The sequence below is a fragment of the Perca fluviatilis genome, chromosome 15 (assembly GCF_010015445.1).
Source record: "Perca fluviatilis chromosome 15, GENO_Pfluv_1.0, whole genome shotgun sequence".
Taxonomy (NCBI): domain Eukaryota; kingdom Metazoa; phylum Chordata; class Actinopteri; order Perciformes; family Percidae; genus Perca; species Perca fluviatilis.
In genome coordinates this window covers 33,975,729-34,119,907 of record NC_053126.1, presented here as the reverse complement: position 1 = coordinate 34,119,907, position 144,179 = coordinate 33,975,729, and the positions used below count along the sequence as shown (strand labels likewise).

General features: G+C 42.0%; 4 protein-coding genes and 1 long non-coding RNA gene across 7 annotated transcripts; 2 read left to right on the top strand and 3 right to left on the bottom strand.

The window, feature by feature from the left end:
* Window positions 1-35,786: 35,786 nt before the first annotated feature.
* On the bottom strand, window positions 35,787-38,166 carry LOC120574937. The gene is made up of 3 exons (XR_005641934.1): window positions 38,135-38,166; window positions 36,438-36,688; window positions 35,787-35,819 (listed from the first exon to the last, which is right to left on the bottom strand). It is a non-coding gene; the product is annotated as an uncharacterized LOC120574937 (long non-coding RNA).
* Window positions 38,167-43,279: 5,113 nt separating this feature from the next.
* LOC120574927 (NLR family CARD domain-containing protein 3-like) lies at window positions 43,280-86,346 on the top strand. Its single transcript, XM_039825446.1, has 14 exons — window positions 43,280-43,423; window positions 44,027-44,134; window positions 48,992-49,120; window positions 49,270-49,371; window positions 50,875-50,979; window positions 51,630-51,708; window positions 51,870-52,089; window positions 52,227-54,024; window positions 63,632-63,805; window positions 65,081-65,254; window positions 66,874-67,047; window positions 67,774-67,947; window positions 68,060-68,106; window positions 84,740-86,346. The coding sequence occupies exons 2-14, from the start codon at window positions 44,070-44,072 to the stop codon at window positions 85,273-85,275; spliced, it is 3,777 nt and encodes a 1,258-aa protein (XP_039681380.1). The 5' UTR covers window positions 43,280-43,423; window positions 44,027-44,069; the 3' UTR covers window positions 85,276-86,346.
* Window positions 86,347-95,348: 9,002 nt separating this feature from the next.
* sgf29 (SAGA complex associated factor 29) lies at window positions 95,349-105,374 on the bottom strand. Of its 3 annotated transcripts, none has more exons than XM_039825429.1 (10): window positions 105,234-105,374; window positions 104,211-104,285; window positions 104,003-104,078; window positions 103,124-103,196; window positions 101,563-101,627; window positions 101,292-101,421; window positions 100,505-100,651; window positions 99,046-99,081; window positions 98,520-98,682; window positions 95,349-96,325 (listed from the first exon to the last, which is right to left on the bottom strand). In XM_039825429.1, exons 2-10 carry the CDS (start codon window positions 104,274-104,276, stop codon window positions 96,209-96,211), a joined length of 873 nt encoding a protein of 290 aa, XP_039681363.1. In that variant the 5' UTR covers window positions 104,277-104,285; window positions 105,234-105,374; the 3' UTR covers window positions 95,349-96,208. The 3 variants fall into 3 exon arrangements, with proteins under 3 accessions (XP_039681363.1, XP_039681364.1, XP_039681365.1); XM_039825430.1 differs by lacking the exon at window positions 105,234-105,374 and adding an exon at window positions 104,990-105,116; XM_039825431.1 differs by having other exon boundaries at window positions 96,206-96,325; window positions 98,475-98,682; window positions 105,234-105,359.
* Window positions 105,375-112,130: 6,756 nt separating this feature from the next.
* On the top strand, window positions 112,131-114,269 carry nupr1b (nuclear protein 1b). The gene is made up of 3 exons (XM_039825445.1): window positions 112,131-112,374; window positions 112,480-112,615; window positions 113,683-114,269. The coding sequence occupies exons 1-2, from the start codon at window positions 112,278-112,280 to the stop codon at window positions 112,605-112,607; spliced, it is 225 nt and encodes a 74-aa protein (XP_039681379.1). The 5' UTR covers window positions 112,131-112,277; the 3' UTR covers window positions 112,608-112,615; window positions 113,683-114,269.
* A 9,569-nt stretch (window positions 114,270-123,838) lies between these two features.
* Window positions 123,839-130,431, bottom strand: LOC120574905 (hibernation-specific plasma protein HP-55-like). Its single transcript, XM_039825412.1, has 6 exons — window positions 130,276-130,431; window positions 126,925-127,573; window positions 126,724-126,794; window positions 125,563-125,756; window positions 124,197-124,344; window positions 123,839-124,112 (listed from the first exon to the last, which is right to left on the bottom strand). The coding sequence occupies exons 2-6, from the start codon at window positions 127,565-127,567 to the stop codon at window positions 123,915-123,917; spliced, it is 1,254 nt and encodes a 417-aa protein (XP_039681346.1). The 5' UTR covers window positions 127,568-127,573; window positions 130,276-130,431; the 3' UTR covers window positions 123,839-123,914.
* Between the last annotated feature and the right edge of the window lie 13,748 nt (window positions 130,432-144,179).

Here is a 144,179-nt window from a genome sequence, read left to right as displayed (position 1 = left end):
AATGCGGATTCCGTCCTGGTCGTGGAACAACGGACCAGCTCTTCACTCTCGCAAGGATCCTGGAGGGGCCTGGGGGGTATGCCCAACCGGTCTACATGTGTTTTGTGGATTTGGAGAAGGCATATGACCGGGTCTCCCGGGAGATACTGTGGGAGGTGCTGCGGGAGTATGGGGTGAGGGGGTCTCTACTCAGGGCCATCCAAACTCTGTACGACCAAAGTGAGAGCTGTGTCCGGGTTCTCGGCAGTAAGTCGGACTCGTTTCAGGTGAGGGTTAGCCTCCGCCAGGGCTGCGCTTTGTCACCAATCCTGTTTGTAATATTTATGGACAGGATATCGAGGCGTAGTCGGGGTGGGGAGGGGTTGCAGTTCGGTGGGCTGGGGATCTCATCGCTGTTTTTGCAGATGATGTGGTCCTGATGGCATCATCGGCCTGCGACCTTCAGCACTCACTGGATCGGTTCGCAGCCGAGCAGTGTGAAGCGGTTGGGATGAGGATCAGCACCTCTAAATCGGGAGGCCATGGTTCTCAGCAGGAAACCGATGGAATGCCTTCTCCAGGTAGGGAATGAGTCCTTACCCCAAGTGAAGGAGTTCAAGTACCTTGGGGTTTTGTTCGCCAGTGAGGGGACAATGGAGCGGGAGATTGGTCGGAGAATCGGAGCACCGGGTGCGGTATTACATTCCATCTATCGCACCGTTGTGACAAAGAGAGCTGAGCCAGAAGGCAAAGCTCTCGATCTACCGGTCAGTTTTCGTTCCTACCCTCACCTATGGTCATGAAGGCTGGGTGAGCCCCGAAAGAAACGAGATCCAGGGTACAAGCGGCCGAAATGGGTTTCCTCAGGAGGGTGGCTGGCGTCTCCCTTAGAGATAGGGTGAGAAGCTCAGTCATCCGTGAGGAGCTCGGAGTAGAGCCGCTGCTCCTTTGCGTCGAAAGGAGCCAGTTGAGGTGGTTCGGGCATCTGGTAAGGATGCCCCCTGGGCGCCTCCCTAGGGAGGTGTTCCAGGCACGTCCAGCTGGGAGGAGGCCTCGGGGAAGACCCAGGACTAGGTGGAGGGATTATTTCTCCAACCTGGCCTGGGAACGCCTCGGGATCCCCAGTCGGAGCTGGTTAATGTTGCTCGGGAAAGGAAGTTTGGGGTCCCCTTCTGGAGCTGCTCCCCCCGCGACCCGACACCGGATAAGCGGACGAAGATGGATGGATGGATGGAGTTACTTATTTTTATTATTAGGTTGTTGCAATGTTGAATGCAACAGGTTCCTGTCCCACCTACCTGCATGGTTTACCATCCAGACTTGGAGCCAACCTGTTTGAACCACTACACCCTGCGGAACATCTACACTATATACAGAGCAGACTATGGACCTTTGAGGTGTCGAACAGAAAAAGAGTAAGTTTTTAAAACATGTAATTAACTGTCCCATAAAATTATTTTACCAATAAACCAAAGACCTAATGAAGAAATCACGATTACAATGTCTTTATTTTCATCAAATGTTGAAACGCTTATATAAATAAAACAATCTTAATATACATAATAGGAAACAAATACAGATATACACTATAAATAAGAGTGATGTTCACTATTGTCCAATCCTGTCCATACAGGCGCTACAGGCACCTTGCCTATCTTAGCTTTGTCAACTGGTGCTGGGGCTACTTGGGAAGGACTGTTAGGGTGGTAATCCCGTCGTGCGTAGTACGCCGGATACGCCTGCAATTTCTTGATCCGGGTGCATAGTATGTACGGTTCCGACTGTCCTTTGAGCAAAGCGGGACAGATGGCGGGCAACTACTTCCTCCTTTGAGGGTCTCTCATGTTCCGATGCCAGATCCTTGGGGATGGGGATCAGTTTCAGCACAATTTTCAACAAATGGAGTTGGGTCCTCAAACACCTCCTCGAAAACCAGCTTCATAAGTTCTTCCACATATTCTGTGAATTAATGCATATAAATAATCACTGAAGTGCTTAAGAAGAGCGTTCTTCTCAGACGCCACCTTATTTCTACATATTTGTTTTTTAGCCTTAACTATTTATTTGTTACGTTTACAATACTTGTACACACACACACAGACACACACATATATATATGTGTGTCACTATTTGTAATTACAAGAGATGATTTTCTAAAGTTAACTACTTGTAAATATTCAATGTGGCACTATTGATGTTACATTATTTGTTATATAAATAAAAGTAGTTTAAAACTTACTGTATGTAGGGTCTGTTTTTACTGGCCTCGCAGTTACCTCCCCCTTCCTGGACTTGGGAAACACAACCTTGAATACTGGTTGTCCTGCAGATGTTGTGGCTTACTCGCGGTCTGCATTTTCATTGTAGTGCATGGCTGCAAGGTACAACATACAAAAATACAATTGGAAATTGAAGTGACACAACAATTTTGATATTTTATATATATAAGCCATTAGGCAGTAGCTGTGGTGTATAATGTTACTGAATGTATTCATTGTATTACCACATTCTTGGGTGTGAAGTGAAGGATCAAATTGTGGAAAGCCTCCAGGGATGATGTTTGGTAGTGGTGGCTCAGCTTCTCCACATCTTTGACATCCCTCTTATTGACCAGGATTTTTTCCACTTTGTAGAGCGCCATTGTCCCTTAAATAAAATTAAAAAACATTTTATTAAAATTGCAGCCCATTAACACAGTAAATACAGCAATAATATTTCATTATAAAGGGCATTTGAGGTGAATTTGTTTTTTGTTATAAATATTATATGCAAAAAAGGTTTTGCATTTTAAAATTCTTTAACTCACATTTTGTTTACATACCTGGTTGAAACCATTTACTTGGATCCCTTGACACTCGATCAGGATGTTGGCACTTAGGGAAAAGAGGGTTTTCATGCAAGTTCACGTTCTGGATGTGGTTGACAATCGACATCCACTTGGTTACCTTCTCTGGCCCTGATGTTGATTTGATTTGATTTGATTAGACTTTATTGTCCACCTTAGTGGAAATTTGTCTTCGACTTCTCCGACATCAATGACACCAATATAAAATTTCATTAAAATACACACAGTTAACAGTACAACTCTAATACCATCAACATGCAACAACAGGAATGGAAAATAATGCAGACAATTAAGATAAGGTAGGTTTCGATCTACAGTTAACACATTTAACTTTTTAAGTTAAGTTCATGTATGGCATGGGGAATAAAAGATCTCTTATAAATGTTCCGACTCGCCCTTGGAACCCTGAATCTACGGCCAAATGGAAGCAACTCAAACTCCAAGTTTAGTAGGTGTAGGGTATCTGCTGATATCTGTCTGGCCTTCCTGAGTACTGCATTATCAAATACATCCCCAAGCTGCCTTTGTGACTTGCCAATCACCTTCCCTGCAGTATTAACAATTTTGGAAAGCTTGTTTTTATCTTTCACATTCAGGTTACCATACCAGGCAGTTATATTATACTGTAAAATACTTTCTACTAGGCCCCTATATGCCATCTCAAGAATGTATTGACTCACCCCGAAACTCCTCAATTTTCTAATTAAAAGCAACCGTTGGTTAGCTCTCTTAAAAATACTCTCTGAGTTAACATTAAAACTTAAAGTACGATCAATGATTGTACAAATACTTGAAATTGTCGACTACGTCCACAGGCTGGCTGTTAAGTACAACAGGGTTTAAGTTACTGGCCCCTCTCGGTTTAGTTTGTATTATAAGTTCTTTTGTTTTAGTCACGTTAATTTCCAATTTAACAGTCTGACACCAGTCCTGCAGTAAAGTGACTTGGCTAAAGTAAGCTTCCTCATGTGCTGCATTATTTTCTGTGAGAAGTCCTACCAAGGCCATGTCATCAGCATATTTAACCCTCATGCCCTCTTCGGTCATTTTTGTACATTTTTCTCAAGTTTTTTTTTTCATTTCGTGATCATTTTTGCTGTGTTACTTCTTATGGCATGAAATTTTGTAGGAATCCTTCTTTTCAGTCAAATTTTTTAAATCCAGTGTTGTTTACTCTTACATGTCTTTTATACTTAAATGATTCATTTTGTACCCTCTGGACACCTTCGAGGCAAAATGTCCACGCACAAAAAACTGTTATTAAATCATCATATATCAATATTTTTTTCTGCTTTTTTCATGAATCACTTAAACAACTTCTTACCTAATCAAAACCACCAAACATTCAATCATTTTCAGGATTTTAACCCTTTAAATGCCAGTTTATGTATTTGAAGTATGTCATTTTTTATAAAAAAAACACAAAAAGTGATTTTTTTCCCTATAATGAATAATATGTAGATGGGGCTTTGGTGGTGATTAGAGGCTTGGATATGTCAAAGATAAGCAACAAAACTGATTTGATTGCATTAGTATTTTTTATGTAATTCCAGATAATCCCTCTGGACACCTTCGAGGCAAAAATGGCCCCATTGACTTCCATTATAACCACATGTTTTGATCTCACTGCCTTTACAGTATAAAACCATGCATTCTGTAATGTCAGCATTTGATTTGGAAGAAAACTAGTCATATTTTACATTTTTACAGTATTTCACCAGATTCAACCATTTTGCCCTTGTAGGCCGATGCATGAAATTAAAGTTATATTATGGAGCTGTGTGTGTGTGTGTGTGTGTGTGTGTGCACGCCGGTGCGTGCGTGCGTGCGTGTGTGTATGTGTGTGTGTGTGTATATGTGTGTGTGTATGTGTGTATGTGTGTGTGTATTATATAGTATATTTGTGTGTGTCTGTGGGTGGGTGGGTGGGTGGGTGTGTGTGTGTGGTTGGGTGTTGTGTGTGCGTGTATGTATGCGTGTGTGTGTGTGTGTATGCGTGTGTGTGTGTGTGTTTTACTGGAGGAATCAGCTATTGTAAAGTGATTCCTTGTTTAACCCTTGTGTTGTCCTTCCGGGTCCCAGTGACCCGAAAAGGACAACACAAGTTCTCTACTAAATTTACTTTGTTGAGAATTGCTCTCCTAAACAAGGTTAATACAGCTCAACAAAGTTCTTGTTTGTACAGCATTTGGTCGGCAAACTGTTTAAATGTGTTCTAGAAATAAACTTTACTTACTTACTTTACAGAAACAGGGTTTAGAGAGCGAGTTCTCAACAAAGTAAAGGGAAATGCATCATCCTTGTGTTGTCCTTGGTCACTGGGACCCGAAGGACCACAAGGTTAAATCACTATTTAACTGCATAGTGGATGGACCTGGGAGAATGTGCTGAAAATGTGCAACATTATGTTATTCCAATATGGTTATGGTATAGCATTTGGTAGTCATGTCAGTGGAATATCTAAAACTGCTTACTCTCAAGTTTGAAGGCTTAGTAGTATTGTTTTGCTTGACAAACACACTAAGGGCCCTATCTTGCACTCAGTCAGTGCCTTTGTACACCCGGCCTTCATATCATTCTTTGCACCCAGCACATGGACGCAGCCCCTACAGGCGCCGTTGGTAAATTAAGGAATGAACTGGCGGCCTCGAGCGGTTCAGCGAAGGCGTGGAAGTTGGATGCGCCTGGTGGAGCAGACGGAGATGGAGTTGGGGGAGGAAGAAGGGGCACAACAGGTGCAGGTGGTGCGTTTGGAGGCCCATGCTCCATGGCTGCAGCAATACTCTCCAGACTTGACAGAAATGGTTTATTGCACGTTACGCCCAAACCAAGCCTAGCTACTTCAGATCAACCCATTGTAGATTTGCGTCGGGCGCAAGACTCATTTATCCCGCCGGCATAATAGCAACAGCAGCTGAGATCCGCCCACAAAGCTACTTGCGTTTCACGTTTGATACTTGCGTTTCAGATCGTTAAAATAGGGCCTTAAATGTTTCAGAGTTTCCCCAGAGATAGAAACCAGAATTTAAGTCTTTCGTTTTCTATGGAGGTTTATAAAAAAGATGCGTGGTCTCCTCCTTTCTCCCGTGAAGTTTCTGAATGTTAATTTGCTCTTTTGTTTAGAACTTCCAGAACATAGATGGTGTGTGGGACAGACATCACAGACATTGATTAATAAGAGATGGATGAAAAGAAATTATCAGTATCATGTGTTATGCCGTCTTTTTATCATCTTTTTTATCGTCTTTTTACCCTATTGCCTGCTAATTTCATTTTGTTTATTGAATTGTATTTTTTTCTGTCCTTTAAAGCTGCCCCATCTTCTGTTTTACTATTACAATGGTCTGTACATAATGTGTGTTGATGTGTATATGCTTTTGTTTATTCTGTCAAAGCACTTTGTAAACTATTGTTTTTAAAAGGTGCTATACAAATAAAGTTATTATTGTTTAAATAATTGTCAAATATTCTCTGATTCCAGTGAAACCGGTGAAATATTACAGTATGCTGTAAAACACTATATGCAAAGGGCCGAGCTAGGCGCATACAAAGCCCATATCCCACAATGCAATGTGGGCATTCATATCAGAAAATCGGACAGCGATCAGTAGGTCTTTATCGCTTCAATGTAGATATAAAATCAGTGGTTTTGTCACCAGCAACAACAAGTTGCTCAGATTTTTTCCAGTAAGTTATGCATCGTAATAACGTTTAAAAAAATGAGGAGGTGGTGTGTGTTCATCAGTGCAACTCCATGTGGATAGAAACTGTTCCTTAGCCTACTGGTGCGGGCATAGAGTGCTCTGTAGCGCCTTCCAGATGGCAGGAGGGTGAAGAGGCAGTGTCCAGGATGGGTTGGGTCCTTACAAATGCTTAGGGCCTTCTTTCTACAGCAAGTTCTCTGAATTTGAGATGTACTTTGAGTCTCTTAAGTTGGTATCCAATAAGAAAGCTATCTTAATATCTGACATTATCTGAAATGTCTTTGTTTAAGTGCTCCTGCTGTCTATATTATTAATGCTTTTTGAAAGTCTGTCTATTTTGTTTCTTTTATTTCCCTCTGTTTGGACTATTACTTTTATTTTTACTTTCATATTATATTTTTATATATATATATTTTTGTATCTTATTTGTTTACGTATTGCGATGACTGAATATCTGTAAACTATTTTTTTAAATAAAGTAAAAAAAAAAGCAGGGTGTTGGGAGAATCACTTTTTTTTCTCTTTTTCATCAAACCGCAGTTTTTGCAAGTTCCCGCAATTTCATCGCATAAAATTGCATAAATATCCATATTCCATCGCATTTTTTAAGAAAACATGCCGCATAATCAAGGATTGTTGCCCGCAACAATCAAAAAAACTCCGCATTTTTCTGGAAGGACTGAGTAGTGATGCAATATGTGATAATAGACTCAATGGTACATCTGTAGAAGTTGATTAGCAGCTGTTGCGGGAGTTGGGCCTTCTTCAGGCACCTTAGGAAGTACATCCTCTAGTGCCCTTTCTTTGCCATGGCTTTGGTGTTGGTAGACCATGTCAGGTCACCGCTGAGTTGTACTCCCAGGTAATTAAAGTTCTGGACCACCTCCACCACCTCTCCGTTGATGCTGATGGGATGGTGACCATCTTTTCTGAGCCTCCTAAAATCTAGGATAATTTCTTTAGTTTTCCTAGAGTTGAAAACCAGACTGTTATTTTGGCTCCATTTCACTAGGTTTTCCACCTCCCTCCTGTAGGCCTCCTCATCATTGTTGATTATACGTCCAATCACGATGGTGTCATCTGCAAACTTAACTATGATGTTGGAGTCATCAGTGGGTTTACAGTCTAGTGTGAAGAGGGAGAACAGGAGTGGGCTCAGAACACACTCCTGCGGGGCCCCAGTGCTTAGTGTTATGGAGGAGGAGAGGTGCTTACTTAGTTTCATGTAGCCTATTTGTCTTATGTACTGTTTCCTCGGCCGGCCGGCGGGAGCACATCACATACCCACAATTTTTGCTCATCTATCACAAACAGTGACAAGACCAACCTACACACAACCCTATGCATCATATCATGATGCTATTGCACAACCCCTGCGGCCTCAAGCAACATTATTTAAAGTTTTAATTAGGGCTATAGTTTAGAAATATTTAGTTCACATTGGGGTACCCTATATCTTCTGTGAGAGGATAAGAGCTCATTGGCATGGAGAATAAAGCTATATCGGACCATATTCTCTGTGCTTGCCTGGAGAGACTGTCACCTGACAAGCAAGCTTTAAATGAGATGTTTTTAGATATGTGAATATGCTCTGTAATGCAGCATTGTATGACATAAACCTTTGAGTGGTCTGTAATGCAGCCTTGTATGTCATTCACTGTGAGTATCTGCTCTAAATGATAACACACACTTTGAACACGGGCCTTCCAGCCAGGTGTTGTCCATATGAACACCAAGGTGCCTATAGGAGCAGAGCTGATGGATTGGTTAATCATTTATGACCTCTGATACCCTCTGACCCATGTCACCCACCCTTTCCTCAGCTTGTGAAATGGTTGAATGAGATTGTTGGCAGCAGAATATACTAAAGTACTTGTGTCTGTGTGCAGTATAGGCTGAGGTAGAAGTGTGCCAAAAATGCCAAAATACATGTTGTATATGTACACATATACACATGCAAAGCTATATACATCTTACTTTGTGAACAAAATACTTGGCAACAATCTGCTTATCTTTTTAATTTCCTGAAAATGCTTCCTAAAACTACTGTAACCACGGTGATTGGTATGAGGATTATCTTCTGAATATAATAATTAATATTTTAGGCCTACCATAAATTGATATTTCAAAAAAGTAATTTATTTAAAACAAGTAATAATGCAGTGTGATGTTAAATCAAACTAAGTCCCACACATCAATATGCTGATGTTTTTCCCTTTAGTCTTTGCTATTAACATTCATCAACCGCAAAATTTGAAAATTGCGTTTTTAACTAACGAAGCATGCAAAATAAAATAAAAAATGCTTCTCTTTGTAAATTAAAGTTTTTCACAACAGTACAAGTAAAAAAAATGCAAATTAGTCAAACAAGCCATTATGCTGTATTTCTAAACACTCAATTATAGCTTATTTATATAGTACGTATAAGGCAAATCAAAGTGCTAGAATAAAACACAATTTTTTCATTATTTGTATTTTTATTGTGTTAATGTAAACGTTATTACGGTGCATAACTTACTGGAACAAAGCTGAGCAACGTGTTGTTGCTGGTTACAAAAACCACTGATTATATGTACTGTATGTACATTGAAGCGATACTGGGGTTAAAGACCCACTGATCGCTGTCCGATTCTCTGATATGAATGCCCGCATTGCATTGTGGGATACAGGCTTCGAATGCTCCCCGCTCAGATCACATCTTATGTTTTACAGCATACTGTAATATTTCACCTTTATTATTAAAATAAAGAAATGAATACCATGATAACATTTAAATCAATGTTGATAGATGTAGCGTGATAGTTTTAAAAACATAAATAAACAACAAAGCAATCCAGCTTCCCTGGCCCAAATAGATCGAAATAATAACTTTAAAAAAATACATATAAATCATGATAAGATCTCGTGAATAAATGTTGATAAAACAGCGGTTATTGGGCTAAAAATGCTAAAACTGCCACAGATTTAGTGTTAAGGGGGCGTGTTTTTTCTGTTGTTTATATCCAACAGTGAGGGATTAACATGAATGTCTACCGCCACTTTGAAAACCAACGCAAAAGGTACACCTCTTTTGTTGGAACTTTAGCCCAGGGGTCCTTGACCATGCGTCAGACATTTGACGAGTAGGGTCACAGTGTGGTCTGTTTTAGGTCGTACGAACGTTTCATAAATGAGGGCCATTGTGAATAAGGTCCAGAGGCTTTGTATATGATACACAGATATGGTACACTATATTACATGACATACTACAATGTGATAAGTATACAGTACACAGTTATATTGCAGAGCCAATCCCTATTGGAATTTAACCAAGGAACTATAGGGCTGCTCCCAAAGTTAGTACACAACTCTTTTCAGTTTGCTATCCTCAACTTTGTAGGTCAAGGAAATCAGAGTATGGCTTACAGACGTTTTGAGCGCAGTCACAAGCACAGCAGACCAGATTAAATCATATTAGACTAATCCAACTATTCACGAAAATGCAGCACAGTTTTTACGGTTTCATATTATGAACAAACTTTTTTCTAACATGGCGATTAGGAAGCATGATCTGTTTGTGATTGTAGGGATGATCAGTGGGGACTGAAAGAAGACCTATTTTTTTTTTAAACAAAATATATCCATCCATCCATCTTCGCCCGCTTATCCGGTATCGGGTCACAGGGGGAGCAGCTCCAGCAGGGGTGAACAAAATATATGATGAGGTTAAAGGTTCATTATTGACCTTGTATATGAATGCTTTTTTTCGTTTTGGTTGCTAATCAAACTATTATAATGGGTTGTTGTTGGTATTTGTGTGATTGTATGTCTGTAAAAGGAATCTGTAGGAATTTAAAATGCTCCAGTCTTATTTCTTTTCTAAGAAAAGAAAGACGAAAGGCTTTATTTGGCATTTTAGTTAACACATGGAGTCAACATGTGATTTGGACATCTGACAAATGTGTTTGGATTTTGCAAAGGACAGCAGACATTGAGATATATTAAATGAAGACCCTATACACATTTTGCGCTTTTATGATCTTTGTTCTTGTCCATTTGTAAGCAACCTCGGATGTTTAAAGACTATATATGTGTTCTTTACCACGGCTATTAGCAACAAGTATTAGTGAAATCAGAAAACATTTACAAATTTTTGGATTGATATTTGAGGAGCAACTCAAGATGGCAGAGTAATGACACCTAGTGTTCAGTACTTCTAATTACACAATCATATTCTCAGATGCATATCTAAATTTGATCATTTAAAATAAAGCAATTTTTTAGCTGTATTATCAAATTTATACTGCTTCCACTAATCTCTGCCCCCATCTTTTTTAATATCAACAATAAGTTTGGATCAATATAATGATGTAGTGCAATATATGTCTGAGATTAGAAAACATGAAATACAAATTGTTTTAGCATCTTTATTCATATTATCAGAAATTATAAAACAATGTGTTTTTAAATACATTTATACAACCATATCGTCGTATAACCATACGACGATGGAGGACCTCATTTTTTGCAACAGCAAGAGTTGGAAATGGCTTCAAAATCCCTGTAGTGGCATTTTTTGTTGACAGATTGTCACTACATTTTGTTGAAAAACTTAGCTTCAAAGCACAGAACAATTGGATTTGTCAGAGGAAGGGCAGCGCCGCGTTTCATTTATTCTGTGTCAGCTGAATCCACTCAATTGGAAACAGATACAGCCTGCGCAAAAGCTTCACAGAAGAATCACGGTAGGACAAAACAAGAATTGTTACGCTGTGTGGAAGAGATTGGCCTTCTCACAAAAGTGATACAGGTACATCCTGCTACAATTCTTAATAAAGCCTTCAGCTGTTCTGCTAAATCAATATCAAAATGAGTGATGTGTCTGCAGGTGTCAATCAAAGTGAAACGGAAAATGAACGTGGTAAAAGATCGGTCAAACTAACGGCCAAAGCATTGGAATTAAAAATAATATTAAATCAAAAGGAAAGGAATTCCAGGATAAAGAAACGAAATTTTCTAAACTTTACTAAACTATATAAACTAACAAAGGAAGTTAAGCAACTGATGCTTTCAAAGGGAAATCTGTCTGATGTACAAACAAAGTATGAGATGTGTTTGAAACTTTGTGTGGAAATTGAACAGTTTCATGAATCATTGAAACAAAAACTACCTGAGGATGAAATGTCAAAACAAAATGAATGGTTTGAAACCCAAATGCACAGCAATAATACAAAACATGGACAAGTGATTGCTTGACAAAAGGGCCGATGATGAAGATGATGGTGACGATGATGATGCTGCACTAAACAAAACTGTGCTCAAAACTGCACCAGCCACAACTGTGGTCACTGATGACATTGGTCCAGGGGACAGCGTTTCTAATGTTGGTGGTAAAACAGGCTCATCAACTGGCCGTTACAGTCATAGGTCTTCAAGGTCTTCAATTTCCTCTGCATGCCTAAAAGCAGAGGCGGAAAGGGCTGCTCTCATTGCAAAGGCAGCTGCCCTTGAAAGACCTGAGCTGGACGCTCAGGAGGAGCAAATCCGACAGAAAAAGGAATTGCTGGAATTGGAATTGCAAAGTCAAATTGCTGTTCAAACTGCAAAGGTTAATGTGTACAGAGGATCTGATGTGCAGAGCGAATTATGGATTTGATTAACTGGTCTCTCGGCGCAATTGACACCATATTCTCGACGAGAAGCTCGGGTTCGGGGGAACCTGACTGACCTGCCGGGACGTTCGCAGCCGGCTACACGATGGACGCGTGGGAGAGGTGGCGTTCGTGTGTCTGGCGGTTCTTTCCGTGGAGGACATTGAAGATATCTACCTATTCCGAACCATGATAACAGGTCTTTTGCTGATTGGCTCAGGCATTGCCCTGGTTTATCGAGAAATTAAAGTGAGAGCGGGAACAGAGCAAATTACCAGGCTGCCCGTCATGGTTGAAGCTGTGGGCAGAGCTGTCGGAACTCAAATTGTGACTCTGAACTCCATGAGCCACAAATTGGATACTGTGATTATCATGGGCCCAAAATTGGATACCATCTTGGAGAGACAGTCAGCTCTGGACAAGCTGGACAACATCTTGGGGAAACTCACGTTTTTGGCAAGGAAATTTGATCGTTACGGAGACCAGAGGGGACATTTCAGAGAAGTCGGGAGTGACTAACTGCCGGCTTCCTAGACCCAAGACTAAACAAATTCCAACCTTATCGTTCGCTCCTGACACCAGCGCTGGCCTTGGCCAAGGCCGGTTTAATTCTCACTCCCCCTGGAGCACTACAGCGAGGCACACTCTTCATTTCCCCACCCGACTCCCACAGACACCTGTTGATTGTTGACTCGTACTGGGTCCTGTTTCAGGGCTGACTCCATGGCAACCGGCTGTGTATCGCAATGACAATCGTGCGGACTGAGTAAACCAGATTACGGGGGCCAGACGTAGCTTGACTTAACAGGCCTACAACACACAAACTTTGACATACATACAGATTTGCAACCACACCCCAGCCCCCATCCAGCGCCTTCACGCTTCTTTTCCCCAGTCAGGCGGGCAGGTCTGGGGCCAGCGCCTTTGTTTGGCTGCAGGACCAGATGTCTGTTTGCCTGTCCTGGACTACCTCTTCTCCATGACCCCCATCCCGATGCACCCATCATCCCACCCCCACTGCGTGTCATGTTATATTGTTATGTTGTGTTATGTGCAGCAGTGCAAATGTACTGTTATGTGGTGTGCAGCAGTGCAAATGTATTGCTTGTGTGCTTATGTGCTGAGGTGTTTTTTTCCTGTTCCCACACTGTACCCCTATTCAGGGGCATAGTCTGGGAGTTGCCTTTTTCTCCTCGTCTCTCCTCATGTCATGCTGTATTTTCTTCCCACTTATATGTGTATGTACCTTGTAAAGCGCTTTGTGATTTATATCTGTGAAATGCGCTCTATAAATAAATTTTACTTACTTTTACTTACTTACTAGAGCTTGAGAGCTCATTCAGATGGAATGAATTCTTATCTGCGAAGTTCTAAATGTAAATTTTCTCTCAGACTCTCTGCTATGGAATTTTATACACAAAGTTCAAAGCATCAGCTGAATCTTCCACCAATAGGAGGCGACAAAACTGCCATATCAATGGGAGCACGACACAAGGAAATATTTTCACAGCATGTTGGACCAAAAGCTCATGCTCTGAATCCCCAACCAAGCATGCCTCAAATATTTCAGGAAACATCTCATGCAATACATAACACAAAGGAACCCATTCAATGTGTTGACCTGATGCAAACTAATGTTGACCAAGGCAATCTTCTTTCCATCATGCAACGACAAAATGAAATAACAGCTCTATGTGCAACAACATTCTTCATTATCATTACCTCCAAGGGATATACCAAGTTTTGATGGAGATCATCTTGAGTACAGCACATTTATCAGAGCATTTGAGCATGAAGTGGAAGAAAAGGCTGCTAGCAGCATAGACTGTTCATACTTTTTGGAGCAGTATACCAAAGGACAACCAAGGGAGCTGGTGAAGAGCTCTCAACACATGCCACCAGACAGGGGATATCAAAGAGCAAGGACCGTTTTACAAGAACGCTTTGGAAATGAACAAAAAAATAGCCACTGCATACATGGAGAAAGCTTTTGGATGGCCATCAGTAAAATCAGAAGACATTGAAGCTTTGCAAGCTTTTGCTTTGTTTTTACGTGTCTGCTGTAATGCTATGGAGGACATCAGCTATATGTCAGAGATGAATATGCCATCCAACATGCGTGCTATTGTGGTGGCAAATTTTATTTTAACCATTATTGATTAATGATTATAACCATTTGCTTAAAGATTGTTTTAAAACTCCACAAAAATGCTGTTCCTTCCTCTTAGACTCTTAAAGGCCAGAGAGGGACAGCAGCAGCCATGAAATCTTAGCCTAGTGGTTTTTGTTTAAGAAACTCTAGCTTCTCATTTTGTTTAACTTTTTAGCAGACAAAGTCGAGAAGGCCACAAACCATGTCTCCTACTGCCTCCTGAGATAAACTATTGTTTAGGCTAATGTTGGGAACAGAGAGCAGGGAGGAAGGTGAGGATGGTTTGACTTTTTGTGATGTCCTCTTTTCAACTATGGCCAGGCTAAAAGATAAAGTTAGAGGGGTGGCTTGAGAGAGGTTTTGACTATATGATGATGTGATGTTTAGATTTTAGTTTAGTAATGCTCATTCAGTTGTACTTCATGTACCTTTGAATCTGTATTCTCATATTTTGCAAAATATAATAAATGCTCAAAGACCAGACTTTGGTTTAATTCTCAACAGTCTTTATTCGTTTTCATTTTTATCATTGATATTTGTTTACTCTGCTGCTTCATAGAAAACTTCCACCACATTTTGGCGTTGTCGGCAGGATGGTTGCGAACAGCGGCACGGAGGACTCCGTGGGCCTTGAGTCTTGCAAACCAGGAGATCAACGATCAGCCTGCCTCTATACCTCGAAATAAAACATTTCAGAGAGAAGGAGGCCAGGACCGCAGAGGACTCCAAGCTGTTTTTCCACTCCGTAAAACGAACAGGAAGAGATTTCTGGCAGCACGGGTAAGATCCAAATTAAACAATTTAATTGGATTGTAAAATCAATATCTGATCAATTATATCAAAATGAATAATTGCAAAAATCATTAGTATTGTGTTATACAAACAAATGAAACTTATTCTGACTTTTGAGACTGAGTATTTAGATGTGTGTTGTGGGTCATTTTGGGTAACAAAAACATAACTGAGGTTATGAATGACATCTTTTGGCAGACACGGACATATTTATGATTGAATTCTCATATGGTGATAAGACAATTGATTGACGGACAAGACCAGTAAGAGAACTGGCAGAAAAATAGGCAAGGCCTAAAGAATTAATCTACAAAACTGATAGCACATTTCTTGATTAAAGAGGCGGACTGCAGAGTAAATTAAATAGTTAACTATTTAAGAGATTTTGCTGATTCGCAGCGCGACGGGTTTTCATACAAGTTTCCGAGCAAAAACAAATAGTCTATACTCTAAGTGAGTGCTGGACCCTTTAAGAACAACCTGCAGGACAGTCTGGGTTGTAACGATACTCTAAACAAGTTCTGGACCCTTTAAGGACAACCTGCGAGGACGGTCTGGTGTAGACGTTACTCTAAAAAGAGCCTCTTGATTATTTAGAGACAGACTGCAACAAGGCAAAACATACTAAATAGGTCAAGTTATTTGACTATTAAGTTGATTTCGTCCGCAGGGCTGTACACGGGTTTTCACGTAAGTTTCCCGAACAAATAACCTCGCGGTGTGGTGACGATCACATCGAGCAAGACATAGTATACTATAAAGTCCAAGAATCAATTATGGGAAACGAAATTTCCCGTTCCAGTGATGCAACTGGACCCATAGTGGATGAAATGACTCATAAATATGGACCGGATTGTTTGCGGTGTCTATCTTATTGGTCTAAAAACTTTGGCTTTCCGCCAAATGGTTCCCTGAGTGTAGCGAAGCTCAGAATGCTTAAATTAGATTTAGAGCAGGAAGAGAAAAAATTGAAGGTGGAAGAAAACAATTAAAACAGAGGTCTTAGAGCAAATTGAGGATAATAAGGCATGTTTTAATGTGTGGATAAAAGAAGCTGATAACAGAGAGAGAAAACAGTTGCAGAAACAGATGACACTTCTGAGCATGACTGATACTAACAAAAAAGAGAAAAAAGAAAAAGAGAAAAAAGAAAAAGATATGAACAATGTCACTGACACACTTTCTCCTCTCTATCCGAGTTTGAAAATCGTGGATCCGGTCTTGGACATTCCATTCCCGTATCCTACCCCCGCCGCACAGAAGAGGAAGAGAGCAGCCACGGTACCGACGGCCCGACACACGAGAGGCGATCGGGCACGGGAACAGCTCATCTCACTCCTCCGCCGCACTGAAGCAGCCGCGACCGCTGGAGTGCCAGCATTCCAAGGCCTCACAGAGGAAACTAATGAGGACGAAGAAGAAGCTGATGCATTCCCGATGATTCAAGTCCCTACACAAGCAGGGGGAATAGGCCTGGTGTATAGGGCCTGGACTGAATTAGACATTAGACAAGCGACAAGCCACCTTCCCCCGTGCAAAAACTCTGGTACACAATTTACCATGGCCCTTAAGACATTCATTGAGACTTTTCTGCCCACTGTTCCATAAATACGACGTCTTCTGATGATAAACCTGGGGCCTATGGAGTATGCAAAGATCCAACACCTTCTCCCCGAAGACCCGACCAATGATCCAGTCATCCTCCATCCAAATCTCACAAATAGAGCAAATGAAGGCTACAATGTCCTGATGAACTTTCTCTCCACCGGCATAGAAACCGTGTTTCCAGACAGAATCGACATGTCACGTGTGGCAAACACCAAGCAGTATAAAGGCGAGACGGTTGAGGACTTCCAGCACCAATTGTCTGAGACTTTTGATAGACACAGCGGCATCGCTCGCACACCTGCTGCCAGAGCAGTGGTTGAACTTTGGGAAGCTCATTTCAAAAACGTGTTTTTGAGTGGGCTGCTCCCTGACATTCGAGCTGAAGTGGACAAAACCTGCATTGGACTGCCCGATTCAGCCCTGACGGAGATTGTTAGACATGCTAGACATGCTGAGAAAATCCTGACCAGCACAAGAGAAAAGACGGAGAAGAAAAGACAACACAACAGTGATGCTGCACAGTTAACCCTCATAAAAACTGTGGCAGCAATGTCTCAAGAAAGAAAGGGTGCGGGCAGAGGAAAAGGCAGAGGCAGGCCAAGTGGAAGAGGCAGAGGAAGCAGAGGCAGGGGCCGTGGCAACATTCCGATGGTGGACAAAGACACTTGCTACAACTGTGGCGAGAAAGGGCATTGGGCCTACGAATGTCCCCACCCCAAGAAGGACTCGTCTAAGGGACAGCGCATCGACCCTCAGCAGTTTGCAGATTGACAGGCGGTGGGGGATGGAAAGATGGGTGGAATGAACAGACTGGATGAAACAAGTGCACCTGTTAAGGAGGGTAACATGCACACACACAAAGATACACATGTTTGCAATGAAGACATGCTTTCCTGCATACCACAAACACCTACACCACCCCCAAACAATAAGCAAAACATACTAGATGCAATACAGCATATAGAACAGAAGGAATTAGCAGAGAAAATGCCTACTTATGCTATGTATTCATCAGATGTGTATAAAAAATTGCCTACAACAGTGTTGACAATACAGGGGAGGCAAATAGAATTCTTGGCAACAAATTCGGTTTTGAAAAAATCATTGTTTCCAAAACAAAAACTTTCTGGTAGGGTAATTCTTTCTAGAAGTGCAAGTGGTATGATAATGCCAGAGAAATTTACCGTTCCAATGACTTGTGTGCACACAGATTCTACAGATCCAGACCCAGATAGAAGAGCAAAATGCTCATTTTTGCTCTCACCTGTGTGCCCGGTAAATTTATTAGGAAGAGATCTAATGTGTGTTTTTGGTATAGGGGTAATTCCTACCCCCACTGGCCTCAGGGTTGTGCGTTTTGACAAAAATCCTCTTTTTCCTGACATGTTTTTGTTAAAATCAAAAAGCACACACTCCACATTTCTATGGGACATTAACCTTTGTCCGGCTATCGATCTCCTGACAGAAGCACAACAACTAGTGTCACCTTTAGCAGTGATGAGAACACCACAACAAATGCATTGTATCTCTCTTGTCTCCCCAACTCCAGACGAAGAATATGTTGACAAATTCCTTGAGCAGTCCAAGGACGAGCTAGAGTTGTCTTACGTCTACTGGCACACGCACACATGCGCAGTGACGGTAGCCTTGACTGATAAACAGAAAAAGGTTTTCAGAATTTCTAACTCTGTAGCTCATATTCTTCTCTCTTTGTCTCCAACAGACCAGGGGACAGACCCGGGACACTTTGTCATGACCTGTGAGAAACTGACTGACTGGACTGACACGGCTGATGACTGTATTTCATATTCTCCCTCAACAGGAAATTATAGAAAACTTTTATCATGGCGCGTGCCTTGTATCCGCAGTATCTATATATTGAGTGAAACTGCGCCTACAACAGACACATTTTTGCACGGTAAAAACGACATTTTACCTACTGACGTCTCACCACTTTTAGCCAAAGTGCCAACACACCTTTGGGCGACACATAAATATGACGTGGGGTTGATTAAAAATTGTCAACCTGTCGTCATAATACCACGTTCGGACTACAGACCACAGAAACATCAATATCCGGTAAAACAGGAAGCTATTGATGGAATCCGACCCGTTTTTAACTCCTTATTGGATACAGGAGTTATAATTCCGTGTCCAGATTCTCCTGTTAGAACACCGATTTTTCCGGTAAAGAAAATACGGCCAAAAGGCATTCCGACGGAATGGCGTTTTGTTCAGGACTTGAAAGCTGTCAATGCAGCTGTTCATGCGCGCGCACCAAATGTGCCAAATCCATACACAATCCTACAGGGAATTAAAAGTGATGCTAAATGGTTCTCTGTTGTTGATTTGTCTAATGCTTTTTTCAGTGTCCCGGTGGACAAAGACAGTCAGTTTTGGTTCGCTTTCCTGTTTGATGGAAAACCATACACTTTCACACGCCTTTGTCAGGGATACACTGAATCTCCGACGATCTACAATGACGCACTGCGCGACAGCCTAGAGAGCTTCACACCGAACCCAGGTTCAAGTCTGCTGCAGTACGTAGACGACATTTTGATTGGAAGCTCGACACAAGAGCTGTGTGAGCAAGACACAATTGCGCTATTGTGTCATCTTGCAACTGAGGGACACAAAGCCAGTCTTAAGAAATTGCAATTTGTAAAACAAGAGGTCCACTTCCTGGGACATGACATTTTGGGGTCAGGGAAAACCTTGTCTCCTTCGCGAATTGAGGCAATTGTTTCCCTACCAAAACCGGTAACGAAAAAACAAATGATGTCATTTTTAGGGATGTGTTCCTACTGTCGTGTTTTCATCCCAAATTACGTGGAACTTGTTCAACCTTTAGGGGACGTGATACACGGTAAGGGACTGGCTGCACACAATTTGGTAACCTGGACTGTTGAGGCTGAGCAGGCCTTTGTAGATCTTAAAAAGGCCTTTCAAAGTCCCCCAACCTTAGGTTTGCCAAACCCAAATCTTCATTTCACTCAGACAGTGGATTAACGCGTAGGATGCATGACATCTGTTCTCCTGCAGCCGCATGGAGACAGACTGAGGCCCGTGGCCTATTTCTCTGCAAAATTCGATCCAGTTGCAGCAGGCCTTCCGATTTGTCTCAGGGCTGTAGCAGCTGCTGAAAGGGCCTTGGCAGCATCACGTGACATAGTAGGATATGCTCCACTCACACTGCTAGTCCCACATGCTGTCTCTTTGATCCTACTTGAACAAAAGGCTTCACATTTGTCTGCAGCACGATACCTACGTTATCATACAGTACTTCTTGACATGCCTAACGTAACAGTTAAACGTTGTACTGTACTTAACCCTGCTTCTCTTATGCCTACACCAGAGGAGGGAGAACCACATGACTGTCTGAGCAGCGCGAAACATGCACACCTCGCCCAGATCTTTCGGATACTCCCTTGGAGAATCCAGACCTCATTTTGTATGTAGATGGGTCAGCCTCGCGCTGCCCACAAACAGGACAGGGACAGGTAGGATTTGCTGTAGTTTCTGACACTGAAACTATGATTGCTAAATCTCTCCCAAACCATTTGTCTGCACAGGCTGCTGAGCTCATTGCCCTCACGGAAGCATGTAAGTTGGCTGATGGCTCATCTGTTACCATCTTCACGGACTCAAGGTATGCTTTTGGAGTGGTGCACGACTTTGGTGCACTGTGGATACACCGACAATTTCTGAAATCTGACGGTAAGCCCATTTTACATCATCATTTGATCAATGATCTTTTGACTGCTATTCTACTACCAACACAGGTGGCTGTATGTAAATGCACTGCACACACAGGAGCGCAAGATGCTGTCTCTAAGGGTAACAGTCGTGCTGATATAGCTGCCAAAGCAGCTGCTCGCCTGCCCCACACTGCAGAGGATCACTTCTCACTCCCAGAGTCTGTCATTGCTATGCAGACACATGCTACACCACAAGAAAGACAACAGTGGAAAACAGTAGGGTGCACCTTTAACACTGGCATCTGGCTAGGGCCAGATTCTAAACCATGTCTCCCAAAACACTTTTTCCCACATTTTGCTAAGTTGACACATGGGTTAGACCATATTTCAAAAGGGGGAATGATGGTAGCTATCACACAGACATGGTTTACAAAGGGGTTCACTACATTTGCAGAAAATTTTTGTAAAGCTTGCATAATATGCGCACAACACAACATTGGCAGAGGAGTGAATGTAACACGACAGGCAGCACACCAACCACCAACACGACCATTTGAACATTTGATGATGGATTTTGTTGAGCTAACACCGTCAGAGGGGAAAAAACATTGCCTCGTTATGGTTGATATGTTCTCTAAAGGGGTGGAGGTGTTTCCGGCCAAAAGACAGACAGCTTCAGTGGTGGCAAAAGCTCTAATGACTGAAATCATTCACAGATGGGGAATACCGAGCCTTGTGTCTAGCGACAATGGAGCTCATTTTGTAAACTCAGCGATAACACAAATAAGCTTGTTTATCGGCATGAACATCACAACGCACTGCGTTTATCATCCGCAGTCCGCGGGGTCCATAGAACGAGAAAATGGGACGTTAAAGAGCGAAACTAGCTAAATGCTGTGCAGACACAGGCCTCCCTTGGACAAAGGCGCTACCTTTGGTCCTAATGTAAATGCGAATGCGTACACGATCTCGTTCCAATCTCAGTCCGTATGAGATTCTGTTTGCCAGGCCTCCTTATGTAAGGACAGAAATGCCAAAGGCGGCAATTCCCTCAACAGCTCTATGTGAACATGACATGTTGAAATACTGCACCCAACTTTCTTCTGCTCTTTCTGACATAAGAAAACAGGTTTCGGCGGGTCTGCCTAAACCAGCTGAGGGACCACTGCATAAGCTCCGGCCTGGGGACTTTGTGGTGATCAAAAGCTTCAGGAGGAAGAACTGGCAGTCCAGACGGTGGGAAGGACCCTTCCAGATCCTCCTGGTCACTCACAGCACAGTCCTTGTTTTCTTTACACTGAGGAACTGTTGACATTCCTCTGTGACTTAGAGCAGTGTGCTCAGGCACAAACATACAGGAGCAGAGTGCTGTGATATGCACACATGATGGAGCAGCACGAGAAACTACTGAAATGGTACCCTCCGAGGAGATTCGGGGGGTCCAAATTTGTACTGAGTTTATTCTTCATTACTGCATTTGTGATTTTTGCATTCGTAATGTTAGAAAGATATGATAAACCGCTGACTGAAGTAACCATTTTTTCCAGCACCACTTCTCCCAATGACACAGACACACCCAGACACACTAGGAACACCAGTGAGGAGCATGGGAGGGGAAAGCGAGTGACGCGTTCCACAGTTTCTGCGTCTAGGAGTAGATGGCGTTCAGAGTACAACAGGTATCACAGAGCTAATGTTACTATCATGGTCAACACTACATCCACTCTTATGCTTCAGCCCTGTGACTTGGTGCGACCCTGTGGGGCGGGGGAGCATGGAGCATCAGTAGGAGAGAGAGAGGTATATGTATGTTACATTGCAGAGGTGATGGACATTGGTTATTACAGAGAAGGAGGACCCATATGTTCCTCATGGAAACAAGCTGTTTGGTATACAGGTAATGCAGATTGGGGCTGTGAAGTTCCTAACGACCACACAAACCTAACCAATAGATTATCAATAAAGAAGTTAAACTATTCCTCAACAGGCATCTTGTTAACATTGACCAATGCTCAGTATTTGGACCAAGGTTACTTCGTTGTGTGTATTATGACCTTAGGGAGGCTTCCCTGTGGATCTTTCTATCTTGAAGTAATCTCACCTCCCACATCCGACACAAAATCACCACATTTGACGCAGACTTTTGAAAGTTTATCTAACAGATGGGGATCTTCTGAGGATAATGATGCATTCTCCACTAATGCATGGCTTGGCCTAGTTAAAAAGTTCACGCGTGATGTAGGGTATAATGACTCTTGTTATGTATGTTCACTATTTCCCCACTCTCAGAAGCAGGCTACCCCAGTAAAACCACACACATTGAATCTCACAGAAGTTGTCTGTGCTCCCACAGCACTCAAGGATGTTAGAGAGGAGGGGGGTCAGTTCTATTCGGCTTTTATTCAACCTTCACCTTGTGGAGGTTTTGCGAATCGCACTGTGAGTGCTCCGAATGGTACTATTTTTGGAAAGAAAAGCATCTGATAGTATAGGACAGTTTCACCATAGCCTTATGAAGAATTTGACGCATGCCTTATGCATTGAACGACCTCGTCGCATGGGTTCTCAGTATTTGGGGGTAACCATGGGTTGTCAGCAGACTTTCAATTGTACGTGCGCAACAGGGGATTTAAATATTAGTGCAAGCTTACACTCCACACCAGGATATCTTAGTGCTTCAGTACTGATACCATCTTTGACTCACACCATGCGTTGGCCTGATGATTCTGGCGCAGGGTCTCTAGTGGATTATGTTTGGCTCTGTGGAGACCATTGGTATCAGATTTTGACTTCCCGATGGGCAGGAAGATGTAGTATGATATATTTGACACCTTCCATTACAGTTATAACTTCACAATGGGCAGGAAGATGTAGTATGATATATTTGACACCTTCCATTACAGTTATGACTTCCATTGTGCATACAACTCACCACTATCCCATGTACGTGCCCACATCTGATGTTTCTGCTAGAGATAAGCGAGAGGTTACCAGCCCAGTAACTAAATTCGCAGCAGGGTTTTTTCCTTGGTATGGGACAGTAAATAATGCACATAATATTGATCAGGTTCAGGAAAGTCTTGAGAATTTGACTGCTATGATGATTTCAGGGTTTGGAGAATTTCCTCCTGTTATGCGAGCTATGAGAAACATGCTAATGCAGCATCAGATGGGATTGGACCTATTGCTAGCAGCACAGGGGGGACTTTGTCACATAATAGGGACACACTGCTGCACATTCATTCCAGACATTTCAGGAAACATCACTGACACCATTCACCACTTGAACCTACTTTTGACTAATCTCAAAGCACAGGACGTCCCAGAACACTATGCAGGATGGGACTGGTGGGCCTGGGGTGTTTCAAGGGGGTGGAAAGCTTGGTTAGCTAGATTTGTTGCACCACTAATAACTTTGATGTTTGGTTTCCTGATCTGTGTATGCTGCATAATCCCACTAGTCAAGAAAATGATTTCCTCCATCTTCATGGTAAATATGATACAGTATCAGGCACTTCAGAATACTGAGTCCTCTGACTTGTTTCGTCTGTCCAGATATGATGATGAGATCCTGGACACTGTTTCTGATACTGTGTGAGACTGATTAAAATTTTTGTTTTATTATTTTTACTTAGACGTGAACGCTATTACGAATTAAAAGTTGTTTTTTGTACCTCTTTAAAAACAACATTTCAGCAATAGACAATTATATCCATAAGTTTGAATCTTAAGAAGTAAAGGTTGAATTTTGTGATTAATTCTAAGATATGTTTGATGTTTGAATCTTTAAGAAATAAGCTTTGAATTTTTAAAGTAAAATTTATTTTGTGTGATTATGTTGTAATCAAAAGGGTGGACTGTGGTGGCAAATTTTATTTTAACCATTATTGATTAATGATTATAACCATTTGCTTAAAGATTGTTTTAAACCTCCACAAAAATGCTGTTCCTTCCTCTTAGACTCTTAAAGGCCAGAGAGGGACAGCAGCAGCCATGAACTCTTAGCCTAGTGGTTTTTGTTTAAGAAACTCTAGCTTCTCATTTTGTTTAACTTTTTAGCAGACAAAGTCGATAAGGCCACAAACCATGTCTCCTACTGCCCCCTGAGATAAACTATTGTTTAGGCTAATGTTGGGAACAGAGAGCAGGGAGGAAGGTGAGGATCTTTTGACTTTTTGTGATGTCCTCTTTTCAACTATGGCCAGGCTAAAAGATAAAGTTAGAGGGGTGGCTTGAGAGAGGTTTTGACTATATGATGATGTGATGTTTAGATTTTAGTTTAGTAATGCTCATTCAGTTGTACTGCATGTACCTTTGAATCTGTATTCTAATATTTTGCAAAATATAATAAATGCTCAAAGACCAGACTTTGGTTTAATTCTCAACAGTCTTTATTCGTTTTCATTTTTATCATTGATATTTGTTTACTCTGCTGCTTCATAGAAAACTTCCAGCACACTATTGTCTTGAAGTTACCATATAAATTGAAAGAAAAATGGAGAAACACTGCTTATGAGCTGCAGGAGAAGCACAGTCGCCAAGCAGGTTTCAGTGATATTGTCACCTTAATTGAAAGGCAAGTGTCTTTTGCTTCCAGTCCACTCTTTGGAAACATTCAGGACACATCTACCTCAACACCTAAGTTTAAAGAGAGAAACAAAGTCTCACAAGTATGCTTTAAAGGAAAAGGAAGCAGTTTCGCTACTTCTGTGGCAGCTGTCAATTCTCAACCTGTGACTCAAATGCAAAATGAGAGAAACTTACCTGATAAACCAACAAGTGTGTCTTGTCTGCTGTGTGAAGAGGGTCACAAATTGGAGTCATGTCCCAAAATGGAGAAGAAGTTACACAGTGAAAAGTTTTTTTCTTTCTGAATACTTCTTGAAGGAGAAAGGTTTGTTTTGGGTGTTTATCTGTTGGACACATGAGCAAGGACTGTCATAGGTGTCTGTCTTGCAAATTTTGTAATCTGAAACATCCTACCATCCTTCACATCCATTCAAAAGAGAAGAAAAACAATTCAGAGGACACACAGAAGGAAATATCAGGAAACAGTCATGCAGTTTCTCCCAAGACATGTGGCCATATAGGGGCCGGAGCACAGGACAGTGTCTTGGCAATTGTGCCTGTTCAGATTAAGGCTAAGAAAGGTAGCAAAATGCTAACCACATATGCATTTGTAGATCCTGGCAGCACAGCCACTTTCTGCTCTGAGCGACTCATGAGGGAGCTAAAAGTCACAGGAAATCCTGTTAAGGACTATGAATCAAGAAAAGTTTGTTGACAAACATGTTATCTCAGGAAGGGAGATAGCTGCACTTAATGGTAACACCTACTTTGAATTGGCAGAAGTCTACACCCAGTGTAAGATGCCTGTGACTCGTGACAACATTCCATGACAGGAAGAGTTCAGTGCTTGGCCACACTTAAGCTCTGTGAAAATTCCTGTAATTGATGCTGATGTGAAAAGAAAAGACAGGAAATACAAGCGTGTGTGCCTGGTAATGGACTTGACATAACTGAACAGAAGAACAGAGTGGAAAAGGAGATGCAAAGCTTCAAAGCCACATTAAGTGGTCAGACTTTGGCATTGGAAGATATTAACACCGCTGAAAGTGCCATTATTCAGTACTGCCAAATGGAAAAGTTCAGCGATGAAATAACTGCGTTGAAAAGTGGCACATCTGGAGTTAAAAAAAGTAGTCAGATTTACAAACTTGACCCAGTGCTGGAAAATGGGCTGTTGGGAGTGGGAGTACGACTCAGTAAAGCGGCAATGCCTGATGGCAGGAAACACCCAGTCATTCTTGCTAAAAATTTTGCGCCACATTCATGAGCAACTGGGACATTGTGGAAGAAATCATCTGCTTTCCAGACTTCGCCAACAGTATTGGATCACCAGTGCTAATTCTGCAGCCAGGAAGATCCTCTCTTCCTGTGTTATTTGCAGAAGCTATAGGGGAAAGCTGGGTGAACAAAAGATGGCAGATTTACCAAAGGAAAGACTCCAACCAGATCTCCCACCATTTACAAATGTGGGCATCGATTATTTTGGTCCTTTTCAGGTGAAGGCAGGCCGAAGCCGCATCAAAGGATATGGAGTTATCTTCACTTGTATGGCCAGCAGGGCAGTGCACTTGGAAGTGGCATACTCATTGGACACCAGTTCTTGCATCCATGCACTGCGCCGATTAATTTCAAGATGAGGCCAAGTGTCACACATCAGATCAGATAACGGAACCAACTTTGTAGGAGCAGAACGCAAACTGAGACAAGCTCTATCTGCTCTGAACCACAAGCAAATTCAAAACACATTACTTCAATCTGGAATAAAATGGAGCTTCAACACCCCTAGTGCTTCACATCATGGAGGAGCATGGGAGAGAGTCATTCGTATGGTAAGGAAGGTGCTGAATTCCGTACTTCATCAGTAAACCACAGATGGCGAAGGATTGCAAACTATTCTGTGTGAGGTGGAAGCTATCCTTAATGACCGTCCACTCACACAAACTTCAGACGATCCCAATGATTTGGAACCCCTGACTCCCAATCACATTATTTTGTTAAAAGGCAAACCTGCTGTACCACCAGGACTTTTTGACACACGTGATCTGTACACCAGATGGCAAAGGAGGCAAGTTCAGTTTCTTTTCTGGCAGAGATGGGTTTGGGAGTACATACCACTGCTACAGGAACGGCAACGGTGGTCAAAGGACAAGAGGAGCTTTGTTGCAGGGGACAAGATATTGGATCATTATTGGTGCTTATTTCTTAGAACTTAATCAAAACAGGTGAAAGTGCTTGAAATGTAACAATTTGGTAACTTTGTGTGGGAAAAGCAGGAGCAGGACACAACCACATAAAGACGCACAGACACATAGACAGACAGACACACACACACACAGATACACATCAAACAAACAACGCATTTCACGGGGAGAGGCAGGGGAGAGCAGCGGAGAGCAGCGGAGGAAAAGCGCATTTCCTCCACTGCACGGTGTGGGAGGATCCCCTGCCTCTCCCCGTTGCTGGCAGCCCCTCGCCGGGCGCCGCGACCGGCTCTGGGTCGGTTTAGCAAGAACGCGATTGTTGGGTTCAAGAAAACAAAAACTGGGTTAGGTTCAGAAAATGGGCATACCATCTGAGTTCACTAAAACGCAGTCTACAAAACCTTGGGAGCATTACGGACAATCACACGTGTGGTCAAAAGGTTGCGGAAAACTGGAAATATTTTTATGCATGGAAATTCTTTATAAATCCCGACTATTGCGAGGTATGTTGCGACAACAAATTTCACCCTGCTTCATGCAACTTTTTCTTGCGTAACAGGTTTTATAAATGAGGCCCCAGGTCGTTCCTCCACTCTGCATCAGATCATAGTCCAGACGACCACAGTTAGGGCACTATTTTAACAATCTATGTATGAAAGTATGTAAACGCAAGTAGCTTTGTGGGCGGATCTCGGGCGCTGTTGCTATTATACCGGCGGGATAAATAAGTCTAAAATGGGTTGATCTGATGTAGCTAGGTGTCGTTTGGGTGTAACGTGAAAACAACCAATCAGAGCGTCATCTCACATTCCTTTTAAGAGCAGATGCGCTTGTTCCATGGCAGATTGCTGCAGCCTCATTTATGTCATCAACACATCCATGATTCATGGAAATGTTGTGTAAAACACAACAAGCCACAAACAATGCTGCAACGTTTTGTGGACTGTACTGTAAAGTGCCTCCTGACCTATCCAAACACCTGAAGCACATTTTCAGTAATATTTTTCCTTTTAATTATGTATGGTTTGCAAAAATGGGAACTGCTGCGTCCGTGTAGATGAGGGAAGCAGGTGTATGCGCGTTGTGCGCACGCTACATTATGACCAAGCATGTGCCCCTAAAATAGAATCTGAAAAACGCGCCACTGACTTTAGACCAGGTTTTTCCTGGTCAGTGGCGGAATTGTTTTCTGAAACTGCAAAATAGCATCAGGGAACGTTTGCTGAACACGCCTCCTCTTTTCGCTGAACTGCCCCCGCGCGCAAATTCATTCCCTAATTTACCGACGTGCGTCTGTGTAGGGAAAAGTCCGCTGTGCGTCGGGTGCAAAATAGGAATGATACATGTGTCGGTGTACAAAATCAATTGTGCTGGGTGCAAGATAGTGCCCTTTGTCTTGCTCATGACAAACCTTGCTATCTGAGTCATTTGTGTATTTGCCTGTCCTTATCCTTTCTCTTCTGCCTCAGCTGCTGTTGGAACCTAACTCCTGCTACCGCTTCACTCCTGCCATCCACCAGACCTGACAACCACCATCACTAGACCCCACCAATTCAATTCAATTCAATTCAATTTTATTTATAGTATCAAATCATAACATAAGTTATCTCGAGACACTTTACAGATAGAGTAGGTCTAGACCACACTCTATAATTTACAAAGCCCCAACAATTCCAACAATTCCAGTAATTCCCTCAAGAGCAAGGACAGTGGCGAGAGCAAAACCCCCTCTTGGAACCTCGAAGAAACCCCCGACCCCCCGGGGGGGGAAAAACCGGGGACCGACCCAGGCTCTTGGTAGGCGGTTGTCTGACGAGCCGGTTGGGGTGTGATGAACAGTGGCGATAGTAGTCACATTAATAATGGAACAGTGACTGGATGTAGCGGGAAGCTGCAGAGTTCAGCAGGACGCAGCATGACATTGCAGGGCATCGCTGAGCTCAGCAGGGAGTGCAGCAGGACCACGGCGACAGCTGCAACCAGGGTCTTGGTGCCAACGTTCTCCAAGGAAATACGCTGGGGAAAAAAAGCATAAGGACTCGGAGTAAACTCCCCAAGAAGCTAGGATTAGTAACAAGCATTTCTGGGACGGGCTGCACACAAATAGTAATAGTAATAGTAACAGTAATAGAAACAGTAATAGAAAGGGGGAGGAGAGAGCGCTCAGTGTGTCAAAGGAAGGAAGTCCCCCGGCAGTCTAGAACTATAACGGCGTAACTATAACAGGTAACTAAGAGAGACAGGTCATAAGGAGAGGTAGCTTTTCGGGCTTGAGAACTCTCCCCTGCCGGATCTGGCTTGCTGGCCTGCCTCCCTCTACTTTGTTATGTATTATTAATCTAACAATTATGAAGAGAAGCAGTTGGGCCAGTTAGGTGAACACTGCAACTCCTCACTCCCTAACTATAAGCTTTATCAAATAGGAGAGTTTTAAGTTCATTCTTGAATGAGGTGACAGTTTCTGCCCCCAACCCCAGATCGGAGCTGGTTCCATAGGAGAGGAGCCTGATAACTGAAAGCTCTAGCTCCCATTCTACTTTTAGAGACTCTAGGTACCACCAGTAACTCTGCATTCTGGGAGCGCAGTGCTCTAGTAGGACAATAGGGTATTAGGAGCTCTTCTAGATATGATGGTGCTAGACCATTTAGAGCTTTGTAGGTCAAGAGAAGGACTTTAAACTCAATCCTGGATTCAACAGGAAGCCAATGCAGAGAAGCTAATACAGGAGAAATATGATCTCTTCTCTTAGTTCTTGTGAGAACACGCGCTGCAGCATTCTGGATCAGCTGGAGAGTCTTAAGAGACTTATTTGAGCAACCTGACAGTAGGGAATTACAATAGTCCAGCCTGGAAGTAACAAATGCATGGACTAGTTTTTCAGCGTCGTTTTGAGTCAGGATATTCCTAATTTTGGCAATGTTACGAAGATGAAAAAAGGCTGTTCTTGAGGTTTGTTTTAGATTGGCATTAAAGGATATATCCTGATCAAAGATAACTCCTAAATTTCTAACAGTGGTGCTGGAGGCCAGGGCAACACCATCCAGAGTAGCTACACCACTAGCCGGCCTACTATCTTCCTCTGACGGACCTGCTCCTTCCTGGAAACTTGGACGTGCTTTTTCCCCTCAGAAACCTGGACTCGATATTTGAGTACTTTAAATAAAACCTGTTAATTCACACTCCTGGCTCTGCGTTCTGTCTTTGGGTTCTGTTCTCTACTTAAACCTAACAGTTAGCACTTTAGAAGTAATGTATTAGGCATATAATTTAGATATTTTATGTATAAGATTAAACTGTTAGAATTAGATATTGACATTGCATTTCCTTGTATGTTTTTTAGTTTTCATACTTTAAAAATGTCAGTGCAGTAAATATCAGGTACATTGATTTAATTATTACATTGAGTAAGTTGTTTATTTTTTCTTTGCAATTTGTGATCATACTTTTGTTATAATGAATTTACAATAACCCTACACAGATTAAACAGCAGCTAGTGCATTTTCAATTACCTACTAAACACTTGACTATGTATTTCAAAATTAAATATATTTACGGTGGCCCTGAGAGGCCACAGCACGCAACAATAAGACAACACGTGCAAATAAACCACAGCACGCACTAATAAGACAACATGTGCAAGTAAGACAACACGCACTAATAAGACAACACGCACTAATAAGACAACACGTGCAAGTAAGACAACACGCACTAATAAGACAACACGCACTAATAAGACAACACGTGCAAATAAGACAACACGTGCAAATAAGACAACACGCACTAATAAGACAACATGCACTAATAAGACAACACGCACTAATAAGACAACACGCACTAATAAGACAACACGCACTAATAAGACAACACGTGCAAATAAGACAACACATGCAAATAAACCACAGCACGCACTAATAAGAAAACACGTACCAACACGAAAATACGATGCAAAATAAGACAACACGTGCAAATAAGACAACACGTGCAAATAAGACAACACGTGCAAATAAGACAACACGCACTAATAAGACAACATGTGCAAATAAGACAACACATGCAAATAAGACAACACGTGCAAATAAGACAACACGTGCAAATAAGACAACACGCACTAATAAGACAACACGTGCAAATAAGACAACACGTGCAAATAAGACAACACGCACTAATAAGACAACACATGCAAATAAGACAACACGGACTAATAAGACAACACATGCAAATAGCCCACACCACAATGGAAGTGTTTCCAGGGGACACTTTTAAGTGATGCACACGTGCCTCAACCATTGGCTTTCCGGTACATAGACAGACCAACAACAGGACAATTTTAACAATTTTTGCCATTTTATTCATCACTAAATTCACTTCTGAATACGTTTTAGGCGAGAAATGAACTCTTTAGATTTCGAATATAGGCAGTCTTGCGTAAATCGTTGCCGATTGTCAATTTGTTTCTTTTTGAATTGAGATTAAAGCTCCATAAAGTGTCGCGACAGCCAGCTAGCGCGCCTCGCCGGGGCTGCGTCGTCAGCTCGAACAGTCCTGCTCAGAGACCCCGCTCTAAGCTGGAGGTCTCTCAGACCGCTCTCGTAAATAAGAGGCTTTTATTTTGCCGTTGATGGATTATTTGTTTAAGTATCACAACAGATGTCCATTTTAAGAGTAACCTGTGGTTAGCTGCATTTTGTGTGTGTGTGTGTGTGTGTGACGGCCGGCCAGCGAGGTTGTTAAGCCTGCAAGCGCTTGTGGAGTTTAACTCCGAAAATGCAGCTAACCACAGGTTACTCTTAAAATGGAATGTGTTGTGATACTTAAACAACAACCGATTTGGGATTTCAATTGAATGCATTTTTGTGAATGTCAGAGGTCTCGTTAGGAGGAGGCTAGCTAGCTCTCATTGATGGACTCCAGCTCACCGCTGGCTCTATCAATGAGACTTGCGGACAAGAGGCGTTTATTTCCCCGATTGTTTGTTTAAATAACTCAACACACATATCCATTATAAGATTAACTGGAACCTGCGGGGCTGTGGTAAGAGATTGCGGGCATAACAAGCTCACTGACCGCACTCTTAGTCACTCACCTGCCGGCCGGTAGCAGGAAGAGGGGAGGGAGAACAGCGAGCTGCAGGCCCTGGAGCTCTGTCAGGGCAGCGGCGTGTAGTAGTCCAGTCACCCAGAAAAAGTTCAGTTTGCGCGGGTATTGAGCACCAGGCCGCCGGCTGAGCTCAATCGAGCTCACAGCAGGCCGGGGTCTGTGACGGAGGACAGGCAGGGCGGGGATGTAGCAACCCAGGCAGCACAAGCCGCTGAACTCCGACACACAGTCGGATAGAATTTGCAATAAGCCATCAATTTTCGTAAAACGGCCCATATTTGAGCTTGACGTAGTTGATTTCTCGCATAAAAAAGTTTCAGAAGTGAATTTTGTAATGGAATAGCAGAGATCTGCCTGACCTAGATTCAGAAGACTACCTGATCTCCGGTCAGTTGTGTAGCCTATGTAAATGTTGGGGCGTGACCATTCTCTTAATACACCCATGGGCGTGAAAAAGGTACACATTTTGAGATGCTTACGTAAGCAACTAGCTTTGTTGAGATTTGCCCGTTTTCAGCGGCAGTTTCAAAATATGAGATTTTCATAGTAAAGGGGCGTCAGTGGGATTTTGAGCTTATATGTGTCGTTATTCAACTATGACAGGGTAAAATCGGTTTTGCATTCTATCACCTCTTTAAAGCACTTGTGCAGTACTGTTCAGTCAAGTCCAAATGCCTGGGTAAAGAAATAAAAGCTGCCTTTACAATTAAAGTGAGCATAGTGTGACAGTCTGTTGGTTGTCTGTAATGCACAGTGGAAAAAGGTTCACAAACCTGCGAGCCTTGTCGATCTTCCCCGGATTGGCAACAGCCCTCCACCTGCATCTCTGGGTGATGCCAGAGAACATGAACTTCATGCCTAGATACTGCAGGTGGAGGTGCTGCAGGTCCTCCTTCAGTCCTGCGACGAGGTTGACGCCCTTGACATCTCCTAGGTCATTCCCGCCACAGTGAACAAGGAGGACATCCAGGGCTGCTCTTCTTTGTACGGACTGGCAAAAAAGGGAGAAGGCTCCTACACCGCAGACCACCCCAGCCGAACCAATCGATGTAGATATCCGCAACCAGGATGGCTGCACCCATAAACGCTAACTTGACGACGGATTGCTGATCTCCACAAACCAATGGGTGACGTCACACATGCTCTGTCCATTAATATTAACAGTCTATGGTTATGACACAATCGTTAGCCTACTTTTACAAAAACGCCTGCTATGGAGCCATAACGTGAGGTACAAGGTAATGGAGCCTTTTATACATTGTCATGTCAAGTTATTCACTGTCAAAGTGGCGCCAAAATGAATGGCAGTCAATGGAGTTCTAATGGGAGGTGATTCCTTGTTAGCGTCAAAATGGCGCCATAGGAGCTACGCGTTCCGAGGAGAGGCTTACCACCTTGGTTTCTCAGTGTCTCTGTGTCCTCTGGAGGACTGAGAGTCTCTCCTGTGGACAGAACCACTGACTGAAGATCAGCTGCTGAAATCAAAGTTCAGTCTGTTCACCATCACACACATGCTGCACTGTGAAGCAGATCTGTCTCAGATTCAAACACTAAACATTCATTTGTCTGATTTCATCCCTTTGATTATCAACCCAGACAGCAAAATGTATTTGGGCCAGATTTGGACCAGGTCTTCATTAGCATTTGGCGCAGATCCGTTAAACGGACCTGGGCCGGGCTCATCCGTTCCAACGGCCCAATACCTGAACAGGTTGGAATTACGGATCAGAGACAGATCTGGGCCAGAATTGGCCCAGTACAGTTATTAATGCCATGACATGTGGTGCGGATCTGGCCCAGACTCATATTTTACATATGGGGCTCATCTGGCCCTGATCTGTGATTCATATTTAAGCTATCAGACAATTAAAGCCAAAACAAATACCCACACAATTTGTAATTTTCAAAATAGTGTTTATTTTTATTTTAAAAAGGCAAAAGAGAAAACTACAGCATGAACAACCATCTGACGTGAATCCAGATGCACAAAAAGACAATACAAACTAATACAATCAAAAATCAAAGACAAGAAAAAAGACAAAAGGCATATGATTAAAGATCAATGTTAATTGTTCAAATTACAAAAAATAAAAAATACAAAACCAAGTAAAACCTAATGTAAACACTGCGCCTACTGTATATTTACTGCTCATTAGTTGGGTGAGACCGGGCACGGCGTCCACCCCCGCAGTCGCAAGGCAGATTAAACCATCTGATGGCTATTGATTTATCTCCGTGGCTTTGTCAGACATGCGATTCTTCCTCACTGCTCCTGTAAGACAGGGCTGGACTGGGACAAAAAATTGGCCCTGGCATTTTTGGCCCAGGCGGCCCACGCCCACCGTAATTGGTCAGACACATTCCCTGCAGACAGTCCTCTTAAAATATGCATGCATTCTATTAAATGAGTTGCCTAGTGTTCAGCGTTCATGTGATCGTTTTGGATCATTCAAGAGGGGTCTCAAGACTTATCTGTTGATCTTACACTTACATAATTAATTCATTCTTAGAGTTATGATTTGTATATTTACGGTATTTTTCTTATTATTTATTATTGATATTTGATATTGTATTGCCATTATTGTTATTATTACTATTTTGCTTAATATTGGCTTAGCAACTTTAAATTTAAATTTTAACTATTGTAAGATTCATATTTTGTCGCTTTGGACACAAGTGTCTGCTAAATACTATAACCATAACTATAACCCAAAAGTTACAATAAAGCTGAGAGTAGTATATGCCCTGGAAAAGAGCACCACTACAAGAGAAGCTAATTAAGCCATTCAAGGAACACTGATGCTTGTATCAACACTGATTTTATAGATCACACAGATTTTTCAGCTACCCAACAGGCTAACCGCTAGCATTTTCAATGTAAGCTTAGCAGTTAGCTTACCTGACAGCCACTAACTTTAATGTTACAGCCAAACTGCTTGTTATCGTTATGACGTGACGCACATATGTGCTCGAGCGCGCACACACACACACACACACACACACACACAGCCTCCCTCCCTTCCTGAGAGTCCCTGTTAATTTGCCTACTCCTTACCACATCGTCATCTACTCTCTCTTCCATCTTTTCCTCACTCGCTCACATGGCAGTGTCATGGCAGCTACTACAACCCCAAACATGTCCGAAATTTTGAGGAATCCACCTGTAGATTCTCAATCTTTTTCTCCTGTAATTTCTCTGCACCTCCCTTGCACTTTGGTCGTCGTTTGTCCATTTTAACGTGAATGCTAAACTTCCAGCATAACTATTACAGCTCATGTCTCAGGGCCGGGAGGCGTGGCCACAGTGGGATTTGTAAATTTGCGGCCCGGAGTGGGGAAGGGGGTTCTTGGATTTGATTGGGTCAGGCCAGTGCCAATAAAGAAAATTAACCAATGGGCCGCTGTGAGTTCTTTATGGGCCGGCCCGGCCAAAAAATAAAAAAAGGCCTATTTATATCGGCGATTCGGCCAAAAGTGCGTCGGCCCACCGGGAAAATGCCCGGTATGCCCGATGGCCAGTCCAGCCCTGCTGTAAGACGTAGCCTACAAAAAGCACAGAAAGCAAAGAAACAAACAGTATGTTAGATTAAATATTCTAAGATTATTTATTACATGATATTATAGTAAAATGCTTGCACAAATAAATATGAATAGGCTAAATGTGACTTAAGTGGTGTGTATAGTGAGTGAATGAGTGAGAGAGTGGTGATTAAGTAAAGACTGAGTGAAAGGCATTTATATAGGCTATGCTTACGTGCCATAATGGCCTTGTTTGCCATCTCACTGAATTTGTTTTTATTGTTAGGGTAACTACAGACAAAAGACTGGTTAGTCTAGTGGGTAGCGCTAACAAACGATTTTGCAGCTAACACACAAGACACGATATTCAGTAGATTTGGTGAATAATAAGCAAAGATCACCGATTCAGCCTTAAAGCCTATGTTCACATTAGTTGTGGATGTTTAAAAGAACCTATAGCCTACTACAAGCATAGCTATAGGTCTACTAGCCTACCCAGCTTGTCTGACACGTCTCAGGTTGACAGAATGTCAGTGTAAACTAAATTTGTAAACTTTTATGTTTAGCCTATACATATTTAACAGATTAACATGACATCAACAGCAGTTTACTTTTACAATTTTACTTGTATAATGCACTTACCAATAATCACAAAGACGGTGCAGCCTGCAGTCTTCCTCTCTGCATTTCAAATAGAGTTGCGGGTTTATGCAGAAAAAAAGCGTTCCATTAGTTGTGGCGCGTCTGGTCTGCGCAGCTCCTGTGGATCTGTCCCACACCTGCCGGGTGGACTCTATTCAGTTGTGGCGTGTCCAGTCCGGCCCACACCCGCTGGGCAGACTCATTTCAGTTGTGGCGCGTCCGGTCTGCGCAGCTCCCGTGCAGTGGCGGATCTAGAAAATTTTACATGGGGGGGCAAAGGGGTAGCAAGAGATCTTGGTAGGGTGGCAGGGGAAGACGGTACATGGAAACCCTCATACATAAACTGATGCCTACCTACCACGCCCAGCGCCCTGCTATGCCCTAAACGCGTTCTACGCCCTAAACTGCTACAACTATTATTTCTATTCATAGTTCCATTATCTTTTTTTTTACTATAATTACCATTATTATGAATCATAATTCTCTATATCTGTATCCATGGGGGGGAAACCCCGCCCCCCCCCCCCCCCTGGTTTTTTTTTTTTTTTCTTTTGTACCAAATGCTTGCTCTTGGGAGAATTGTTGGGTCATTGTAACTTAAAGAGTGTGGTCTAGACCTACTCTATCTGTAAAGTGTCTTGAGAAGAGTGAACTGTTGTTGTATATGTAAATATTTACATATCTAACCCTATAACATATACAACAGAATGGAAATAGCCAAAACTGAAAACACATCATGTCACAGGACATGTTATGTTACTGTACTGCAATTTATATGTAAGGAGAATATAAACCAACCATATGGTCCAGGGGTTACTGCAGCCTCCTCTTCCTCTCTGTCATCTTCATCCTCCTGATCACTCTCTGCCTCTGTCCCTCTCTCTGAACCTGCAGCCTCCTCTTCATCCCTCACTGTCAATTCTTCCTTTCCCTCTTCTCTTTCACTCATTTCTGCATCTCCTTCTGTGGTCTTCTCCTGGCAGACCTGCCTGGTCTCTCCAGTTTACTGTCTTCTCCTTCTTCATTTCCCTCCTCCTCTTCCTCCTGTGCACTACTCAGGATTTTCTTGGCTGGCAATATCCCCACGTTTAGGCTTCAGCTAATATCTCCAGCTACTCTGGCCTGCAAAAGTCAAGATGTGAAAAGCTCTTGTTATTCTTGTATTACATTACACTGTAGGGCCCTGTAGCTAATAAGTAGCCTAAAAAACATAACATCAGACGAGATTTATTACATGCACACATCAGTTATGTTTAGACTAGCCTTCTTAATCCCGTTGTTTTTGTTGTTTTCCCAGTTTGACAGTAAAGTATGTTGCCTGGTTTAATTTGTGCAGCCGTATTGCCGTGATATGTGAGAGGAAGTGGATTTTATAGTAGCCTACTCCTTCACTAATCATATACAAATGATCGGTCTCAGCAAGCACTGTGTAGTGTGTTGTAACGTAACGCCACCGAAACGGCGACCCTCTGTAAACGTTATGAATTCAAACATGCCAGTTTGTAATATTCTGTATTATGCTCTTCTTGTCTTTACTGAAATCAAACTAATCAAACAGCAGAATGCGCTTACAACCCACGAGGGAGCAATTTGACTTTTGGCTAACAGACGCGCTGTTGTTGATACTGACTCGCCTTTAGCAGACATTATAATTATTACAAATTTAACTTTAGATGAAACGTGTGTTTTAACTTCACCTGGGGAAACAGACTTCACTTTGAGAGGCTCGGGGAGGGGGGGCAGCTCAGTCGCTCCAGTCTTTGCCGGGATGCAGGGCCCCCACACCGCAGCAGACTCGCTGTGTGCGAGCCTGAATCTGCGAACGCTGCTCTGCACGTTTGATGCAGGGACGTAGCTAAGTATTTGAGGGGCAGGGGGCTAAGATTACATCTACAATTATTATTTATTATGAATTAATATAAATTAATTGTTTGTTTCAATGTTTTAAGAAGCCTGTGCACATAGTGGCAGTTTGTTTTTACAAGCAAAGTTTTTTGAATGCCAAAGTTAGGGGGGCAGCTGGGGGGGCAAGGCCCTACAGTGGGGGGGCAGCTGCCCCCCCTTGCCCCCCTGTAGATCCGCCCCTGCTCCCGTGGATCCGACCCGCACTCGCCGGGCGGACTTGTGGCGCGTCTGGTCTGCGCAGCTGCCCCGGATCTGCGTCGCACCCGCCGGACGGACTGTCTTACTCAGAAGCTACAGACAAGTCTGGCACAAAGTTGGTGCAGATCTGCATACTGAGTGTGACTGCTGCGCGAATCTGCTGATTCGAAAATGTAAATGCTGTCTGGGAACATTTAAACTGTTTAACTAGAAACACTTTATGATTCCTGACATCAGCTGACTCTCTTTACCTGAGGATACACTATATAAAGCTGAGTGAATGTGATGTTACTTTACATTTTTGGTAAATCTGTGTCCATGGATACAAGCTGTACCAAGAGCTTCTCTGATATCAGATTTGTCTTGTAATAAAGTTTTATATTAAAGTAAGAACAACTGAGGCTCTGAGGCTGAGACTGAAATAGTAATGTGTAAAATAATTAAAGCTGCCAGATAAATGCAGTGAAGTAGAAGTAGAAAGTGGGATGAAAAAATAGTACAAGTACGGAAAATGTGTATTTAAGTTGTACTTGTCAAGACTGAGCTCCTAATAAAATAAGATAATCTTGAACCGTTAGCCCAAGCCATAAGGCAAAATAAAATATGTAATTTCCAGATTAAATCCAAAAGCAGCTCAATATCATTATTTGCGGACAATATTTTGTTGTACATTTGTTGTACATACTGGCTATATAATTAACTGGAATAAATCTAATCTTCTTTTATTGAATAACAGGCATGTGGCTTCAGCCAGTAGTGTTACAATACCAACCCAAAGCAAAATTACATATTTGGGCATCACCATACACGCATCCCTACAACAAGTTGTCCAGGACGACTATGAAACTATATTAAGTAGCATTCAAATGGATCTGGCCAATTGGTCTGCGCTGCTGGCATCACTACGGTCCAGGATTGCTGTTGTTAAAATGAACATAGTTCCTCGTGTGAATTTCTTAAGTACAATGATCCCCTTACCCCCACCGATAAATTTCTGGAAGAAACTTGATAACTTAATTCGGCAGTATATTTGGAATAATAAACAACCTAGGCTAAAATACTCTACCCTGCAACGTACCACAAACACGGCCCTCCCCAGAGTGTGGATGGACCCCTCATCTACAGTCCCATGGAGAGAAATAGAGCAAAACCTCACTGGAAGTCTAAGACTGCAAGATCTTGCCTTTACAGCTGTGTGTCCAAAAAAGTGTATGCCAGCCAACTTTAAACAGGTTGAGGAGCAACTACGCTACTCCAATAAGTGGCATTTGAACACCCCAATTTGGCACAACATACACTTAATGTCTGCTAACAAACCTTTTGTTTATAACGAGTGGAGTGACAGAGGTATTTATACTCTAGACCAGCTATTCAATGATGAAGGTATGTTAAGTTTTGAAGACCTGAGAGCTAGCTTTGACGTCCCTAGGACATCATTCATCCTTTATCTTCCCTTAGGATTGGCCCTTAAATGTTATGGAGTACAATGGGGAAACATGTTGTTTTGAATAAAACAACATCAATGATATGATGTCGAATTCCTACTGACCTGATTGTTTTGTTACTTAATGATGACTCTAAATTACTTCTGCTTGGGAGACAGAAGAAATTTTGGCTAGCCGGATCAACCGCGACCAAGAAAATGATAGCTCAGCGCTGGCTCCCCCCTCACTCGCTTTGTATAAAACAGAGGTTGGCCTATTTTCTGGACATAGTTATGCTTGAGCTCTCTACAGCAAGGATTAATAAAGCCAAGACATCAACTATAGACCTATGGAAAAACGCAGCAGTACAAGTATCAGTCCTAATGACCTCAGCATCTCAAGAATTAGAGGAAAGCAACTAGGCAAGGTGTGATTTTTGTTTTCTTGTATTTTGTTTTCTTTTGTTTTCCTTGAGACTGCGGAGGGTGGGGGTTGGGTGAAGGTTTTGGTTCCTGTTCAATTGTATTTGTTTGTTCTGTATGTTGTGTTTTCAAAAATCTCCTTCTTACAGCAGCTCAACCATTCAATAGAATAGAAACAACATAAAAGTTGTTGGATCCATAATGTAACTTGGTTTTTGTTTTATATAGCACGTTGGGGACATGAATGTATATGCAGTTTAGTGTTTAATCACTGGGTGGAGCATTGACACAGGAAATGCATAAAGGTAATCAACAGCCACAGGTACAGGTGTGTGGCAAAGGGTTACAGCAAACAGCTTTTTACCGTGTCAGCGCTATTTTTGTATTAGTGTTTCAATGGAAAGCAGAATGAAAGTTACCTGAAACGAAATGGACAAAATGAAATATACCTGTGCTATGGTGAGCATGCTCCGTCATTAAATAAATGGGTCAGCAACCCCAAAGAAATGTAATGTATTGGACATTGATTTATTGGCAGTCCAGAACACGCATCTGAGCAAGTTGTCCCTTTGTCACAGCGCATTGGCCTGATGGACATCTGGTTAAAAGACTCTACATTAAAATCCAAAGATCTCTTAAGGAACTCGCTAGGATCGCCATGACGGGATATGCTAACAGCTGATCCAGGACACCGTCGTGAGATTTCTGAGACTCGAGTTGGATCGTTTGGACAATCACGACATCTTCTAGTCGGGTGGCAAAGACAACGAACCGAACCTGAACCACAGACCACCACCGGGACAGCCTGCTGTGCAACCGGAGGTATGTGTAGTGCTACTAACTATAAGGCCATTTAAACGTTGTGTGAACATAATAACTGAAAATCCAATGTATTGGTTGGAGCCGGTATTTAAATTAACTGTGGGTTCGTCTGTGAAAGGTATTATTTATTCACAGTTTTTCTGGTTGTGTTTGGTGATATGGATTCTGAAACACTGGTGCAAAATGAGTGGACTAAAGGAAGGGTGACCATTTTATTTGAAGTAACAGATTAAGGTTGAATGATATAAGGTGTTATATATGTTTTGTTGTGTTGTTGAGAAATATACACAACATTGCTGTATAGTGAACAAATATATACTTTTAAACTATATAGGGCTAATTATCTTGGCTTTGTGAAAACAAGGCCAGCTCTTTTTGTTTTTATCTTTCTCTTCTTCCCTTCTTCTACTTGGTCATCTACCTTGGTGTCTTCAGTGGAGAGTGAGATCCTACGCTAGGGTATTTGATGCTATCCTGTATTCCATGCCGTCGGGCCATCTCCTCCAACTGCGCTCCATAGCGGACTCTGTGACGGGGAGACAGCACCAATTAAATATTAAGAACACATTTTTATTTAAAGCAACACTAGAGAATTTTTCCTGCTTCGGTCCCCCTACAGGTTGGAAGCATAATTGTCCCATTATGTCTCATTGGAACTACAGATCCGCTACCCGATCTGGCAAATTTGCATTGTGCGGTTATTGCTGGTAGTGAGCCGCAAAGTGAATGCAGAAGTGCCGTTCACCATTTTACGAGTTGATGAACCACTGAAACTATTTTGGAAACATTATTTTAAGTTACAAATAGTTCTCTAGTGTTGCTTTAAGATTTGAGTTTGATTTTACAGGGTGTTTATGGAACAATTATCACTCAGTACAAGTGCAAATAACGCTGGATTTAATCTTTATGGTAATGTGGATTATATGGAGTGAATAAATGTGCGTGAGACATCAATACTTGAAAATATTACCAGTAATCGTTATTCCCACATTTACTTTCTGCAGTCTGACTTCAATTCACCACTGCATCGCCAATTCCCATTGTCTCCAAAACGTGTGTATGTATGGGTCAGAGTTTGCGTGGAGGACCGCACATTCTCCCATCAAGTTTGTTTTTTATAAATCACAACCTTTGCGTGGGCAGTGGCGTACGCACATTTTCAGCCCCGTTTTGTGCATATGCCACATTTATAAATGAGACCCCAGGTCTTTTTCTTTCTGTCTTTCTCTTCTTCCCTTTTTCTACTTGGTCACCCCCCTTGGTGTCTTTGCTGGAGAGTGAGATCGTATGAGTTCTTCAGCCCAGCTTGCTTCTGTTGGAGAGAGGTGCGAGCCAAACCCAAGTCTGATCAAAAGGAAGGGAGAGTTACTGATCTTCAGCAAAAGGTGCTAGGACAATCACATTCACTTGCCCTACACAATGAGTTTAGTCTGAGTGAGAAGACACTATTATACTGCACTTTAACGGTCAACGGATACACAGTCTGAGTGGAGCTGATAGCCAAGGATGGACATAAACAAGAATGAATTAAACTGAGCTCTCGAACACTTAATAAATTGATTAGTTGTTGACTTTATGGTTGTGATGTGTTATCTGACTTTTTATGTTCATATTTAGTCTGGTACACGTATGAGAGAATTGGAATTTCTGATGTAAAGAAATTGTATTCAGTGTGTGTGTGTGTGTGTGTGTGTGTGTATGCATATGCATATGTGTATATACGGTCTGCATTTCAGTCCAAGATAAAAGAGAGTTTTAAAAAATATTATCTTTAAAGCTTATTTTTTTATTTATATATGGTATATTCTTTGGTATTTACATTTTATGCAAGAAATAGGCTACAGATGCTGAATCTCAGATCAGCAAAGGTCAGTTTAAAAGATTTCCGTACGTTAGAAACAAAAAGTATCAAACCAATTGCCAGCATACACAGCATCTACCGGTATATGTGGGGTTGGAATGTCATGAAATGTGGCACATCCAGTTTTTCTGATGCACAACCACATTAGTTTTTTATGGCTCCGCTAGTGGTCCATCCAGTCAGAAGGCATACTTTCATAGTGAAGTGAGGACACACACACACTTTGGTTAATGATAAGAAACGGCGTCACTTCACTTAGTCTGTTGGAAGTTGAAGTTGAAGCTCCTTTTCTACACAGACCTGCTGAGGACAGATAAGAGCTGCACACTGATGAAGTTCATGGCTGAAAGTTAAGTAAGTGGAGCTGTGATTGGTTGAGATGACATCTTTGATTTTGTGGTTGGAGAAACGGTTGAATTGTTGGTGAATGTGTGATTGTTTAAAGCTGGGAAACAAGATGGCTGCCTGTGTGAGTAGGCAGAGAGACGTCCAGATGAAGTGTTGCTTTGAATGAAGGAGAAGAGTTGAGTCTGATCTGGGGTCTGTCAGGACTCTTATTGATGTGGAGGACAAGGTAGCAGGCGGGCGAGCACTAGGACTCAGCAGGGATCATTTTATAGGCTCAGCATGTAAAATCATCTCTTCTGACGTCTTGTCAAGTTTGTTTTACACTTCATGCAAAAACAGTTTTTCAATCTATAGATGTTGTGCTATTTATCTTCCATAACATGTCTTCTTTCCACTTCTTTCAGACCATTGGAAAGAAACTTTTATCTTTTTTCTTTGTCTGTCTTTAGATTTCTCCACAGCCACTATCTGTAGAAGAATATTTTAGATTTTACTGTCATTTAATGGGAGCTTGTTTTTAATATTATCTTTTTACGGTGCACATTAATCAGCAGGTTTTAGTCGAGCTTTTCTTATTCAAGACTTTTTCTGTTGTACTTTTCTCTTCAGGTTGTTAAAGAGGAGCTGAGCAGGAGAGATGACATTTTAAAACATGTTTCCTCATGTGCTTCGAGTCTTCGCTGGAAAAACAACTCAAGTCCAAATTAAACACTATAGGTGAGTTGACTTCAGTCAGTGGTGGAATGAAGGAAAACCAGTTTATAGAAGGGAGGGAGGGGAAGATGGGGGGGGAGGAGGGAGGGAGGGGAAGATGATGGAGGAGAGGAGAGAGAGAGGGAGGGGAAGATGATGGAGGAGAGGAGAGAGAGAGGGAGGGGAAGATAAGGGAGGAGAGGAGAGAGAGAGAGGGAGGGGAAGAGGAGGGAGGAGAGGAGAGAGGGAGGGGAAGATAAGGGTGAACTCCAAGAACTCCAACTAGAAAACTATTCCAGATTTCCATTATGTAATTTTGAATATCTAAAATATGGAACTTTGTTGATGTCTTTATTTAAATGGCAATGTATTTTGCAATTATGAATTATATTAGCAATTATTTTATTCAATTTTAATATGAATTTTGAACTTGAGAATTCAATATGCAAATTGGCAATGCAATGTTAAATTTAGTTTGACTTATTTTGACTTAAAATTTGAATGAAAGCTCAATCAATTGCATTACATATTGCCATGGTGTTTTGGTCTCTTTATTCAAACAGTAGTCTATGTCCACGACATCCCACTTCCGGGATTGCTCCAGTGCCGCCGGAAGTTCAACCGGATGTCCTTCCTTATTTTAAGTCAGAATAATTTAAACCAAATTGAGGAATGCATTGCCAGTTTGCATACTAAATTTACAATTGCAAAATGTGTTGCCATTTGAATGAAGAGGCCAAAAAACTTCCATACATTTGGATTATAAATGTAATTAATGATATACAAACTAAACAACTATACTATACAACTAAAATTAATATTCTGAATTAATTATTATGGATATTGTACTGTAGATTTCTAAAATTGGAGTTCTTCCTAGTAATCATTCTGTAGATATCTAGTATGTTGATTCTGGACAGGAAGAATGATGTTGTGGATATAAGAAATGTTCTTGTTGACTAGGAATAATTAAATTATGGATATCTGCAATAAATATCCAGTCTAGCTGATAAATGTTAAAACAGCTTTCCATACCCTCGGCCTCTGGCATTTTGTAAGGAGAACAAGTATTACATAGACCAGTGGCATAGGCAGAAATAGTAATTTGGGCGGGCCAGTACAAAAGTGAGTGGGCCATTTTCAAAACGATGTAGAAGTAGCAAAAAGGACAAACTGAAAAAAAACAGCAACAATTTTACCTTTTCACACACTGCATTACAACCGCAATATCAGTACTGTCTACAACATTCTCAACCAACAAAGTTCAGTCTAAAAAGTTTGCACACAACAGTATAGACAAAAACCTGTCGATTTGAACCTATTCAGGCTAAAATGTATTTGCACCGGCAGAACCAGCAGCATTGGCTCTGCACAGCACTGTTATAACATTAACCATTTTATTGCACAAAGTGGCAACTAAACATGAACCCAAACAGCAGAGAAGGCGTTTACACACTGCATGACATAGAATAGCCTACATCAGACAGAAATTGCACATGTAACATATCCTTTGTGCATTCATAATTATGAAAGATATAATGAAAAGTGGCCAGCAAAGCGTCAAATCTTAGACAGTCCATGGCAGTGACAGGATCAAAGAAAACTAAAAACTATGTCACTCATAGATAAGTTATGTTATTATTTAATGTGGACAAAACACAAATGCGTTTCAGCTAGAAGCCATCATCAGTGTTCAAGTTTTCTTTCAAAATGGAAGGTTACAAGGTAACTTAAATAATAACGCAAAAAGCATGAAACACATTTTACTTAATGTTACCTCTGTGAGGGCCTCCTCTCTCGCTAATGGGCTGTCAGTCAGCTCCGCAGGGGAAATGGCTGGACATGCTGCAGAACAGCTCATCCTTATTTACACTGGATTCCATCCAAGCAAACTGTCCATACCACTTTAAAGAGAAGCCATTGTTGTCGCGGTAAGTTTTAACAGTACGTTCCATGGTACATTGCCTCAAGGCAGCCCGGAAAGCTGCTTGCTGTTACCATAGCAACCACCTACGTTCCAAGGCTTCCTAATTGTTTGATCCTTATTCTATGGTTTGAACAGTTTTGTTTTAATCATATACTGTATACTAGTTAATAATATACAGTCTATGGTTTAATCAGAAGAGAAGACACGTTAAACACACACAACTAGTTATGTTACTATTTCTTTTTTTACATACATAAGAAAATTTTTCATAACAAAACATATTTTGATCCAACTTGGCTGGACGGGCCAGTGAGGAAAGTGGGCGGGCCAGTGCCGCCCTGACCCATACGCCCCTGACATAGACAAGTTCTGCAGCGATCACTGTGTTCATGTTTGTAGTCGTCCCTTCACTTCCCTTCTGTCTGTGGCTGAAATGGAATGTATTTCACTCTGATTGAAAACAATTACAAGCTAAAAACTACTCTGATCTGGACCTAGAAATCTGGTCTGTCTGTCTGTCTGTCACCGCTCCTACACATTTCACCATTTCACAGCACAAACACCCACTTGCTTAGCTGTGACGCTAAAAGTTATTGTTTCAAAAATATTTAGACACCAATAAGCATCAAACCACTTGCCAGCATACAGAGCATCTACCGGTATATGTGGGGTTGGAACATCATCAAATGTGACACACCCAGTTTTTCTGATGCACAACCACATTAGTTTTTTCTGGCTCCACTAGTGGTCCAACCAGTCAGAATGCATACTTTCATAGTGAAGTGAGGACACACACATACACACTTTGGTTAATGATAAGAAATAGCGTCACTTCACTTAGTCTGTTGGAAGTTGAAGTTCCTTTTCTACACAGACCTGCTGAGGACAGAAGAGAGCTGCACACTGATGAAGTTTATGGCTGAAAGTTCAGTAAGTGGAGCTGTGATTGGTTGAGATGACGTCTTTGATTGTTGTGGTTGGAGAAACGGTTGAATTGATGGTGAACATGTGATTGTTGAAAGCTGAGAAACAAGATGGCCGCCTGTGTGAGCAGGCAGAGAGAAGTCCAGATGCAGTGTTGCTTTGAATGAAGGAGAAGAGTTGAGTTTGATCTGGGGTCTGTCAGGACTCTTATTGATGTGGAGGAGAAGGTAGCAGGCGGGCGGTAGATTTATGGGCAGACCCACGTCAGTAATATAGTAACGTAGCCGTGTCAGGACAGTCGGATTCTCTGAGCACCGCGGTTGTCTTTTCCTAATTCCTTTTGAATTCTCCTTCACATCTTTTCTTGACTTCATGTCGTTTACCATTGTGGTTAAGGAGAAGTGGTTAGGAAAGGACATAGGAGGTAATTGTTTTTACTTTAGCCACCCAAAATCACATTCAGCTCTGATTTCTATGAAGCAGTAAAATCCTCCAAACAGCTCCATGAGGCCATCTAGTGGACTGATAAAAGTAGAGCAGCTGATGGCCGCTTCATCTGCTCTAATTCGTTCTCACTATTGACCAATGAGAACCAGCAGCATCTTCTCTGTCCAATAACAAACCACTACTGATCATGTGTTGATCAGTTCTCCGTGTTGAGTGAATGAAATGTGATAATGTGATGAGAAAAGGCCCTCAGTAGTTGCCAGAGTTCAGTCATGTTTTCTAACTGCTTCTTTAGTCTGAGCAACAGTCCAACAAGCCATAAGGATTCAACTGATATGAAACAGAGAGAAGCAGCCAATCAGAGGAGTAGCTGCTGATATTTGGCTTTTTTTCCAGGAGAAATGATGTGAGGGATGAATGAGTGACTGCTGCTCTCAGTGGCCCTCATTAATGAAACGTGCGTACGACCTAAAACATGCGTAGGACGGGCGTACGCTGATTCCTACGCAAAGCTCGGCATTTATCATTTTGAACGTGAGCGTAGGCTCACGTCTGGTCTGAACTCGTGTACGCAAGTTTTCAAGTCAGTATGGACTTACGGTGCAGCATATAATCGGTTTAACAGGAGAAGGAGAAGTCATCAGTTGATCACTTATCAGCAATGGCAGATCTGGCTCTTTTAGAAGACCTCTATGCGCCGGTACAACAGTGCACAGCACAGTGCAACAGGCCACGGTGGAGCACTCCATCGGATTGATTAAGGGCAGATGTCTCTGTCTTGCATCAGCGGCGGGGACCCTACTATACATGCCAGGAAAAGGTCTGCAACATTGTTTTACCCTGCTGGGTTCTGCACAACATTGCGCAGGAAAACACGGTGCCATAAATGTAGTGATGGAGCCAGATGACCCGATGCCCAGAGAGCAGAGTCCAGCACAGCCCCAAATGGGGAATAACGAAGGAGACAGGATATTATTCCTCGCTTTTAAAAAGGTATAGTGTTATGTTTGGCAATGATATTCAATACAGGAAACATGACAATGCACAACATTTTTATTTATTCTTCAGGTTTTCGTTTCTCTTTTAAAGTGTCATTAATGGCCATAAGTGAACGATTTATTTCTGCCGCTGACCGACATATTTTGGCTTGTTTTTCCAGCCCCTCTGGTGTTAGGAGACATGGTCGGGTGGTGGTCCAGCACGGGGAACGGAGGATACGCACTCTCTCTCACAGCTGTTGCCGATTTCTGACTCATGAAAAAAACACGAGTAAAATAAAAGACACTGCATAAACTCCGCTACTGTGTGTTTATTTAAATATAGGTACACCATGTAGGTCTAAGAGATTGCAATATAAGCCTGTATATTACTATTAGGACTATAGCATACATACGTTAAGGGTGTATAAACTTCAGCTGGAGTCCGATTTACTACGGCAACACTGTTGACTGCATCAGTGATCTCTTTCCATTTCACATTCTTTCCAAAACTCAGAGGTGAGAGGACCATCTCTAACTGTCCACCACTCAGATCACTCCACCATCATTATTCACACTCAAAGCTCTGTATGTGTTGTTTTTCAGCCCAGAGAAGCAGCACAGACCTGGACCTGGACCTGGACCTGGACCCGGACACAAACCAGGACCTGGACTTGGACCTGGACCAGGCTGGTTAAAGGATGATGGTGTTAATTTTAAACCACAAGACAAAAAGTATGTAGTTGTAAATTGTGTTCAGTAACACGTCCATAATGTCAGTAATTAAATACAGTTTTTATATTGTATTTTAAATTAGATATAAAAGTCTTTGATGAATTGAATTCCCCTAAATATGTAAGCTTTAATTTATTGATTTCTATCAGGATCCATCAGAGACCTGATCCCAGCTATGTGTCCATGAAGAGTGACGAGTCTATGGGTCCTCCTTTAAAGTCTGAAGATGGATGCCACTCTGTTGATCAAAGGTGAAGATTTCAATCTGATGATGATGACAACAAAATTATGTGTTTTTATTTATTTTGAGATCTCTGGGTTTTAGATGCTTTTAAAAGTCTTTTAATGGACGGTGACAGCATGTGTCCTGTCAGCTCACTTTAACTCAGTCTCAGTTTAAAAGTTTACAACAAATAGTAAAATTACAGTTTATTCACGTTGTTTATTTTTGGTCTTCTACAATATATATATATATATATATATATATATATAGATTTTAAAAGTAACAAAGTTAAATTACAAGTTACTTTATTAGTTACATTCAGCAGCTGCCGACAACACCCCCACAGCCTCAACATAAAAATGACAACCGGTTTACTGTGAGGCAGCTCGGCGTTGCCAGTAGTAGGGATCTGGTTTACTATGGCACGAAAGAGAGCGAGTCAACCGTGTTTAAGGGCAGCATTTCCGCTACAACATACTCCCCGACCAACTTCTTCAACTCTCCCCCACTTACTGGTTTTGCACCGAAGTCCAGCTTTTGTTGTTTGGGTGGTGGGGGGGCCTCCTGCTCTCTGCTTCACACCACCTGCTGGGACTTGCTCTGTAGGTTTGACTGCAGTGCTGCGACTCCAAATGTTTCTTCAAATTTGACGTAGTGTTTTTGTAGCTAGATAGCACTTTGTCGCCACCAGCACAGAGTGTACAACCAACATTAATATTGCCGTCTTTAGCTGACACAAACTCAAAATAGTGACTGTATTTCCAGCTAGAAAACGCGCATGTCCCTCCTCCCTCCATTGTTGTTTACATTTGTGTTGCTGCGTGGTACACGTGAACTGTCCTCATGTTGAAAACGTGACCTGTCCTCATGCTGAAAACGTGACTTGTCGCATACGTGACTTCACTCCCCGAGACGCAAGAAGAAAGCAAAAATATATATTTTTACTAAGGAAAATGTAAGTAACGCGTTACGTGGCATCACTGTATATATATAATGTTTTACCTTAACTGCCCTATCTTATGTCTTTGATTTTCTTTTTATATATATTAGCTTGAGAACAACTAGAGGGAGCCTGAGAACTTTTATTATTTTATTTCCAATGGCGGCTTCACTGTCATCGTTGTGCATTTGACATATTAAAAATATTTAGGCAATGTAGTCTTGACCGCTCTTAGAATACAATCCTTTGTGAGAGGACGAGACCAAAACACATCTTGAGTAGCTACAACACTGTCGAGGCCTACCAATCTAGTTCTGCCATCTGGAAGTCCTTGCATATATTATCCTTATTAGACATTAGCATTACTATTCCACTATCATGGTCACCCCACAGGATCATAATCAAGCCTGTGCTGCACTGAATACAGCTTTAAAACATGTCTAAATTAAACATTGATCATGGCTCATGCACAATGTTAACAATAACTACCTGGATACAAATATAGTGTACAGACGATGTATTAAACCACTGACTGGTTTTGTCTCCATGTGTTGTGGGTGCAGTGCAGAATTTATCTTGTGTTTCTATCAGGAGGAAGCTGGAAGAACCTGAACCCAGCTGTGTGTCCATGAAGAGTGACTGGTCTATGGGTCATCCTTATAAATTCAAAGATGGACGCCACTCTGTTGATCAAAGGTGAGGATTTCAAACTGATGATCAGCAGGACTAGTAAATGTTTACCACTACAGGGAGTCCTCTGATTCACTGTTAACATCCAAATATCACTTCATGGACCTTTACCTTGTGTTTATCTGTGTGTGGACAGGAAATAATTTATTATGCATATTATTTAATATCTCTTATGATGATAGTTGTTATTCTACATGTCATGGTAATGTGCTGTATAAGTGACTTAAGACTGTAGTGAGAAAGGACGACAGCTGGACATGTGTGTACATCATCAGTTCACCTTTGACCTCTGACTACAGTAGGATAGCTGAGATGGACGACAGTGTGCTGTGTTAGCAACAGGCTGTGTCAGCTAGATTGTTTATACCATATTAGGACAAAGTAGTCATGTTCAAGTGATGTCATGCATATCTATTTGTGTTGTATTCTGTGTGTTTCCAACCATGTATAAGACCTTTGTATGTTGCTGTTGAGAGAGAGAGAAACGATGACCACACTGCAGCACTCTCTTTCCCAGTATACTGAGTAAACTGTCCTTAATAGAAAATCGCAAGTCTGTCTCACCTGTCGTCTGATCATGCCTCTCATCATCAAGACCATTTTAGTTCTTTATATCAATTATGTAGATAAGATATTTCTTCCTGATTCCTCCACAGAGTGGACCAGGAGAGCCCAGAAATTCCCAGTGGTCAGTCTACCCAGCAGCATCAGACACACCTGGACTCCATATTTATGGTCTGTATATGTAAAACAACCACTTTTACATCTATTCTGTTCACAATCATCTCCATGCTGCACTTTTTAGACAAGTTGATTGTCAGTCTGTCCAACATGGATCTGATGTTTGCTTCCATGATTTTAGTTTGCTTTGTCATTCATATAATCTTCTGTTCTAGCTGCTGGAGGAGGACATCTGCACTTTTGTGAAGACTGAGCTGAAAAAGATCCAGAAGGTACTGAGTCCAGATTACCCAGAATGCTTAGAGAGTCAGAGGGAGGATGTGGATGGTAAGGATGAAGAGCAGAAGAGGAGCAGCATAGAGGCATTTCTAAAGATCACACTGCACTTCCTGAGGAGAATGAAGCAGGAGGAGCTGGCTGACCTTCTGCAGAGCAGTAAGAGGATTTCTCTACAGATTTAACATGCTGAATGAATGGGACCTTTACTAATGTCTCAAGAGATGGACCAAAATATAGGAAAGTTGAAATATGTTCTTTGACGTATTGATCTGCTTTGTTGTGTTTTTATTTAGGAAGTTATTGTGGAGTTTGTAAGCGTACACTCAAATCTAACCAGCAGAAGAAGTTCCAGTGTGTGTTTGAGGGGATTGCTAAAGCAGGAAACCCAACCCTTCTGAATCAGATGTTCACAGAGATCTACATCACAGAGGGAGGAACTGCAGAGGTCAATGATGAACATGAGGTCAGACAGATTGAAACAGCATCCAGGAAACCAGACGGACCAGAAACAAGAATCAGACGAGAAGACATCTTTAAAACCCCACGTGGAAGAGATGAACCAATCAGAACAGTGATGACAAAGGGAGTGGCTGGCATCGGGAAAACAGTCTTAACACAGAAGTTCACTCTGGACTGGGCTGAAGACAAAGCCAACCAGGACATCCAGTTCACATTTCCGTTCACTTTCAGAGAGCTGAATGTGCTGAAAGAGAAAAAGTACAGCTTGGTGGAACTTGTTGATCGCTTCTTTAGTGAAACCAAAGAAGCAGGAATCTGCAGGTTTGAAGAGGTCGTGTTCATCTTTGATGGTCTGGATGAGTGTCGACTTCCTCTGGACTTCCACAACACTGAGATCCTGACTGATGTTACAGAGTCCACCTCAGTGGATGTGCTGCTGACAAACCTCATCAGGGGGAAACTGCTTCCCTCTGCTCGCGTCTGGATAACCACACGACCTGCAGCAGCCAATCAGATCCCTCCTGAGTGTGTTGACATGGTGACAGAGGTCAGAGGGTTCACTGACACACAGAAGGAGGAGTACTTCAGGAAGAGATTCAGAGATGAGGCGCAGGCCAGCAGAATCATCTCCCACATCAAGACATCACGAAGCCTCCACATCATGTGCCACATCCCAGTCTTCTGCTGGATCACTGCTACAGTTCTGGAGGATGTGTTGAAGACCAGAGAGGGAGGAGAGCTGCCCAAGACCCTGACTGAGATGTACATCCACTTCCTGGTAGTTCAGTCCAAAATGAAGAACATCAAGTATGATGGAGGAGCTGAGACAGATCCACACTGGAGTCCAGAGAGCAGGAAGATGATCGAGTCTCTGGGAAAACTGGCTTTTGAGCAGCTGCAGAAAGGCAACCTGATCTTCTATGAATCAGACCTGACAGAGTGTGGCATTAATATCAGAGCAGCCTCAGTATACTCAGGAGTGTTCACACAGATCTTTAAAGAGGAGAGAGGACTGTACCAGGACAAGGTGTTCTGCTTCATCCATCTGAGTGTTCAGGAGTTTCTGGCTGCTGTTCATGTCCATCTGACATTCATCAACTCTGGAGTCAACCTGCTGGCAGAAGAACAAACAACATCCCGCTGGGGGTTTCTATTTAGAAAACAACCTGAATCATCACAGTTGTACCAGAGTGCTGTGGACAAGGCCTTACAGAGTCCAAATGGACACCTGGACTTGTTTCTCCGCTTTCTCCTGGGCCTTTCACTGCAGACCAATCAGACTCTCCTACGAGGTCTGATGACACAGACAGGAAGTAGCTCACAGACCAATCTGAAAACAGTCGAGTACATCAAGAAGAAGATCAGTGAGAATCTGTCTGTAGAGAGAAGCATCAATCTGTTCCACTGTCTGAATGAACTAAATGATTGTTCTCTAGTGGAGCAGATCCAACAGTCCCTGAGTTCAGGAAGTCTCTCCGCAGGTAAACTGTCTCCTGCTCAGTGTTCAGCTCTGGTCTTCATCTTACTGTCATCAGAAGAAGATCTGGACGTGTTTGACCTGAAAAAATACTCTGCTTCAGAGGAGGCTCTTCTGAGGCTGCTGCCAGTGGTGAAAGCCTCCAACAGAGCTCTGTACGTGCACACAACTATCCAGATTAAATGCAGTTTTTCTTAATTCAGAGATGTTAAAGTTCAGAAGTAAAGTTATAATGTTGACATATGTTGTAAAACAGCAAATAAAAAGACAAATCTGTGAAACTAAGCAAAACAACAAGCTGATGAATGAGGAAATGAGGAAAAAGTTTACTCTAAACGCCCAATGTGACATATATGTCACATTTCAGATCCCTGACACTACAGGGGGTTATTTAAAAGAAACTTCTAGAAATGTGTTATATGTGGTCTGTGTTATGCCCCCCATTATTTTCCATTCATGGGAGAATAGGTCCAGGTTCTTATGGGTTAAATCTGATGTCTTCCTTACTAAACAAACATTGTTTGTAATTGTTTTCTTATGTTTTTCTGATTCCTCTTCAGACTGAGTGGCTGTAACCTGTCAAAGAGAAGCTGTGAAGCTCTGTCCTCAGTTCTCATCTCCCAGTCCTCTAGTCTGAGAGAGCTTGACCTGAGTAACAATGAGCTGCAGGATTCAGGAGTGAAGCAGCTGTCGGCTGGACTGAAGAGTCAACACTGCAGACTGGAAACTCTCAGGTTAGTGTACCTTTATTTAAAAAAGATTGCTACCTAAGCTCTTTTTCCTAATTAATCAATTATTAAATGGACTGTCTGAATATCCTTTTTAGGTTGAGTGGCTGTAACCTGTCAGAGAGAAGCTGTGAAGCTCTGTCCTCATTCCTCATCTCCAAGTCCTCTAGTCTGAGAGAGGTGGACCTGAGTAACAACAACCTGCAGGTGTTTGACCTGAAGAAATACTCTGCTTCAGAGGAGGATCTTCTGACGCTGCTGCCAGTGGTCAAAGCCTTCAACAAAGCTCTGTACGTGCACAGACATCTATCCAGATTAAATGGAGTTTGTATTCATTCAGAAAAAAATACTTTTGTCTTTAATTGTATTGCTGATTCCTCTTCAGGCTGAGTGACTGTAACCTGTCAGAGAGAAGCTGTGAAGCTCTGTCCTCAGTTCTCAGCTCCCAGTCCTCTAGTCTGAGAGAGCTGGACCTGAGTAACAATGAGCTGCAGGATTCAGGAGTGAAGCAGCTGTCGGCTGGACTGAAGAGTCCACACTGCAGACTGGAAACTCTCAGGTTAATGTTCAGTTATTATGAGATGTTATTTTATTTGTAAGTTAATTACTTAGTGGACTGACTAAACAAGATTAAAAGAGTGAATGGGGTTTAGAAGTCCTCTAGTCTGAGAAAGCTGACTCAGGAGCTCATGAAGACATAAAAATGGGGATCTGAAACCTCAGGCTCTTAGGCCCCAGATTGTGATTCCAATTGCCTTACACTCTAAACTATCCCTCTTAAGCATGTTCTTTTGATGATCACTTAACCAGTGGACTGAAATAAATCACTGAGAAGATAGAATAAAGTTAACATTTATTTAGTAACAGCATTTTAAAATATACAAATACACATGCTGGCTTATACATGCAGGCTTCACAACTGAGACCTCCTCATGCCTCCCATTTATGAGTGAATATTCATAAGTCACAAGTCTATCTTCCATGGACTGTTCCCCTTCCTCCATCCAGAAGGATGTGAGGGGGTTGCTGTCTTCATGAACACCAGTCAGGCAGGATCCCTGGTTTTGCTCTCTAGTTTCTAGACAGAAACTGCTGTTATCTTCACAAACACATGCACACACACTCACAAGGTCGGGACCTTGTGATGCACCCTGTTTCTGCTCATCAGTCTGGTATACAATGCACTCATATGCCATAAAGGCTTAAACCATTGTTAAAGGCTCAAGCTTAACCTTGTATGTGTCAGTGATATTTCCTTGAACCACTTCCTCAATGACTGCACACAGCTTATTTTGTAATGTGCACAAATATAACTTTAACTGCTAATATTCTATAATCATGTCTCCAATAATAGAAATATCTTTCACAGGAATTATGGTTGGACCCTGCATCTGTTTCTTTGTGTCTGCATGTATGAGTCAGGCAGAGGTGGAAAGAGTACTAGAATATTGTACTCAAGTAAAAGTAATGTTACGTTAAAGAAATTGCACTCTAGTAAAAATACATTTGTACAAATTTAGTTGAATCAAAAGTAAAAAATAGGTCAGAATAAATGTACTCTGAGCAAACGTTAAATTTTTAAAAGGTGAACATCATCAACATGACCCCTAATGCCGAGGTATAATAATGTTAAGCATAACGTGATCATTAATTAGATTGCATTGGTGTGCAATAAATAAAGTCACATCAAATGTTAAAAGAAATATTCAGACACAGGTTTTTTTGTCAGTATAATTAAGTTGTACGTATGGCTGATTCTGTTTTATTAATCAGTCCTTCCAGAAAAGTGCGGAGTTTTTTTGTGATTGTTGCGGGCCAACCTTGATTATGCGGCACGTTTTCTTAAAAATTGCGATGGAATATTTATGCAATTTTATGCGATGAGATTGCGGGAACATGCAAAAACTGCGGTTTGATGAAAAAGAGAAAAAAAGTGATTCCCCAGCACCCTGCTTTTCGATGATGTTCACGTTGCGTAATTACGTCACTTCATAACGTTACTTCATAACGTTCCCATGGCAACAGGGGAAAAATGGCTAGTCTGGTTTGAAGTAAACGCAACATTTTTCAACTTTCTGCTAAGATATACAATACAGGCCAAAAGTTTGGACACACCTTCTCATTCAATGCGTTTCCTTTATTTTCATGACTATTTACATTGTAGATTCTCACTGAAGGCCTCAAAACTATGAATGAACACATATGGAATTATGTACTTAACAAAAAAGTGTGAAATAACTGAAAACATGTCTTATATTTTAGATTCCTCAAAGTAGCCTTTGCTTTTTTGATTAGTGCTGCAAGCCCTTGGTGTTCTCTCAATGAGATTCATGAGGTAGTCACCTGAAATGGTTTTCACTTCACAGGTGTGCCTTGTCAGGGTTAATTAGTGGAATTTTTTCCCTTATTAATGGGGTTGAGACCATCAGTTGTGTTGTGCAGAAGTCAGGTTGATACACAGCTGACAGCCCTATTGGACAACTGTTAGAATTGATATTATGGCAAGAACCAATCAGCTAAGTAAAGAGAAATGAGTGGCCATCATTACTTTAACAAATGAAGGTCAGTCAGTCCGGAAAATTGCGAAAACTTTTAATGTGTCCCCAAGTGCAGTCGCAAAAACCATCAAGCGCTACAACGAAACTGGCTCACATGAAGACCGCCCCAGGAAAGAAAGACCAAGAGTCACCTCTGCTGCTGAGGATAAGTTCATCCGAGTCACCAGCCTCAGAAATCGCAAGTTAACAGCAGCTCAGATTAGAGACCAGATGAATGCCACACAGAGTTCTAGCAGCAGACACATCTCTAGAACAACTGTTAAGAGGAGACTGTGTGAATCAGGCCTTCATGGTCAAGTAGCTGCTAGGAAACCACTGCTAAGGAGAGGCAACAAACAGAAGAGATTTGTTTGGGCCAAGAAACACAAGGAATGGACATTAGACCAGTGGAAATCTGTGCTTTGGTCTGTTGAGTCCAAATTTGAGAACCGCCGTGTCTTTGTGTGACGCAGAAAAGTGAACGGATGGATTCTACATGCCTGGTTCCCACCGTGAAGCATGGAGGAGGAGGTGTGATTGTGTGGGCGTGCTTTGCTGGTGACACTGTTGGGGATTTATTCAAAATTGAAGGCATACTGAACCAGCATGGCTACCACAGCATCCTGCAGCGACATGCCATCCGGTTTGCGTTTAGTTGGACCATCATTTACTTTTCAACAGGACAATGACCCCAAACACACCTGCAGGCTGTGTAAGGGCTATTTGACCAAGAAGGAGAGTGATGGAGTGCTGCGCCAGATGACCTGGCCTCCACAGTACCGGACCTGAACCCAATCGAGATGGTTTGGGGTGAGCTGGACCGCAGAGTGAAGGCAAAAGGGCCAACAAGTGCTAAGCATCTCTGGGAACTCCTTCAAGACTGTTGGAAAACCATTTCAGGTGACTACCTCTTGAAGCTCATCAAGAGAATGCCAAGAGTGTGCAAAGCAGTAATCAGAGCAAAGGGTGGCTACTTTGAGGAATCTAAAATATAAGACATGTTTTCAGTTATTTCACACTTTTTTGTTAAGTACATAATTCCATATGTGTTCATTCATAGTTTTGATGCCTTCAGTGAGAATCTACAATGTAAATAGTCATGAAAATAAAAGAAACGCATTGAATGAGAAGGTGTGTCCAAACGTTTGGCCTATACTGTATGTGTGACCTTTTAGCAATGGGGATTATGAAATCATGCAAGCCCCGCATATTTTGCGTGGAAATCGGGCAATTTATGCGGCGCAAGTGCAGCGTATTTGAACAAATGCGGCCCCCGCATAAATATGCAGTCTTTGGCTGATTATGCATTGAATTATGTGATCGCATAATCGCGTTTTTCTAAACAATAATAATAAAGGAGGCTCATTTTCACTCGGACAGTCATAAGTGAATATAGAAATGCTCAGCTGTTTGCATCAGTTTGCACTCTCAATGAGAAGAACAACAAACAAGTGCAACTTCACTGACTGGCGAGGTTCTGCAACAGAGCAAAAAAACATTCTCACAGAATCACAAACAATGTTTTACTCTCAGGTTACGTCTCTCACCTTAAATTTAATGTATTCCCTATTAAAACAACCATTGTTTGTAATTGTTTTCTTATGTTTTGCTGATTCCTCTTCAGACTATGTGGCTGTAACCTGTCAGAAAGAAGCTGTGAAGCTCTGTCATCAGTTATCAGCTCCCAGTCCTTTAGTCTGAGAGAGATGGACCTGAGTAACAATGAGCTGCAGGATTCAGGAGTGATGCAGCTGTCAGCTGGACTGAAGAGTGCACACTGCAGCCTGGAAACTCTCAGGTTAGTGTTTTTATTTTTAATTTTTATTTAAATTAAAATAAAAAGTAGGTCAGTATGTCAGTGTTGGTGACAGAACTCAGGTGCAGACTTGGTGGAGGTGGTGCAAAAGAAGCTTGTTTATTTGAGACAGTGAGCTGGCAGTGGGGGGTGCACACTGCAGGCATAACAAAAATAAATAAAAACACACACACACCAGACTGTCACAGTGAGGAAGTCATGGCAGGTGGGGGCGTGACAGTACCACCCCTCCGACGAGCGCCTCCTGGCACTCCATCAGGCTTCTCTGGATGTGAGCAATAGAAATCCCCCACCAGGGTAGCATCCAAGATCTGTCGCCTGGGTACCCAGCTCCTCTCCTCAGGACCATAACCATCCCAGTCAATGAGGTACTGACCACCCCTACCCCGGCAGTCCCCGGAGTCAAGAATCCGACAAACCATGTACGCAGAATGGTCGTCAATCATCCGAGGGGGAGGAGATGCAGGAGGGGTAAGCAGTAGTGGACTGATCTTGACCAGTTTGATCTGGGGAAACATGAAACGATGGGTTCACCCTGATAGTGCGGGGCAGCTTGAGGCGGACAACAGGGTTAATAATCCTCTCAATCACAAAGGGACCAACAAACCTTGGAGACAACTTCCTGCAATCAGTCTTCAGTGGGAGATCCTTGGAAGAAAGCCACACCTTGTCCCCAACCGAGTAAGATTGAGCAAGCTGGTAGTGGTCAGAATTCCTCAACAGAGTTGCCCGGGCACGATGCCAGGTCTGATGACACCTGCGGATGTAGATCTGGACAGAAGTCACAGAGATCTCCTTCTCCTGGGAAGGAAAAAGTGGAGGTTGAAACCCGTAAACACATTGAAAAGGGGACAGACCTGTGACTGATGTTGGCAGAGTGTTCTGGGCGTACCTCACCCAGGGTATTTGAGATGACCAGGTGGTGGGGTTAGTTGAGACCACACAGCTTCGAGCAACTTCCAGCTTCTGGTTTGGTCGTTCCGCTTGACCGTTGGACCGGGGGTGAAAACCAGAGGTCAGGCTCACAGTGGCTTCAACAGCTCGGCAGAAGGAATGCCAAACAGCAGAGATGAACTGGGTCCCCTGTCCGAAACGATGTCTACAGGGATATCCGTATATCAGGTATATCTCCTGTAGTAACAGTTCAGCCGTCTCCTTGGCTGAGGGTAGTTTAGGCAGAGGCAGGAAATGAGCAAACTTACTAAAACGATCCACAACAGTCAGAATAGTGGTCATACCTTTGGATAGTGGCAGCCCAGTCACAAAATCCAGGGAAAGGTGAGCCCAAGGGCGATAAGTGATCGGCAGCAGTCGCAGGAGGCCAGAACTGGGCTGGTTCGAGGATGGGGATGATGATGATGAGCGAATTATGCCTGCAGCTAGTGATCCATGTATGTATTCCTCCATGGATCCCCGCTCCTGTTTAGACAGGCTGTAAAGACGGCTACGGGGATGAGTGGAACCAGGCAGCAGGTCAATACCACAGTCATACGGACGTGTGGAGGCAAGGAGAGGGCTTGTTATTTGCTGAAAACTTCCGTTGTCATTATAGACAGCGGGAACGAGGGACAGGTCATTTGGGTCCAGACTGGACTTTTGGCTGGAGACAGAAAGGGGCAGAGCAGATTCCAGGCAACTAGCATGGCAAGCGGGGTTCCAGTTAGTTATCTTAGCTGACGTCCAATCAATATTGGGATTGTGTTTAACAAGCCAAGAGTGACCCAAAACCAGTGGCGTAAGATGTGAATCAATGACAAAGAAACTTATCTGCTCAAGGTGATTTCCAGAAAGCTGGAGCTGAACGGAACTGATTCTGGTGGTGATCTTGGAAAGTAACCTTCCGTACAAGGTGTTAGCCTCCAGTGGTACCCCCAGATGTTCAGTGGGCAGCCCAAGTTGATTCACTAGCCTATTGTCCATTAAACTCTCAACAGCCACAGAGTCGATTAATGCTAGTATTTCCAAGGACTGACCTTTCCAGCAGATGGTGGCATGCAGTTGGGTTCGAGGATGGGAAGACAACGGTAGAGTTGTCCGATTCGCTAGCATCCCACCCTGAGCTAGCGACCCCTCTGGTTTAACGGACAGTTAGGACAGGTGGCGATGTAGTGACCCAGTTGACCACAGTAGATACAGCTATTACTGGCTCTGCAATGTTCACGTTCCTCCATACTCAGCTGGTTAAGTCCCAACTGCATGGGTTCTGGCTCCGGTGAAGTCGCTCTCTGGGTTACTTGTGGAAAAACGGGCCCCTCATTCCGATGAGAAACCACCACAGCCAGGGAACGATGTCCTAGACGGGGAGTGACGTCACCGCCAGCTGCTCGCCTCTGCATCTGTTGCAGAATTCCGCTTTTCAATGCGGATGGATAGGGAAACTAGCTCATGTAGACCAAGTTAATATGGATTTAACTTTCTTACGAATTTCATAACAACAGTATAAGCCAGAGATATTGGTTATTCCACCAACTCTACACACCTACAATAAACAACTCAATGGTACTTACACGGAAACCTTGACGAGGATGAAAAAAGACTCTTCTTGTGTCTGTCCTCGAACGGGATGGTAAAAAAAAATACTCATCTCATGAATGAAGTTAGCGTAGGTGGATGTCACCGGAATCTGTCTCCTCCAGTGAACGGCTGCCCACTCCAACGCCTCTCCTCTCAACAGGCTAATCAGGTAAGCTATCATAACTTTCTCAGTAGAATACATAAGGGGCTGCAGGTCAAAAACTCAACCACATTGCAGGAGAAAAGTCTTACATTTACCCAAATGTGCATCATACCTCTCGGGCGGAGAAACCCATGGTTCAAGCGTCGGAACTGTGGCGGGAGGTGGTCCCAGCGCTGAAGGAGCGGCTTGAGAGACAGCCTGAATCTCTGTCAGACGTGTGGTAAGCTGGTGAAATCCACCCATGATTGCTGTGCTGCTCCAGGATTGCTCATTGTGTGGGGACAGCATGACGCACCGGCTCCAGATCCGCTGAGTCCATACTGGAGGTGGTGCAAAAGAATCTTGTTTGAGACAGTAAGGGTGAGCTGGCATCCAAAGCTGGCTGGGTTGGCAGTTGAGGTGTTGGATCCGACGATGGCTGAGCAGGCAGGGTAGGTAAGCTGGCTGGGCTGGCAGAAGAGAAGCTGAGTCTGAAGATGGCGGGGCTGGCAGAGGATTCTGAAGATGGGTATTTTCTGGAACATGGAGCAGACAGGTCTGCAGAGAGAGGAAAGTCAGACTGGTCTTTAAAGGCAGATGATAAGTAGAATGAGTTGCAGGTGTGCTGATTGGGATTGGTGCCAGGTGCGGGGAGAGCAGCAGGGGGGCAGGTGGAGGGGGGGGGCGTGTCCACACACTGTGGAAAATGAAGATGAACACAGAAACAGACAGAAAACCAAAGAACAGCAAACACACTGCAGGCATAACAAAATGAAGAAATAAAGCAAAACACATTCACACACACACCAGACTGTCACAGTGAGGAAGTCACATCAGCCGGGGGCTTGACCAGTATAAATGTACTCTGAGTAAACGTTACTGCGTTAAATGTTTAAACGGTGAACAACATCATCAACCCCTTAAGTTGTACGTATGTCTTATACTGTTTTATTAATGGAGCTGAGCACACATAAAGGAGACTCATTTCCACTCGGACAGTTTGCCCTTATTTAAATTAGAAATGCTCACAGTTTTCATCTGTTTGCACTCTCAATAAGAAGAACAAAAACAAGTGCAACTTCACTGACTGGCGAGGTTCTGCAACAGAGCAAAATAACAATCAGTCATTCTCACAGAATCACAAACACTGTTTTACTCTGAGGTTCAGTCTCTCACCTTGAATATGATATCTCCCTTATTAAAACAACCATTGTTTGTAATTGTTTTCTTATGGATTGCTGATTCCTCTTCAGACTGAGTGACTGTAACCTCTCAAAGAGAAGCTGTGAAGCTCTGTCCTCAGTTCTCAGCTCCCAGTCCTCTAGTCTGAGAGAGCTGGACCTGAGTAACAACGAGCTGCAGGATTCAGGAGTGAAGCAGCTGTCGGCTGGACTGAAGAGTCCACACTTCAGACTGGAAACTCTCAGGTTAGTGTTTTGTACAATTGTACAAATTTATTTAAATTCAAATAAAAAGTAGGTCAGTATAAATGTACTCTGAGTAAACGTTACTGCGTTACTTTTTAAAAAGGTGAACAACATCATCAACTTGACCCCTTATGTTAACTATGCTGAGGTATAATAATGTTAAGCATAACATGATCCTTAATTTGATTGCATTGGTGTGCAATAAATAAAGTCAAATCAAATGTTAAAAGAAATATTTAGATGCAGGTTTTTCGTCAGTATAATAAAGTTGTAGGTATGGCTGATTCTGTTTTATTAAGGGAGCTGGGCGCACATAAAAGAGACTCATTTCCACTCAGACAGTTAGTCATGAGTGAACGTAGAAATGCTCAGCTGTTTGCATCTGTTTCCACTGTCAATGAGAAGAACTACAAACAAGTGCAACTTTCCTGACTGGCGAGGTTCTGCAACAGAGCAAAATAACAATCAGTCAGTCTCACAGAATCACAAATAATGTTTTACTCTGAAGTTACGTCTCTCACCTTAAATCTGATGTCTCCCTTATTAAAACAACTATTGTTTGTAATTTTTTTCTTATGTATTGCTGATTTGTCTTCAGACTGAGTGTCTGTAACCTGTCAGAGAGAAGCTGTGAAGCTCTGTCCTCAGTTCTCAGCTCCCAGTCCTCCAGTCTGAGAGAGCTTGACCTGAGTAACAACCACCTGCAGGATTCAGGAGTGAAGCACCTGTCGGCTGGACTGAAGATTCCACACTGCAGACTGGAAACTCTCAGGTTAATTATACCTTTTATTTAAAAAAGATTACTACCTAACCTCTCTTTTTCTTAATTCATTAATTATTAAATGGACTGTCTGAATATCCTTTTTAGGTTGAGTGGCTGTAACCTGTCAGAGAGAAGCTGTGAAGCTCTGTCCTCATTCCTCATCTCCCAGTCCTCTAGTCTGAGAGAGGTGGACCTGAGTAACAACAACCTGCAGGTGTTTGACCTGAAGAAATACTCTGCTTCAGATGAGGCTCTTCTGAGGTTGCTGCCAGTGGCCAAAGCCTTCAACAAAGCTCTGTACGTGCACACACATCTATTCAGATTAAAAGGAGTTTGTATTCATCCAGAAAAAAATACTTTAGTCTGTAATTGTTTTGTTGTTTCCTCTTCAGTCTGAGTGACTGTAACCTGTCAGAGAGAAGCTGTGAAGCTCTGTCCTCAGTTCTCAGCTCCCAGTCCTTTAGTCTGAGAGAGCTGGACCTGAGTAACAACGATCTGCAGGATTTAGGAGTGATGCAGCTGTCAGCTGGACTGAAGAGTCCACACTGCAGACTGGAAACTCTCAGGTTAGTGTTCAGTTATTCTGAGATGTTATTTTCTCCGTATGTTAATTTTCTCCGTATGTTAATTATTTAGTGGACTGACTAAACAAGATTAAAAGAGTGAATGAGGTTTAGAAGTCCTCTAGTCTGAGAGAGCTGACTCACGAGCTGCTTCTAATGGGTATCGTCGCTTCCCGGCCCTGGCAAGTTTGAAGAAGGAAACATGTAGGACCACACATATTCAAAATCCAAATTTCAGGAACAGGAGTCTTCTTCTTCGCTCAGAAAAAGAAAACAGATATTGAAAAGAGCAAGAGACCAGCGTCATCAGAAAAAAGAGTGAACATTGGAGCTGCTTTGGACGCACACACCAAATCCCAACTAATTAATTATCCTCCGGACCGCTGCAATCTCCTTTTCTTTCTCTCTCTTTTCTGTCAGGTGGTGCGCGTTTCCCCTCGTGGTGTGAAGCGCGCGTCCGCGCCACTCTCCGATATAAACTCATGCATGAACTCCAACAACCATGGCTGATAGACGGCCTTTTGTACACTTTCGCTTTTTGAAGCGTGAAGGTTACTGTAGCTGCAATACTGCTTGGCGAGAAAGAGTTGATTGCGATTTATGATCTCAACGCTAAATGGGAGTAATTCTTACAAAATGTAGCTTTAAATCTGATATCTGCCTTATTAAAACAACCATTGTTATGAATTGTTTTCTTATGTATTGCTGATTCCTAATTTAGACTGAGTGGCTGTAAGCTGTCAGAGAGAAGCTGTGAAGCTCTGTCCTCAGTTCTCAGCTGCCAGTCCTCTAGTCTAAGAGAGCTGGACCTTAGTAACAACGAGCTGCAGGATTCAGGAGTGAAGCAGCTGTCGGTTGGACTGAAGAGTCCACACTGCAGACTGGAAACTCTCAGGTTAGTGTTCAGATATTCTGAGACATCATCAACATGACCCCTTATGTTGTATGTATGGCTGATTCTGTTTAATTAATGAAGCTGGGCGCATATAAAGGAGACTGATTTCCACTCTGACAGTTAGTCATAAGTGAATGTAGAAATGCTCACCTGTTTGCATCTTTTTGCACTCTCAATGAGACGAACGACAAACAAGTGCAACTTTACTGACTGGCGAGGTTCTGCAACAGAGCAAAATAACAATTGGTCATTCTCACAGAATCACAAACAACGTTTTACTCTTAGGTAACGTCTCTCACCCATAAGGAGCCACTGTGACACACGTGTCACACACTCTTTAAATGTTCTGGAAAGTTTCTCATTCAGCTTTATCCTTGATTTTGACTCATGAAGCCCCTAAGTGACACTGATGGAACATCCTGGTAGCGGTCATGTGACAGTTTGTCAATTTGTGTTTCCATGACAACCTTTCCAAGATGGCTGTGTGCATGGTCAACAGATTTGACAGAACTAGCCAATTTTTAAAAGCATTGTTTTGGTTTTTAAGGTAAGATTCTTGTCATTTAATCATAATGTAATCATTTCTAATGCTTATGTAACAAGTCATATATTACAATTAACCTGTTCTGTCCACATTTGTTGAACAAATTCACACATAAACACATTAGGTAAATATGGTTGTGACATATTTGTCACATCTGGTTTTTAAAAGTCACAGAAAACATAATGTGACGCCTGTGTCACAATAAGAAAAATTATAATGATCTGGGGTCTTATTTAGAAACGTGGCGTACAAACAAAACAGGACTGAAAATGTGTGTATGCCACTTCCCATTTATAAAAAACAAACTTGACGGGAGAATGTGCAGTCCTCCATGCAAACTCTGACCCATGTGTACGCACATTTTGGAGACAATGGGAATTGGCGACGCAGATGGTGAAGTGGTGAACTTAAGTCAGACTGCAGAAAGTAAATGTGGGAATAACGATTACTCGTAATATTTTCAAGTATTGATGCCTCCACTCCATTTCATCCACATTATCATGAAGATTAAATCCAGCAGTGTTATTTGCGCTTGTACTGAGTGATACTTGTTCCATAAACACTTTGCAAAATCCAACTCAAATCTTAAATACATTTTTTTTCTTAATATTTAATCAGTGCTGTCTCACCGTCACATTGTCCGCTACGGAGCACAGGAGGAGGAGATGGCCCGACTGCATGGAATACAGGATAGCATAAAATACTCTACCATTACATAACTGCAGAACACTAAATAAATAACTAAATATCTGTCTTTAATACTGTGCATATAATCATCAAATGTCAAAGTCTAAAAATACAGACGTTAAGCTCTCGTGCAATTGTTACACTTAATGTCCTTGTTTTCGGTCCAAACTTTAAAACTGTTCGTAACAAAACCTGCATGAAGAAAAGTGTGTTTGCCTATTAGACTTTCGTCTTCAAATTGTTTTCTATTTACTCTGTGGTATGCCCCCCATAATTTTCCTTTAAGGGTGAATAGGTCCGGGTTCTTATGGGTTAAATCTGATGGCTTCCTTATTAATACAAACATTGTTTGTAATTGTTTTCTTATGTTTTTCTGATTCCTCTTCAGACTGAGTGGCTGTAAGCTGTCAAAGAGAAATTGTGAAGCCCTGTCCTCAGTTCTCAGCTCCCAGTCCTCTTGTCTGAGAGAGCTGGACCTAAGTAACAACGAGCTGCAGGATTCAGGAGTGAAGCAGCTGTCGGCTGGACTGAAGAGTCCACACTGCAGGCTCGAAACTCTCAGGTTAGTGTTCAGTTATTTGAAAAAAATGACCCTCTGAGCTGTTATTTTCTTTATATATGTGTTATTAAATGGACTGACTACAGGCCAACATTTCAGAGAGAAGATGTGAAGCTCTGACCTGAAGACAGAATCTGCAGTGCTCTATATCGTTCATTTATTTTTTTAATAGACACACTAACTGAATGACTGCATGAACAAACCTTGCATAGTAAGATACATAACCCCACCCCCAGGTAATCAGGTCATTGAGAAGGGATGTGTCGGTGGCATGACGTCACTGTGGAGGTGCGATGGTTTCAAGCACCTCATAGTTGCAACACGGCACATAAACTGGAATTTTAAATGAATGATTATGTTCTGAAAGTGCAATTTCAATAGGCTGTGCATCTGTTTATATGGGCCTGCATGTGTCAGTCAGACAGAGGTGGAACAGTACTAGAATACTGTACTCAAGTAAAAGTACCTGGTTAGGTTTCCTCCGAGTCTTCCAACTCTTCCTCCTTCACGGGGGGCATGTCGGTCAGTTTTAGGACTTCTATTTAATCAAAGTGTTCCTACCAAACACAGCTGTGAACATGATCTGCCTGAACCAACACTACACTTCATTAGTGTTGGTGACACTCATTTTAAGCAGTGGACGGATGTATACGACTAACATGAAACACATTTTTTTAGTTCTGATGTGTGTGTGTTTGTTTGTGTGTGTGTGTGTGTGTGTGTGTTCAGTCTATCAGGCTGTCTGGTTTCAGAGGAAGGCTGTACTTCTCTGGCCTCAGCTCTGAGGTCCAACCCCTCCCATCTGAGAGTGCTGGACCTGAGCTACAATCATCCAAGAGACTCAGGAGTGAAGCTGCTGTCAGCTGGACTTAAGGATACAAACTGGAGACTGGACACTCTCAGGTATGGACAGATGGACAGACAAAAACAGCTCTTCCACTGTTTCTCTGTCACTTTAATGGAGGATCTGAGCGAAGGTGGATGAAGTTGATTCTGACTTTGTTTCTTCCTGCAGGACGGACCATGGTGGACTGCAGAGACTGACACCTGGTGTGAGGAAGTGTGAGTGTGTTTAAAGTTTGATTCATGAGAACTCAGCTTCATGTTACAGTCGATTTTTACATTTTCTTAAAATACGACTATGAATTTCTCCAGAGTTTCAGTCAGGATTTGTTTTCTGTCAGTGTGGCTGGAAAGATGTTAGAATTCAATCAACAAATTTAAAATCCACAAACGCAACAAACTGAGCAAAGTGATTCAACAGAAATAATTAATATATTTTAACAGTCTAGCCAACAGAAAGCTTACTTTGTTTCTTTTGATTTTCACTAAACTGGTGGAAGTTTATTGAATTGTATTTGCTGATTCGTGCTATGAACATTAGCTTTGGTACATCGGTCAGAATGCATTTGACAGGACCCCAGTATCAGTTTACTGAACGTTATTGCGTTAGGTTGAAGGCACAGCATTGCACACGGCAGTAATTCACTTCAGACTAAATCTGTGAACCTGAGGCTCTGTAAGAAATGGGAGCACAAAGTTATCCATCCATCCATCCATCTTCGTCCGCTTATCCGGTGTCGGGTCGCGGGGGGAGCAGCTCCAGCAGGGGACCCCAAACTTCCCTTTCCCGAGCAACATTAACCAGCTCCGACTGGGGGATCCGGGTGGCGTTCCCAGGCCAGGTTGGAGATATAATCCCTCCACCTAGTCCTGGGTCCAGGCCTCCCCCCAGCTGGAGCGCCGTACCTGGAAGGCCTCGGGGACGCCCCCCCCCCGCCCACCAGATGCCCGAACCACCTCAACTGGCTCCTTTCAACGAGCGGAGCAGCGGCTCTACTCCGGAAGCCCTCTCACGGATGACTGAGCTTCTACCCTATCTCTAAGGGAGACGCCAGCCACCCTTCCTGAGGAAACCCATTTTGGCCGCTTGTACCCTGGATCTGTTCTTTCGGTCATGACCCAGCCTTCATGACCATAGGTGAGGGTAGGAACGAAACTGACCGGTAGATCGAGAGCTTTGCCTTCTGGCTCAGCTTCTCTCTTTCGTCACAACGGTGCGATAGATGGAATGTAATACCGCACCCTCGCCGATTCTCCGACCAATCTCCCGCTCCATTGTCCCCTCACTGCCGAACAAAACCCCAAGGTACTTGAACTCCTTCACTTGGGGTAAGGACTCATTCCTTACCTGGAGAAGGCATTCCATCGGTTTCCTGCTGAGAACCATGGCCTCCGATTTAGAGGTGCTGATCCTCATCCCAACCGCTTCACACTCGGGCGAACCGATCCAGTGAGTGCTGAAGGTCGCAGGCCGATGATGCCATCAGGACCACATCATCTGCAAAAGCTGATGATGAGATCCCCAGCCACCCGAACTGCAACCCCTCCCCACCCCGACTACGCCTCGATATCCTGTCCATAAATATTACAAACAGGATTGGTGACAAAGCGCAGGTCATCGCCTTCTCCAAATCCACAAAACACATGTAGACCGGTTGGGCATACTCCCAGGCCCCCTCCAGGATCCTTGCGAGAGTGAAGAGCTGGTCCGTTGTTCCACGACCAGGACGGAATCCGCATTGTTCCTCCTCAACCTGAGCACAAAGTTAGTGCATATAAAATACAATCCAACAATTAAAGCTGCGAGCAGCGATGGACGGACCCGAAGCACCTCTGCGGCGTCGGGGTTACCGGCGACACACCGCTCCTTGCGACCGTGCATTTGAGCGGCACTCAGACGCCGCAAAATCGACAACAATGAAAAGGGGAACTCCCCGCCGAAGTTCAACAATACCTCACACAAGACGTATACGTCATGTGGTTCATTAGCTGTGAAAAGGGGCGTGGCTTAAGCATAGGGGGCGGGTCAAACCATCACCAATTAAAAGGAACTCTCTGCTAGGTTCAATGATACCTCACACAAGACTCTACCTTAGATGGGTCAGCATGTATGAAAGGGGGCGTGGCTTGAACATAGGGGGCGGGCCAAACCATCACCAATGAAGAATGAAGTCTCTGCTGAGTTCAATGATACCTCACACAAGGGTCTACATTAAACGGATCATTAGTTATAAAAGGGGAAGGTGGCTTAAACATAGGGCGCGGGCCAAACCATCACCAATGAAGAAGGAAGTCTCTGCTGAGTTCAATGATACCTCACACAAGGGTATACCTTAAACGGTTGAAATGTTATAAAAGGGGGCGTGGCCTGGGTAAGTGGGCGTGGTCATAGTATAGGGGCTGTCTCAGTATCACATGTAGACCACACATTCTAAGTTTCATGTAAATCGGATGATGTTTGTCATATAAGGCGAATTTCCTGTTGCCAAAAGTCAATTTTGGCCTGTAGGTGTGCTCAGGCCTGGACCCTTGTCAATCGTGAGAAATTTCGGGCAGATACGACAATGTACACTCAAGTTACAACAACTTCTTTGTTCATCGCTAAACACTCAAAAAGGCCACCACGCCACGCCCACACCATCACATCTCTAAGGTGTTGGGATGGGACAGACCAAGTTTGAAGTCCATCGGATGAAATCTCTAGGACGAGTTCGTTAAAGTATAGCACCTTGACTTTTAGGCCTACTTCCTGTTGCCACTAGGGGGCGCTATGACTTTAAGTAAATATCGACCTTTACTTGTCCTCAGGGTTGGACTCTTATGAATCCTGAAATGTTTCGAGCCAGTTGGACAATGTACTCTCGAGTTACACCCACTTCCTGTTTCGGCGGCGAAACACAAAATGGCCGCCCCGCCACGGCCACGCCGTATTACGAAAAGTTTTTCTTTTAACAACTTTTCATCTTTAACATCTTAAGATGGCACAGACCGAGTTTGTTGATCGGATGAAATCTCTAGGAGGAGTTCGTTAAAGGAATATTTCACCGCTGGAAAGCTGAATATATCTTTGTGTGACTACTATCGCCACTGTTCATCACACCCCCAACCGGCTCGTCAGACACCGCCTACCAAGAGCCTGGGTCTGTCCGAGGTTTCTTCCCAAGAGGGAGTTTTTCCCCCGCCCTGTGCCGCACTGCTTGCTCTTGAGGGAATTACTGGAATTGTTGGAATTGTTGGGGCTTTGTAAATTATAGAGTGTGGTCTAGACCTACTCTATCTGTAAAGTGTCTCGAGATAACTTATGTTATGATTTGATACTATAAATAAAATTGAATTGAATTGAATTGAATCTTCAAATTGGGTCACTTATGTAGTAGAAATGTGAATTTTTTTTTTAAATTGGTGCCTTCTAGGCCGAGAAAAGCCAGAAAATGTGTTTTGGTCTTATATGGATGAAAAACACCAAATCCCAGAATGCACCTGCTTCGTTGCTTTGAGTCCACTCCGAAGCCACGCCTACCGCTTGACAGACAGACAGAGGCATTCAACTCAACTCAAGCGTGTTTTGTCATTTCAACCATATACACGAAACAACATTTCATCGTGACTCAAGTGGTGTTACACATTTAACATATATAAAAACGACATTATATAAAAACGACATACGAAACAGGCTACATTTAGTACACACACTTTATAGGCTCCGTAAAGTTCAGCTAACACATACTAGCATTAGCACTTGGTGGGCTGTAAACACTGAGCATAAACACAGCCGTGAATTAGCGTGCAATGTAGAATGGTCGGCATTTAACAGTCACAAACTCCACCAGCAGTTAGCAGTTAAATGGATACGAATCACCACATTTCTGCACCACTCCTTGTTAACACAGCCCACCTCTTTTACCTTGTGACAGAGCATCTCTAGCTCGGAGGGCTAGCAGGCCTGGTAGCTGGACAGTCCGGTACACTATTCAGGCATGTTTCCACAACAACAAAAACACAGCAGTCTCTGAACTCACGTTGGGAGTTTTGTTGAAGTTGGATGTAGTCCAGTTTGTGGTCTAAATGAGCGGACACTTGCAAGCAGGATCCGTAAAGTTCAGCCAACGCATACTAGCATTAGTGTAGCTAAACACAGAGTATAAACACAGCCGTGAATTAGCGTGGAATGTCAAATGGTCGGCATTTAACAGTCACAAGCTCCACCAACAGTTAGCAGTAGCTAGTTGGATTTTATTTCTACACCAGTCCGTTTAACACAGCCCACCTCCACGGGCCGGCGAGAGCAGCCTGGTAGCTGGATAGTCCCGGTGCCGGTACACTGTTGTTCAGGCATGTTTCCACAAAAACAAAAACACAGCAGTCTCTGAACTCACGTTTTGTTGAAGGAAGATGTAATCCAGCTTGTTGTTTAATGAGCAGACACTTGCAAGCAGGATGGATGGGACAGATGGACAGCTAGCGTTAGCTTTCCACCTAGCCGATGAGGATGTCCCCTAGCCGGCTAGCGGCATTGAGCGACACCGCTTGTCTCTGTGCAGGCGAAGCTCACGTAGTGTGCCGAGTATTGCGTCTGTAATAACGTTTCCTGCATATTCTCCGATCTGTACCGATGTATCCCGGTGGTACACACGTCCGGTAGTTTGAATGCAGATAATTGTTGTAAATGTTTTCTGCTGAAAACCGAGAGCCTGTTTAGCGAAGCTTCAAGATGGATGACAGTCGTTTTCATTCAGAATACCTTGGCCAGACTCGGCAGTCCAACCCCCTGTGGGCGTGTTGAAAACATGCGGAAGTAGATCCTACTACTGGCTGTAGTCCTTGCCTCTGGCCCAAAAACTCTTCCGATGACGCAAAAATCGTCATTTTACGTCATCGGAAGATTTTTTCCAGGCCCCAAATGCAGAGATCTCTCATCTCAGGGGGACATGAGGGAGGGAAGCACGGTCATTCAGAAATACTATCGGGTTTCTACTGATACAAAGCTGAATGCTAAATCGGTGAAATATCCCTTTAAAGTACGACATGTGGAAATGGCCAAAATCGCACTAATTTTGAACTTTGAAATCAAAATGGCGGAATTCCTCTTTGGTTTAGGGTATGGCTCTCATGAAGTTTTTTGTACATCTTGACATGCTACATAGGTATACCAAGATTCGTGAGTCTACGTTAAACGCACTGCAGGGGCTCAATTTTGTTAACTTTCTAGGGGGCGCTAGCGAGACATTTTTGTGCGATTATTTCCGAAACCCTTAAAAAACGTAAATTTTCACCACACTTGATGCGACCGCCAAATTTGGTGAGTTTTTGAATATGTTAAGCCCCTCAAAAAGGCAATTACTTTGCAGAAAATAATAATTCCTTCAGTTTCAATAGGGCCTTTGCCGCTGTCGGCGCTCGGGCCCTAATTAAAGCTGCGAGCAGCGATGGACGGGCCCTCGCGCCTCTGCGCGCGGCGGGGTTACCGGCAGACGCATTTGTGCGGCACTCAGACGCCGTGAATCGTCAACAATGAAAAGGGAACTCCCCGCTGAGTTCAACGATACCTCACACAAGACTCTACGTCATACGGTTAATTGGCTGTGAAAAGGGGCGTGGCAAAAGCATAGGGGGCGGGTCAAACCTTTAGCAATTAAAAAGGAAGTCTCTGCTGAGTTCAATGATACCTCACATAAGGGTATACCTTAGTCTTGCCATAACATTAAAATGTATGAAAGGGGACGTGGCTTGAACATAGGGGGCGGGCCAAACCATCACCAATGAAGAAGGAAGTCTCTGCTGAGTTCAATGATACCTCACACAAGGGTATACCTTAAACGGTTGAAATGTTATGAAAGGGGCGTGGCTTAAGCATAGGGGGCAGGCCAAACCACCAATGAAGAAGGAAGTCTCTGCTGAGTTCAATGACACCTCACACAAAACTCTACGTTAAACGGTTCAAATGTTATGAAAGGGGGCGTGGCCTGAGTAAGTGGGTGTGGTTAAAGTATAGGGGGCGGCTCAGTATCACATGTAGACTACACATTATAAGTTTCATGTAAATCGGATGATGTTTGTCACATAAGGCGCATTTCCTGTTGCCAGCGGGGGACGCTATGACCAAAAGTCAATTTTGGCCTGTAGGTGTCCTCAGTCCTGGACCCTTGTCAATCGTGACAAATTTCGGGCAGATACGACAACGTACACTCAAGTTACAACAATTTCTTTGTTCATCACTAAACACTTAAAAAGTGCCACACGCCACACACGTCTGACGAAAAGTTTTTCTTTTAATTTTTCATCTTTACGGTGTTGGGATGGGACAGACCAAGTTTGAAGTCCATCGGATGAAATCTCTAGGAGGAGTTCGTTAAAGTATAGCACCTTGACTTTTAGGCCTACTTCCTGTTGCCACTAGGGGGCGCTATGGCTTTAAGTAAATATCGGCCTTTATTTGTCCTCAGGGTTGGACTCTTATGAATCCTGAAAAGTTCCGAGCCAGTTGGACAATGTACACTCGAGTTACACCCACTTCCTGTTTTGGCGGCGAAACACACAAAATGGCCGCCCCACCACGGCAACGCCCTATGACGAAAAGTTTTTCTTTTAACAACTTTTCATCTTTAACATCTTAAGATGGCACAGACCGAGTTTGAAGTTGATCGGACGAAATCTCTAGGAGGAGTTTGTTAAAGTACTACATGTAGAAATGGCCAAAATCGCACTAATTTCGAACTTTGAATTCAAAATGGCGGACTTGCTACATATGTGTACCAAGTTTCGTGAACGCATTGCAGGGGCTCAATTTTCTTAACTTTCTAGGGGGCGCTAGCGAGCCATTTTTGTGCGCTTATTTCCAAAACCCTTAAAATAGGTAAATTTTCACCAGACTTGATGCGACCGCCAAATTTGGTGAGTTATTGAATATGTTAAGCCCCTCAAAAAGGCAATTACTTTGCAGAAAATAATAATTCCTTCAGTTTCAATAGAGCTTTCGCCGCTGTTGGCGCTCGGGCCCTAATTAAAGCTGCAAGCAGCGATGGACGGGCCCTCGTGCCTCTGTGCGCGTCGGGGTTAATGGCGGCCGCCGCTCCTTGCGACCGTGCATTTGCGCGGCACTCGGACGCCGCAAATCGTCAACAATGAAAAGGGAACTCCCTGCCGAGTTCAACGATACCTCACACAAGACTCTACGTCATGTGGTTCATTAGCTGTGAAAAAGGGCGTGGCTTAAGCATAGGGGGCGGGTCAAACCATCACCAATTAAAAAGGAACTCTCTGCTGAGTTCAATGATACCTCACACAAGATTCTACCTTAGATGGGTCAGCATGTATGAAAGGGGGCGTGGCTTGAACATAGGGGGCGGGCCAAACCATCACCAATGAAGAATGAAGTCTCTGCTGAGTTCAATGATACCTCACACAAGGGTCTACATTAAATAGATCATTAGTTATGAAAGGGGGCGTGGCTTAAACATAGGGGGGCCGGCCAAACCATCACCAATGAAGAAGGAAGTCTCTGCTGAGTTCAATGATACCTCACACAAGGGTATACCCTAACGGTTGAAATGTTATGAAAGGGGGCGTGAGCATAGAAGGGCGGGCCAAACCATCACCAATGAATAAGGAAGTCTCTGCTGAGTTCAACGATACCTCACACAAGGGTCTACCTTAAACGGGTCATTAGTTATAAAAGGGGGCGTGGCTAAAGCTTAGGGGGCGGATCAAACCATCACCAAGGAACTATGTGCTGAGTTCAATGATATCTCACACAATACTCTACCTTAAACGGTTCAAATGTTATGAAAGGGGGCGTGGCCTGGGTAAGTGGGCGTGGTTAAAGTATTTGCTGATTCGTGCTATGAACATTAGCTTTGGTACATCGGTCAGAATGCATTTGACAGGACCCCAGTATCAGTTTACTGAACGTTATTGCGTTAGGTTGAAGGCACAGCATTGCACACGGCAGTAATTCACTTCAGACTAAATCTGTGAACCTGAGGCTCTGTAAGAAATGGGAGCACAAAGTTATCCATCCATCCATCCATCCATCTTCGTCCGCTTATCCGGTGTCGGGTCGCGGGGGGAGCAGCTCCAGCAGGGGACCCCAAACTTCCCTTTCCCGAGCAACATTAACCAGCTCCGACTGGGGGATCCCGAGGCGTTCCCAGGCCAGGTTGGAGATATAATCCCTCCACCTAGTCCTGGGTCCAGGCCTCCTCCCAGCTGGACGTGCCTGGAACACCTCCCTAGGGGCAGGCATCCTTACCAGATGCCCGAACCACCTCAACTGGCTCCTTTCAACGCAAAGCGAGCCGGCTCTACCGAACCCCTCACGGATGACTGAGCTTCTCACCCTATCTCTAAGGGAGACGCCAGCCACCCTTCCTGAGGAAACCCATTTTGGCCGCTTGTACCCTGGATCTCGTTCTTTCGGTCATGACCCAGCCTTCATGACCATAGGTGAGGGTAGGAACGAAAACGGCCGGTAGATCGAGAGCTTTGCCTTCTGGCTCAGCTCTCTTTTCGTCGGGCAGTGCGATAGATGGAATGTAATACCGCACCCGCTGCGCCGATTCTCCGACCAATCTCCCGCTCCATTGTCCCCTCACTCGCGAACAAAACCCCAAGGTACTTGAACTCCTTCACTTGGGGTAAGGACTCATTCCTTACCTGGAGAAGGCATTCCATCGGTTTCCTGCTGAGAACCATGGCCTCCGATTTAGAGGTGCTGATCCTCATCCCAACCGCTTCACACTCGGCTGCGAACCGATCCAGTGAGTGCTGAAGGTCGCAGGCCGATGATGCCATCAGGACCACATCATCTGCAAAAAGCAGTGATGAGATCCCCAGCCCACCGAACTGCAACCCCTCCCCACCCCGACTACGCCTCGATATCCTGTCCATAAATATTACAAACAGGATTGGTGACAAAGCGCAGGTCATACGCCTTCTCCAAATCCACAAAACACATGTAGACCGGTTGGGCATACTCCCAGGCCCCCTCCAGGATCCTTGCGAGAGTGAAGAGCTGGTCCGTTGTTCCACGACCAGGACGGAATCCGCATTGTTCCTCCTCAACCTGAGCACAAAGTTAGTGCATATAAAATACAATCCAACAATTAAAGCTGCGAGCAGCGATGGACGGACCCGAGCACCTCTGCGCGCGTCGGGGTTACCGGCGGACACACCGCTCCTTGCGACCGTGCATTTGAGCGGCACTCAGACGCCGCAAATCGTCAACAATGAAAAGGGAACTCCCCGCCGAGTTCAACAATACCTCACACAAGACTGTACGTCATGTGGTTCATTAGCTGTGAAAAGGGGCGTGGCTTAAGCATAGGGGGCGGGTCAAACCATCACCAATTAAAAAGGAACTCTCTGCTGAGTTCAATGATACCTCACACAAGACTCTACCTTAGATGGGTCAGCATGTATGAAAGGGGGCGTGGCTTGAACATAGGGGGCGGGCCAAACCATCACCAATGAAGAATGAAGTCTCTGCTGAGTTCAATGATACCTCACACAAGGGTCTACATTAAACGGATCATTAGTTATGAAAGGGGAAGGTGGCTTAAACATAGGGCGCGGGCCAAACCATCACCAATGAAGAAGGAAGTCTCTGCTGAGTTCAATGATACCTCACACAAGGGTATACCTTAAACGGTTGAAATGTTATAAAAGGGGGCGTGGCCTGGGTAAGTGGGCGTGGTCATAGTATAGGGGCTGTCTCAGTATCACATGTAGACCACACATTCTAAGTTTCATGTAAATCGGATGATGTTTGTCATATAAGGCGAATTTCCTGTTGCCAAAAGTCAATTTTGGCCTGTAGGTGTGCTCAGGCCTGGACCCTTGTCAATCGTGAGAAATTTCGGGCAGATACGACAATGTACACTCAAGTTACAACAACTTCTTTGTTCATCGCTAAACACTCAAAAAGGCCACCACGCCACGCCCACACCATCACATCTCTAAGGTGTTGGGATGGGACAGACCAAGTTTGAAGTCCATCGGATGAAATCTCTAGGACGAGTTCGTTAAAGTATAGCACCTTGACTTTTAGGCCTACTTCCTGTTGCCACTAGGGGGCGCTATGACTTTAAGTAAATATCGACCTTTACTTGTCCTCAGGGTTGGACTCTTATGAATCCTGAAATGTTTCGAGCCAGTTGGACAATGTACTCTCGAGTTACACCCACTTCCTGTTTCGGCGGCGAAACACAAAATGGCCGCCCCGCCACGGCCACGCCGTATTACGAAAAGTTTTTCTTTTAACAACTTTTCATCTTTAACATCTTAAGATGGCACAGACCGAGTTTGTTGATCGGATGAAATCTCTAGGAGGAGTTCGTTAAAGGAATATTTCACCGCTGGAAAGCTGAATATATCTTTGTGTGACTACTATCGCCACTGTTCATCACACCCCCAACCGGCTCGTCAGACACCGCCTACCAAGAGCCTGGGTCTGTCCGAGGTTTCTTCCCAAGAGGGAGTTTTTCCTCGCCACTGTCGCACTGCTTGCTCTTGAGGGAATTACTGGAATTGTTGGAATTGTTGGGGCTTTGTAAATTATAGAGTGTGGTCTAGACCTACTCTATCTGTAAAGTGTCTCGAGATAACTTATGTTATGATTTGATACTATAAATAAAATTGAATTGAATTGAATTGAATCTTCAAATTGGGTCACTTATGTAGTAGAAATGTGAATTTTTTTTTTAAATTGGTGCCTTCTAGGCCGAGAAAAGCCAGAAAATGTGTTTTGGTCTTATATGGATGAAAAACACCAAATCCCAGAATGCACCTGCTTCGTTGCTTTGAGTCCACTCCGAAGCCACGCCTACCGCTTGACAGACAGACAGAGGCATTCAACTCAACTCAAGCGTGTTTTGTCATTTCAACCATATACACGAAACAACATTTCATCGTGACTCAAGTGGTGTTACACATTTAACATATATAAAAACGACATTATATAAAAACGACATACGAAACAGGCTACATTTAGTACACACACTTTATAGGCTCCGTAAAGTTCAGCTAACACATACTAGCATTAGCACTTGGTGGGCTGTAAACACTGAGCATAAACACAGCCGTGAATTAGCGTGCAATGTAGAATGGTCGGCATTTAACAGTCACAAACTCCACCAGCAGTTAGCAGTTAAATGGATACGAATCACCACATTTCTGCACCACTCCTTGTTAACACAGCCCACCTCTTTTACCTTGTGACAGAGCATCTCTAGCTCGGAGGGCTAGCAGGCCTGGTAGCTGGACAGTCCGGTACACTATTCAGGCATGTTTCCACAACAACAAAAACACAGCAGTCTCTGAACTCACGTTGGGAGTTTTGTTGAAGTTGGATGTAGTCCAGTTTGTGGTCTAAATGAGCGGACACTTGCAAGCAGGATCCGTAAAGTTCAGCCAACGCATACTAGCATTAGTGTAGCTAAACACAGAGTATAAACACAGCCGTGAATTAGCGTGGAATGTCAAATGGTCGGCATTTAACAGTCACAAGCTCCACCAACAGTTAGCAGTAGCTAGTTGGATTTTATTTCTACACCAGTCCGTTTAACACAGCCCACCTCCACGGGCCGGCGAGAGCAGCCTGGTAGCTGGATAGTCCCGGTGCCGGTACACTGTTGTTCAGGCATGTTTCCACAAAAACAAAAACACAGCAGTCTCTGAACTCACGTTTTGTTGAAGGAAGATGTAATCCAGCTTGTTGTTTAATGAGCAGACACTTGCAAGCAGGATGGATGGGACAGATGGACAGCTAGCGTTAGCTTTCCACCTAGCCGATGAGGATGTCCCCTAGCCGGCTAGCGGCATTGAGCGACACCGCTTGTCTCTGTGCAGGCGAAGCTCACGTAGTGTGCCGAGTATTGCGTCTGTAATAACGTTTCCTGCATATTCTCCGATCTGTACCGATGTATCCCGGTGGTACACACGTCCGGTAGTTTGAATGCAGATAATTGTTGTAAATGTTTTCTGCTGAAAACCGAGAGCCTGTTTGGAAGCTTCAAGATGGATGACAGTCGTTTTCATTCAGAATACCTTGGCCAGAATTCGGGCAGTCCAACCCCGTGGGCGTGTTGAAAACATGGGGAAGTAGATCCTACTACTGGCTGTAGTCCTTGCCTCTGGCCCAAAACTCTTCCGATGACGCGCAAAATCGTCATTTTACGTCATCGGAAGATTTTTCCAGGCCCCAAATGCAGAGATCTCTCATCTCAGGGGACGTGAGGGGAGGGAAGCACGGTCATTCAGAAATACTATCGGGTTTCTACTGATACAAAGCTGAATGCTAAATCGGTTGAAATATCCCTTTAAAGTACGACATGTGGAAATGGCCAAAATCGCACTAATTTTGAACTTTGAAATCAAAATGGCGGAATTCCTCTTTGGTTTAGGGTATGGCTCTCATGAAGTTTTTTGTACATCTTGACATGCTACATAGGTATACCAAGATTCGTGAGTCTACGTTAAACGCACTGCAGGGGCTCAATTTTGTTAACTTTCTAGGGGGCGCTAGCGAGACATTTTTGTGCGATTATTTCCGAAACCCTTAAAAAACGTAAATTTTCACCACACTTGATGCGACCGCCAAATTTGGTGAGTTTTTGAATATGTTAAGCCCCTCAAAAAGGCAATTACTTTGCAGAAAATAATAATTCCTTCAGTTTCAATAGGGCCTTTGCCGCTGTCGGTGCTCGGGCCCTAATTAAAGCTGCGAGCAGCGATGGACGGGCCCTCGCGCCTTTCCGCGTCGGGGTTACCGGCAGACGCATTTGTGCGGCACTCAGACGCCGTGAATCGTCAACAATGAAAAGGGAACTCCCCGCTGAGTTCAACGATACCTCACACAAGACTCTACGTCATACGGTTAATTGGCTGTGAAAAGGGGCGTGGCAAAAGCATAGGGGGCGGGTCAAACCTTTAGCAATTAAAAAGGAAGTCTCTGCTGAGTTCAATGATACCTCACATAAGGGTATACCTTAGTCTTGCCATAACATTAAAATGTATGAAAGGGAATGGCTTGAACATAGGGCGGGGCCAAACCATCACCAATGAAGAAGGAAGTCTCTGCTGAGTTCAATGATACCTCACACAAGGGTATACCTTAAACGGTTGAAATGTTATGAAAGGGGCGTGGCTTAAGCATAGGGGGCAGGCCAAACCACCAATGAAGAAGGAAGTCTCTGCTGAGTTCAATGACACCTCACACAAAACTCTACGTTAAACGGTTCAAATGTTATGAAAGGGGGCGTGGCCTGAGTAAGTGGGTGTGGTTAAAGTATAGGGGGCGGCTCAGTATCACATGTAGACTACACATTATAAGTTTCATGTAAATCGGATGATGTTTGTCACATAAGGCGCATTTCCTGTTGCCAGCGGGGGACGCTATGACCAAAAGTCAATTTTGGCCTGTAGGTGTCCTCAGTCCTGGACCCTTGTCAATCGTGACAAATTTCGGGCAGATACGACAACGTACACTCAAGTTACAACAATTTCTTTGTTCATCACTAAACACTTAAAATGGCCGCCACGCCACGCCCACACCGTCTGACGAAAAGTTTTTCTTTTAATTTTTCATCTTTACGGTGTTGGGATGGGACAGACCAAGTTTGAAGTCCATCGGATGAAATCTCTAGGAGGAGTTCGTTAAAGTATAGCACCTTGACTTTTAGGCCTACTTCCTGTTGCCACTAGGGGGCGCTATGGCTTTAAGTAAATATCGGCCTTTATTTGTCCTCAGGGTTGGACTCTTATGAATCCTGAAAAGTTCCGAGCCAGTTGGACAATGTACACTCGAGTTACACCCACTTCCTGTTTTGGCGGCGAAACACACAAAATGGCCGCCCCACCACGGCAACGCCCTATGACGAAAAGTTTTTCTTTTAACAACTTTTCATCTTTAACATCTTAAGATGGCACAGACCGAGTTTGAAGTTGATCGGACGAAATCTCTAGGAGGAGTTTGTTAAAGTACTACATGTAGAAATGGCCAAAATCGCACTAATTTCGAACTTTGAATTCAAAATGGCGGACTTGCTACATATGTGTACCAAGTTTCGTGAACGCATTGCAGGGGCTCAATTTTCTTAACTTTCTGAGAGCGCAGGCGGCCATTTTGTCGCTTATTTCCGAAACCCTTAAAATAGGTAAATTTTCACCAGACTTGATGCGACCGCCAAATTTGGTGAGTTATTGAATATGTTAAGCCCCTCAAAAAGGCAATTACTTTGCAGAAAATAATAATTCCTTCAGTTTCAATAGAGCTTTCGCCGCTGTTGGCGCTCGGGCCCTAATTAAAGCTGCAAGCAGCGATGGACGGGCCCTCGTGCCTCTGTGCGCGTCGGGGTTAATGGCGGCCGCCGCTCCTTGCGACCGTGCATTTGCGCGGCACTCGGACGCCGCAAATCGTCAACAATGAAAAGGGAACTCCCTGCCGAGTTCAACGATACCTCACACAAGACTCTACGTCATGTGGTTCATTAGCTGTGAAAAAGGGCGTGGCTTAAGCATAGGGGGCGGGTCAAACCATCACCAATTAAAAAGGAACTCTCTGCTGAGTTCAATGATACCTCACACAAGATTCTACCTTAGATGGGTCAGCATGTATGAAAGGGGGCGTGGCTTGAACATAGGGGGCGGGCCAAACCATCACCAATGAAGAATGAAGTCTCTGCTGAGTTCAATGATACCTCACACAAGGGTCTACATTAAATAGATCATTAGTTATGAAAGGGGGCGTGGCTTAAACATAGGGGGCGGGCCAAACCATCACCAATGAAGAAGGAAGTCTCTGCTGAGTTCAATGATACCTCACACAAGGGTATACCTTAAACGGTTGAAATGTTATGAAAGGGGGCGTGGCTTAAACATAGGGGGCGGGCCAAACCATCACCAATGAATAAGGAAGTCTCTGCTGAGTTCAACGATACCTCACACAAGGGTCTACCTTAAACGGGTCATTAGTTATAAAAGGGGGCGTGGCTAAAGCTTAGGGGGCGGATCAAACCATCACCAAGGAACTATGTGCTGAGTTCAATGATATCTCACACAATACTCTACCTTAAACGGTTCAAATGTTATGAAAGGGGGCGTGGCCTGGGTAAGTGGGCGTGGTTAAAGTATAGGGGTGGCTTGAAGTCCTATTCGGTGAGTTTTTGAATATGTTAAGCCCCTCAAAAAAACGGTTTACTTGCAGAAAATAATAATTCCTTCAGTTTCAATAGGGCCTTCACCCCTGTCGGCGCTCGGGCCCTAATTCCTTCAGTTTCAATAGGGCCTTCGCCACTGTCGGCACTCGGGCCCTAATAACTATGCTTCACATTCTTAGTATACAATTATACATATCCATAATTGAACAAAATTAATTAAGTTACTCAATTTACCTTAATATCAAAGTAAAGTGCTCAAAATGCCTTAATATCAAAGTATCCATTTACAAAGGATGCCATTATAAACCAAACACATCCACTAATACTTTAACACAATAGGAATGGAAAAGACTGGAAAAATAGTCCTTTATTAGGGCCCCAGCACCGACAGCGGCGAAGGCCCTATTGAAACTGAAGGAATTATTATTATTTCGTCAAATCAATTGCCTTTTTGAGGGGCTTAACATATTCAAAAACTCACCAAATTTGGCGGTCGCATCAGGTCTGGTGAAGATTTACATTTTTAAGGGTTTCGCGAATACCCGCCCAAAAATGGCTCACTAGCACCCCGTACAAAGTTAAAAAAATTGAGCCCCTGCAGTGCGTTTAACGTAGACTCACGAAACTTGGTAAACTTTTGTAACATGTCAAGACGTACAAAAAACGTCATTGGAGCCATACCCTAAACCCAACAGGAAGACCGCCATTTTGATTTCAAAGTTCGAAATTAGTGTGATTTTGGCCATTTCCACATGTCGTAATTTAACGAACTCCTCCTAGAGATTTCATCCGATCAACTTCAAACTCGGTCTGTGCCATCTTAACAAGTTAATGATGAAAAGTTGTTAAAAGAAAGTAAATAGAAGTAAAACTCCCACAATACTCTGTGGTTATGATGTCATAGTAACATGACATTGAGCCACAGCTACAGTACTGATATAAGGGGAAGAGCATTGTTGCCTTCAAGTGCTGCTTGTAAACTCGTACTTCACAAGTCTGACAGGTATAAGTTGATGTGTGTTCCTTCAGTTTTCTTCCCCAGATGTTTTTAATAAATCATTGTTCAACTACAAGTCATAAACACAACATGACAGTTGATATCTAAAAGATGTAGAATAAAGTGAGTTGAGGTGGATTTACCTTCCAGTTCCTCCCAGAATGGAGACCTGGGACCAGATGTACGACACATATGCACAAATACCACAAATACTTTCACAAATAAACTGGTATTTCTATAAACAGAAGGTGTGCACGTCACACTGACTTCAGACCAGCGTACACATGGTTTTAGAGCCAGCTGCAGGTGATCAGGTGGAAATGGAAAACAGGCTGAGAGACATGTAGATTTTGTTCTTAGCTAAGAACAAATCCAAGTTAAGGAAACATTAGTGAATGCCAGAATCTTCGTAAAAAGTGCGTAAGTTGGGTTTAAGAACGGTTGGTGAATGAGGCCCATTGTTTGTTGTGATTGTGTGTTTTCAGTCTACACAGCTGTAAATCTGTAAATCACCATCACATGTATTTATAAACTGAATCAATTGTTATAACTGGATTGTTGAAGTTAAAGTTTGTTAAACATCATGAACAGCTGGACATAAATAAAAGTTTAAATGATTTTCTTACAGTAATTGTCAGTAAAGTTGTTAATAAATCAACAGATGATAACCTGCAGCTGTATTGTGTCTTGTTCTCTCCATCAGATGTCTGTGAACTGGAACTGGACACAAACACAGTACACAGATACCTTAAACTGTCTGACAACAACAGGAAGGTGACGTATGTGGGAGAGGATCAGTCATATCCTGATCATCCAGACAGGTTTGACTTCTGGTATCAGCTGCTGTGTAGAAATGGTCTGACTGGTCGATGTTACTGGGAGGTCGAGAGGAAAGGAGACATTTATATATCAATGAGTTACAGAGGAATCAGAAGAAGAGGAGACAGTGAAGACTGTGTGTTTGGAGGGAATGATCAGTCCTGGAGTCTGATCTGCTCTGACGATGTTGGTTACTATGTCTGTCACAAAAAGAGAAGAACAGCCCTCACTTCCTCCTCTGTCTCTAACAGAGTAGCAGTGTATGTGGACTGTCCTGCTGGCACTCTGTCCTTCTACACAGTCTCCTCTGACTCACTGATCCACCTCCACACCTTCAACACCACATTCACTCAACCTCTTTATCATGGGTTTAGGGTCTGGTCTGGTTCCTCAGCGTCTCTGTGTCCTGTGCACGACTGAGAGTCTCTAACCTGACTCCGCCAGATGGATTGCTTCGCATTTGCTCGGCATGTCCATCTTGGAACTTTCCTTTGGAGAACTTTTGGGAAGGGGCGAAAATACTGGTTAGCTGATTGGATAAACCAGCTAGAGAGTCTCTACTGTGGACAGAAACACTGATTGAAGATCAGCTGCTGAAATCAAAGTTCAGTCTGTTCACCATCACACACACTACAGACCAAACCTGAATAATTTGTGCCAATAAATTATGTCAATAAACACATTCAAGCCCATCTATCTCTATGCTCCTTTTCACACCGAATCCGAAACTTTCACTTCGTCTTCCATAACTGTTTAGGTTTCTGCAGATTTTGGATGCCGAGCCAACTGATAAAATTACTTTTGTTTAATGCAATCAATAGATTTTCTCAGATGTCAATCTCTGTTCATACTGTCACACAACAACGTGGGTATTGATCCATTAGATCTCACAGCATAGTGTCCTCTTTGACAAACAAAATAAAGATTATAAAGACAACATCTGGGGAATTACAGCAACTGTCTGTCTGCACTTTATGAATTACTTTTTACTTATACTTAACTTTGTTTTGTGTTATTGAGTTTTTAATATGTATTATCTTGTATGTTTTTATGTAAAGCACATTATGATTCTATCGGTGAAAAGTGTTCTTTAAATAAAGCTATGCTGAATTAATCAGAAATCAGCAACGATTCATATATTCATGTTTAACATTTTTTTTGTAATTTGTCCATCCCCTTTATATGTTTCTAACACTGAAGTATATGTTGCCATGTTTTGCTGGCTGTACTCTGCATTTTGCTTGATTGAAGATGGGGGCCTAAGTGCTGCATTTTGTACCATGTGTTGTGTATTGGGTTTGTGGCGTTATGTCCCTGGAGACAAGGGTGAGCATATCATGCTCTCACCTATACACACCTGCAAGCTAGAATCACTCTGATGTTCCCTTTGTGTCACTACACCCTGAGGAAGGCTCAAGCCGACACGCGTTGGTGTATTTTTTATGTTTTGCCCTATTTAATAAAGGTCTTTTGATCACTTTTTGTAACCAACCTTGTTCACGGCGGCGAGCTGAAGGAGAGCTGCACCAAGCTAGCCACAGTTAGCCACACTGGCTGGACCGGAAACAGGGAAGTTACCTTCAAAATAAAAGAGCAACACGAAGGGTGAGTAAGGTTTCTAAATACCAGCGACAGGGCTGTCCAAACCCAGTTTACTATGCAAGAGTTTGGTACAGATACATTTCCATGACATGAATTCAAGTGGAATTATATTAATAAGTTTGGACTAAATGAGCAAAGAATCACAAATTAACCTCATTAATGGTTCTGCTGATTGTTGTTTTTTATGGTGGTAGAAAATTACAATAAAACATGTTAAACACTTTAACAAATATTTTCATAAACCTGTTTTAAGTTAACTGATTAAATTAAATAAGCTAAATAGTTGCTGATTAATGTTCTATGTATTAACTAGTAGTGGTGGGAATCACCTCACGATACGACTTATGTCATGATACGATGTCATTGCCGTTTTAAAAATATTGCAATATTCTGCAATATATTACAATTTATTACCTTTTTTTCCAACTTCAAATTTTTCCCAATTTCAAATGATGTCCCGAAAGGAAACTTTGTCAACATATGTTTCATCTAAAAAGATAAATATCTCTGTTTCTTTTCACTTGCATTTTATTGCTGCACAATATGATTGTCAAGCAGACAAACTGACCAACACATATATAATAATAGATCAATATTCAGCGTCTATGTATTGATACAGTATTGCCACAGAAAATATCGCGATTGTGGTTTTCTTTAGTAGCAATGTTGTGATGATGTGTTGGAGAGGAAATCCGCTTGACACTGTTCTTGATTATAAAAGTTTTATTACATCAAGTTTTCAGCATCAATTACAAGCCCTGCAGAAGCTCGGAGAACGACAAAACCAATCCCCAAAATGGCCGCTCTGAAGTTCTGCTGTTAAAACATGGTATAGGTATATATGGTATTCATGGTCACCCCCTCCAGAGGGCCCCTCTGGAATGTTGCACTCTGACCTGAGACCTCAGCAAAATGGAGCAATGTGCATCCAAACCCTTTATAACAGACTTAAGTTATAAGCCTTTAGATACTACACAATACTTTGCTGTATCAATTTTTTTCCCCAACCCCTAATAACTAGTTGTTTGAGTTTTGTGATTGTTTGTGTTTTTTGACCATCAAAAGAGAGGATGATATATTATATGAATATTAAAAACGACTGCCTGCTGAAATAGGACTGCACCCGACGTGAAGATGCAGCAATACTTTTTTATTTCACCAAATCCACTCATCTGTGTAAATATACTTGTCAATAAAAACAAATCAGATTCATATTTAACGTATGTAATGTGTTACGGGGGTGCAGTTGTACTGGGAAAATTACATTTAAGCACAATTCCTTATATTTTTATGTTTTATTTCTACTTTAATTCTCTCACAAATGCTGAAAGAGTTTATCTCATTTCCCACATGCAGATTTTGATTCTAAACTTTGTGAGACATGCAGTCTGGAACATTATGTGAGCACTGTTAGCCTGAACTGATAAAGGTACAAGGTCACCCTAAAACTATCTCATGTTTTCCCATGCCAGTTAAGATGTAACTGGGGGGTGAAAGTCGTACAGGGAGGAGGAGGTGAGATGACTCCAAGATGTCTCTTGTGTTCCTCTGATTGTCTTCATGTGTATCAGATTGCCTGTCGAAATTGTAGCGTCATAATAATCCAAGTGCGTATGTGCTGTCACTCTGAAGATGCATATAAGCCTGGTGTTCTTGTTCACTCATTTGAGACACTGACTCCACACTGGGCTGCGGCCTTTTGTGAAATCATGTTGCTCCTATATTTGCAAATATATCTTTTTTAATAAAATACAAAAACCCAACTTGGTTTTAGTCTCAGTCTGTCTTATTTGTTTCAATTTACTAAACTCTCAAACTCTACCCCCTGCTGCAAAGGAAACTTCCACGACACAGTCTAATTTCAGCAGTCTCTGCCAATGCCAAAATGAGACTGCACCCCCCTAACTCAGGATTGCAAAGTCTAACAATGACCCAATTAGCTTTACTTTAATGTCATGACCTTTACTAAAAGTCCTGAAAGTATTGTCGTCAGCCTTTGCAATCCTGAGTTTTTCACATTACTGACGTTAAATATATATCTGAATTAGTTTTATTGACAAGTATGTTTACACAGACAAGTGGATTTGGTGGAAAGAAATGTATTGCTCCGGCTCTGTGTACCTGCTGGCTGTGTATGTTAGGTTGTAGTACTAAAACATGTTACAACCTGTGTTGGTGAATAGTAGTTTTATTTAGAATTTTCTGAGAGGAAGTGTGTTTTATTCCCAGCGGCTTGACAGTGATGGTGAGAGGAGAGCGGTGGTGACTCTGCACATCGGGGCTTAAATGAAAGAGGATGCATGGAGATCTCAGACAGCTGGCAGGATTATTCATCCCCTTCTTCCACAGAGTGTCCTGTCTGCAGTCAGGTGAGTCCAACTGTCCCCTGTCCTGCTGCTGTTTGTTTAAATGTCCTCATGCTGCTCTGCAGTTTCTCATTCAGCCAGCAGCTGTACTGCAGGTGCAGCTTACCTAAAGTCTAACTTTACTATCAGCAGGAAGCATCTGCATTGAGGTACAGAGAGAGGAATTCCCTCTGGCTGCATGCATTCTTCAAACCACACACAGAGTATTCATTCACTTTTAATCCCTGGAATTAGTTTAATGTGTTGATGATAATGTTTTATTTTGTCATTCAAAGACAAACCAGACACAGAAGGAGACACATGCTTTGAAATTTGATTTTATATTAATACAATAAGTGATATTTGAGAGAGATAGAGAACATGTGTGTGTGTGTGTGTGTGTGTGTGTGTGTGTGTGTGTGTGTGTGTGTGTGTGTGTGTGTGTGTGTGTGTGTGTGTGTCACACACATCTGAAGCTGAAGCTCCTGAGGTGGTCACACAGATTTAAAGTCCTTGTTCAAGGACCAAACTGTGGAGGAGCTGAAGCAGAACATGACATCTGTATGTTCAACAGTCTGAGCAATGTCACGCACTAATAGAGCTCTGAATATCTGTTCCTTTTGAGGACGCTGATGCTAATTAGTCTCTGTCAACACTGATTACATCTCAAATATATTCAGTTTAATATTATATATGACAATGAAAAATCCTCACAGTTTGAGAACCTGGAATCAGAGAATATTTGGAATTTATTTTAAACAATAATAACTTTACCTTACAAACAATAGTTTAAAAAGTGCTTTGACAGAAGAAACAAAAGCAAATACACATCAATGCACATTATGTACACACCATTGTAATAGTAAAAGCAGCTTTAAAGGACAGAAAAAGTTACAATTCAATAAACAAAATGAAATTAGCAGGCGATAGGGTAAAAAGAATAAAAAAGATGATTAAAAGATACACTACCATCTATGTTCTGGAAGTTGTTCTTCTAAACAAAAGAGCAAATTAACATTCAGAAACTTCACGGGAGAAAGGAGGAGACCACACATCTTTTTTATAAACCTCCATAGAAAATGAAAGACTTAAATTCTGGTTTCTATCTCTGGGGAACCTCTGAAACATTTAGTGTGTTTGGCCAAAGCAAAACTAAAACTACTGTCTCCAAACTTAGTGAGTAAAACCTGATTTTATATTCCACTGACATGACTAATAAATGGGATACCATAACCATATTGTAATAACACAATGATACATTATTTTCAGCCCATTCTGCCAGGTCCATCCACTATGCAGTTAAAGAAGTGATTTAAACAAGTGAATCACTTTTTAGAATAGTTGATTCCTCCAGTAGATGCTGACTCTCTCTATAAAAGGTCAAAATATGAAAAACAGCTTAAGACTAATTATAGGGAACTAAAGTAGCATTTCAAAGATAAAATAGGAAAATGTAAATAAAGTAGATAGATGACAGGTGGATTCTGAAATAAATCTGAAAGAAAAATGGAACAAGTGAGTAAGAAGTGAAATAGTATTTTATTTTATTATTGCATGTGATGTGGGGGGTGCACTGGAATATCTGTTGTCATTCTGTGTTGAATGTTATTCTAAGAATAATACAAACTCATGAGAACATTCTAACTAAGATGAGAGAATAAATGTTTGTTTCTTACCTTTTCAAAGGTTCCCGTTGAGTCTGGGTCTTCTTCCACCTTTGCTGCCTGATACCCAGAGAAAGAAATCCTTTGCTCGTGTGAGTAACGTTACATCCTGCTACCAAACACACAGGCGTCATACCTTCAGAGAGACGTCAGCCATGATACTTTGAAGTGTGGAGTCTTTCTAATGACGTATTTTCACAGTCTGTTACTTTAACAGTTTTATGACAAACTGACTTGCTAAATTATCATTTAAACTGACAAACATCATATGTGTAATTCATGGCTCAATTCAAATGGGATCAAAATAATTATTGGCCTCTCCCAGTTCACTACAGAACATATTTTATCTGAAATAAAGTCCCATGATGGTCCAGAGGAACGGGAGAGACTTCTCCTCTCTATAGACCTCAACAGTGAGCTTTTTGAATGTCTCTTGTCCCCCCATATCTCCATAACATGAGCTAAGGAAGAACTCATTACATTTTGGAGGACCCATATAACAGGGCGGATACACAAGTTTTTTACTTTCAATAACATTGCAAGATGAGAGAGCATTTGTGCTGCATTCTTGTGGTGTCGGAGTAATCAAACAAAAAGTGTTCCCCACTAGGAACAAACTACATTTCTTTTCTTTCCACCTTATTATTGGATCCAAATTGTCTTTCATTATCATTTTATCATCCTTGGTAATCACAATTCCTAAATATTTGATTGTGTTTTTACAGGGATGCTACAAATGTGTGTATCTGAAATATACTTTAAGGTGAGAATTTCACATTTATTCAAATTGATATTTAAGCCCGATACTTCAGAAAATGTATCAATGTCAGATAAAGCATCTGAAACTTCTGTTTTGCTATTTAAAAATAAAGTGGTATCATCCGCCAGTTGTGAGATTTAAATTTGTCTGCCATGAAAATGAATACCTTTAAAATGAAGCAATTTTTTAGCTGTATTATCAAATGTATACTGCTTCCACTAATCTCTGCCCCCATCTTTTTTAATATCAACAATAAGTTTGGATCAATATAATGCTGTTATGCAATATAAGTCTGAGACATGAAATACAAATTGTTTTAGCATCTTTCATATTATCAGAAATTACAAAACACGCAACTCATCAAAAAATGGAAGTGTTACATTCTTGATGCTGTAGTTGCTGTGTTTGAACTGCAGGGGGCAATGTGTAATTACATTTTTAATAGAAAGAAAAAGGAAACATCTCCTTATTCACCCTCAGAAAAGACATTCACTGGACCAAGGAAATAAAGAGAAATATTTAGTTTACATCTTTTTTTGTCTTTGCATTTTTTTCCATTAAGAGTCACTTTGAAAAAAAATTAAATGATTGAAGATCGGAATCAAGGCAACCTCTCATCCCCAAAAAAAACTAATTTGTGTAAGTATTATTAGCATCACCAGTAGCCCATTTTCTCATTGTCTAATGTGCTAAACCTTGCATTTATCTCAACCTAACATATAATATTTTCAAATTTTCATCTGGATACTAACTTTCTCACTTTCATCTTTAATAGCCTTTATCTATCCTGTTTTCTCACACTCACTCCTTTATTGCCTTTACAAAAAAACACCCCAGACGCATCATGATGGCACACCTTCATGTACTCAGGCAATGTGTAAACCTCCAGCCTGATCAGGGTGTAGCCGCTCTCATTCAAACTAGCACAGACCTGGGCCTCATTCACTGGGACCGTAGGGATCTTTACCCCAGGCGCCCCAAAAGAGTAACTCATTCCCAGAGTTCCGATGAGCAGGAGGTGGCCACCGGGCCTTAGGAGCCTCCCAATGTGGCACAGGACCCTGGTGAAGGCAGCCAGGTCAGGGCTGACACTCTCCAGACAGTAGCAGGACACAAGACAGTCGGCCCCTGCTGAAGGAAGGACGTCAAGGGCCACAGGCTGAGGAGAGTGCCCGTCAATGTGGACAATGGCCCTCACAGCAAGCGCTCTTCCTCACAGCTGTTGGTCGTTGTGACTCATGAAATTGCCGACACACAGAGATTGTTCCTGTGTGGGGTCGGGTCTTTTTAGCAGCTGTTGCAATGACATACTAATAATAACTTTTATTTATATAGTGCCTTCCATGAAACCCAAGGACACTTAACAGAATTACCGGGGATAAGGAAGGTTGTAGGCAGTGATGAATACGTGGTGTTTGGGATTGTCTTCAAAAAGCCGAGACAAAATGACTGTCATATATATACATATATATATATATATATATATATATATATATATATATATATATATATATATATATATATATATATATATATATATATATATATATATATATATATATATATATATATATATATATACATATATACATATATATATATACATATACATACACATATATACAAGTATTTGATACACTGCCGATTTTGCAGGTTTTCCCCACTTACAAAGCACGTAGAGGTCTGTAATTTTTATCAGGTACTCTTCAACTGTGAGTGACGGAATCCCGAAAATCCAGAAAAATCACATTGTATGATTTTTAAGTAATTAATTTGCATTTTATTGCATCACATAAGTATTTTAATACATCAGAAAAGCAGAACTTTATATTTGGTAGAGAAACCTTTGTTTGCAATTACAGAGATCATACGTTTCCTGTAGTTCTTGACCAGGTCTGCACACACTGCAGCAGGGATTTTGGCCCACTCCTCCATACAGAACTTCTCCAGATCCTTCAGGTTTCGGGGCTGTCGCTGGGCAATACAGACTTTCAGCTCCCTCCAAAGATTTTCTATTGGGTACAGGTCTGGAGACTGGCTAGGCCACTCCAGGACCTTGAGATGCTTCTTACGGAGCCACTCCTTAGTTGCCCTGGCTGTGTGTTTCGGGTCGTTGTCATGCTGGAAGACCCAGCCACGACCCCTCTTCAATGATGGAAGGAGGTTGTTGGTCAAGATCTCGCATACATGGCCCCATCCATCCTCCCCTCAATACGATGCAGTCGTCCTGTCCCCTTTGCAGAAAAGCATCCCCAAAGAATGACGTTTCCACCTCCATGCTTCACGGTTGGGATGGTACTCTTGGGGTTGTACTCATCCTTCTTCTTCCTCCAAACACGGTGAGTGGAGTTTAGACCAAAAAGCTCCATTTGTGTCTCATCAGACCACATGACCTTCTCCCATTCCTCCTCTGGATCATCCAGATGGACATTGGCAAACTTCAGACGGGCCGGGACACGTGCTGGCTTGAGCAGGGGGACCTTGCGTGCGATGCAGTATTTTAATCCATGACAGCGTAGTGTGTTACTAATGGTTTTCTTTGAGACTGTGGTCCCAGCTCTCTTCAGGTCATTGACCAGGTCCTGCCTTGTAGTTCTGGGGTGATCCCTCACCTTCCTCATGATCATTGATGCCCCATGAGGTGATATCTTGAACTTTCTCCATTTTCTAATAATTGCGCCAACAGTTGTTGCCTACTCACCAAGCTGCTTGCCTATTGTCCTGTAGCCTATCCCAGCCTTGTGCAGGTCTACAACTTTATCCCTGATGTCCTTACACAGCTCTCTGGTCTTGGCCATTGTGGAGAGGTTGGAGTCTGTTTGATTGAGTGTGTGGACAGGTGTCTTTTATACAGGTAACGAGTTCAAACAGGTGCAGTTTATACAGGTAATGAGTGGAGAACAGGAGGGCTTCTTAAAGAAAAACTAACAGGTCTGTGAGAGCCGGAATTCTTACTGGTTGGTAGGTGATCAAATACTTATGTCATGCAATAAAATGCAAATTGATTATTTAAAAATCATACAATGTGATTGCCTGGATTTTTGGAATTTTGAAAACCTGCAAAATCGGCAGTGTATCAAATACTTGTTCTCCTAAGGTGCAGATGAATAATAAATGTTAGTAGGAGGTTGTGGTATTATTGTATGTAATTTTGTAGTACATCACGTAATGACATGTATTCAGATGTAGTCAGACAGTTGTATCAATAGGGAACCTAATGTGATAGGAATCTATATGAATGGGAGTTGTGATATAGGGGGACACTTAAAAGAGTTACACAGGATGTTGAACATGCTGTTGAGATTTTGCTGCTCTTACAATAAAGTGGTAGTTCTTTATCAACCTTGCCAATTACTACCAAAGTTCTGATACCCTGAACTGAATTAAAGATGAAGAACATGTTCTTGCATGTTCTTCATTCTGCACAAGAAGCTTCTTGTATAGAGTGATCAAGAAAATTAGGTAGGTTACAAGGTAATGATGGCCTGATCTATGAATTTTATAAAACGTTTGCAGATGTCACAAAATGTCTCCTTGCTGTCCATCGTTACAGGTCTGCTCACCTTAACTCCCTAACCAAATAACGATCCCTTACTCATCGATAACTGGAGACCAATTACACTCCTTAACAATGATTATAAAATGATTGCCTGAGTGACTACTAAACTCAACTAAACGCCACTAAACTGTGCTTTACTATGCAAATGTGCAATATTATTTATTCATTTACTTAAGTGCAATATATCACAGTCATACAAATACATTATTTTGTTACCCTGTTTTTTTTAATGTTTTTACAGGAGCCATGCTAGTAATTTCATTCATGCTTTAAATGTGTGTTTTGCTGAATGAGAATAAAAGAAATCCTGAATGTTGACATGCTCACCTAATTGAACGGTTCACGTTGTGGGGACGTGTCCCCCAAAAGGATGAGAGACCCCACAATGTACCCTGGCAACCCCCATGAACTTAAGAGTCTGGGGAGGCAACTCTCTCCAGTATTTTGTATTTGGACTGCAGTAACTATTTTCAACGCTAGCGGTCAGTATTACATATTGGATCTTTAAATATTGTGTGTGTGTGTGTGTGTGGAATGAGAGAAAGAGACAAATCAGTAAAACATTTAGTCAGTCTGTTCTTCAAGTTTTAGTTTCACACAACTATCAACACTTCACATGAAAAAAAATATACAGTTAAGGCAGAACAACCAAACAGTTCCCACCACAGACAGCAGCAGGATGCTGAAGTTCCTGTACTGGCCACTAGATGTCGCTCCTCGCTGGGGAAGATGTCCAACTTTCCTGTTAGAAGCTCAAATCCTGTGTCCCAATACTGCATTCAAAATGTATACTAATTTTTAAAGTACACTGTTTTTGCAGTAAATACACGAAATTATCAACATGAAAAGCTGTCTTACAGAAACAGCAAAATGATGCTGAGGCAAACGAAAAATGACTTTAAAATGTCAATTTTAGTTTCTAAATAGAGAAATGTTTGTTTCTGGAGCTGTTTTAACCGCCATCCATTGTTTGTTTTTTTTAGCTGTGAGTAGCTCCTACATTTTCCTTTGTGCAATGCATTGTGGGACACACAAACAGCACTCTCTGTGATTTAGTTTCAATACTGGCTGTTTTTGGTGTTTTATTATGGCCCCGTTTCCTCTGAACACACTACAATTCAGAATGAGTTTGCAGTAGAGATTTGGGACACAGCCACGAAACAAATTCCCCCATGAGACATTCAGGTGTTGTTGTTAATTTCACTTCTTCTCAGTGTCTTGGTGGTGATTTTGACAAATACAGTCTCATTGAAGAGATGCATAAGTATAAAAAAAGTCTGTTCAAGTTCAATAGACCAATGATTTGAAACACAAACACGAGAGCCTAATCTTTTCAAACAAAAATGGAAATCAGTGCAATATAACAACGCTCCCAAAACAGGCTTCATGTTCGTCCTCTGGTATCCTGACTTCCAGTCGCCGCTCACTTCTTCTTGTTCTCTTTGCAGGCGACCACGTATCGCTGAGCCACGTTGAGCGGAGGGGAATAACCATCGGCGTATGACGTGTCCTCAAAGAGCACCGAGTAGTCGTCCTGAGGCTGCAAACAGACACATGCTGATGTTAGTTTTGGGAGGAGAGGAACCGGCTGCTGGTACATTATCATTTCTCAAGTTGTGCACATAAGGATGGAATGATTACCAGCCACAATAAAAATGTTGACTATAACAATCACCGTTTTCATTTAAAATATCATCATCACAGTGGATTACCACGGTGTACAAACCGTGTTCCCAGCTTCATGCGATTCAATACTATTTCAATTCAATTTTATTCATAGTATCAAATCATAACAAGAGTTATCTCGAGACACTTTACAGATAGAGTAGGTCTAGACCACTCTATAATTTACAAAGACCCAGCAATTATAGTAATTCCCCCAAGAGCAAGCATCCAGAGAGAGAGTGGCGAGGAAAAACTCCCTTTTAGGAAGAAACCTCGGCAGACAGTGACTACAAATAGTAGACACTGTTCCATTATCGAGCAAGTCTCCGGAAGTTGCCGCGTAGGAGCTCTGCGTGGCCTAAAACGTGCACTTCTTGAAGTTGGAATCATGGCGGAAGGAGGAGATGACAGCGCTCAGGACATTTATCAGCCCTCTTAGAGGACTAAGTCTGAAGCATGGGCATATTTGGGTTATTATAAGAATGCTGAAGGACAGTTGATTGCACTTTTGTCTTATTTTTATTTAAATTTTTTTTTAAGCTTGAATGTTTGGATTTGTATAATTTAAACCTGCTGGAAATGTTCCTGACAAAAAAAGATGTTTACATGCTGAACCCTTGTTCCTTTGATGTTAAAAGTTGCACTTTTGATAAGGTTTTGTCTATATTTTTGCAATATAATAAACACTGTTACACTTTTTGAGACTATTTCAGCTTGGGTAGGCCTATCAGTGCTTTCTGACCACATTGAACACACTTCTTTTTTTTAAATACCGCGATAATACCGAAAACCGTGATCATTTTGTTACTATAACCGTGAGGTTAAATTTTCATACCGTTACATCCATTACACGTTACATGTGCATAGTATTTTTAGATTCAGACTGGAAAAGCTGCGGGGCATGACGGAATCCAACAAAAAAAATTAATTCAGAGGATTTATATTTTGGATGTGACATAGCTTCTAGAGTCTTTTCTTTTCATGCCACTTTCTACTTCTACTCCGCTACATTTCAGAGAGAAATATTGTACTTTTTACTCCGCTACATTCATCTGTTACAGCTTTAGTTACTAGTTACTTTACAATGTTTTTTTATTCCGTGGTGTTGCAGTTCTTTCTTTCGCTAGTCCAAATATTATTTGCTGTATAACGACTACAATTGAGACCAACATGCAACTCCTACTGCAGCCAATCAGCTTTCGTGTTATTAGTGCGAGTTTCTTTCAGATTGTCCCACAGACATAAAACAGATTTTATTCTTCAGCTTTGGGAAAGTGCAAGTTTAGCAATACCTGGCTTGAAAGAAACTGAATTTAGGGCTCAGTTGATGTTGTGATAAAGGTCTTAAATGTCATTCATAATGGTCTCAAAAAGGTCTTTAAAAGACATACATTTGACTGGGTGAAACCTGCAGAAACCCCGTAACGTCAGTAGTTACGGTTGTTGGAGACGTCCGAGGCCAAGTCTGTCATAACCACAGAAAAAATGTGTTTGTCAATTGCATATTCACACAAATTGCAGTGTTTGGTTCATTATGAAGTAAACCGAAATAAACTAATCATCACACCCGGTTAAATATCCTTTAACGTGAATTCTTGGCTTCCACAGAAAGGCTCCTCAAAACGTTTGGGACATTAGACTCGGGCTGCACGATATTTGGAAAACGTCTAATTGCAATTATTTAGACTGATTTTGCGATTGCGATATGATTCACGATATTGGAGGGAATGATCATTTTTGTATCATTATTCTCATTTTGATTGAAGTGGGATTTTTGCGAGGATCTGTACCAAACAAAGATGTTTTTTTAGTCTGTAGGATAGGATTTGTAGGCTGGGACGTCCCTGCAGCACCACAATATTTTAGAATGGTTTGACACATATTTTGCCTTTAAAAAATATTGCACCCCCCCCTGCGATTTGGATATTGCACTAGTCCATATTGCGATTTCGATAACATTGCGATTAATTGAGCAGCCCTACATTAGACTGTGTTCTGATAACTTGGCCGCAGAGCCTTTTAACCTTTTGCTAAAAGTAGAGCAGAGAGCAGAGTGCTGAGGGTCTGACCCGGTGTGGTGGCGTGTGGATCAGCGCCCGGTAGAAGCAGGTGGTCTGTGGGTAGAGGGCCAGCACCAGCTGGTCCTTACTGAACAGGGCCTCGGGGTCTGTCTCTGGGTTGGCCTTCCACTGAGGCAGAGGGATGATCCGCCGCCTGCTCAGAGTGTGTCTCCTGATCACACACACAAAAACACACACTTTTGAACCACAAAAGTTTGGGAATCCAGATTTGGAGTCTGGAATCAGTTGATGAGATCCTCCCTGAGAGACTACTTAAAATGTTTCGTTACATCTGGCTCTTAAATACTTTTTTTAGACTTTTCTTTTGAATGAGTACTTATTTCATTGCATCATAGAAACATAAATTAGGATTTAGGCAATCAGGAGGCATATGTAAAAAGAGAGATAATTGTGGTCACAACTTTGTCCTGTTTATCTAGAATAAAATAATTTAATATTTAGCGGGAAACATTTCTGAGCGCTCTAATAGTACATCCAGAGAAAATAACAATGATACAGGTAGTAGAGAACTCACTCTTTGCCCTCTTCATCAATGTCGTCCACTTCATACCTGCAGGGAGGCAGAGAAAAGTCTGTGTGAGGGACAAAGTTGTACAGCAGGATATAGTCTGGATTAACGGACGCACAACTGAAACGGATGTCAGGCTTTGCCCTTCACCTTCCTCTCTCAAGTTGCCGTTCTCAAACTTCGGGCTAGCGAGCTACACACTGAACATGTTAAGCTTGAAAGTAAATTAGGATGGTGCAACATGTCAGGCCTAGGGGTGGGTACCGTGTGTGTAGGACCTCCGCTCTCTGACAATATGCAGAGAGGACAGATAAGCGTGCGCGCTCTCAGGTACCAAAATTTGGTACTGTTTGATTTAAAGCGAATCGGTCCTCGGTAGTACCGATGTAATTCGACCATAAACAAAAAAGTACAGAGTCCCTTAGTACCCTAGTCAGGCTTGCTCGGTTCTTTCTGGGAATGATTGTAAAGATTTACAAAGAATATGTTTAGGGCGTTTCCTCTGTAACTGGGACGTTTTGGGACTGATTGGTGAATCCCACCAATCAGTCCCAAAACGTTGTGGACGAAGTACACACAGAGATACAGTGGTAAGAGCCAATGAGGTTTAACCATGTATCAGCTAATTTAAATAGCTCACGTTACTCAAAAACAACTGCAATAAACAGTTAACTTCATTTAATATTGTATATGGAGTTTTATTTTGCAGGGTGCAAATGTTCCACCAGAACAAGTTTCATCCTGAGACTACTTAGCAGAGCCACCGTCGCTGCGTCCGGAGCTTAGCGCCACCCAAGACGATTGGGATTGGTTTAAACCAGGGATGCACCAAATCCAGATTTTTGGGGGTTGGTCTGAATCCTGAATCCCCTGGTTGAGATTGTGCTGACTCCTCCCCCCATCCTCAGTCCATGAACCCAGTAAACACATGAATGAAGTAAACAGGGACTGTCCTTCCTTTGCCGTACCTGAAGTTGCTGCATTTTGGCTGCTGTCTGGAAATTCCTTCATGCACAACTCGTATTCTTTCGGATGTTTAATACGAAAATGTTTTAACAGCGGCAACGTTGTGTATTGTTTAGGGTCCTCGCCGCCACGAGACAAGTCGGCATTGCAAATTGAACACGTAGCTGGACTTGAATGGTCTTCTTTTGACTGAAAGTACTGCCAAACAACACTTGTTCTGCTCACTAGTTCCATTTCCACTTTCTCACAGCCTACTGCATTGAACGCTCCACCTACGTAAACACCTTCCCGTAATCAACGGCGGCGTCATTACGTAGGAACCAGTAGGGTTCGGTTCTGTGGAAAGAAATTCTAAGGTTCGGCAGAAACCGAATCCCGTCAAAAAGCCCAATATTCGTCCGAATCCAAAGCCGAATCCTGGATTCGGTGCATCTCTAGTTTAAAGAAATGCAAACAACCCTGAGCGTGTGTGTTTGAAGTGTGTGATGTTCTCACTCACTTGTTGGTGGAGTGGTTGTAGCTGACCACCTCCGCCAGGATCCACTGCTCGTCTCCGTCCACCGCCTTCACCCTCGCCGCCACCTTGTCGCCCTGTTTGGCCACGTAGTCGCTGCTGGCGGGGGTCGCCCCGCACAGAGGAGGCGGGCTAATACAGAGAACAATGAGGAGAGGCACTTTTAGCTGTCACTAACTAACTAAAAACATCAATAAATTCTGTGTGATGTGTTCTATACTTGACCTATGGCTGTAAGCCTATTACTTCAAAAATGTAACACTGACTGTTGATTTGTGTCTGTCCTACTGTCTACTTCATTCCATTATAATGCCCATATTTAATGTCTTTTTTAAACTTTATCCTTGCACTGCTATATAGTTTTTTTAAATTACTATGTCTACATTATTCTCTTATATTGTCCATATTTAATGCTGGTCTCTAGACTTTATCCTTGCACTTATTTGCACTACCTCCATGACACCCCCTCTCATAGAGCACCTTACCATGCATACTGAATCACAGAGTCAGTCCCTGCCCTGTCACTGCAGGCGTCTCATGCTTTTATTTAGTATCTTTTCTTTTATTGTCCATAATATTCATGTGGATTTGTTATTTTATCATCCTGTTTATGATGTATGTTGTGCGTGATGTCTTGAAGCTACTGGGAGCTTGAATTTCCCCTTGGGGATCAATAAAGTATCTATCTATCTTTTTTAATAAAGCCTGTTGGGTTTATTAATCTGGTAACTGTGTGTGTCTGCAGGCTGTGTAGAAGACGAGCAGCAGCTACCTCTCCCCCGGCTTGCCGATCCACAGAGGAAGCGTCATGGCCGACTGCTGGAGGAGCGTCATCAGGACGCCGCGCCTCATCGTCTTCCTGGGAGGGTCGCTGTCGCTGTAAACTCCCGCCATCTTAGCAGCTGCACAAAATATGTGACGAATTAAAAAAACACAAGTTACAGAAACCCCTGTCGCAGATCTTAAAGAGCAAAGGATGAATGAATCACTTCAGCGCACACACGCACACACAGGCACGCACACACACACACACACACACCTACCTATTCTCCTCTCCTCCAACAAAGACTTGATCTCTGCGATTTTATCCAGCGCGTGACGCAGGATGCTGTGAGAAATGAAAAGAAATACGTCAACAAAGAGCGCTGGAAGTAGTGACACTAAAAGCGCCGATATACTTGTGGCGGTGGAGCAGGTCTGTGAGGTAGGACGGAGCCTGGTTATGGAAGGCTTTGTGGGTGAGGAGGAGGACTTTAAACTGGATGCGTTGGGAAACGGGGAGCCAGTGGAGGTTCTGAAGGATGGGGGTGATGTGATCACGGGAAAGGGTGTGGGTAAGTAGACGTAAGATGCCTCCAACGCGTATCCTGGGTTCCTTTGGAGCGTTAGGTTGTGCAGGTCTTCAGAAGTTAACGCTGCGGGTCCGCAAGGTGCAATTCAGCACATGAACGTTGGTGGACAGCATATCCTCTGACAGGCAGGTCAGCAGCTGTTCCACACTGCAGCCCAGGTGGTGGCGGTTTGCCTAATTCAAATCACAACTTTGAGCGTCGCCGTGTTTGTTTACGTTGTGCAAACATCGGAAGTTGTCAAGGAATACCATCCGGTGTCGGCCAGGGTTGATATGGCCATGATCTGTACTGTAACTACACTTGTACATAGCCATATTCTACTGCTCTTCATACTATTCATCCTGCACATACACTTATTCTTACTACTCTTATGTTACCACACTGCACATAGCTGTACATACTGTACATATCTGTCTATATGGTTCATACTGAATATCCATATTTACTCTGTTTTTCTTATAATATATTCTGTTAATACACTGCATACATCTATATTATTCTTACTACTATCATAATGTGCTAATAATGCACTAGGATTAGGGTTAGGTGTCTTGAAGTCGACGGTCGCAGCATTGCCTTGAAGTCAACGTTGGGGGCTTAAAACACCATCCAGCTCATATTACATAGCCATATTTATTCTGCTCTTATAAGGTAACTGCTAATACACTGCACACACTTATATTTAATTTATATTACTCTAAACCACCATCTGTAAACCAACTGTACACTACTGTACACTGCACTATAGTTCTTGTCCTGTCTATACTTTGTACATCACATTGCACTTTTCTGCTTTTTTTTGCACTTCTGGTTGGACGCAAACTGCATTTCGCTGTCTTTGGACTTGTACACTGCACAATGACAATAAAGTTGAATCTAATCTGATCTAATCAGCCCCCCTTGTGGATATGTTTAATCCTCTGGGTACACGCAAAGTACACAGGCTAGTATGTGAACAGTGCCGTGTACACATACGCATTGTTAAAAAGCTAGTATTTCGAGGCCCTAATACCTGGACAGAAAAAATGCTCTGTGGAGCAATTGTCTGTGAATTGACAATTTGAATCTGATGTTTCTTGTTTTCAAGTGGACGTTACACGTCGATGGCGGCGCTGTAGTTTTTTTGCTCAATCAAAGCATTCTTCAGTCCATTTATTGTTCCAACAGGATTCCCCCAGATCAGCTTGAGAACCACCGAAATAAACTACCTTTCCCTCCTGTCACTCCAGTAAAACTGTATGTGGCTACTCGCCTGCACTCTGCCTCGGCGTCGGCTTTGGCTGTGGTGTACAGTCCCCTCAGCTTGGTCCGGTAGTACGGAGAAGCTGCAGGAGACACAGGAACAAAAGGACAACATGTTGAATGACAGAATCAGGATTCATAGAACAGCAAGTAATAACCATTTAGAAAAGCATCCAGTTAGTTAGTGATTAATGTCTGCTGTTGTATGAGGCCCTAAATCTGAGCCGTGTGTGTTTGTATGAATGTAACAGTTGCAAAACACAAATTTTTGTGCCACTTCCAAAATAACTGTAGCCATGAAACCAATATTACAAATACTTTGGCTTCCCCAGTGAGGAAAAACATAATCAATAATGTATAAAATCTGGGCAACAACACACAAAAACAGCAGGTAGATTATCAGGAATAAAGATTAAACTCAAGATAACAACCATAAACCAAGGGCGTAACTCTGAGTTCAGCATTTGGAGGTCCCGGGACGTATAGATCGAAAGAATTGTAGAAATAAAAATTTAAAAAATGCAACAAAAACCTCAGAAACTACCACAAAAAAACTGAGGAAAAAAAGCAACAAAAACCTCTGAAAAAAAGAGCACAAAAAAACCTCTGAAAAAAGCACTACAACTTTTTAAAAAGCGCCAATAACTAAGAAAAAGAAGCAACAAAAACCTCTGAAAAAAGCAACAACAAAAAACTTTGGTTTTACTAGACTACCTAGTTACTTACTTACCTACCTACTTACTTCCTTACTAGGCTACTAGTAACATGGACTAGGCAGATGAATCATAACAAAATTAGATCAAAAATCTAACTGTGGCTTTGGTGTGACGACTGTTTATCCTCACACAGGGTTTTGGAAATAGAAAGAGTTCACATTGTGGTGACTGACTTTTGTTTTCCGTCTGCATCCTCTCATGTGTTTTCTGAATGTTGAGCAGATTGTGTTCGCTGCGTGACCTCTCCTCCTGGAAACACGGAAATACATGGTGATTATTTGGATTTGGTTAACTTAAAGCGACTGATTGAGCATTGGACTGTAAATCCAGAAACATAAAATAAAAATACTTTTTTTGTAATCCCTTAATCAGTTAACTTACCTGGGTCTGTTTGATGAGCTGATGGAGCTCTGTGAGCAGCTCAGCAATCTTGGTATCAGCTGACATATCAGTCACCTTCAAGGTTTAGGCATTCAGATGTTAATATACAAAACTCCATTAGAAAATCTGTCATTTTAAAAAGGCATGGGGTACAGCTTCTAATATAAAAAAAACTACTTGAAGCAGTGAGTAGTAGGCCTATAACTAAAGTTTTTTTTAAAACTGTATATTGAATGAAAGCCGAATAATAAAGTGGATCCTACCGGTGTTGATCAATGTGCTACTACGTTTTTATATCTCCTGTATAACAAGGCATCTTTGAATTGACAGATTTCTGAATGGAGTTCGGTTTCAACTGATGGAGCTATGTGAGCAGCTCGGCAGTCTATGCCAAGGTTTTGGCATTCAAAGAGTCTTGTTAGAACAGCGTTAATATATACCAAACCCCATTAAGAAATCGGTCATTTTAAGAGGAAGGGAGACGCGGCTTTTGATAGAAAATTGACTGGAAGCAGTTAGCAGGACCAGGACAAATTGCTTAATACATTTTAACAATGTATTAAAAATATATACCGGATGGAAGCCGAATACAAAAGGTCAATGCTACAGGTTGTGGGTGAAGTCCTTGTAGGCTTTAATATGTACCTAAATAACAGGGTTTCTCTGAATTGACAGATTTCTGAATGGAGTTCGGTTTAGACTGATTGTGAAAAAAAACGGCCAGTAACTATAGCACTTTGAGTGTATATGACGTGAAAATACTTGGATAAAATACTTACGCTGCTGTTAGTAGTGATAACAAATGAGTCTGTGTAACGTTGTAGCTACTTTATGGCTAACTGTTAGCTAGCTGATTGGGTTAGCAAGTGGCATGTTTCGCTAATGTTATTAGCTGGGTTGCTAAACTGCGATACTTCTTTGCTAATGCAACGAAAGCATTCGCTGTATATATTTCCACTTTGACAACTTATTACACAAAATGTGCTTTATCCTTTTCTAAACACAGCATGCAACACGACTTACCGTCTTAGTTTTTCTGTTTATTTATTGCCGACTTGCTAGCTAACTATACAGATTAGCTTCTTTTTCCTCTTATTCGGTGAGAGGAATGATCTTCACACAGCGCTGCCAGCTGGACGGAGGGTGGGACTGCAGAAAAAGATAAAGATAAATAAAATAAAATAGACTTTATTAATCCCACACTTTGGGACATTCCCTTGTTAGCAACCAAAGAAAAATTCACACACATCAGAATAACAAAAACACACATTAAATAGACATAGGAGCAATATACAGAAAGTATTATAAGAAATAGAAAAAATAGAGTTATAGTAATAATAGTAACATGTACATCATAAACACCTATTATAAATAGGCAGTTAAAAAAAAAATATATATACACAGATATAGAGCTACTTTCAATATTTGATTATTGTGTGTGTGTGTGTGTGTGTGTGTGTGTGTGTGTGTGTGTCTGTGCGTGTCTGTGTGTGTGTGTGTGTGTGTGTGTGTGTGTGAGAGTGTCAGTGTGTCTGTGCGTGTGTGTATATGTGTGTGTGTCTGTGTGTGTGTGTCTGTGCGCGTGTGTCTGTGTGTCTGTGTCTGCCTGCGTGTGTGTGTGTGTGTGTGTGTGTGTGTGTGTGTGTGTCTGTCTGTGTGTATGTGTCTGTGCGCGTGTCTGTGTGTGTGTGTGTGTGTCTGTGCTTGTGTGTGTGTGTGTGTGTCTGTTTGTCTGTCTATTTGTCTGTGTGTGTGTGTGTGTGTGTGTGTGTGTGTGTGTGTGTGTGTGTGTGGATTTAAAGTGTGTGGATTTCTTTTTAAAGCACTGTAAAGTGTCTTTGAGTTTTGTAAATATAGCAAGTGCTATATATAAAGAAATAAAATGCGTTATTATTACTTATATTGTCGTACAGTGTACTACAGTTGAAGTATCCCATTGTGTTGTCTTACTTTACAGAGTCAGATTATTAAAACAAACAGTAATCAGCTAATAAATACAAGTACATTTTGATAATACTTTTGTACTACATAGTCCAGCCAGTTTTCAGGCCTTTTTGTCACATGTTGATGGTACTTTGCCTTGTTCCAGACGCCAGGTACAGACTGTGCTATCACCACACTTTCTCTGCAGATAAGCATCCAGTTAGTTAATGATTCATGTCTGCTGTTGTATGAGGCCCCACATCTTAGCCCAGATATGGGCAACAACACACAAAAACAGCAGGTTGATTATCAGGAATAAAGATTAAACTCAATATAACAACCATAAACCAAGGGCGTAACTTTGGGTTCAGCATTGGGAGGTCCCGGGACGTATAGGGACAAACGTCTTTAAAAACATTTTTAAAAAAGCAAGAAAAACCTCTAAAAATACCACAAAAACTTTGGAAAAAGCGCCAAAAAATGAGGAAAAATGCACAAAAAATCAATGAAATAGGCAACAAAAACCTCTGAAAAAGCACCAATTTCCTTTGGAAAAGGCACCAAAAACTTCAGGAAAAAAAGAGCACAAAAAACCCTCTGAAAAAGCACAACATTTTTTACAAAAAGCACCAAAAACTAAGAAAAAAAGCAACAAAAACCTCTGAAAAAAGCACCAACATTTTTTGGAAAAAAGCGCCAAAAACGTTGAAAAAAAGAGCACAAAAAACCTCTGAAGAAAAGCACAAAAAACTTTATAAAAAGCACACTAAGAAACTAAGAAACTAAGAAAAATAAAAAGCACCAAAAGGAACCGAATCAGAGATTATTATAGATGTTATTATATTATTGACTGAATAACCTCTTTAAAACCAGGTTAAAATGCATGCAGGCTGGTTCAGTCAGAGCATAGAGCTGATATCTTATCTGTAACTGAACGACTCATAATTCTGCAAATATTTACAGTCTCAGCGAGTCAAGACGACGATGGAGAAGAGAGAAACTAAAGTTACAAAGTGCTGATTAACATGTCGACCCAGCCAGAGCTCAGAGGAACCACATCCTGAAATCAGAATATCTAAAACTGCGTCTGTGTTTTCATAAAAACAGCAGAAATATGGAGGGAGTCTGGTGTAAAAACACCGCCTCCTCCTCTGCTGTTTTTTTCTCTTTCCTCTCTGAGACTGACTCAGCGCTGGAATGTAACGGAGTACATTTACTCCAATACTGTTCTAAAGTCCAAACGTTGAGCTACTTGTACTTTACGGTACGAGTTTTCCGCTACATCTCAGGGAGATATATTGTATTTTTTACTCCACTTTTAATACTTTAACTACATTTTCCTGATGATACTAACAGACTTTTACTGAAGTAACATTTTCAACGCAGGACTTTTACTTGTAACAGAGTATCTTTACAGTGTGGTATTACTATTTTTACTTCAGTAAAGGATCTGAATACTTCTTCCAGCACTGTTTATGACTCAGTGAAATGTTCTTCTGCCTGCAAACAGCCACGTACGCAGTTTTTCTTTTACAGCAGAGTCAGAAACAGCTGCTGCCTGTTTTCATGAAGTCAGCTGGGCTCCGAGCAGCGGGCGGAGCCAGATGTTGTAAACAGTCGGGGATCAGCCCAGACCAGAATATTCCAGGGAGATTGTTTTCTCCCATATACAGCAGCTATATGATGATAGAATAACCCTTCACCGGCTTTATTCGCATGAATGTTTGTAGCGAACTTCAGATAATTTGATCAGGGGTGTGTGTGAAAACTTGTTTTCTTTGTAGTTTTTATTTTTACGTTTCAATGTTCTTTTATACACCATCTTAGTACTTTTCTGTACAGCACTTTGGTCAGCTTAAGCTGTGTTTAAATGTGCTCTAGAAATAAACTTTACTTACCTATTTATTTACTTACTTACTTACTTACTTATTTACTGACTTGCTTACTTAGTTACTTACTTGCCTACTTACTTACGCACTTACTTACCTACTTATTTACTTATAAGTAGGTGTTATGAAATGAACTCGTACTTTATTTGTACTTTACATCTGATGCTACTTTATACTACTACGACTCTACGTCTCAGAGATAATACTTCTTACTGCTCTACATTTATCTGACAGGTTGTGTAGTAGTTTCTTGAAGAAGTCTTGTATTTTCTATGTACCCTAGTAAGTAGGTAGGTAAGTAAGTAAGTAGCCTAGTAAGTAAGTAGTTAGTTAAGTAGCCTAAGTAGGTAAGTAAGTAAGTAAGTAAGAAAGAAAGTACGTAAGTAAGTAAGTAAGTAGCCTAGTAAGTAAGTAGTTAGTTAAGTAGCCTAAGTAGGTAAGTAAGAAAGTAAGTAAGAAAGAAAGTAGGTAAGTAAGTAAGTAAGTAGCCTAGTAAGTAGTTAGTTAATGTAAGTAGCCTAAGTAGGTAAGTAAGTAAGTAAGTAAGTAAGTAAATAAGTAGGTAGGTAGGTAGGTAGGTAGGTGAGTAAGTAAGTATGTAAGTAGACTAGTAAGTAAGTAGTTAGTTAAGTAGCCTAAGTGGGTAGGTAAGTAAGTAAGTAGCCTAGTAAGTAAGTAGTTAGTTAATTTAAGTAGCCTAAGTAAGTAAGTAAGTAGGTAGGTAAGTAAGTATGTAAGTAAGTAGACTAGTAAGTAAGTACCCTAGTAAGCATGTAAGTAAGTAGTTAGTTAAGTAGCCTAAGTGAGTAGGTAAGTAAGTAAGTAGGATTTTTTAACTTTAAACAAAGCAGAGCCTCTGACTTTTTTGGGTAAATGGATTTCCTATGGGTGTGGACATTTGGTGCCTGTTCTCCCTCCTTTCCTTTTGTAAGATAAAATGTTGTTTTTATGTTAACAGTGTAACTGAACTCTTCTTCACCATCAGAACGTTTGGAAGTCTTGAGTTTGTTTTAGTACTGATAATACCTTAACTGAAGTAAAGGTATAACGTCAGGCATTTAAGTATTTTCCACTGTGACACATTTCTTCCAGACTAAAGGCAGAGCTCTGACTGTAACATTTGGAGTTTATTCTAACCTCAGATGGCCTGTCATTACAGCATGATGACTGGAGTTTAAATTCAGAGCGGGACATGGTTTTTCCTTCTGCGGTTAGAAACAGTCTTTGTGTCTACAGCGTCAACAGGAAACCTCTTCTTACGTTCAAATCTTTCCTGATGTGAGATATCAGAGCATTTCTGTTGTTAAATCTAGGCTAAAGACACATATTTAAACACAATAATCTCTCAAACTGTTATTATGTTTGTGTTTTTGTGAATTGCTGCTTGTTGTCGTCCTTGGGATGTTCTTTTGTTTTCTTTCTACTTTTTATTTTTACATTTCAATGTTCTTTTATACACCATCTTAGTACATTTCTGTACAGCTTAAGCTGTGTTTAAATGTGCTCTAGAAATAAACATTACTTATTTACTGACTTACCTACTTATACTTACTTGCCTACTTATGTACTTACTTAAACGTAAGTTTAAGTAAGTATACGTACTTACTTACTTGCCTACTTACTTATGTACTTACTTACTTATATGTACTTACTTACCTGCCTACTTACTTATGTACTTAATTACTTATACGTACTTACTTACTTGCCTACTTACTTATACTTACTTATACATATACTTAGGCCTACTTATACTTACTTACTTACTTGCCTACTTACTTACTGACTTACTAGAGTAAGTAAGAAAACTTTATTTATATAGCACCTTTCACAGACAAGAGGGGTCACAAAGTGCTTTACAGTGAAACAAAAACAGAACAAAAACAACACATACAAAGCTATATGGCTAATAAAATGCTTGTCTAAAAAGATGAGTCTTCAGGTGTTTTCTAAAGGTTTCCACAGAATCCAAAGCTCTCAAGGCTAAAGGGAGAGAGCTCCAGAGCCCTGGGGCCACCACAGAAAATGCATGATCACCGTACCTACTTTCTTACAGTCCTTACAGAGACTACTTACTTACTTACTTACTAGGGTACTTACTTACTGAGGCTACCTATATACTTACTTAATTACCTACTTACTTACTTACCTACCTACTCACTAGGGTACTTGCTTACTTACCTACTTAGGCTACTTAACTACTTACTTACTAAGCTACTTACTTACTTACTTATTTACTTACTTACTTACTTCCTTATTTACATACTAGGCTGCTAACATGGAGTAGGCAGATGGCTCATAAGATAAACTATTATTTTGCTAGTTGATTACAGAAAATGTAAACACGTGTCTGCAGACGAGTTGTTTCTCTCTGTCCTTTCTCTCTCTGATAAGTTCAGTCCAAAGTTTGTTTTAGATGGAAATGTCACGAGTTGTTTGACAACGATTAGATGAGATAACACCACACACACACACACACACACACACACACACACACACACACACACACACACACATAGACACACGTGTCAGAGCGGTGTGAAGAGTGCAGCTGCTGATTCAAACAAGCTTGTTGACATGAAAGTTAGATTCACACGTGAGTCCATAAAACCAACACAAAGCACAACTCATGTTACAGGGTTTGTATTTTATTTGATAAAATCCTTTCACATTAGTGTTAGTTTTATGACTTCATTCCAGTGTTTTTTTTTTCTCAACATAATCAATGAAAAATATCTTCCAAACACTTTATAGAAAAATTAAGATTGCTGTCTTCCCGTCGACCAGGAAACTTTCTGTTTTTCTGGATCAAAGATTTCCAATTAAAACTTTTTTCTCAACGTTTTTACAATTTTTGTCACTATTTCCAAAGTTTTTTTTTCTGCGCTTTTTGACGTTTTTCTTTTTTTTCATCCACGTTTTTTTTTTTTTTATCTTTTTCCAACATTTTAGTCACTTTTTTCAAAGTTCTTTCATTGTTTTTTTTTCAAATGCTATGAAATTGAATAAAAAACCCACGTTCAATGAAAGTCGTGAACTGATCATTTATTTGACTTGTTAAGAGCGTTGTAGGGAACCTTCCACGTCATTATTTTTTGACAATTTTGGCCAATTTGGTCTCTGCTGTCAAACACATAAACAATCATCAAAAATGCTAGAATAAAGAAAGACGTTACCCATAAGGTTGCACGTTGCTTTCTGTTCTCCATCACGGAATTAAAGACGACCAGCTGCTCCAATGACACGCCGAATTTGAGATGAACTCATGTTTTAGTAATTGATAAAGTTGCTGAATCATTTCATATGATATGGGATTTCACAAAGTAGTAGAAACCTTAAATTGGCAATTTTCTAAATGACATTTGGCACATAGAACTTTTGAATGTAATGTAGTGGAGTTAAAAAAGTACAATATTTCTCTCTGAAATGTAGCGGAGTAGAAGCAGAAAGTGGCATGAAAAGAAAAGACTCAAGTACAAGTACCTCAACATTTGGACTTAACTACAGTACTGGAGTAGATGTACTTATTACATTCCAACGCTGGCTGCAGCTTTAGTTATTCCTCTAACCTGGACTTGTTAACTCCTGTTTTTCGGCCTTCCCCGCGGTCGTCTCAACCTTCATGAGACTGTAAATATTTGCAGAAACATGAGCTGAGCGGTTCAGTTGTGTGTGTGTGTGTGTGTGTGTGCAGGAACTTGTAACACAGCCAGAGTACACACAGATAGCATATGAGCTGTATGGTCTGACTGAACCAGCCTGCATGCATTATAACCTTGATTTACTGTAAGTAGGTCATTCATGCTTGTGTTGTGTTCAGGTTCTGGATACTAACTTCTCCAAATCAAATCAAAATCAATAACTCTAAACTTCATTCATACTTATTTATTAATAACATTAATACCATCTAATAAAAACAGGGCAACCTGCTGACTGAAAACATCCTGAACACATCCTGCTGCTGCAGCGGCCGTGTGTGTGTGTGTGTGTGTGTGTGTGTGTGTGTGTGTGTGTGTGTGTGTGTGTGTGTGTGTGTGTGTGTGTGTGTGTGTGTGTGTGGAGGAGGAGCTCCGTGTCTCTCCGTTATAAGAACAGCGAGACATCTCCGCAGAGACAGCTTGTTTTTCTGCTCGGGCAGAAGAAGAGAAGAAGACACAAGTGGCTTCAAGTTCGGAGACTTTGTTTTGGACTTTTTTTGTTGTTGTTTCTGAAGTTTGACAAACTTTCTTTCTCGGAGCAAAATCTCAGAGAAACAAACATGAGTCACGTCGACGTGAAGAACCTGAAGCCTTCCAACTTTGAAGGCGAATACTACGACAAATATGAATATTATAACTTAACCGATAAATACACAGGTGAGATATGGCGTTACTCTCTTTCTTTTTCTCACATTCTGGCTACGTTAAGAAGCCGCTACATCTTGACTAAAGGTGGTTAACAAAATGAACTTTTCTTCACAGAAGGCTCAGCCCGTAAAGGCAGGACGAAGAAGGAGGCCAGCGACAACACCAACAGACACAGCCCCTCCGGACACGAGCGCAAGATTGTGGAGAAGCTCCAGAACGCGGAGAAGAAAGCCAAGGAGTGAATGCTGAGGTGAGACCGATTTTATCTACCGAAAAGAGCGGTACATCTGTGTTTATGTCTCGTTAACTATACGACGAATTTATGCTTGGGTGTTATATATGAGATCGGTGAAGTTGTTGAGTCATTTCATATGCTCTGTACTTTAACAGAGTCTGTCAAGTGTTTAAATTAACAGATCTCTGAATGACATCTGGCACACGGAACGCGATTGTGACTCAAAACCTGATTTTTATGCTCTCATTAGTGTTATTTTTTGCTGTTGATGTCTTTATAATCCTGCGCCGAATTAGAGAGTCCTTATTGTTCTGACTTGTTAAGTCGTTGAATCACTGTACGTGCTTACGTAAAATTGGCACATTTCTTATTGAGGTTTGGCACATAACATTTTAAAACTTAGAAGAATCTCTTCCTCAAACTGCCCATCCTTCACAGTTCACAAGTGGACGTTGCTGCCAACCAAAACCCAAGTGTTTACTCTTTGTACATCTATGTAACCCTACGCCGAATTTGAGAGGGACTATTTTACTTGTTTTTGATCAAGTTGCTTAATCATTTTATATGCTATGTGATTTCAGAAAGTTGGAACAAACCTTAAATTGGCAATTTTCCAAATTACATTTGTCACTTTATGTTACACAGTCCTTAGTGTTCAGGATCTATTCTTAATGTGACTTAGATATGACAAACGTGTTTGTGTGTGTGTCAACTCTTTGTTTACCATGTGCCGAATTTTAGAGCGACTATTTGATGTATCATCAGTAAAGATGCTGACTCATGTTATGTGTTCTGTGCCTTCATGAGTCACTAAATACTTTAAATTCGCCATTTTCTGAATGACATTTGGAGCATGGAACTTTTTAAAATGTTTTCGAAGGTAAAATGCGTATAGGCAAAAATAAAAAAGATTGTTTTATTTATTTTTTTTAATTTTAATTTGAGGACATATTTCCTACCACCAATAGGGGTGCTAATACAGAACCCTAACCCATAATCCTGTTATGGTTTGGAGGACTGGATGTTTTTACCAGAACCACTGTCTCCGGTTAAGTATCTTTTTATGTTGTTTTGTAACCCAGGGCGACTCGGACGGCTCATCCCGGATACCGACCCTGGCCTCCATGGCGACAGACCGAGACGTACAGACGGCAGGAAGCGTCACGGCGCTCCCGACGGGGCGGCGGCGGTTTAACCTGCAGAGGGCGTGACGCTGCAGCTCCAGATGTTCCAGATGAGGAGGAGCTCTTCAATCGTGGCGGAACGCGGCGACTCCTCGGGCTTCCCCCCGCAGGTTGTTGTGAAGAACTCGCCCGCGGCGGCGTGCACCTTGCTGAGCGCGGCGGGGCACACGCTGAGATTCTGGTGATGGTGACAGTTTTGAATGGATATTTTTTTTCCTATATTACGTGTTTGTTTTTTTTTGTTTTTTTTTAAATAACATAAAGCACTTTGAAAACTTGTTTCTGAAAAGTGCTTTTATAAATGAAGGTATAACTCTGCCTCTGATTGGCTTACCCTGGCATTCTATAAGCAATCCTACTTCCAATGCCTAAACCTAACCAATCCAACCAACGAAGGCAACGAGTGCTAGCCAATCAGACACAGAGTAGGGCGGGACATACACATATTCAAGTGTTTTTTACTATTAAAACCAGTTCTTAAATGACTCGACTCTGTTTGTTTTTTTTCACCTCTGAATTCAATACTGTGATTAAAAAAAAAAAAGTAAAGTTCAGAAGATATTAAATCACAATACTCTTTTTGTACAGAACTGTAACTTCAACTCAACTTTATTATAAAGAAACCTGCAGATTGCATGCATGCATACAAAATAGAATAAACAACGATAAATGCAAGTTTTCAAGACTAAAAATAACAGTGTTAATGAAATAAAAGAAACACTAGGGATGAAAATAATAAATGATTAACCCTCCTGTTATCCTCGGGTCAAATCTGACCTATTTACAAAAGGTTTTTATATCAGAAATTTGGGTTTTCTTTAAACCAAATAACGTGGATGGTTCCCTACGACACTCTTCACAAGTAAAATGAAGGATCAGTTCACTACTTTAATCGAATTTTTTTTTTTTTATTTCATAGCATGTAAAGAGAAATTGCTAATAGAACGTTGAAAAAGGTAGGGGAAAAAGAATGTCAAAAGTGGCAAAAAACTTGGAAAAAAGTGACTGAAACATGGGAGAAGCTTAAAAAAAAAAAAAAATGTTAAAGTGCAGAAAAATATTGACAGAAACTTTGAAAAAAAGGCAACAAAAGATGACCAAAACTTTTTTTTTTTACATTTTGGCCCAGAAAAACATTGCATCGTCGACGAAAAAGTTGCAGGTCGACGGGGAAGACAACACTATTAGTTAGTAGGTTAGGGTTAGCACTACTGTGAGAGAGTGACAGTGGGCCTACCTCTGCACTGTCCACCCCCCCCCATGCATCTGCAGGATGTGATATTTGTTTCTACCAACAGGGGGCAGCGACTGTCAATCTTCCAGACTAAATATGAGAGAGAGAGAAGGAGAACTTCTATATTACAGCCATGATTTGAACACAATCCCAGGTAACAGAGTCAGTGTTTACGGAGTGATCAGATCACAGAATTTCCATGTTTTTATACAGTAACTTAAAAAAAATTCTGTCAGAACTGCAGTTTTTAAAAAGTGATGCAACACAGTGAGGAGTTCTATAACCAGCAGTGGAAGAAGTATTCTGATCCTTCACATTTTTTTTTTAATTAGTATGTTTGCAACAAATATGAAAGCTTAATTTCAAAACAGAGTACCAATGTTTTCACCGCCAAACTGCCCTCATATTTCAGCTGTTTTTATGAAAACCGCAGCCTGCGCTGGAAGAAGTATTCTGATCCTTTACTTGAGTAAAAGTACTAATATCACACTATGAGCCGTTATATTGTTGGCTAGTTTACTTTATAATCAAACATCAGATGTTATAAACTGCATGTGTTCTGTGTGCAGGAATCTTAATGTGTAAAGTAACTAGTAACTAAAGTTATTAGTAACTAAAGCTGGAACAGATGAATGTAGTGGAGTAACTAGTAACTAAAGCTGTAACAGATGAATGTAGTGGAGTAACTAAAGTAACTAGTAACTAAAGCTGTAACAGATGAATGTAACGGAGTAACTAAAGTAACTAGTAACTAAAGCTGTAACAGATGAATGTAGTGGAGTAACTAAAGTAACTAGTAACTAAAGCTGGAACAGATGAATGTAGCGGAGTAACTAAAGTAACTAAAGCTGTAACAGATGAATGTAGTGGAGTAACTACAGTAACTAGTAACTAAAGCTGTAACAGATGAATGTAGTGGAGTAACTACAGTAACTAGTAACTAAAGCTGTAACAGATGAATGTAGTGGAGTAACTAAAGTAACTAGTAACTAAAGCTGGAACAGATGAATGTAGTGGAGTAAAAAGTCCAATATTTCTCTCTGAAATGTAGCGGAGTAGAAGTAGAAAGTGGCATGAAAAGAAAAGACTCAAGCAAAGTACAAGTACCTCAACATTTGGACTATTTATCCCACAGACTATAAAGAAAACATCTTTTGTATCCTGACCTCTTAAAATACAATACACACACTCTCTCTGTGTGTGTAAGGAACAAACTCTGAATTGGCAATTTTCCAAATGACATATGGCATATGGAACTTTTGACGTTCCAATTTGGAGATGTTACAGTCTTTAGTGTTGAGGATCTATTCTTAGATGTGACTTAGATATGACAGTTTTCTTATTAAACGTGTGTGTGTCTGTGTGTGTGTCTGTGTCTGTCTGTGTGTGTGTGTGTGTGTGTTTGTGTGTGTCTGTGTGTGTGTGTGTGTCTGTGTCTGTCTGTGTGTGTTTGTGTCTGTCTGTGTGTGTGTGTGTGTATGTGTGTGTGTGTAGCTGATTTTTTTTGTGTTAACTCTTTGTTTACCATGCGTAGACTCCCACAGACTAAAGAAAACATCTTGTGTATCCTGACCTCTTAAGATACAACAACACACACTCTCTCTGTGTGTGTAACGTAGGGTTTGTCCTGCATGCCTCTACAGTGTTAGACGCCCAATAACAGACATTATTAGATCTTGGTGCAATATTCAGCGTTATGACTTTTTTATTGAGGGGGTGGGGAGGTGGGGGTATATAAGTGCAATATATTGGAGTTACGGGGCATTTTTTATCTCAACACAATCCTTCCTGGCCTTTGGACAGAGCCATGCTAGCAGTTTCCCTTTGTTTCCAGTCTTTATGCTAAGCTAAGCTAACCAGCTGGAATATGACTGTGTTATTACGCAGACAACTTCAACAAAAAGATGGAAACACACACACTTACACACTCACACACATACACACACACACACACACACACACACAAACACACACACACACACACACACACACACACACACACACACACACACAGCATCAGCATATCATATCACACACTCATAACATCAGACAATCATCTGTCTCTTATGGACCAGTTGCTTGGCAACCAGGGGAGTTTCTAAAAGCACTGGTATCTTCTCTCTCTGTGTGTGTGTGTGTGTGTGTGTGTGTGTGTGTGTGTGTGTGTGTGTGTGTGTGTGTGCGTGTGCATGTGTGTGTCCGTACAGTGAAACTGATTATGTAACACACACTCGTCTCTATAAATATTTCCTGATCCCGGCTTCAAACAGTCCTGGCTGCAGGTGTGTGTGTGTGTGTTGTGTGTGTGTGTGTGTGTGTGTGTGTGTGTATGTGTTCTGATTGTCAGATTTACTCAACAAACAGACAGAGAGAGTCGGGATTAAACACAAACCGGCTGACGAGCTGCTGTCTCTGTGTGTAAATGTCTCAATAACTGAGATCATCTAAGTACATTAACTCAAGTGCTGTACTTTTATTTTACTTGCCTTTTTCAATATTCTGCAACTTTATAGCAGGAAGTAAGGTGAGGAAGTATAAGAGGGCCAAATGCAAGCCCCCAGGAAGAGCGCCATGTCCTAAAGCCACCATGGGCTTAGCAGATAACGGTGGAAGTGCTTCCTATGGCCCAGAAAGACTTTTCACAAAAACGTCTATATTTCAGTGGATAATCTTTTGGGGGGTACATCAACTTACCAGCCCGAACACTTAAAGGGTCCTTGTTTAAAATGTCACGTTTTTAACATTTTCAACATTCACTAGTAGCCGAATCCAGAGTTATTAAACTAGGTATGATGAACGCGCATAATGGACGCTCACATGACTGTTCTCTTCAGGTCCTGTAGCTGTAATAATGGATATAGCTAATGGTTGTAATCCACCATGTGTTCTATTAATACGTCCATGGTATTATCTTATGATACACCCCAGGGCTGTATGCTGTAAAGCTTGTAACGTGGATGAGAGATGAAGCTGCCGGCTAACCTTAGTAGCTAGCGCTAGCTAGCTCGTAGCACGACATAATGATGACATCTCCTTGGTTGTCTGAATACATCCATCGTTAATTTAGATAAGCGTGTCAACAATCAGGAACAACGAAAACACAATGTTTAGCGTTAGCGAATATTTGGGGGTGCTTCATCCACTTTGTCACTCTAAGAAACATCTGTGTAGTAACAGCTGTGTGTCTATTTTAACAGAAATTGTCTATAGAAGTGGATTTGTATTTTAGTTTTCACTTCAAAGTGCATAAACGTGCTCCGACAACTTTGTCAGCGAGGTTTTGGGACACTTTTTTTCCTAACATTTTGGGCGTTTTTGCGACGTTTATGTCATATCTGAGATTTGAAATGACGCTGTCGTGGGGCTGCGGGCCGTCAGCCCCACTGGCCGTCAAATCCGAGAGGGGCTAGCCCCACTTGGACACAATCGGGCTCCCGTAGTCTACCGCGAACATGGGAGAACGCTGTCTGAAGCAGCAAGGCAGCGGCAGGAATGTGAAATAAAACCCTACCACAAATTATATGCAATTTAGGAAGATGTAATATTCACAGAAGACAATAAATTATAGATGTTTATTATCTTGAATTAATTCAAGGTGCTCTAAGCAATGTTGGGTGACGTTACTTCTTGTCATTCAAACAAAACGAGACTAGCTCGCCCCTCCTTCCTCATCCCATCCCCCCATCTCCCTTCCTTGCACTAACCACCCCAACCCCCACCCCCAACTCCTTCTTGTCGGTTATTGGCTGTTATGTTTGGTGGTGCAGGTTGGCGCAGTTTGTTTTTGTTGGCGTTTGTGGAGCCTGGGCTGTCTACAGAGACCGGGGACAGGCAGCTAGCAGATAGTGAGGAGATGTTTTTTACAGTGTGTTCAGGGGACAGGCAGCTAGCAGATAGCGAGGAGATGTTTTTTACAGTGTGTTCAGGGGACAGGCAGCTAGCAGACAGTGAGGAGATGTTTTTTACAGTGTGTTCAGGGGACAGGCAGCTAGCAGATAGCGAGGAGATGTTTTTTACAGTGTGTTCAGGGGACAGGCAGCTAGCAGACAGTGAGGAGATGTTTTTTACAGTGTGTTCAGGGGACAGGCAGCTAGCAGATAGTGAGGAGATGTTTTTTACAGTGTGTTCAGGGGACAGGCAGCTAGCAGATAGTGAGGAGATGTTTTTTACAGTGTGTTCAGGGGACAGGCAGCTAGCAGATAGTGAGGAGATGTTTTTTACAGTGTGTTCAGGGGACAGGCAGCTAGCAGACAGTGAGGAGATGTTTTTTACAGTGTGTTCAGGGGACAGGCAGCTAGCAGACAGTGAGGAGATGTTTTTTACAGTGTGTTCAGGGGACAGGCAGCTAGCAGACAGTGAGGAGATGTTTTTTTACAGTGTGTTCAGGGGACAGGCAGCAAAATTAGGCCTTTTCCAAAGTTTTTTGTTCCTTTTCAACGTTTTTGACGCCTTTTAAAAAAAGAAATTGACAATTTATTTTGACGTTTTGTCGCTTTTTTAAGTTTTCTTTCCAACAATCTTTTTTTGAAGTTTGTGTCGCTTTTTTAAACACAGTGTCCCCCCCCCCCCCCTCCACCCCCCAATGTTGAACCCAAAGTTACGCTCTTGCTCCTCTGTTTGCACAACATGAACCAAACTGCGTTGCTTTCTTTTTATTTCCTAGTTTCCTATAAAAACACACATTCACTCACCGAGAGACAGGTTTAAATCTTTGTCACCGTGCAGCAGATGGAACATTTCGTTCCCTACGGACGGTTTAAAGAGTCTTTATAGAGATAAACTGTGAAGAAACAGCAGGAAGTGTTATAAACCCCTCAGCTCAGAGTATCTGCTCACACTAAACCATATTTAGATTTTTATCAGATACAAACTGGTGAGTGTAACACAATCTGTTGCTTTCATTTAAAGGACGCCGGGATCGGTTCCTCTGTCAGTGGATTTGTATCAGCCAGACCATGGGTGATTTTAGACCCTTTTTAGGGGGCTCAAGCCCCCCAAAAAATTGTGCTTAAAGTTAGAGTTTGCGAACTTGTCTGTTAGTGACAGAGGACAAACAATTACAGGTTCAAAGGGCTTGAAACAGGTTTATATCCTGTGTGTCTGTCACTGATGCTATGCACCGGACGGGTTAACACTTTTGCATGCACACTATATCCGTGTCACATTCTAATTAGAGGCTGAGCCCCCCCTAAAGGTCTGATCCTAGAATTGCCAGACGCTGGAAACATTATGGCAGTAATCTGTACTTTTCTTCAAGCTGCTTCTTAAAAGAATGCCTGAAAATCTTCACACAATTCGTCAAAACACAAAAGTTGTAACATTGTGTTTTTTTCGATGATTTTTTTCAATGCTTTTGATGTTTTTTCTAAAGAAAAGGTTTTTTGGTGCTTTTTTTATCGACTTTTGCTGTTTTTCACTCTTTTTTTTTTTACATGTTTTGTTTTTTTGTCAACTTTTTGGGCTTTCTGTTTTTTACATTTCTCGCGTTTTTTTTTTTTTGCAAAGGTTTTTGGCTTTTTTGGCGCTTCTTTTTTTCTACTTTTTAGTTTTTTTTTTTCCTACGTTTTTGTCTCGGTCAGAGAGACGGAGGGGGAAATCACACAAAGCTGAAGTTAATTTAAAAATCCTAAAAGATTCGGGGCTTTTGACGAACCATTCGGGGCTGGAGCACTAGAAGAACCGCCCCCCTTCCAGCCTCTGCTATGCCCCTGTCTGCAGCAGCCTCTGCCCCCTCCACCCACCCTCAGACACCTGCTGACTGTGAATGACCTGCAGTGTGAACCTGAAGCGTGATTTGGTTTTCAGTTCATTGACCGCCTCGCTCGATGTGAACAGGAACTCAAACCACAGACGGGATGTTCCACTCGGCTCGTTTAACACAGAACCGCTGGAGCCGGCTCTCATAAAACCTTCTCTCTTTCTGCTGAAGTTATAAATCTAAAAACACAACTATATAGTTTAGAACAGAATACACTTCATTGTCCCCGAGGGGAAGTTAGTCTTGGGCATAATGCTGCAATCTGTTGCCTCACAAATCAAACGTCACAGAAAACCCATTCTAAAGTCAACATAAAAACATCAACATAAGATCATAAGCATCTTAGGACATAAAAGGACACACATGACTGTACAGACATAATACGACATCTTAAAGTTCCAATATGTAATATAGTTACTGTAATAAATCCCAAAACGACCCCAGTGCGTCATAAGATATTAAGGAAACATGCTAAGTTGATGACAACAATCCTAATGCCAGTATTTTCTCCTTGCGAAATATTCATTCCATGACGGAATTTCTGTTTGTTTTGTGGCCTGTGTGTTGTTATCAGCTGCCCAGTTTGACAGCCAGGCCGGGTTGCCAGATATACCTGTAAAAACGTAAACCCAGCGCGCTACAGCTGTAACGGTAGTACAGCCATGAAAGCAGCAAACAAACAAACAGGATCAACGGAGATAGATTCTACCCGACCTAAAAGAAATGGCATGGTTTCGTGACCAGAGACATAACAAACCCCGGGTAAATATGTATTTGAAAGATGGAGACAGTTTAGAGCCCAAAAAGACGCAGAGTTGGCAAATTTCCTCCTGAAGGTAGCTAAGCATTAGCTTCAGGCTAATTTATCACCGCTACAAGGGACAGGCATTTTATGTAATTTCAACATTTGTGTACTCACATTGAATTATATAGCTAGAGTACCTGGGTTGGTTACTCGCAAAAACAATTGAGACACAGCCAGTAATGTGATCCCGACTGGTCCTGGCTAACGCCGCCATGCTAACCCTGCTAACTGCTACGTTACCGGAGGAGCAGGCAAGCGGGCCATGGCTGTTTACAATGTGTAGCCTGTTCAGCATCCGTAGCTGACAACAGTGAGTTATTTGAAGCCAAGAGAGGGGGGTTGTAAATCGGGAAGAGAGTACCGTGAGTTTGCAGTGTGTTTAGTGATTGTTGCCATAATTCTAAGCCAATAAAGTGTGTGTTAAGCCAATCAGTTGGGTGGAAAAGGATGGCAAGGTAGTGTTATTTTTAGCTGTTCCTACAGTAATTCTAAGCCGAGGAAATGTGTCTGTGAGTTAGGTACAGAGCTCCGCGTGAGCACGGGCTTTTATAACTGTCAATATAGCCAGCATCTAAGTTAGCTACTCTGCTGTGCTGTGGAGTAATGTCTGGCTACGTGAGAAAAGCATCTAGCAGCATTGTTGCTGCGGTCTCAGTCTGGCAACCAATGTGAACTTGAAGTCTGGGGAGGAGGGGGCCGGGGAGACGACGCTCTCCAGTATTTCTAATTTGTACCACAGTAACTATTTGAAACACTAGCTGACAGTATTACATGTTGCACTAACTGTAATAAGAGATACAAGTTGCTCACTGTAGTAGAGACTGTATTTCGGTGTTTGTGCTGCTCTGTGCATCCATATCGGTTTATCTTTTCTATTTGTAACAAATATGAAAGATTCATTTGCAGGCAGAGTACCAACGTTTTCCCTCTGTGGTGTTGTCAGGTGCTGGTTACTGATTTCTCCTCTGTTGTTTTTGGTTCTCAGTCTGCAGGCTCAAAGGTCAGAGCAGAAAGGTTACAAATCAAAATCAATAACTCTACTAATGACTTCCTTCATACTAAAGATTTATTCAAAAACAGGTCGATAATATCCTGAAAACATCCTGTTGCTGCCAGCAACCCTATCTTAGTGTGTGTGTGTGTGTGTGTGTATGTGTGTGTATGTGTTCTTGTTTAACTATATTCGTGGGATCCAAAAAGCTGGAGTCCAGTATATGTGTGGGGTCCCGACAGCTTTGTGGGGCCAAAATGCTGGACCCCACAGCTTTAAAGGGCTGTTTGAGGGTTAAGACTTGGTTTAGGGATAGAATTAGGTTATGGTTAGGGTGAGGGTAAGGGTTAAGGTTAGGCATTTAGTTGTGATGCATTTGTCAATGACGGGTCCCCACAAAGATAATGCCACAAACCTGTGTGTGTGTGTGTGTGTGTGTGCGTGTGTGCGCGTTGCATGTGTGTGTGTGTCTCTGCTAGACTGACCCCGAGCTGTGAGGTTGTGAAACACAGTTTCTGCTCCTCCTGTAGAAGACAGTCCGTATGAAATCAACTGTTTCCAGTTTCCAAAATGTGAGAACTTTTCTGCATTAAGTACTTTTACTTTTATGCTTTAAGTACATTTTCCTGATGATACTTCAAGACTTTTACTGAAGTAACATTTTCAATTCAGCACTTGTAGTTTTACAGTGTGGAAGTAGTACTTTTACTTAAAGGTGCTCTAAGCGATGTCACATGTTTTTTTAGGCTAAATTTTTTTGTCACATACAGCAAACATCTCCTCACTATCTGCTAGCTGTCTGTCTCCTGAACACACTGTAAAAAAAACATCTCCTCACTATCTGCACCACCAAACATAACAAACAGTGTTCCAGCCAGTAACCGACGAGAAGGATTTGGGGGTGGGGGTTGGGGGGGTTAGTGCGCGGAAGCACGGAAGGGAGGGGGAGGGGACGGGATGAGGAGGAGGGAGGGGCGAGCTAGCCTCCGTTTTTGTTTGACAATACTTCGAACGTCAACAAGAAGTAACGTCACCCAACATCGCTTAGAGCACCTTTAAGTAAAGGATTTACTACTTCTGCCACTGCTGCCAGAACCAGAGCGGTTCAAAAAGTTAGTTGAGCTCTATTGTATTTTTAAATTCTGATCTGTTATAAATGAATACCAAATGCTTATGGAAGTTGATCATATGTTAACCCTACATTATTTTACCTTGAAATATCATTATATAAAAACTGTTTACATTCTCAATAAAGCAAGAGACAACTTAACAAAAGGTTTTTTCTGACTCCTTTATTTGAGATGCAACAGCTGTGCTCGAGCAAACACAAAGTGATGATCCATCAGACGGTAGGGTTGATAATCTTGCCCATGAAGAGGATTTTCTCTGTGTTACGTTCAGTGATGATGACCATGAACGGACGATTGAACTTCAACACAGGGACAGGGTCCAAGACCGCAGAAAATCCAACGAAGATTCCTGTGACAGCTGAAGCTTCGGCTCCGGCCTCGTCCACGTCCAGCGTAGCTTGGTGCACAATCTGTGGCGCAACGCAGAGTGAGTGAGACGACAGACGAATGGAATAAGTGTGAAATAACATAAAACATATGCTCTGTTTACTTACATCTGAGACTGCCAGTCCATGCTCCTCTGAAATGCCCCTCAAATTCGCACCACCACTAAACATGTCTGTCATTCCCATTCCTGCCAGCACATCGTTCAGGTTGTAGGAAGTCTTGATGGAGAACTTTGGAATATATACATCGTGGTTGCTAAAACATGGGGGGATTATTATGTAAATAATCAGGACTTTTAGCGTGTATAGAGCCAGCATATTTCCACCAGACTCCATGTAAATAATCAGGACTTTTAGCGTGTATAGAGCCAGCATATTTCCACCAGACTCCATGTAAATAATCAGGACTTTTAGCGTGTATAGAGCCAGCATATTTCCACCAGACTCCATGTAAATAATCAGGACTTTTAGCGTGTATAGAGCCAGCATATCTCCACCAGACTCCATGTAAATAATCAGGACTTTTAACGTGTATAGAGCCAGCATATCTCCACATGTAAATGGGTGAATTAAGGGTTTATTTTAACCAAACAAGAGTGGTGATTGTTGGAACAGTGGAAAGATGAACCAAGACGGCTTTTGGTAGTTTTATTTTGTTTCTGTCCACTTTGAATGAAGTGTGTTTTACGATGATAAAAGTACTGTTTACATGGAGTCTGGTGTAGTTTGGTGATGGTGATTTCGGGGCTGTTTCATGTTAAACTAAAAGGATCTTACTCTTTAACAAAATGGTCTATCTCTGTAGGGATGACCCTGACTTAATTAAGTTGATATAAAGTTAAAACAACTATAATAATACATTTTATTCATGGGCACCTTTCTTGATACTCAAGGACACATAAACAAAAAATTAAAAGATTGATGTTGCACAACAAAGACCACACAATTACAAATCAATGAACAACTACAGACAAATACTATTAAATTAAACTCTGTTTCTGTCCTGTGTGTGTTTGACCCATCCACCAACCTGCCTCCTTAACAGGAGGGAATATTTTTTTCCCACTTTGGCCTCGCCAAGACCAGCCCTTCAATAGCTACTATTGGCCAGGCGTCCATGCTTACGCAAGGTAACGTAGCCCCATTTGTTCAGGTCCTATCCCCTGACCAATCGGCTATCCTAACCTTAACCACTCGAGGTCAAATGCCAAACCCCAACCAATCTACCAATCCCACTGGGATTCATAATCTTGCTACCAGGACATTTGGCGCTCTTATACTTCCTCAACTTTTTTGCTCCCGTCAGAACTACTACGGCCACTAGAGGGCACTGCCACTGGACACCTAAATATAGGTCAGAATGATGCTGGGAACTTTTTGAGGGAGGTCAGTCTATCAGACAGGACAAAGCTGGGTACTTTATTCAGTGTCAAACCTTCCACATATTAGAAGCATAAATTAAGATTGTCCCAACCTGCGTCCCATAGCCTTCAACCATTTGGTGACGTGGTTCGGGGAGATGGCGTTCTCCAGTGTTGCCATGACGTCAGGCAACATCAGCAGCATGGAGTAGGAGCTGTTGAAGGGGAGCTGAAGGACCGTTGTCTTCAGCTCGTGGTCGTGATAGGTGTGGAAACGGTCCTCCCGATTCATCATCACAGCTGGAACCTGGACGGTGACAATTTAAACATGAAGACAAACAGAACGAACGATGACGCTTAATTGGACTGGGACTCAAATCCATTCAGCCCTTTTTCTGTCAAAAAAACGGCAAAAGGGTTGAAAAAAGCAGCAGACGTCAAAAACAAATAAGGGTGTGGCCATTTCGCTCAGTTGGTAGAGCAGGCGCACCTTTACAGAGGTTTATTCCTCGATGCAGAAGGTCCAGGGTTCGAATCCGACCTGTGACGGTTTTCCTGTGTGTCTTCCCCCCCACTCTCTCCCCTTTTGTGTCTGAGCTGTCCTATCATTAAAGGCGGAAATTCCCATAACATGTTTTTTAGCTTATGTTACCTTAACTGAACAGCTTCGGAGTCATTGGAATGGTTATATGACTTTTTTTTCGGGTTGAATGGTGGTCGTCTCGCTCCCCCCTAGCACCTGTGAGCGGAAAAACCACCCTTGCAACTTTCCTCGGCGTCAGGAAGTATCGCGTGATATCAGGTCTCACCATGTAATGGATTGCTTCACGGCACTGCACACATACGCCCATTCAGGAACCGGCTAGCAAGGTAGCGATGGAATTTTTCACACTATCGTCATGGCTGAGCCGGCAAAAAAGAAGCAGAAAGCTAGGAAAGCATTGTCGGAGGAACAGAGAAAGAGGAAACGGCAGACTGACCGAGAGAGGAGTCAGACACAAGTAAACATAGGAGCTGTAGGGGGGGCTCTATAGAGAAACCTGCCAGCAAAAAAGCCAGAAAACAGCAAAGAAATGGCCAAAACTGCATAGCGCCCCTTTAACGGCATGAAAAATACTTTATACAGTATATGTCTTTTGTTAATGAAGAAATTCCCAACGTCCCCGGCTCTAGGTTTGGGCTGAACCCTGAATGTTGATGATGTCTGGCTCCGCCCCTGTTAATTACTGGGACTCAAATTATTTATTTTCTGAATTAAGAATGGAACTCTGAACCTTGGTGTTCTCGTCCACGTTGAAGTCGCCCTGCTTGGTGAGCCTAGGGTCAAACTGAGTCGCCCACTTTCCTGTTAGACAATGAGCAGAAATAATACACAACCTTTGGTTTAATACGTTCAATTTAACCTCAAAAGATTTTACATTATTACATTAGATTATTACAGACTAACTAGATCTCATCCCAAAGGACCTTCTTACCTTTGTAGTAGATGTAGCTGATGAGACACATGACTGTGTTTGGATCCAGGAGTTCCACCAGCTTGTCAATCTTCCCGTTGGTCTTCTCCTCCACGTACTTATTGATGGTATCAGCACTTTCTTTGGTTTTGGCGAAGTCCACATTGAACCCATCTGCGAAGTACGACTGCTTCAGGGTCTGCAGGAACTCCGGCTTCGGCTTGAAGTTGTTGTCCACGAACACGGCGGTCCCTTCATTGGCATCCTCCTGAGATGTGTTGTTGGCCCTCTGGAGGAACATCTGGAAGGCCTGGGCCACATCTGTCTGCGTCAGGAGGGAGCCGTTGAAACCCAGACCACTGAAAAGCTGACGGTGCGTCTCCCCCTGCGCTCCCACGGACAACGCAGCCAGGGCGGTCGACACGCTAGCCGGGGAGAAGAAGATATTCTTTGCCTGTGAGGAAGCGTGAGCTGCTAACTTCCTGTAGAGTCGGAAGGAAAACTCTTTGTTTGCTTCGTTCACCAGGGAGACGCTGTTGGCGCTGCCGTCCGCTACAGTGTCTTGGACGGTCTTGTCAACGCTGTGACCCAAATGGTGATGGCCTCTGCCAACACAGATCACCGCTGATAGGACGCAGAGACCCACGGCCGCACGCATCATCATTGTGATCTAAGACAAAAGTTCAAATGTTCAGCTTTATTGTTTGTTTTAATGAGGAAACTGATTGTACTGGAGTTTTTTTGTGAAGGCTTAGGCTTAGGCCCTGTCTCACGCTACTTCGTGAATTAGTCATGTTTTTTTTTAGGTATTCATTCGTGTACAGGACACAATTTTCTCGTTTATTTCGTGTACAGGTCACGATTTTCGAACGTTACCATTTCACGAACTGCCATGACGCTGGGATTCTCTGGGGGACGCAACAATGGGGAAATGAAACGCCACACGCCGGCGACAACAACTGGACAGACCGCGACACGGGGACACGATCCCCGGGCGCAGCAACAATGGGACGGTTGAAGTTAGGAAAAGAAGAGACTGGGAAAGGAACCGTCACACGCAGGACACGCCAACAACAGCAGGACGGTTGTGGTTAGGAATTGAATAACGCTGAAAGGAACTGGAACACGCCGGATGCGATCCCTGGTCTCCCGGGTGAAAGTCCTGTGTTTGACCCATCCACCACCCTGACTAACCTCCCTACGCGGATTTTCTGCTTTTCATACTACTCCCTACCGTTGTCGTGCTGTGATCACGAAATATGCTTCCCATTTAAATACATTAAATTAAAATTCGTAATCACCACACGAAAAAAAATGACATAATTGTGTCCTGTTCACGAATCAATAGATTCAATAACGTAACCATTTCACGAACTGCCATGAGACTGGGCTGGATGAGCAGGGACGTCACTAGGATTTAAAGACAGGGGGTGCTTAGCCCCCAGGGTATTTGTAACTCGCGTTTGCATAATCTTTGCACTCATGTATGTTGTTACTGTATTAGAGCTACACTTATGTCAATGACCAGTCAAGAAACCAAGATGTTAACAAGTAAAAAGTGACAGACATATCCTCTTCTTCCATTTCTACTCTGTTCAACACAAGTTACTGTAATGTTAGCTTTTAGACACATCAAAGCTGCATGGAGGAATTTACTTAGGCCAGACTTTGCTCCTGATGAGTTCTTCTGTAAGCAATGACTTAGCCTAAATGCTATCTGTCTGCTCATGTAAATGTGTGATAAAGTAATAGCATATATCTATGCTACACTATATCTAATTCCTCTCTCTATAAGATAAGTTGTCCAAAGAATTCTATTTAATTACATTAATTACTGTAACTGCGCAGTCAGTGTGTCATTTCGCTGTTTAGTTTGCATACAGTATTACCCAAGAACCAGAATTTTAAGGTCATAAGGAAATTTGACAACACAAGTTTGAGCATTTTTCAAATAAAGATGATTTATTCTGCCAAATGATGTATACAATGTATAATATAAATCAACAACGGAAAGGCAGTATTCAAATAAAGGAAGACTGAGAATGAAATCATGTTCAAAACAACAGTCAACAGTTGCTTTTTGTTTATTGTCCGTACTTCGTTGGTGGAAGCATCAAAGAATGCCTTCTGTTTTTAAGGGTGGCAAATCGGTCTATCGCTATGTTGTGACTTAGGTGCTTCAGTATGTCATTTTGAATCGACATGGCTGCAAGATTGTGAAGCCTTTTTCTGCCCCATTGTTTGAGGCAGCCGGGAGTGAAGCCAACGCAGTGCACCAAAGGACCTTTCACAAGAGCAGCTGCTCACAACTTGGATGGAAACATGTCTGGGTCTAGGAGGTTGTGCACAACTAAGGTGTGTGTGTGTGTGTGTGTGTGTGTGTGTGTGTGTGTGTGTGTGTGTGTGTGTGTGTGTGTGTGTGTGTGCATGCAGTAGCGAATTCAGAGTAGAGAGTAGCGACGAGACAAGACGAATCTGAAAAGTTGCCAGTTCACACCAATGTAACGAGACGGTGCATCATCTTGATAGCACAATAACTCTTTGTACTTCTGTCTAATTTCCGAATTTTCGGCTATTTTGTAGCTGGATATATATCATTTATATATATGAATGGGGATACGGTTAGTGATAATGAGCTTTGTTTTAATGCCGCTTGGCTCTCTTCAGTAGCTAACTCTCTAGCTCGCTCGTCCACATACCGTTACCGTACACATGGGCACTCGTTGAGCCTCTAACACTGCCATTTCGACCAGCTAATGTTTTTAGGGTAGCTTCAGCGCCCCTAAAATAGGCCTAACGACGTCCCTGCTGATGAGTATGTGGGCTGTTTAGTTACTCTCAAAGAAATCTGATTAAAGGGTGGTATTTTTCAAGCTGGACCCTATTACATTATAATGTATTTCAATGGGAAGCATCTTTTTTAGGAAACGTGACAAGCGGGACACGAGATAAACGCGATAAACGCGATAAACGCGTCCGTGTACACGAATCAATAGATTCAATTACGTGACCATTTCACGAACTGCCGTGAGAGCCTTCAGAAAATACCTCCAGTACAATCAGTACAATCAGCCCTCTTTAAAGGACAAAGAGTCAATCAAGCAAATGGTAACTCACATGAGTGGGACGGGTCATCACAATTGTTAAACTAATGAATATAACAAATAATACGAAAAAAAAAACCCATCAATGCATTGATTGAACTTCCAAAAGGAGAATATGTAGAGTAAATCTAGTCATCTATAAAGGGTTTACAGTTCCAGTGTGCACAGTTACATCTCAAACTCAATGTGTTAAAATGTATTTAACTGTTGGCAGAGTATTTCAACTTGAACACACACATGAAAACAATCCATCTTTCTAACAGCTTACCTTCTCCTGGTCGAAGCGCAGACAGAGAAGCACAGACTGGACGAAGAGAGATGGTCCTCTTTATAAGATAGCCTAAATCAGAGCAACTGCACTTTGGCTTTGTTTATCCACGTCTCAAAGTCGTATTTGCTCGGCCCCTGCATACGTTCTAATCATGTTTCACCGTAATTTGCGTCAAACGGAGGCTGCAGCGGATAAACACACGAGCCATGAACCGTTTGACCAACTTACTGTAACCCTACAGGACAAATGTTCAGCGTCAGCTCTCCTCTATTTGAAGGCCACCCTCATTTCAACCTTTGGTAACTGCACACAGCTCGACAACTTCCTGGAAAGCGGTTTTCTTAGTTAGTCTACTGTACAATGTTCACAGTAAATAATAAGACTCCACTTACATTTAATGTTACAAGTTCACAGCAGCAGCAGGGCTGAATCCTGCAAAATGTGTGTGTGAGTATGTGTGTCAGTATGTGTTTGAGTGTGTTTGTGTGTTTGTGTGTGTGTGTCTGTCTGTGTGTGTCAGTCTGTGTGTGTGTGTGTGTGTGTGTGTGTGTGTGCATGTGTGTCAGTATATGCGTGTGTGTGTGTGTGTGTGTGTGTTTGTGTGCATGCGTCTTATAAACAGATTTATAAGTAGAGGAGAACAAATCTAATGTAACTGGTGTTGAAGTGGGATTTGTTGCTGTAACTGAACACACGATTAAAAACATCAGTCTCCATCTGGAAACCAACGCAGCCAATTAGAGAGCAGAGAAATCTGATCAGAGGGTTAATCTGTTCCCCCGCTGTAATACTTCCCTCATGCACTTATATACAATAACTCAATAATAATCTGGATATGTGTTACCCAGACTCAGGCTGGCGCAGACAGAAGACTCACACACGCTGTAAAAGTCACAGATTGGGATTTATTATACCAGAGGGGTGCTAAAAACGACCCGAAATCAAACAAAATGACTACAAAATGACAACAAACTTACAAATGGACTACAAAATGACATTGTATGACTACAGAAATGCAAAAGAATCCTCAAAGAGATGCTAAATCACTGAAAATAAAGACACAAAACTTCCATAAACCTGCAGCATATGACCCAAAACTAGCACAATAAGATGCAATGATTCAAAATGATTGAAACAAAACGGCCACAAAGACGAGTAAACAGACTAAAAACAGATGTAAAAAGGCTACAAGGAGTCACAAAACCACCAGAAAAATATGTAATTGACTACAAAGTGACATTATATGACTACAGAAATGCAAAGAGACGCTAAATGACTGAAAGTAAAGACACAAAACATAAAAAAAACATGCACATACTGACACAAACGACCCAAAACCGAACACAAAGAAATAATTAATTCTTGTGTTATCCTCCTGGGTCTAAATTAAGATTTTGTTTAGCTTTTTTGACGTTTTTTGGTGCTTATTTCAATGTTTTTTGGCACATTTGTTTTTCATTCCCACCAGTATATTTACCACTATAACCAACTTATTTACATTTAGTCAGGATAATGCTATAAAATTTAATACAACACCCAGAATTCAATGAAAGTAGAGATCTGATCCTCAGTTGTGAAGAGCATGTTATGAAACCATCCATGGTATTTTGAGACAATTTGGTTAAAAGAAACTCAAACAAAAATACGATTAAAATAGATGCAAAACGACCAAAAACTTCCATAAAAAGATGCAAAATGACTCAAAATAAAGCTGAGGATGACCCTGTTTTATGTATTGACTAAAGGATGTTTTCTTATCCTGAGACTCAGAACACAAAGACACGATGACTCTTTGTTGTCTTAACCCTGCTGTTGACCTTGGGGTCAAATTTGACCCATTTTCAAAAAGCTTCTTTATCAGAAATTTGGTTTTCTTTCAACCAAAATTGTTAAAAAAAATAAAAAATAAATAAAAAATAACGTGGATGGTTCCCTACAATGCTCTTCACAAGTCAAATAAATGATGAGTTCACTACTTTCATTGAATCTGGGTGTTTTAGTCAATTTAATAGCATTTGGAGAAAAAACAATTCAATCAAAAACGTCAAAAAGCGCAGAAAAACTCGACAAAAACTTTGGAAATAGTGACAAAAATGTCGGGAAAAGCTTCAAAAACTACGAAAAAGTGACAAAAATATCAGGAAAAGAGACAAAAGTGTCGAAAAAGACGACCAAAACGTAGAGAAAAAAAAGATTTATTTTGAAATTTTGACCCAGAAAAACAAAAGTCGTTTCCTGGTCGACTGACAGACAACACGAGGGTTAACCCTGCTGTTGTGTGTGTCTGTCTGTGTGTCTGTGTGTGTGAGAGTCTATCTGTCTGTCTTGTCTGTCTCTCTGTCTGTCTGTCTCTCTGTCTGTCTTTTTTGTCAATGTAAATGCTATAAAATTGAATAAAACAAATCCAATGAAAGTAGTGGGCTGATTATTTATTCTACTTGTCCAGAGCGTTGAATGGAACCATCCACATTGTGGAAAAGTACTCTTATAGATACTTTACTAACACACACTTTGGAAATACTCCACTACAGGTTAAAGTCCTGCTTTCAAAACCTCGCTGCCGTACGAGTGTGGAAGGGTAAACCCAGTAGAATCTCTCGGGGGCTTAACGAACGTACAGACGTTCACCTCTTCACACTTTGTGACTCCGAATGAACTCAGGATGCAGCCGGAGATTTAAAACCCAACATTTGGGGTTCCACAGGGACGATGTAATCCCGTTAACCATCTCCGGCTCCTTCACACAGAAACATCAAATCCTCTCAGCCTCAGAACGCACGCCAGGAGCGGGTTTATGAGCTTTTATGAAACAATAACAGCCTACTTCTGGACACTTCTAATCTCTTATGTCCTGGACGACGGGTACATGAAATGTGTCAGTTAATGCCTTTCTAATTACATTTCCTCTCAGCTCAAACACAAACAGACTAAGCGATGTGACAAGCTTAACGCCCGTCTGAGCTATTATTTATGTTCATAGTTTTTATCCTAATGAGCCGCAAAGACAAAGAGAAAGTTGTTGTTGTGGTTACTTCCTCCAGGACGTTATCGGGCCAGATGGGACACGGACACAAAACCAGTGATGGAAAGTACATTTACCTAAGTTCTGTACTTAAAGAGACAGTTTTGTCCTGGAGTGAAGGACGCAGGACGTGACGACGCCTCAAGGTGCAAACTAAACTTCAAAAGAGATGTTCTGATTTGTTCACTAAGGTTTGAACGTGTTAGAACTCCAGAAATGTCTTCCGAGTGTCACGGTGCAAAATGTGATCTGAGAACATCATGAATAACTAATGATGTCACACCGAGTTGAAGTTTTGGGGATGTTTCTGTCAGATTCGTGCTGAGACGAGGGGAAGTGCAGCTTTGAAGTGTGGACCCAAGAGGCCGGAGCTTCCACACGCAGACGAGATGAGAAAGGCGTGCAGACGTGAGCTGAATCCATAGAAATAAAACGGATAGAAAGGCCATTTCCTTTAAGCAGAATGGTCGTATAGGTTTTGCAGTAACAGACACACATTGTGCAAGTTTGCCAGATCGGGTCGCCTTGGATCTGTAGTTCCAATGAACTGGACAATGTAATGTAATGGACAATTCCGCTTCCAACCTGTAGGGTGACCGAAGCGGGAAACGTTACATAGTGTTGCTTTAATGCCTAATCCACACAAAGCATGTTGCTATCGCCAGATGAGTACGTTAACAGCTTGTTTAGCTCGTTTTCTGTGCACAATGTGGCGATGGGGTGAGGCGGAGTTAACAAGCTAACGTTAGCCAACTAACAAGTTGTTACCCTGTGCTTTTATGTTGAATTTGTTAAAGAGAACGAGGTGAACAGCGCGCTGGGTTTTAACGTTAGCGGTCGACGGACCCATTGATGCTGGGTCTAACATTAGCGGTCCACTGACCCACTGACCCACTGCTGCTGGGTCTAACGTTAGCAGTCCGCTGACCCACTGCTGCTGGGTCTAATGTTAGCAGTCCGCTGACCCACTGCTGCTGGGTCTAACGTTAGCAGTCCGCTGACCCACTGCTGCTGGGTCTAACGTTAGCAGTCCGCTGACCCACTGCCGCTGGGTCTAACGTTAGCAGTCTGCTGACCCACTGCTGCTGGGTCTAACGTTAGCAGTCCGCTGACCCACTGCTGCTGGGTCTAACATTAGCAGTCTGCTGACCCACTGCCGCTGGGTCTAACGTTAGCGGTCCGCTGACCCACTGCTGCTGGGTCTAACGTTAGCGGTCCGCTGACCCACTGCTGCTGGGTCTAACGTTAGCGGTCCGCTGACCCACTGCTGCTGGGTCTAACGTTAGCAGTCCGCTGACCAACTGCTGCTGGGTCTAACGTTAGCAGTCCTCGATCCACTGCCGCTGGGTCTAACGTTAACGGTCCGCTGACCCACTGCTGCTGGGACTAATGTTAGCGGTCCGCTGACCCACTGCTTCTGGCTCTAATGTTAGCGGTCCGCTGACACACTGCTTCTGGGTCTAACGTTAGCGGTTTGCTGACCCACTGCTGCAGGGTCTAACGTTAACGGTTCACTGACCCACTGCCGCTGGGTCTAATGTTAGCGGTCCGCTGACCCACTGCTTCTGGCTCTAATGTTAGCGGTCCGCTGACACACTGCTTCTGGGTCTAATGTTAGCGGTACGCTGACACACTGCTTCTGGGTCTAACGTTAGCGGTTTGCTGACCCACTGCTGCTGGGTCTAATGTTAGCGGTCCGCTGACCCACTGCTGCTGGGTCTAACGTTAGCAGTCCACTGACACACTGCTTCTGGGTCTAACGTTAGCGGTTTGCTGACCCACTGCTGCTGGGTCTAATGTTAGCGGTCCGCTGACCCACTGCTGCTGGGTCTAACGTTAGCAGTCCGCTGACACACTGCTTCTGGGTCTAACGTTAGCGGTTTGCTGACCCACTGCTGCTGGGTCTAACGTTAGCAGTCCGCTGACACACTGCTTCTGGGTCTAATGTTAGTGGTCAGCTGACCCACTGCTGCTGGGTCTAACGTTAGCGGTTCGCTGACACACTGCTTCTGGGTCTAACGTTAGTGGTCCGCTGACCCACTGCTTCTGGGTCTAATGTTAGCGGTTCGCTGACCCACTGCTGCTGGGTTTAACGTTAGTGGTCCACTGACCCACTGCTGCTTGCTCTAACTTTAGCGATTATGGACCATTTTATTTCTACATACAGTGCCTTGCGAAAGTATTCGGCCCCCTTGAACTTTTCGACCTTTTGCCACATTTCAGGCCCAAACATAAAGATATAAAACTGTAATTTTTTGTGAAGAATCAACAACAAGTGGGACACAATCATGAAGTGGAACGAAATTTATTGGATATTTCAAACCTTTTAAACAAATAAAAAACTGAAATATTGCGCAAATATTTATTCAGCCCCCTTAAGTTAATACTTTGTAGCGCCACCTTTTCTTGCGACATTACAGCTGTAAGTCACTTGGGGTATGTCTCTATCAGTTTTGGACATCGAGAGACTGACATTTTTGCCCATTCCTCCTTGCAAAACAGCTCGAGCTCAGTGAGGTTGGATGGAGAGCGTTTGTGAACAGCAGTTTTCAGTTCTTTCCACAGATTCTCGATTGGATTCAGGTCTGGACTTTGACTTGGCCATTCTAACACCTGGATATGTTTATTTGTGAACCATTCCATTGTAGATTTTGCTTTATGTTTTGGATCATTGTCTTGTTGGAAGACAAATCTCCGTCCCAGTCTCAGGTCTTTTGCAGACTCCATCAGGTTTTCTTCCAGAATGGTCCTGTATTTGGCTGTCCATCCATCTTCCCATCAATTTTAACCATCTTCCCTGTCCCTGCTGAACAAAAGCTGGCCCAAACCATGATGCTGCCACCACCATGTTTGACAGTGGGGATGGTGTGTTCAGGGTGATGAGCTGTGTTGCTTTCACGCCAAACATAACGTTTTGCATTGTTGCCAAAAGTTCGATTTTGGTTTCATCTGACCACGGCAACTTCTTCCACATGTTTGGTGTGTCTCCCAGGTGGCTTTTGGCAAACTTTAAACGACACTTTTTATGGATATCTTTAAGAAATGGCTTTCTTCTTGCCACTCTTCCATAAAGGCCAGATTTGTGCAGTATACGACTGATTGTTGTCCTATGGACAGAGTCTCCCACCTCAGCTGTAGATCTCTGCAGTTCATCCAGAGTGATCATGGGCCTCTTGGCTGCATCTCTGATCAGTCTTCTCATTGTATGAGCTGAAAGTTTAGAGGGACGGCCGGGTTCATCGATTTGTAGTGGTCTGATACTCCTTCCATTTCAATATTATCGCTTGCACAGTGCTCCTTGGGATGTTTAAAGCTTGGGAAATCTTTTTGTTTCCAAATCCGGCTTTAAACTTCTCCACAACAGTATCTCGGACCTGCCTGGTGTGTTCCTTGTTCTTCATGATGCTCTCTGCGCTTTAAACGGACCTCTGAGACTATCACAGAGCAGGTGCATTTATACGGAGACTTGATTACACACAGCTGGATTCTATTTATCATCATTAGTCATTTAGGTCAACATTGGATCATTCAGAGATCCTCACTGAACTTCTGGAGAGAGTTTGCTGCACTGAAAGTAAAGGGGATGAATAATTTTGCACGCCCAATTTTTCAGTTTTTTATTTCTTAAAAAAGTTTGAAATATCCAATAAATTTCGTTCCACTTCATGATTGTGTCCCACTTGTTGTTGATTCTTCACAAAAAATTACAGTTTTATATCTTTATGTTTGAAGCCTGAAATGTGGCAAAAGGTCGAAAAGTTCAAGGGGGCCGAATACTTTCGCAAGGCACTGTATTTATAGCTGACTTACCCAGCTGACTTCTCAATTGGCTGCTGAAACAGGAGACGTCTGTTACGTTCTGCAACCAGCCTCTGGAGACTTGACCAGGTGAGTCGCAGCGACACCATCAGCTGGTTTGACTCGAGCTGAGACAGGCCGGTTCACACCGCTGAACCTTTTCCCTGCGATGTTCTAAAACGGTTTCGTCTCGTCACCAAAATCTTTGGTCTGAAATGGGCTTTAAGAAACACAGAGACGTTCTGATTGTTCAGAGTGAAATTTACAGCTGTGAAAAGGGAAAAGCAACACTTTTATTTTCTTGAAATATCTTTTGTGCATGTATTTAATTATGCAGGTGAAGGACTGAAGGCGGTGTGTGATGAAGAGTAAACGTGACTCCATCAGCGCAGGGTTCCGAAACGAAGGTTAACGTCCAGATAAAAGCAGGATCAGAGTAAAATGAAATTAGACCCCAGTGGTTATTGTCTCATTTCTCACGGATCATTTAGGTTAATCACACTCAATCTGCATAATACATGACAGATTCCCTGGCAGCACACATCTCCAATGGGGGTTAACGGTTTCAATTATGTGACTCATTATCAGCGATGATTAACGAGGGCGAGCGCTTGGATGGCTGTGACAAACAGTCACAGTGAATGAAAGAAGTTCAACAGCTGGAGATCTTTTACCTTGTCACATTCTCGCCAGGGTTTTAATTAAACTTCTGTCCATCAGAGGGCAGCAGAACGAGGACATGATCCTACATTATTTAATGTGACTGAAGTGCTTTTCATTCTTTATTTTTTTCACCTTCCGTACAGAAGATTGGACACTGTCCTCCAACCAGAAAAACGCCCACATGGGTCATTTGTTCAAGCAGCAATTACGATTTACATTAACGTTTATAGTAGTCTGAATCAGCAGGCGGGACATGGGTTTGGGTAAAGGGCTGGCTACATTGCATGCGTAAGGTATGCGGAAGGGATGTTCCAAAAAAGACAAACACCAATCCCAAAGAAAAAGCTCAGCGTGTGGCCTGTGACGTACGCTGTGTGTGCGCTGCAGGTGTAGCCAGTTAAAAGATGCACATCCTCTCCGCGAACGCTCCGCATACGTTAAGCCTTCAATGTAGCCAAAGCGTTCAGGTTAGGTTCCAGGATAATGGCTGCCAGATGTCCCTCTCCTTCCACTCTCCGTGTGTTAATAGTACATTAAGTACATTACAAACCAGACAGTTCTTTTTTCCTCCTATCCCAGAATGCATTTGTGCTGGAGCAAGACTAGGGATGGGCATCGTTTAGATTTTAACAATTCTGATTCCAATTGCGATTCTTCCTTTCGATTCCGGTTCTCATCGATTCGCGATTCCGATTCTTTGAGGGGTGGATTTGAAAAGGGTCACATGCTTATTTTCACAGATAAGAGCAAAGTTTTATTTTGATTCAATGGTGGGTTGCAGTTTTAACGGGCTTTTTCAATGTAAAATAAAGCCAGACTAGAGCGCCGCTTACTGTGCTCCATGGCTGCAACACAACAAGCACCTAGCCACTACGGAAAACCCAAACTTGCGCATGTTAAATTTGGAACCCATGATCAGATTTGAAACCAAATCCTCCAAACGATTCCAATAAAGAAATGATTCTACTGGAATCTTAATTTTTGAAACGATTCCAAGTAGGAATCGGTTCTCCATGCCCAATCCTAGTCCTTCAGCTCTCCGTGTGTTGCCGTTCTCAAACTCCGTTCTCCTCGGGGAAACATCAACAACCTTCGGGCTAGCGAGCTACACGCTGCAAATGTCAAGTTTTGAAGAACATTTGAATGCTGCATCAAGGCAGGCCTGCTTGGTTCTTACAGGGAATGATTGTAAAGATTTACAAAGAATATGTTTAGGGCATTTCCTGTCTAACTGGGACGTTTTGGGACCGATTGATTTGCTGTGGACAAAGTAGACACGGAGATACACTGGTAAGAGCTAATGAGGTTTAACCATGTATAAGCTCATTTAACTATACTGAACAAAATTTTAAACGCAACACTTTTGTTTTTGCCCCCATTTTTCATGATCTGAACTCAAAGATCTAAGACTTTTTCTATGTACACAAAAGGCTTATTTCTCTCAAATATTGTTCACAAATCTGTCCAAATCTGTGTTAGTGAGCACTTCTCCTTTGCGGAGATAATCCATCCCCCTCACAGGTGTGGCATATCAAGATGCTGATTAGGCAGCAGGATTATTGGCCACTCTGACATGTTTTTTTCGGTGTAGCTCATGTTACCGTATTGTGCCAACAGTTAACTTCATGTAATATTGTATGAGGAGTTTTCTTTTGTGGGGTGCAAATGTTCCACCAAAACAAGTTCCTTCCCGAGACTATTTAGCAGAGCCGCCGTCGATAAGAGCACATCTGTGCTGGATCCAGAACTTTCACCTGTGACATTAAGAGTCTACGGCCCCGACCGTGGCTCTGAAATATCAGCAGCTATAACTGTGTTTTGATAAATCTGTGACGCTAAAGTAGCAGACGGTTTTGGGGCGGTAAATAGTCGTGGGCGAACGAAACAACCCCCCAAAACCTTGTTAAAAATGAAAAACACCTTCTGTTTAAAACCAAATCTACATATTTTATCGTCCTACACGTTTTTAGTCCACCGCAGCTGTCATCAACCCACTCTCGGCAAACACAGCTTCTCTTAACATTTATAACAAAAAATAAATGCCTCTCCAAATCTGCATTTATAAAACAAAGCGCTCACATCTTTGGACCACCACACCAGTGATTTGTTTATCTCCAAAAAAACAGACATCCAGCACTTTTCAGGCTCGGCTTGATTTGGTCCGACTCCACCGTCAGATGGTGCAAAATAAATTGCTCCATCTGGGTTTCACTAAAACAACAAAAAAGCAAACGCAGCAGCAGCGGTTATTTTATTTATTTTCTTTCTCCAATTTGAAGTGGCCCGAAGGGTTTTATATCACGTTACACTCGAGAGATGGAGAGAGGAGAGAGATGGTGGATTTAAAACTGCAAAAAAAAATAAAAAATCAGGGTTACATTGTCCGCTTGGCATGCATGGACGGGTAGAGAGAGTGCGTGGGTGGATGAGATGCAGAGAAGAGGAGGTGGAAGAGGAAGGATGGAGAGTGGAGGGTTTTTTTTTTAACGAGGAGTTCCTTTACTCCAGGGACACCTATCTGTCTGACCGTGGAGGGGGGGAGGAGGTGGAGTAGGAGGAGGAGGAACAAAAACAAAAGGAAGAAAATCAAGGGGGGAGTGAAAGGAGGGATGGAGGTCTAAGATCATCTACACCCTTTCCTGGAAGGGAGGAGTGAAATAAAAGCGCTGTGATACATATATGTGTGTGTGTGTGTGTGTGTGTGTGTGTGTGTGTGTGTGTTGGATGCCCACGTGTGTTATTAGGCGTCATTAACCACAAATTATACAGGCAGGAAGAGAAAGACAGATGCTGCTGTTGGCACATTATTTTGTCTCCCCCTCCTGCAATCTGCTGCCGGGGGGGGCAGAGGAAAGATGGAGAGAGAGGAGAGAAGAGTGTGGGAGAGTTAATCTAATACATGTGTAGTGTGATTAAAGGAAGAGCTTCACCGCTGTTGACATTTTAGATGAATGTGAGGCTCCGCGAAAAGGACATCAAGGATATTAGCCAGAGACAGGCAGAAGAAATGGAAGAGAGAGTGTTAAAGTCCAACTCTATCACAGGGAGTTCTCTCTCTCTCTTCTCCCCCTCACCCCTTCTCCCTCTCTCGGCTGCTCGCTGCCCTCTCTCTCTCTCCCACTCTCTCTGTCTTTCTGTCTCTGTCTAACTGCCTCTCTCCCTCTCCCTCTTTTTTTCTTCCTTTTTTTTTTTTTTTTTTTTTTTTTTTTTTTTTTTTTTTTTTTTTTTTTTTTTTTTTTTTTTCTTTCCTTTTTTTTTTCTTTTTTTTTTTTTTTTTCTCTTTTTTCTCTCTCTTTTTTTTCTTTTTCTTCTTCTTTTTTTTTTTTTTTTTTTTTTTTCTTTTTTTTTTTTTTTTTTTTTTTTTTTTTTTTCTTTTCTTTTTTTTTTCTTTCCTTTCTATTTTTTTTTTTTTTTTTTTTTTTTTTTTTTTTTTTTTTTTTTTTTTTTTTTTTTTTTTTTTTTTTTTTTTTTTTTTTTCCAACAATCCAATCTGACACAATCTCCGTACTACCATTTTTTTTTTTTTTTGTTGGTTTTTTTTTTTTTTTTTTTGGTTTTAGTCACTTCTCAAAAGGCTTTTGCATGTTTTTTTAATCGTCTCTGCCTCCTTTCTACCGCTGCTGTCGCCTGTTCCGCTGCTCCAGGGGGAAACTATTCCCTTCAACTCGTATTCTGCACAGTTTCTGCATCTTTTTATCCCTTTTTATACTCCTGCCGCACTACACTTCAGACCAAAATCATCACGTCTTATACAGTCTGCAAGGGAATTTCATTTCATTTACATCCAAAACATATGAAAACAAACACACCAAACAAAAAAATACACTTTCAGTTATTCTTTATGTGTCCTGTTGAATGGGTTTGAATCAGCGGCGGAGAAAGATGTGAACATTTGGGGCTCGGGTTGGGGAATGTGTCGGGGGGGGGGGCAGTTTATAGCAGCTATATGCGCTATTTCTCAAGATATTTGATAACATTTTCAATATACAAAATTCTGGAAAACATGATAGTTGTGATATCCTTTTCCTTCGTTATTCTTATACTTTTTTTCCCCTCTGTCTTTTTTGACAATTTTTGACTTAACCCTCATGTTGTCCCATATTTCATCTCCGAAATATGGGACATCAAAATAAGCATCAAAACGTTAAAAAAAAAGCACCCAAAAAGTGTAAAAAATCACGTTTTTAATCGCCTTTTTCGAGATTTGTGTGTAGTTTTTTGTAGTATTTTTTTTTTTTGTTGCTTTGTTCGACATTTGTGTCACAACCCCCCCCGAATTTTTGGGTTAAAAAAGAACGGAAGAAATCGGCAAAAACGTTGGAAAAAGTGACAAAACTGCGGAAATAGTGCCATAAACGTTGACAAAAACACCAAATGACAGACAAGGAAAAGAACAGCTTTAGCCCCAATTTATCTCTTTAGTAACGTCTGATTTGAACCCAAACTTCCATATTTTTATCAACTTAACTCAACTTAACTAAAGTAGTTTTGGTGTATAACCTAACCAAACTGGGACCGTTTCACGTTAACCACGTGTTGAAAACCGCCACCGTTACCTTCTCTGGTTGACACAAAAGCGACAAAAAAACGTTGTATAAAAGTTAAAAAAAATGAATAAATCGGAAAAAAGCGACAAAATAAGTAAAAAAAAAAGGTCCGAAAAAAACCTACAAAATAAGTCGGCAAAAAACTAAAAAAGTCAACAAAAAAAGCAACACAAAAAGATACAAAAAAAGATACAAAAAATGACAAAAAAAAGCTACAGAATAAGTCAGAAAAAAACAACAAAAAAGTCGGAAAAAGCGACAGAAATAGTCAATGAAAAGTAACAAAAATTTTGAAAAAGGTGACAAATATTTCCGATTTTGTATTTATGTACGAGTCATCCTCGCTCAAAGCCCAAATCTCCTATTTGAGGTATTCTCCAAAAAGAACGATTTCGAGTTTTTAAGGTTTCCGTTTAGTTGTGTTGATTTGAAGAAGCGCCACATGAATAAAGATGATATTACTCATTCATGTTCTTTCTCCGTGGAATTTCTCCCAGCATGCACTGGGAACACCTCGGACAGATGGTGATTATAGGAGACTTAATTATTTCCCCAGCCACCGTTACCTTCTCTGGTTGACACAAATGTTGGAAAAGGTTACAAAAAAGTTGAGGGAAGAAAAGCGACACAAATGTTGAATAAAGCAACAATGTTTTTGGAAAAGGCGTCAAAAAATGTAAAAAAAAAAAAAAGAGTCCGAAAAGACGACAAAAAAGGGGGGGGCAAGGTGGAGGGTGGGGGTGTGGCCTTGGTCAGGACTATTGGCGTCCCTTTTGACACAGTTAGCTTTAAGGAAAAGGACGTAGGCGGGCTTACGTTTCCGTGCCTCGCGGGAAGAACACAATTTTTTGAAGCTTTTTCCGACATTTGTGTGACTTTTTTTTCAAGCTCTTTCTGTCACTTTTGTCTGTATTTGTCGATTATTAGTTTTGACACTTTTTTGACAAGGTGATGGTTGACGGGAAGGCAACACAACGGTTAAGGTGTCAACTCCCTGAACCTAAATAATAGCTCAGTCTGTGCGATAAGCCCGTCTTTGGGCAGCATTCTAAACGGGCAGTTGGTTGTTGTTCACCGATTCGTTGTTAGGTTTCCTCAGAAGAAGTCTTGAACTCTCCCTCGCGCTGCGTCTGCTAATGCGACCTCCTGAAAGCAGCCGGCACCGTCGGGTCTGCGTCAGTGTCCGTCCGTGGGTATGAATTATAATATGGTGTTCTGGGTGGCTGCAGGTCTCCAATTCTCAGGGAAACGGAGCGAAGTTTGGCAGGAGAAGTGAATAACATTGTGTGATATTTTCTCTCCTGTGTGAGGCAGCCTCATCTCTCCTCATAGATACTGAAATCTGGAGGAAATAATGAAGTCTCCTATAATCACCATCTGTCCAAGGTGTTCCCAGTGCATCCTGGGAGAAACTCCACGAAGAAAGAACATGAATGAGTAATATCATCTTTATTCATGTGGCGCTTCTTCAAATCAACACGACTAAACGGAAACCTTAAAAACTAGAAATCGTTCTTTTTGGAGAAATCAAATAGGAGATTTGGGCTTTGAGCGAGGATGACTCATACATAAATATAAAATCTGAAATATTTGTCACCTTTTTCAACATTTTTGTCGCTTTTCATCGACTATTTCTATTGCTTTTTCCGAAATTTTTTGTCACCTTTTTATTTTTTTTCAACTTTTTTTCAACTTTTTTTGTTGTTTTTTTTCGACCTTTTTTGTATCTTTTTTCTCGACTTTTCTGTCACTTTTTTTGGGACTTATTTTGGAGCTTTTTTTTGTCGCTTTTTTGTCGCTTTTTTAGCTTTGTTTCGACTTATTTTGTAGCTGTTTTTTTTACTTTTTGTTCACATTTTTTTGGGGGGGAT

Bases quoted from the DNA above. Each gene is read 5' to 3' on its own strand.
- LOC120574927 (XM_039825446.1), top strand. From the start codon at position 44,070: ATGTTTCCTCATGTGCTTCGAGTCTTCGCTGGAAAAACAACTCAAGTC. The intron at 63,806-65,080 runs GTTAATTATACC...TTCCTAATTTAG, and splicing joins TGCAGACTGGAAACTCTCAG to ACTGAGTGGCTGTAAGCTGT. The intron at 67,948-68,059 runs GTATGGACAGAT...TTCTTCCTGCAG, and splicing joins TGGAGACTGGACACTCTCAG to GACGGACCATGGTGGACTGC.
- sgf29 (XM_039825429.1), bottom strand. From the start codon at position 104,276: ATGTCAGCTGATACCAAGATTGCTGAGCTGCTCACAGAGCTCCATCAG. The intron at 98,683-99,045 runs GTGAGTTCTCTA...GTGTGTGATCAG, and splicing joins ATTGATGAAGAGGGCAAAGA to GAGACACACTCTGAGCAGGC. The intron at 96,326-98,519 runs GTCAGACCCTCA...GTCTGTTTGCAG, and splicing joins TCCACACGCCACCACACCGG to CCTCAGGACGACTACTCGGT.
- LOC120574905 (XM_039825412.1), bottom strand. From the start codon at position 127,567: ATGATGATGCGTGCGGCCGTGGGTCTCTGCGTCCTATCAGCGGTGATC. The intron at 126,795-126,924 runs GTAAGAAGGTCC...ATTGTCTAACAG, and splicing joins CAGCTACATCTACTACAAAG to GAAAGTGGGCGACTCAGTTT. The intron at 125,757-126,723 runs GTTCAGAGTTCC...GTCACCGTCCAG, and splicing joins ACGTGGACGAGAACACCAAG to GTTCCAGCTGTGATGATGAA.
- nupr1b (XM_039825445.1), top strand. From the start codon at position 112,278: ATGAGTCACGTCGACGTGAAGAACCTGAAGCCTTCCAACTTTGAAGGC. The intron at 112,375-112,479 runs GTGAGATATGGC...TTTTCTTCACAG, and splicing joins CTTAACCGATAAATACACAG to AAGGCTCAGCCCGTAAAGGC.